General features: G+C 41.4%; 9 protein-coding genes across 13 annotated transcripts; 3 read left to right on the forward strand and 6 right to left on the reverse strand.

Annotated features, from left to right (window-relative positions):
• Positions 1-22722: 22722 nt before the first annotated feature.
• Positions 22723-28127, forward strand: lhfpl5a (LHFPL tetraspan subfamily member 5a). The gene is made up of 3 exons (XM_085775901.1): positions 22723-23274; positions 25845-26081; positions 27831-28127. Exons 1-3 carry the CDS (start codon positions 22872-22874, stop codon positions 27839-27841), a joined length of 651 nt encoding a protein of 216 aa, XP_085632027.1. The 5' UTR covers positions 22723-22871; the 3' UTR covers positions 27842-28127.
• Positions 28128-28394: 267 nt separating this feature from the next.
• On the reverse strand, positions 28395-54212 carry srpk1b (SRSF protein kinase 1b). Of its 2 annotated transcripts, none has more exons than XM_085775903.1 (16): positions 54110-54212; positions 51532-51586; positions 38912-39039; positions 38540-38648; positions 38206-38293; positions 38001-38088; positions 36379-36485; positions 35987-36152; positions 35316-35341; positions 34961-35199; positions 33847-34292; positions 32771-32865; positions 32503-32610; positions 31805-31874; positions 31432-31524; positions 28395-30004 (listed from the first exon to the last, which is right to left on the reverse strand). In XM_085775903.1, exons 1-16 carry the CDS (start codon positions 54120-54122, stop codon positions 29820-29822), a joined length of 2016 nt encoding a protein of 671 aa, XP_085632029.1. In that variant the 5' UTR covers positions 54123-54212; the 3' UTR covers positions 28395-29819. The 2 variants fall into 2 exon arrangements, with proteins under 2 accessions (XP_085632029.1, XP_085632028.1); XM_085775902.1 differs by having other exon boundaries at positions 33847-34287; positions 34956-35199.
• An 825-nt stretch (positions 54213-55037) lies between these two features.
• On the reverse strand, positions 55038-77388 carry mapk14b (mitogen-activated protein kinase 14b). 2 transcript variants are annotated; one of them, XM_085775908.1, is made up of 12 exons: positions 76848-77388; positions 69848-69977; positions 66384-66442; positions 65219-65330; positions 64159-64188; positions 63949-63996; positions 63729-63843; positions 62991-63062; positions 61289-61368; positions 59086-59164; positions 57802-57975; positions 55038-57209 (listed from the first exon to the last, which is right to left on the reverse strand). In XM_085775908.1, the coding sequence occupies exons 1-12, from the start codon at positions 76964-76966 to the stop codon at positions 57142-57144; spliced, it is 1086 nt and encodes a 361-aa protein (XP_085632034.1). In that variant the 5' UTR covers positions 76967-77388; the 3' UTR covers positions 55038-57141. The 2 variants fall into 2 exon arrangements, with proteins under 2 accessions (XP_085632034.1, XP_085632032.1); XM_085775906.1 differs by lacking the exon at positions 61289-61368 and adding an exon at positions 59800-59879 and having other exon boundaries at positions 76848-77365.
• Positions 77389-80061: 2673 nt separating this feature from the next.
• On the reverse strand, positions 80062-84197 carry tmem167b (transmembrane protein 167B). Its single transcript, XM_085775914.1, has 3 exons — positions 84018-84197; positions 82919-83050; positions 80062-81216 (listed from the first exon to the last, which is right to left on the reverse strand). Exons 1-3 carry the CDS (start codon positions 84025-84027, stop codon positions 81134-81136), a joined length of 225 nt encoding a protein of 74 aa, XP_085632040.1. The 5' UTR covers positions 84028-84197; the 3' UTR covers positions 80062-81133.
• A 1025-nt stretch (positions 84198-85222) lies between these two features.
• Positions 85223-88684, forward strand: LOC146986987 (protein FAM107B). Its single transcript, XM_085775912.1, has 5 exons — positions 85223-85409; positions 85978-86011; positions 86169-86325; positions 88223-88367; positions 88456-88684. The coding sequence occupies exons 1-5, from the start codon at positions 85386-85388 to the stop codon at positions 88555-88557; spliced, it is 462 nt and encodes a 153-aa protein (XP_085632038.1). The 5' UTR covers positions 85223-85385; the 3' UTR covers positions 88558-88684.
• A 1331-nt stretch (positions 88685-90015) lies between these two features.
• b3galt6 (UDP-Gal:betaGal beta 1,3-galactosyltransferase polypeptide 6) lies at positions 90016-93435 on the reverse strand. Of its 2 annotated transcripts, none has more exons than XM_085775909.1 (2): positions 93300-93435; positions 90016-92315 (listed from the first exon to the last, which is right to left on the reverse strand). In XM_085775909.1, exon 2 carries the CDS (start codon positions 92305-92307, stop codon positions 91288-91290), a length of 1020 nt encoding a protein of 339 aa, XP_085632035.1. In that variant the 5' UTR covers positions 92308-92315; positions 93300-93435; the 3' UTR covers positions 90016-91287. The 2 variants fall into 2 exon arrangements, with proteins under 2 accessions (XP_085632035.1, XP_085632036.1); XM_085775910.1 differs by having other exon boundaries at positions 93031-93418.
• Positions 93436-95260: 1825 nt separating this feature from the next.
• Positions 95261-111214, forward strand: LOC146986989 (dnaJ homolog subfamily C member 16-like). 2 transcript variants are annotated; one of them, XM_085775905.1, is made up of 16 exons: positions 95261-95759; positions 95982-96048; positions 96449-96594; positions 97145-97320; positions 100140-100324; positions 100957-101061; positions 102084-102242; positions 103059-103189; positions 103273-103450; positions 105037-105219; positions 105311-105387; positions 105661-105741; positions 105958-106047; positions 107477-107647; positions 109360-109886; positions 110701-111214. In XM_085775905.1, exons 1-15 carry the CDS (start codon positions 95557-95559, stop codon positions 109868-109870), a joined length of 2463 nt encoding a protein of 820 aa, XP_085632031.1. In that variant the 5' UTR covers positions 95261-95556; the 3' UTR covers positions 109871-109886; positions 110701-111214. The 2 variants fall into 2 exon arrangements, with proteins under 2 accessions (XP_085632031.1, XP_085632030.1); XM_085775904.1 differs by having other exon boundaries at positions 109360-111214.
• A 125-nt stretch (positions 111215-111339) lies between these two features.
• Positions 111340-115292, reverse strand: cdab (cytidine deaminase b). The gene is made up of 4 exons (XM_085775913.1): positions 115120-115292; positions 113315-113426; positions 113019-113076; positions 111340-112368 (listed from the first exon to the last, which is right to left on the reverse strand). The coding sequence occupies exons 1-4, from the start codon at positions 115253-115255 to the stop codon at positions 112249-112251; spliced, it is 426 nt and encodes a 141-aa protein (XP_085632039.1). The 5' UTR covers positions 115256-115292; the 3' UTR covers positions 111340-112248.
• Positions 115293-115829: 537 nt separating this feature from the next.
• LOC146986991 (serine protease 1-like) lies at positions 115830-121535 on the reverse strand. The gene is made up of 5 exons (XM_085775911.1): positions 121464-121535; positions 120786-120936; positions 120459-120600; positions 117547-117804; positions 115830-116109 (listed from the first exon to the last, which is right to left on the reverse strand). Exons 1-5 carry the CDS (start codon positions 121522-121524, stop codon positions 115960-115962), a joined length of 762 nt encoding a protein of 253 aa, XP_085632037.1. The 5' UTR covers positions 121525-121535; the 3' UTR covers positions 115830-115959.
• Between the last annotated feature and the right edge of the window lie 361 nt (positions 121536-121896).

Consider the following 121896-nt stretch of genomic DNA (forward strand, 5'->3'; position numbering starts at 1 on the left):
TGTGATGTGACTCATCACTTCACAATCCTCCGCCCAAACCCTCAGATCTACAAACAGCCTGCTCCTCCTCCGAGTCCCCAGCACCAGGCTTTCCACCATGGGAGACCGAGCCTATAGCCTCCCAGTTTACATGTTTGTTTCCTGCCTCCCAATCCGGCTGAGGGCGACCCAGAGCCTGGACTATTTTAAAACAGGCCTGAAAACCTCTCTCTTTTTTCCCAACAATATCTTTATTTATTTCCAGACATAATAACACATACATATAATATAACCACTGGGACTCCAAACGTCTGCCCCAAACCGTGCAGAACCCATGTCTTCAATTCACAACCAAGACATAACAAAAGAACAACAACACAAATAATAAATATAGACTAAATCACTAACGAAAGAAAGAAACTTAAATACACAATAAAATAATAATACAAATACTACATAAGTAAATAAAACATAAATAATAAAAATAAAACTGGGGGAGAATAAACACAAAACTGCACATAAATTAGATAGTGGTCAATCAACACCAGACAGTAAACATTTTTCCCAAATGAGCTGCAGAGGGCATCGGGTCATCCCCAGGGGTTTCCACCAAACCAGACAAGTCTTTATTCGCAAGAAAATTTCTAAAGGGGCCCCAGATGTTATCAAAAACAGGTTGCTTACCCCTGATTGCATATGTGATCCTTTCTAAGGGTCTGAAAACCTTTCTATTCCGAAATACTAATACTGTATATGTGACTCTAATTTTGTTTTTATTGTGTTTTTATACTTTGCTTTTTCTTTTTGATGAAAAGTGCATTAGAAATAAAATGTATTATTATTATTATCTGTCCAAACCAAATGTCAAGAGCTGCTGGTTGGTGGCACTGCAGACTGACGGTGAGGAGACGAGTCTGTAGACGTAGTCAGTGTGTTACTGACTGATACTGATGAGACAGTTCAGTGTTTTCATCCATTTACACCTGTGTGTCCATCAGCAGATGAAGCAGCCGAGAAAAGGGGGAAAACATATCACCCATATACGTATACATGAATGTGGATGTTTTATTATGATGTTTAACAAGAACAAAAAGTTAAAAGTGTGAGATTTCAGGACAAAAACTCACAACACTAAACAGAATTTGGTTTGAATCCAGCTGTGATTTTAATGGTTCATGAAATTAAGATCACTAACAACTTTTTTTTTTGTCCTTCTGCCTCACTATAGAGGTGGTCTGTCATTAAATCTGTATAATTGCCTCATTTACTTTGCCCCCCCCCTCCCCGTACCCTTCTCCTCTCTCTCTGAGGGCATCCAACACCTTGTTGCTATGGAAACAGCCTCAAAAGAAGGCAGACAGAAAGGGACAGGAAGAGATGCTGAAACGGCAGAAAAGCCTCTTTGTGCTCTCTGAGGCTCTCGGAGCTAATGGGCCTATACAGAGGGTAAGAGAGGGTTAATCAGTCTCTGTGTCAAACACACACACACACACACACACACACTTTTCCACCTATAGATAACTTTTAGCCTACTAATATGGTTTTAATTTGGTTTTAATTTAACACTTTGTTCCCATTTTTTTGGTATGTCCACTTTGAGAACAGCAACCAACAGATCACATTAGGCCTACGTATTCACAGATACAGGGATATAATAAGCACACACACACACACAGCATGAAAGCATGTAAAACTGTAAATAATATCACACTATAGGACACATACACACTGTTTCCCACTCACACACACACACATGAAATCTCACTCCATTCTGTATCTGAAAATTGGATTGCTGCTCCCGACTAACTTGATTATGAACAGCCTTCCTCTCACACTGGGGCTGTATCACTTAATAAAGCTAAGTGCATTGACATGTTTGTGCCCACACTTGTGCACACAAGGACACATGTACACTACACACACATGAACACACACACACACATAAACACAAACCACTGCGGTGCTATATATCAACCTCTTTAGTCTCGCTGAAAGATCAACAGCATAAAGAAATATTAACTCAAACTGAGAGGAAAACAAACACCAGAGGTCAAAAATCAAGCTCTAATACCTCTCTATTCATAAAGCCACGTCCTTTGTTGTTCAGGTATTTATTTATTTGGTTTCTCTGAAAGAAACCAAAAGGTCAAACAGTATGTGAAAGGGCGTCTTTGAGTCAGTGCATTAATGTGTTGTCACAGCGCAGAAGTATGTGGGTTCAGTGCTGACAACAAACACATGGAGCGAGCTTGGAGACACACACACACACACAAACAAAACAATGAGAGAGTGTGTTACGTTACAGACAACACAAGTTCACTTTGTTTCCAGAAATGCACAAGAGAAATTACAACATGTCACTGTAACTAAGCAACATAAACATGAGATTTTATGGGTTTAGTTTGACATTGATGAAGGCAGGTGTGGGTTATTGTATTGTTTTATGATTAATGATGAAGATCATGATGTTGAACTGGAAAACAAACACATTTTTCACAAATCAACAGTTGAGGAGAAATAAAGAGGATGATACTGCACTGTACTTTATTTAACATTGAACAGCTATGGTTGATACACTTATCATATCAACTTATCATATGAACATGAATTGTGCATATAAATCCTAACAGTAACCATTTAATCATATAATTACAGGACTTTGGTTTGTGATTGATTACTTTTATTATCTGTATTTGCAACGTAAAGATATAAATGTTTCTGATTCACGTAAAACCCATAAAATGTCTAGAGGTTTAAATTGTGCCATTTTCTCTGGATATGCTCTGACATAAATTAACAGAGATTTGGGATAATATGGGATTTGTTTGAGTGATATGAGGTGAAGTGAGAGACTGTAAAGTCATTGCATGTGTGATGTGTCTTTTTGAAGTGAGACTGTAACTCTGTAGCTCCATCTAGTGTCTCGGCTGTAGAACATGTTCTTCCCCACAGCTACAGGAGTCCAACAACCACATCCCTGGTTAATCGTATGTTGTTTTTCTCAATTAATCTTTTCCAACTGAGCAACAAAACAGAATTCAGATTTTAATAGAATATATTTTATAGTTTAGAGTTAAACCTCTGGATTGGGCAAATGCAGCTATGTTGATATAACGATAATGTATTTTTTTTTAATGAAGAGGGAGTTTCTTAGCAAATGGTAGAAGATAGTGGGACCCAACCTGATGTGGATAACTCAGACCACTGAAGCCAAAGATAATTTAGTTTATATAATTGTGATAACTGCTGATAATTGTAATAATTGGTTTTGATTTGATTTGCAGCATGATGTTTTGTCTAATTGCCAATTTTCCACACACACAAAAAATGATCTGTTGACTTTGTATATTATATGAAATGCTCCAGGTATAACATATACCTGTTTGAAATGTTTTATGCTGGGCACAAAGTGACCTTAAAAAAGCATACCTTCATAGATTTTCAGCTTCTCAAAAGTGAACTTGACCTAATGGTTTTGATTTTATCTTGTAAAGTTGCTGCAGGTGGCTCTGGTAGACTGCCGTACCAGGCACTGTCTAACCAGACATTGGAGATAGCTGTTCAAGGGCTGCCAAATGACCTCACACTGAGGAAACCAGCATTTTATGGGCGCAAACAGCTGGAGGTCATCTTGAAGGCAGCAGATGACATAGTATTCCAGATAAGTAAGTTTTCTAAGTTTGCCTCTGGCTATTACAAACAGTAGTCCATTAATTATATCTGACTTAACCCTTCTTAAATGTGTTCCCTGTGTCACCAGAACCACCTCAAGTGGATGCAGCCCAACTTGTACCACAAGGTATGATCAGTGACAGCTTCTTAAAATTGTGGTGAATTATGATAGTGTACATTAATGAACATTTTAAATGTGATTTGGACACTTGCTAAAAACAGTGTGGAAAGTCAGCCCTAAAAATTGGATATGAGAAGGAGCAATATGTGTATAAGTATGTATGTATGCAACATGTTTAACTGAAGATTGTTGTGGTTCTTTGACCTCAGTAGGGAAAGAGACTGAACTACCACCACTACTATCTATGGACACCATGGAATGTACACCAAAAGGTAAAAGAGATGCTAATGCCTAGTTTCTGTAGCCTGTACAAGCAATACCTTGAACCCCCCTTTTTTGTCAACCATCTAGACACATCACAACCCAGCGCCGTTGAGATGGACACAAATGGTATGCAGAACCAGAAAATGTCTTAAATCGCAAATATACACAATTCTATTAAAACATTGACAAGTTATATGACTTTTGTTTGATTATGTATATTTTTTCATTGTGTCTTTGTTAATTTAGTTGAGGATGCCGGTGGTTGTCCTCAGACAGTGGACGAAATATTTGCATCCATGTTTGACGACGGTAAGTGCCTAACAAAACTAGAAAAAGGAATATTAATCAGTTATTATAACGCTTAAATTTAGGATATCCCTTTCTTTTGTGGCCTTTTTATGTGTTACAGTTTTTCTCAGTTGCTAAAACCCGAAACCCCATTCTCTGAACCAAATTCTCCCTGTGGCCTTAACTCATTTTTTGAATCAAACTTTCTTTTGGCCAAACTTTAAACACTGTTCAAGTACTTTTTTTTTGCAAAACCTTAAACACATTCTCAGTCACTGCACGCTGTGAGACACTTGTGTTGCAAAATTATAAACACTAGTGGCAGCAAAATGTAAACACATCTCCAACACAGCTGTCATGTTTTACACACAATATAGTAGCTCAAAATCGAACACACATATTTCTAATGATTCATGCATTAGCAGCACAGCCCCCCCCCCCCCCCCCCGGGTCAGTTTACCCTCTCTTCTCACCTTGTATAGAAATGACTGTGTTAGTTCTCAGTAGTGTTGGGTATAATTACTTTGGAAAGTAGTTAATTAGGTTACAACGTTACCATCAATTAAAAGTAATCAGTTACGTTACAGCGTTACCTATGAATAAAAGTAACGCGTTAGAGTACTCAGGCGTTACTAAAAATTAAAAGCCTTTTGCAGCGCCTTGCACATGCTGCAACTTAACTGACAGACACACAGCCTCTTTTAAATGCACCGAGTCCTGACGAATAACGTCAGTCATCCAACCAAATTAGCTCTACAGGATAACATTAACAGAAAAGACAGTCAGAAATATGCCACATAGCGATTTATTTATTTTTTGATCACAGAACTGATCAAAATTCAGGAGTTGCCGTGAATCCCTCTCAGCAGCTTCACTGCTCGATCTGTCTGTCGGTTTGAACAGAGGACTCACGTGTACTGTAGAGAGGAGGAAGGCCGGCGAGACGCGAACTTCCGGCTTTCCTGCAAACTTCCTGCCTTGTTTTTAATAAAAGTTAAAAATGCGGTTAAATGTACTGCTATCACACTGCTGCTACGGCAGCTATGGAGTAGAGATCCGGGGCTGGACCGGGGGAGAACTGAGCTGCCACTCGCGGAGGGGAGCTGCTGAAACCAGCAAGCACTGAGAGCCGGGCTGCACTGTTGCTGCTGGAGAAGCGGGTCCGTACGTGGAGCTGATCTATGTGAATGGGCCCTTAACACACAGACGCATCACAGCACTGCGCCTCGGCTGACGCATCCGCAGGTTGCACATTAGTCTACTGTCTGACAAAAACCAGGCTGCAGTCGGGATTTTCCTTTCCTTATCCGGCGAAAAGTAACGAATTACTTTTTTTGAAAAATAATTATGTTACTGATACTCAATGCGTTACGTTACACGTTACACGAAGAAAGTAATTAAAGTACTAACTCGTTACTTTGTAACACGGTACCCACAACACTGGTTCTCAGGCTAACAACATCACACAGGTCGCCTTTGTCAAGTACTTCGGTGTGCACGTAGACAGCGACCTCAGCTGGCACCCTCATGTGGCAGGTGTGTGTGCCAGAATCCCTCAGCGCCTCCACTTCTTGACTTCGCTTGTTCGGTGTCAGCAGTAACATCATGAACATCTTCTACTGTGCAACCATTGAGTCTATCCTTAGATGCAGTATCACATCCTGGTTTGGTAATCTTACAGTCAAATCCAAAATCTCAAATATATAGTAATCTGGTGAAGACAGCCAGCAAAATCAAGGGTTCCCCTGCCCCACTCACTCCTCAAGTTCTTTTTTAGCAGGCCACCATCAGGCAGGCAAAAACTATTTGATTTTTATAGAAAAGCCAGGAGTTAGGGAATCTAGTTTGAAGGTTTTGAGAAAATGGGTGGAGGTACCAAGGAATGTGTTTTAGCAACTGAGAAAGTTTACAATGTAATGCATTACAGTGTGTGCAATGTGATGATTACACTACTCTTGTCTTCATGTCTGTCTATGTCTGTGTACATGGTACATAATGAATAGTATGTAAAGCAAATACATCTGCACATTATCTACATCTGTATAATTAGGTGCAGCAGCAAAGCCCCCACATTCCTCTGCTGAGGTAGCTGAAGCTGAAGCTTCAACCGTTATCGAAGGTATGCATTTCATCTACATATCTGTATTTCAGTTTATGGTAGTGATGAGATTATGGATAGAGAACTACTATAAAACAAATACTTGAAGTAACAATAAATCCAAGTATGTATCATGTTATAGTCATGAAATAGTAGAATTAACTGATACTTATGTGGTTTACATTCAAAGGTACAAGCGATGTCTGCAGTGTGTGTGGAGCAGATTTTTTTGACCCGGAGAAGAACCGCAAGAAGAAGTGGCGATCATGGTCACAGTGCTGTGTGTGCAATGGATGGTCACACAATGCGTGTGGGTTCAAGAGAAAAATGTGTGCTAAATGTCACCAGTAAATGATTTTCATTGCTCACATCAAAATTGTTTCCTGTTTTTCTGTCATTTATGACAATATTTACTTAAGCAGTAAAGTGCTTAGGCTTAAAAAGTACTTAAGTATTTTTTTTAAGAATGTTATTTTAGCATTTGTGCACATCTTCAAATAATGGGAGAGTCCATGAGTAGAATATAAGAAGGTTGATTCACAGACAGTGTGTTTAGAGCTAAACTAACAGCTTTTTGACTGGTTGTAGTGAATACATTGGGATCCATGCTGGCTCCCTTTACTGCATCCATCATTTATTAATCCATGCATCCTATAGTATATGCATCTCCCTCCATGCACAACATGCTATTGTGTGGCAAAGGCCTCAGACCACAACAAGAAGGTTTAAGACACTGGCCAGCTGCCTCTAATCTCCCGTGAGCCAACCGGAAACCACACACCTGGAAAAAAAAAAAGAAAACAGCACCACACCCTTGGAGAGGTCATGGGGCCATCACACCACTGACTTTTTAAAGATATGTATGTGAAACTCAAACTTTATGCAGACATGTATTCACACTACAAAATACTAAACAGTCTTGATAATCACAGAACCATTCTGGGGAAGGGAATACAGTAGCTCAGCACATCTCGTTGCTGCTGCTGCCCATGAGGTTTTTGCAATCCCACCTCCTCCCCAGCATCCACCTGTGGGCTCTGTCTCAATGATCCCCTGCAGGGGTCTGCTTCATTCCCTGTAATGTCTGGCAATCCAAATCATTCAGGGAACGAACAGAGCCTGACGCCAAACCTGCTGTAGCACCATGCTGAAGGATCTATGCTGTGCTTCAGCTTGCCATACTACACTCAATCTTGCTGCAACCCTCCTCAAGAAAAGGCTACCTACCTATAGGCCTACTGTGTTTCCATGCTTATGCTCAATAAATTATTTGTTCAAATTTCAGAATTGTCTGACTGAACTTCCTTAAGTTTTTTAGATGTGTGCATTACTGCATTACTTATTGTGTCGTTATGACTTACATTGTACAAACACTGAGTACAACAACTTGAAAATATACAGAAGGGTGACCAGGTGCCCGCGGTTTCCTGAGGACTGTCCCTTTATTTGATACTTTTTTTTTTTGATACTTTCGTTTACCCTTTCCTCACCAGATGACGTAGATCACTTGGATTACTTTTTCTCTATTTACTGCAATATTATTCCAGTGACAAGGTAATGTAATGGATTATTATGTTTAAAATATTTCGTAATCACATTACAGTTACTGTTATGATAAATGATCATAAAACTGATCAAGGGTCAAGCCTACCTGACCAATCCTCATTATTTGGTGTCTCTGATAACGGCTGAGGGCCCCTTGTAACTGCAGCCTAATTATGTGAGTTGTTAAAGCATTATGCAATTGTTTGATTATGTTTCTGTTTGTTTTGTTTTTTTCAAATAAAAAAACTTTGATTTTGGAGCGATAAACTGAATATGGAAATGCAGAATTAGAAGGATTACGAGTGGCTATCCAGGATCAGATGACCGGAAGTATATTCCTCACTGTCAAAGTTTTTATTCTAATTTTGACATTTCTCAACCAACACAGATACACCAATGTGTCTTTGATAACGCAACAAATATAGGTTAATGGTAGGGCCATCGTTTTTTTATTTTTATTATTACGTTATTAAAAGTACGATTTTGGTCGAACCGGAAACCGGAAGTAAGACCGAGCCAAAAACAGACTGACTCTGCCAAAACTCAATTTGACTCAAAATATCTTAAATAAACTAAAATCTGTACTTTCTGTTAGCATACACATCTAGATACAGTGTAACTATAAGTTCGGCTTTAGTAGATATTTGATTTATTCAGCAGATATATCTTTTTACGACCCTAATTTCACAACCCTACTTTGCAAACAGGAAAACTACAAAAATGGCGCTGATTTGTATTACGCTCATGGTGCGGCCAGGTGCGGCGCTAGGGAATTGTAGTTTTAAAATATGTTGGTGTTTTTCCTGTAATTGTAAATCGTAAGTACTGGATTGAAAGTGCACTGAGGAGTTTGAGGGAATGGGTAACACATTTGTGGAATCAAATTTTCAATATGTAATTGTTAAATGGGTGAAATTTTATTTTACAAATATTTGACAGCGCCCCCTATTGTTGACTATGCTCACATAATAGCTGAGGTCAAGAGCTCTCCATAACAGTTGGTTCCATGTCCTTAGCCCCTTTTGTTGCTGAATTATGAACCTTCAAACATGCACCAAGGTCAAGGTTCAAAGGTCAGTGTTTCAAAGCAGGAGCCATGCAGAATGTTCATACTGACATATGTCTCTCTCCTGGTCGTGACCTTTCCAACGATGTATTTGGTTTAACTCTACGACAAAGTTTTAATTTTCCCATTTCATGGACACAAGCCATCCCAGGCTTACTTTCAGAGAGCACTTTGAAGGCCCAGTATATAAAATGAAGAGTTTCTTTTTTCTCTCTCTCTTCTTTGGTGGGAATTGTGACTACAATGGGTAACTTAAGAGACAACACTTCTTCTGACAATCTAGGCCATTATAGGGCCTTGGGGGAGGCATGAGGTGCTTGGGTTGGGGTCAGGGCTGAAAAGACCAGAGACCTTCTCATCCCTATATGTTGTCAGATAGCCTATCTGTGGGACGGCCAAACCTTTTCCATGTTTTGGTCCGGGAGGTCCGAGTTCACAGTGACCAGTCCTTCATGGCTTGATGAAGCAGAAGCCTGGGAGGAGGTTACTATAGCCTATTCTTAACCCTCAGATCCTGCTGGCACATTTTATGTAGGCTACTGGCTGTCATTTTGGCTGTAATCATGCTATAATGTTGGTAGGTTGCAGAGAGGTGGCTTTTGCAAGGTAGGCTACAGTACGTCATGCTCCTAAAAGATCCCCTGTCAGCACCTTATAATTCTCTGTTTATTGCGTTGGGACCTCATCTCCTGATAGGAACAAAAAATGTCCCCATAGAGATCCATTGAAAATCGCAAAAACCACACGTTTTCACCTGGGGGTGAAATATTTTTTTAGATTTTTATGGTTTAATTCACATCAGGGGAAGTCAAAATAGGCTATAGGTTTCTGGACGATTTTTGAAATATCACTAAATATTACCGCGGGGATGTGGCTCCGAGGTCCGGGGCAGGCTGGCCCCGCCATGTGAGTCTGCTGCTGGGATACAGCTACTCGCACTGCTACAGCCCCTGGAGCTGCAGCTGGGGTGGGATCGGGCTGATGAAGCTGGAAGTGATTTTGTCTCTGATTTTCATCAGATTGAACAATTTATCAAAATTTGCCCAGCTGATCCATTTTTGTCTCATAGTCCAAAAGTTTGCACTACAATAATCTAATAGGCTACTAAGTGGACGAGCGTGCCCGCGATGCGCGTTCATTCGTGTGTGGGGGCGTCCATGTGTGTCATAGTGCAGTGGGACTTGACTGGAGTTGAAATATTATCATCATCTGCAAGCAGCAGCTGTAAAACGAAAATCAGTCCCAGAAGCTCCCGGCCCGGAGAACCAGAGAGCGGGCCCTGCCAGAGCGCTCCCCGAGAATGGTGCATCGCCGCCCGGGTAAAATGCAGGAGGGAGACGGCTGCGAGATTTGACGCTTTTTTCAAAACTCCGACCTAAAATATCAGATTATACCACTTTCCCTTGGTCGATTGAGGTCCAGTAAAAAGTTTGATGGTATTTTAACTCTAAGATGGGTAGGCTTTTGTGCACAGATCACAATGCGCAACGGGGATGAAATCAAAAGCAGCTGTGCGTAAAGGACGCATTGCCGAGCTCTGAGGCCGGCCCTTGTCGGCGAGCGTCTCTTTTTCTCTTTTCTTTTGAATTTTCTGAGATGAGAGATGCCGAATATCTACTATTTGCTATCTGACGCTGAGGTTGTTTATGGTTGGCTGAGGTTGATGATAGTTTTTTTTTTTATTCAGTTTTTCGTTAGTTTGCATCACAGTTACAGCTGTGGGTTGAGTTTCCATTACGCATGACAATCATTGAAATGTGCCTGACACTCTGAGGCTGGACTAACAACCACCTTACGCCAGTAGATGGCGTAAGGTAGCAACAGGTGGTTGCTGCTGGCCCCCGTTGTCGTGGCAATTCATTTAATTTAACGTTATATAGCGCTTTTCAATAACCCAAAGACGCTTACAAAGACACAAAATATATGTCAATATGTCGACACTATGTATAGTCTTTACGTGCTAACATAATATTGTTGTTTATATTGTTTACACAGTTGTTTTGTAATGTTTATATGGTGTTAATTGTGTCAGATTGTGCTAAACGTTAAACATTACACGGTCGCTGCCGCTGCTGTCTTGGCAACAAGTGTCAGCTGAGAGGAAGTCCAGTCGCAACAGTTGTAGCCTAGTAGTTTCCGTTTGAGCTACAACTGAGTGTATTATCTGTTTGTCTTTTCAGACTGCTGTACATAATAAATACAGAGTGTGTTACAACTGCACAAAGGAAACATGGATTGCACTATGGACAAAGAAATAACAAATATTTAATATTTTTATCTTCAAGACATAGACATAACCCAGTTTGTCTCAAAGGGCTGGGCTCAGCATCCTCTACTTTCACAATGAGTACGAGGAGAGAAGCCTCCATGTAACCTGATGTGTCCCCACGCAGTCTATAGTCAGACTATGGCAGCATAACTACATAATGGTCAGGGCTAGGCCTACCTGGCCAGAAGGTAAATAGAATAATCAGACAGAAGTGTGTGAAAATTCAATTGTTTTTATTGGTCACTTATTGCAATATTGTCATCTTTTTTACTTGTTTATCTGTTCAAAATATAGACTTAAATTATCTTATCACAGTTAATTGCCTGTGGAAAAGCACCTTCAAAAATCAAAATCCCTTTTCACATTAGTCAACAATGAATAAAAAGCACTCACCATATAATCTTACAATCATACAAATGTACATGTACAAAAGTGAACTTGAGACTATATTCAAGTGAATAAAATGACATCTGATAAAGGTATGGACTGCCTTCATGCATTGTCAGAGTCAGATTAGATAAGATTCATAAATAAAATGAGGGGAAAAAACCTGTTAGTGAAACGTGTGTGGGGAAACTATAGGGACTGCATTAAAGGACAATTCCAGGCGAATTCAACTCAGGGCTGTATTTTCATATCATTTTAGGTCTAAAAGAAGGAATCTGAAGATTTTCAGTTTAATTGCTCCTGTTTAGCGGTAGTTGTATCTGTCCCCGCATCGCCACGGCAGCAATGAATGGGAGTGGATGTAAGTTCCGCTGTTTAGGCTGTTTACATCCCTCAAAGCCGCAATTTTTTTCCACAGACAGCGTCAGATGGAGACTCAAACATGCACCGAGAAGTTTATTTACTCCAAGCAAGCCGACATGTTTGTAAAACTAGATCTAATTCAAAGTCTCCCGGAGTCTCGCGCGAGACCCAAGTTGCAGTGCTGGTGTGTTCAGGTGCAGTAGGAGCTACCGCTTGTGTCATAAACACAGGAATATCAACTCTTAACTTGCTTGAAATGTACATTTTTTTCCACAGACAGCGTCAGGTGGCTACTCAAACATGCGCCGAGAAGTTTTTTTTACTTGAAGCAAGTAAAGAGTTGATATTCCTGTGTTTATGACACAAGCGGTAGCTCCTACTGCGCCTGAACACACCGAGCACGGCAACTTGGGTCTCGCGCGAGACTCCGGGAGACTTTGAATTAGATCTAGTTTTACAAACATGTCGGCTTGCTTAAGTAAATAAACTTCTGGCTGCATGTTTGAGTCTCCATCTGATGCTGTCTGTGGCTTTGAGGTATGTAAACAGCCTAAACAGCGGAACTTACATCCACTCCCATTCATTGCTGCCGTGGCGATGCGGGGACAGATACAACTAGCGCAAAACAGGAGCAATTAAACTGAAAATCTTCAGATTCCTTCTTTTAGACCTAAAATGATAGGAAAATACACCCCCGAGTTGAATTCGCCTGGAATTGTCCTTTAAAGGGGAACTACGCATGTCCGGTTGCTTTTCCTCTTTTTTGCTAACCGTCCCCCTGGACATGTGCATTTGTTTTTGACGAAGTCTGCAAAAAAGCAATCAATAGTGCGGAGGATAACGTTATATAACATATACGTTGTTAGGATGTGTACATTTGTGTAGTAGTATCTGTCATGTATAAAAGATTACGGGTTACGGGGACACCGGGTCGGTGGCCAAGTACTGCACTGATGTTGCAAGGATGGTTTTAAGCCAACAGACACCAGGTGGAAGACGGAGAGCCTCCATTCTCCCTGTGACAAACAAGTTACAAGTCATGTTGTAACCATCACAATTACTCTGAAGCTGTTTACTTAAGCTAAAAATGTCGCATAGCTAAGTTGCTCTTTAAAAGTTATCGCAATGATGTTTCTGATTAGTGAACTAGGTCATCGGATCAGGTCCTACCAATACCATTAATGAGTGTTGTCTTTCTAAACACCAAATGATTATTGTTGCTCTTGCTCCTCATCCTCCAAAACATCACCTTCCTCTTCATCCTCGACATCATCATCCTCTTCCTCTGTGTCCGAGTCTGTATTGTTCACAAAATTAACATCACAGTCGTCTGTGGTCAGTGCTGTAAGGAGACTTGAAAACTGTGAGAGATACCTTGAAAATTCTCTCCTCTTACTCCGCAAAGCTGCAGTTGCGCCTCTGTCCTGTCTGTTTGAGGAATGCCCTTCTGGCTGGGAGTGTCTGTCCATTTCAGTTATCTGCTTTTCATAGAACCTTTTGGCTGATTTGCAGTCTTCCACCAAGTACGCTTTCTCTTCATTTGCCCTTCTTGTTGTATTCCACAACACAAACAGCTGCTGTTTAACTGGCAGGTTGTCAATTTCTCTGGTAGTCAGGGTTGACCAAATGGGACTGTCGATTTGAATGACATCATTGTAGTCCAAGGCATGTGGCTGGTTGACTGCTCTGGTGGCAATGTTGAACTCTTTCACTTTTTGTTTGATCTTCTGGCAAACTGAAGAGATCTTCTTTGAAAGTCTGATTGCAATTTTCTGACCATCTGCAAAACAAATGGTTGATTCAATTTCATGAATGGAAGATGGAAACATTAACCACATGTAACATTTTATATACCTACTGTACCTGCATATTTTCTCACAAGGCCACAGAGAAACTTCCGCTCTAAGGCAAGTCGATAGATGGCCTGCAGTGAGTTCTGTCTCTTCTTGTCTTCTATTGCACTTTGGATGTGCAAGCATGATTCACTTGTCAGAATCCATCTTTCTCTAAGGCCATGTAGCTTCTCAATTGATTTTATTTTCTTCTCTAATCTGAAAGTTGTACGTAAAAAAATAAATACATGTCTTGGTTATGCAATATAAATCTTATTGATTAATGGATTGAGGCTTGTTTGATAAACAAAACATAAATATTTATATAATTCTTGAACTACAGCTTCTTATTGACCTGATAAAGACTTGCATATTTGCAGTTAATATCAACACCATCACTGTTCACCCTCACATCCATGGATCCAAGTGAAGCGATACTTACTTATCAAGACGTGTTGTGACATCACAAGTCCTGCTGGCAGTCACACTCCTCAAGACTTGTCTGGGAAAAACAGGGTGTTGTTAACAACAACATAAATAATACTGTAATTGCAGTCTGCATAATGCATTCATGATTGTTAAAGCAATTCTTACTTTTCTGGAACTTTTGCACATTTCTTTGTCTAAGTTAAAATGCTATTAATAATCTGATGATACATTAAAATGTAAGAGAAACCCAACAGAGTTAAAAACTCATAATTTTCCCATTCTCATATAATTCTGAGAAAAGTCTGACCAATAATATTATTCGGTCCGATTAATAAGATTTAACGAGCGACCAAACCTACTTATGTAATCACTTTGTGCACCCCTCTCCTCCTCTCCCCCCTGACCAGGAAGAACGCTTAAAAAAACCCTTACTTTATAAAGCATCCAGAGCTGTTAGCTAGAGCTGTCTATGACTCGGACCCGGTATTTTGGCCCTGAACCAGCGCATCAGGTCGCGCTGGTCCGGCCGCCAGAGATAACTGTTATCTGCTTCCCCTGCGTCTCCAGTAGCAGTAGCCTAACAACAGTTTATTATAAAACTCATCAGTCATCATCACTGAGTCCGTTTATACGGTTTAAAACTCCGGTCTTGTGTTTGACTGTGTTGTTCCCATTTCACTTGCGTTCCTGTTCTGTTTACCGTTGCCATGCCAACGCATGCAGTGGGGAGGGAGGGGGGACGTGGAGGTGCGGCAGGAGGGAGAGGTGGGTGGGACTTGTGAGGGAGGTGGAGCTGTTGATTTTCAAATGTTTGTGCTGTGTGAAATGTCAGATCGGTAAGAATTGCTTTAACTCTGGCGTTGGCGTGTCTTGTTTTGTTGCAGAGGGCAAACTGTGCTGCTGGTTAAACTAATGGTTCAACACATAATATAGTAATTCAATTCAAACAAAAAGTGCAGCAACAGGGGTCTCATTTATAACCGTTGCGTATGCACAAAACGGGCCTGAGAGTGGCGTACGTGACTTTCCACGCCAAGGTTGTGATCTATAAAAAACAAACTTGACGGAAGAATGTGCGCAGCTCTAAGCAAACTCTAAGCCATGCGTACGCAGGGTTTGAAGGAAAAGGGGAATTGGCGACACAGACGGTGTGGTGGTGAACTGAAGTCAGACTGAAGAAATGTAGGGTGAGAATAATGTTTGTTTTTATAATTGCCATTCACATGTTTAATTTCAACCCGTATCATAAGTTGGATCCATGTTATCAGAATTATTTAATTCAACTACATTATTTTGGAGCACAAAGTGGCACTGGCACCGCTGGAGGAGAAAGGAGGGAGAGGGAGACCATGATGAATGGTTAATAACTTGTTTCAGATTTACTAGAACTGTTGTCATTGTTGTAACTATGTGCCGAACCGGGTCCAGCATTTGAGAGGGCAGCGACCGTAACCACGCCGCCACCGTGCACTCTGAGCCTACGGTTAAAACAGGGCGTGTACAGGGAGGGACGTGAAGCGGATTCAGCTGCGCACACTTGTAGGAACTCTGTGATTTATAAAGGGAAGTTTGCTTACAAATGTGCGTACGCAGGGTTTTATAAATCAGAATATTTTTTGGCGCACGCAAAACTTGGCTTTTGGGTGTACGTACACTTTTAGTAATGATCCTAGTTTTATAAATGAGACCCCAGGTCATTTTGATTAGATTTTGTCATTTGTTATACAAGAAGACATAGATTCAATGTACTTGTCATTGTGGAGATTATCTGTGGAATTTGAATTACACAGAGAGGTTATTTGTAATTTCCTCTCAGACCTAGTTAGAATATCTAAAACATATTTTGCTGTAAAAACTCACAGTTCCTGGTGCTCTATGAGTTTTTGGACATAGTCTTCTTCCCAGGTCCAGTCTACAGACCGCTTGGCCTCTGTCTGGTATTGGTTTGTCCATACTTGTATGTCTTGCTGTGTGAGGCCTTGAGACAAAAACATGACATACTTCAATACCTTCAAACTGGTATAGTATAGTATAGTATAGTATAGTATAGTGATCATTATTACATTTATATTTAGTAAATACATTTCTCTGTTAAAACCTTTCCAACATTTTGTGTCTTACCTGTATTCTTCATGATTTCCGTCATCTCTGCGTTTGCTTCCTCCTCAACTGACTTGACCTTTGCAGCTTTGAGAACCAGGGCTTTTGCTTGAAATGGAGTCAAGAAATCCAAAGTAAGACATTATAATATTGTCCTATTTGTCTTCATAGTCTATCAATTATCGTACAAAGCGGACAAAGTTTAACTAAAAAATAGAATTGATTAAACAGATTAAGATGACAATTGCTTAAAAGGTTGTTTGTACATGAGACATGACATGAGAGAAAGACACTAACACATTACACCTTTACCTTGGCTCTTCCTTATCCTTGAACTGTAGTGCAGCAAAGCATCAGTCAGCAGATCGACTCTGTGCGAAGGTGTCATCTCTTTGGTCACCTTACCAAAACGGCGAAGGTATGACCACAGTCGTTCCAGTTGTTCCCCATCAGCTAAACCGGCACCTTCAACATTCCTACAGCTGTAGGAAATCTACAAAACAGAATTGAAACAAAAAAAGAAGTTGATCATTTAAATAAGTTATACACTACTGGTCATAACTTTTTAACAGTTAGGCTACTAACAGGATGCCAACCTGACAAGCAACATCATGTCCATAAGCATGGAATGCAGGAACAGCAAATGTAGTCTTTGTTGTCACAAGATCTGGATAAAACTTCTGCAAGATAAACAATACATATACATTTCTTATATATACATAGATTTATAAGTTGTAATTTGGTTTCTCTATAATTGGAAGACAAGCAATAAAAGATGCATAAAAAATTACCTGCAAGTGAGGTTTCAATTTGCATGCAATATCGTACATGAAGACAATTTTTTTGTTTGTCCCAAATTGCTCTTGCAGTTCCTTTAGCAGGTAAGCAGCATTTGAAAGGCTAAAAGAAAAAAACAAATACAAAACCGTAAACATAAATAGTCCAACATAATGAAACATTCTTATGTGAAAGCTTTGGATTTACCTTTCACCTCTCTTCAGGCTCAGAAAGCGACGTGGATGTTCATGCTTACAGGATAAGCCAAAAACACCAGTTTCGTCCAGTTTGGAGTTCTTCACCTTTGACCGGAGGGCATTGCCTGCTTGAAAGCTGACACAACCCTGTAAAAGTTGGTGCATATGTTTGTATCCACATTGCTGGGCATGCATACTTTTTTCAAATTACACTGTCAAATCCCTACTTGATCACATGTCCTAAAAAGGTAAGAAATTACTTTTTAAGGTAAATGTGTGAACATAAAATATGAATAAATCCATGCTACATTAAAGGGATAGTTTGGGTCTTTTGATATGAATCTAAATGGCATCCCCATCACCAGTTACCTGCTGTGACAGTGACTTTCCCCGACTGCGTCCCGTGAGCGGAGTTCGGCCTGGTTTCGGTGCTGACGAATGTAGCTAGTTGGCTGGGGTCACGAAAATAAAGCGTTTCACCTCTCAAAACAATATGCGTTCAAAAGAGTAATACATTTGCATCACAAATGCGTTGTCCACGAAAAAGTCAGACCTCACAATCGCTTGGCGCTACTTGGAGAGTAGCACTGTTCTTTTTTTCTTTTTTTTCAGCAGCACCATCCGGTGCAGGTGATGCACGCTGTCTGTCTGTGTATGTTTGTCGGTCTGATCTTCCACCATGAACTGCGCTGCAACGATCACCCACCTCTTTTATATAGGCCTACCTAACAGTCTATGACTCTAACACCATCTGACAAGGTTCAGCATCACATCAGGTTCATAAAGCTCTCCCTTTGGCTCTGTGCTAAAACAAGGGATGGCTTCATCACTTGTGTCATAGTCAGATATGTTTACGTGAACTATCTGAGCAGTAAACTCAGTGAAACAGCTGATGGAAACGTCACAGCCGTCTACAGGCGGCAGCGCGCAGTGATACGAAGGGAGAGAAAATAGCGCCAAGCGATTGTGAGGTCTGACTTTTTCGTGGACAACGGTTTTGTGATGCAAATGTATCACTCTTTTGAACACATATTGTTTTGAGAAGCAAAACGCTTTATTTTCGTGACCCCAGCCAACTAGCCGGACTACATTCGTCAGCACCAAAGCCAGGCCGGAACTCTGCTCACGGGACCCAGTCCGGGGAAAGTCACTGTCACAGCAGGTAACTGGTGATGGGGATGCCATATAGATTCATATCAAAAGACCGAACTATCCCTTTAACATTACATTTTTATACTGCAACCCAGTAATGAAGGTGGAAGGTATTAAACAACAATGTATAAACTTTACCTGCTCAGAAGAATGCCGCTTTTCTTCAGTAAAAGCATCAACAACATCCTGGGGGCAGAAGAACCGGTTGGAGTGCTTGGGGGCCTCAAGGCTACTTCCAGATGATTTTTTCCTTGGAAGTCCAAACAGTCCATCGGCCGCAACAACCAGACATCCATCACTCTATAATAAGTGACAGTCAGAGTAAAAATGTGTCATTAGGCATCTGTGACAGCTTTCAAATTAAACATTATAACAGATTATATTTTTCATTCTTGATTGGGAAACCAGAGCAGCAAATTCAGTTAGAGTGCAGTAATAGTAAACCAGACCATGATATGCCTGAATGTCGATCTTTCAGATACTATTATTTGACTAGTTGTTTGTTATTGTGTTGATAAAGAAAATAAGATATGTATAATGTATCACTTCACAAACAATTACTGCTTCAAGTATAACATCCCTAATTTAGCACATGTATACATTATACCTCTGGACAGAGAGGACACTGTGTTCCATCTGTTATGTCTGGTCCAAGACAGCACAGTGTTGACATCTGGTATCGGAAGTGTCTGTATTCCTCATAGGACTCATTTATGAGGATTCCATACAGGTCATGAGACTATATGGAAAGTGATCATAATCACAATGGGTCAACACTAAAAAGGTGTTTTTCAAATTGCAAACTTGCATATGATGGTGATTGTTAGAAAGGATTAATATTAACAGAAGCTACTAATAAACAAACCTTGGAGGCATCTGACGAACACTGAATTGCTGCACATACAGCTTTCAGTGATGCACCACACTCAAGCTGAAGGCGACAAACCAGGTCCATCAGTGTCATTGAGATGGCAGTTTGTGGATGCTTCACTGTTGCTGGCCAAAGGCCATAGCGCACAAGTGATGCAACCTCCATTTCGCAGTGGCAGAACTGAATCCACACATCATGAAGCCTTCCTACAATCCACGACAGAATAGCTGTTAAATGCTGTACTTTTTAAACAACTTTCCATTTTGTGCAGGGTGGATATGACTGTTTCTGATATACTGTATTACTTACCTTGCTGATCAAACACATTTATTTGACGTGCATAGGATGTTTCACACTGGTGGCCATCCTTCCTTGTCCAGTGCCACCGAAAGCCTACTGGTAATTCCTGGTGAAATTCACCATCCTTAAATATAAAGATGACATTATAAACTTTTTAGTGCACAGTACACAAAAACAAGAATAGGTGCGTGCTAGATAGAGGTTATAAACAGGGAGAAGACATTTAAGTTAATTTGGCATCAATATCATACTGTAAGCCCCATACAATTCTATTCTGTACCACTCTATTTTTTTTAGAACACTGGAAATATGCTGTTAGAGAAATACTGGAGAGAAAAGTATTAAGTAACACAAACCTCCCACTTTTCAAGCCCATGCAATGCAACAGAGCCCTGATGTACAGTCTTGACACAGCCTTCACAGTAGTAACTGTCACTGCCACAGTCGTTGCATCGCCAGATGTCACAGGTGAGGGAAACTCCACAAACTGCGCAGGGTGCGTTTTCTGAGGGACAGAAAAGCTCCAACCTCACACCAAGGAGTATCTCCCTTGTTCTGGCCCAAGCTTCCACCAAATCCTGCTTCTTGTTGGTGCTGGTACTCCCTTCAAGTTCATCAGCTGCAAGTGGCAAGGTGCAAGCTGCTGATGGTGGAGCTGCAAAGCAGCACCTTTCTGCCAGTTGGTTTGAGGGCAAGGGGGTCCTCTCCTTCAAATATCTCCTGGACACTCTTGCTCTTCCTCTCAATGGTATGTTTTTGACTGTAATGTAGGGTCTCACTTTTTTTTTTTCGCCATGTTCATCTATTCAAATATATAAAAAAAAGAAAAGAAAAGAAAGAAGGATGAACAGGATTACTGTTATATGATCACATTACACAAGTCGGCTTGGTGCACTGCACGCGGAACCGCAGCGTCCGGGGTGTGTGACTGTCTCTCTCTCTCTCTCTCTGCGTGCGCGCGCGCGCGCGTGTGTTTGTTTGTGTGTGTGTGTGTGTGTGTGTGTGTGTGTGTGTGTGTGTGTGTGTGTGTGTGTGTGTGTGTGTGTGTGCGTGAGAGAGAGAGAGAGAGAGAGAGAGAGAGAATGCCAATACGGAGCAGCGCTATAAAATTATGCGCTATGGGGGCTGTGGCTATGGTGCTGTCATATGCGCGCTTCTTTCTTTCTGTGTGTGTCTTACAGTCTATGGTGTGTGTTTGTGTGTGTGTGTGAGAGAGAGAGAGAATGCCAATCTTCTTTTTACAGTCTATGATGCCAATACAGAGCAGCGATCGCACCGTGTTTCGCTTTTACCGCTTTTTTTCGCTTGCGCGCTTTTCTCTGTGTGTCAGAAAATGTCAATACGGAAACATAAGTCTATCTATCTATCTATGCTACACATACATTGAATTGGATTGTCTGTGCAATTCCGTCAATTAGGCTATTTTTAGTAAACTTTCAGTCTGACCTGTTTGTTTCCATTACTCACAGGCAGGTGCTCGTACACGTACCGGTATATTCAAGGGAATGCTAACCAGAATGTGGTCAGTGGTTAAAAAGTATGCCGACTGGCTCAAGGACCGGACAGTTTCATTTCAGAGGTCTGTCAGAAATAACATGCATTACTGATATCACGTTTGCAATTGTCACTCCACCCCCCCTCGTTATCATTATTATTAAATCACGTTATTAAATCAGGAACACCAAATACTAACCTGCTGTCTACGCGCCTTCGTCTCCCACAAGCTTCTTCTTCGTCTTTTTTCCCGTTTTATGGCAGGCAGCACCTACAGGTGCAATACCGCCACCTCCTGTCCTGGAGTGAGAGGCTTATCCCCGACATTAAACCAAAGATACCAAACCGTCTTTGATCAAACCAAACAAAATGAATAGAGGAAGAAAAAACGGCATTCCTTTATACAAGTAAAATACATTCATGGCCCCTTCTCTCTGACACCTAAACAACCCCCCCCCCCCCCCATCTTTCCGGTACGCGTCCGGTACCGGTAACAGGTTGCCTAGCAACCACAGTAAACTATGGCTATCGTCCAACAAAGATACGGAATAAATAATATTTTATTGTATTTTCTATCAGCTGTGGATTCATGAGGACTGTCAAACACACGCCACTTTCATTGATTATTTATCATATAGCCTAGCTAGGCTATTATTTAACAGGTGTTGGACAACATTAAAAAAAGCCTTTATTATAGGCTATTTAAACTATTTATTAAAATTATATATATATATATATATCTTTTTTTAATTGTTTTTCATGGACAAGATCCTAGCTCTAATGATCAACCTTCTGTGCCTACTGGGCATTAATAACATTGGGTCAACCAGATTAATAGGTGATAACAGCCTCCTGCACCTACTAGTAGGTAGAGTAGGGCCCTACTGGCCCATATTTGTGGGATGATGGTACCCGGATTACGTCTATTCAATGGTATGACAACAGTCAAATCGGGTGGTGGGTTTGATTCCCATGTTGACAGAGATGGCAAAATCGGCAGTAGCCCCGCGGCCCATTCAAAATTTCCCGAGAGGAAATTTTCTAGTTTAGTTTATATAATTGTGATAACCATGAATTGGTTTTGATTTGATTTGCAGCATGATGTTTTGTCTAATTGCCAATTTTCCACACACAAAAAATGAAGAAAGAAAGAAAAATCTGAGGTGATGAAAGGGAAAGTGATGGACTGACCCAAGGCTTTAGAAAGTGAGAGTGAGGAAGGATAGACCTGTCTGCCATCTGGACGGCCTCGCGCTGTGTGTCACTCTATTCTGCGGATCATTTGACCATGAATCATTTATAAAGTGGAGCCCGCATCCTCCAGGGGAGAAACCACCATCCGCTAATCACAGTGGAGAGAAACCACAGAGCTGCTGCTGCTGCTGCCGCTGCTGCTGCTCCGTGGTTCAGAGCAGAGACGCTTCACTTCACTTCACTCCACTCGCGTGTGGGGGCGGGGACAGGTGTGTGCACCTTCCTCACAGGTGTGTTTTCATCAGTGGAAGAAGCGACAGAAACTTTGGAGAAACTTCTTCAGTCATCGATCCAACACTTAATGGAGAGGATTTAAAAAAAAAAAAAAAAAGTGTCGTTTTAACCTTTAACGACTGAGGAATAAAGATCCAGACAGTGAGTTTTGATTTGAAGCTATTTCAGGAGGAAACACCATGCTGCCCGCTCAGGAGGCCGCGAGGATCTACCACACCAACTACGTGCGTAACGCGCGTGCCGTGGGCGTGATGTGGACGGTGTTCACCATCACCTTCGCCGTCATCATGGTGGTGGTGTTCATCCAGCCCTACTGGATCGGAGACAGCGTCAACACGCCGCAGGCCGGATACTTCGGCCTCTTCCACTACTGCATCGGGAACGCGCTCACCTCGGAGCTCGTCTGCAAAGGGAGCGCGCTGGACTTCGGCTCCATCCCGTCCGGCGCCTTCAAGACGGCCATGTTCTTCGTGGGGATCTCCATGCTGCTGGTGGTGGCGAGCATCGTCTGCTTCAGCCTCTTCTTCTTCTGCAACGCGGGCAGCGTGTACACGATCTGCGCGTGGCTGCAGCTGGCCTCCAGTGAGCGACCGGGGTGTGACCTCAGTAGTTTTGAGGGGTTGGGGGGGGTGGGGGGGGTGGGGTATTAAAGTAGAGATAGTTCAACATTTTGGCCCATTGCCATAATCCCTATCGTTTTAGGAGTAGGTTCGTTACTTTTATTTGTCAGTGCAAGCTACTTTTAGAACGGCGGAGCAGAGCCGCGAGCCGCTCAGAGCTACGCTACGGAGGCTCATGGGATTTCTTGGTTTCCCTCATCAAACTCATCAAATACACAATCCAACGACTCCAAAACGCTCTGGTGGACAAGTTGTGACCTGCACATTCACCACGCTATGAAATAATAACAGAACGTTACCAGACAGAGTTGTTTTAGAGGTAAATTCAGAGACTGCTTGCTGAAAAACTGCCCCCGACAGCAACGCGCATCAGCCGTTTTGCATGAATTTACCTCTAAAACAACTCCATCTAGTAACGTGATGTTATTTATTGTTAATGTTATTATCTCATAGCGTGGTGAATGTGCAGGTCACAACTTGTCCACCAGAGCGTTTTGGAGTTGTTGGATTGTTGTGAGGGAAACCAAGAAATCCCATGAGCTTCTGTAGCGTAGCTCTGAGTGGCTCGCGGCTCTGCTCCGCCGTTCTAAAAACAGCTTGCGCCGACAATTAAAGGTAACGAACCAACTCCTAAAACTATTATGGCAATGGGTCAATTTGCCAAAATGTTGAACTATCCCTTTAAAGTTTATATCATTCACATGGAAACATGCTTTTGTCTCATATTATGGTCACACTTGGATATTAAATAGCCTACAGGGAAAGCATGTGGCCTATTATAGCCCATAAAATATGTTTTATATACGAAGAAGAATGTATAGTATATACAATATACTGAGGCTCTTCTAGCACATTAGTTGCCATTTAGACACATTTTACACCAAACTAACTTTCTAACTTCAAAATCATTCATCTCTTCTTCTCTTTATCACTCATTGTGCAGCAGTAAAACTATAGTTGGAGAAGTATTCAGGTCTTACACTCAACTAAAAGGAGAATTTCCACAGTGTTGAAGTCCTGCATTCAAATATTTAGAAGTGAAAGTGCAGCATCTGGTTTCTTTAAACTCATTTCACTTTAAAAGCCTGTCTGTTTAAAAGTGAAGCTGAACTATAAAGTACAATATTTCCCTATGGCTCCACATGTGGGTTCATGTCTATGAAAAGATGAGAACATCTGGGACACAAGAAAACACACGTAAGCAGTAATAATAAGATTATGTGGAAGCACAGTGGAGGCTGTGTCTTCACTCTGAGGGCAGAGCAGGATTATATCTGAGGCCACGACTGAATGACGCTGGTAGTTTCTGTTCGACACAGAGCATCATTACATGTCGTCTCTCTCTCTCCCTCTTCAACACAGACACAGATGAGAGGCAGGGGAGTGTTTCTGAAACACAAAGCAGCTTGTGAACAGATGTAGCTGTAGCTGAGAGTGAGAGAACGAGCCCGTAATGAAACAAATAATGAGATTAACCTGGAGGTGTGCTGTTACACTTTCTCCTCTGCCGCTTCGTAGGCAACACACCTGCCATCCAGAGTGTGTGTGTGTGTGTGTTAGTGTGTGTGTTCTGTCTTTGTGAGGATAAAATAAGGAGGATCTTAAGCTCTGTTTCTAAACATTAGGGTCATAAAAGATTGTGAATGTTTATCTGCAGAGTTTAATGACTGACTGAGGGTCAGATAACGACTTCAGTGTTTTTAGGATGATGTGTAATTAGGAATCTGTGTTGGCTTTTAAGAGTAGATATTGAATTCAAAAAGGTTGTTGGGAGTGGCTTTCGGGTTAGAAACCCTTCCTCAGACCCGAAACGTCACTCCCCTTTTGGGTGATAATAAATTATTGCTCTGGAGCTTTTGTTGGTGTGCGGACTTTTCCTTTTTCTTATCATTTACTTGTTTTGTCTGGCACCCAGCGTTTAGCGTGCTTTTTCTATTTTTTCAATACATATGATAAATGTCCAATAGCAGAGTCGTAGTTGTTTCCTTGTCCTTGTTTAACTCTGAACTATGTTATAAAGCTGACCAGAAGTTGCAGTTTGAAATTCCTGATGTTAAGAGACTTGAGAGAGTTGAGCTGAGAGCTGAGAAGGTGAAAGTGTGTGAGGGAGGGGCTCAGAAAGTGAAAGTGAGACGTGTGTGTGTGTGTTTGTGTGTGTGCACGCTAATGTTTCACCTCGTCACCTGATAGTTCACATGTGGGGGTGGGACGACACAAGTCTGTCTTCAGAGTCAATAATGGATGAACACTTTCATCGTTCTGGAGCCGAGATGCTTTAGAGTTGCTAGGCAACTCATCTGCACGTGTGCGTATGTGTGTGTTTAGTGCGTATCTGAATGAGATGAGTGTGTACAATTAATTTCTCTGGTGGCTTCTCTGTCTCGTTATTACAGCTCCTGAAATGGAGACGGTGATGTTCTGTTCACAGCCGACACGTCATTACATTTAAACAGTTCATGTTGATGTTAAAATACAGAACATTTGTGTATTTGACTCAAACATCTCCTCCCTCCCTCTCTCTCTCTCTCTCAGGTACGTGCATGGTGATTGGCTGTATGATCTACCCCGACGGCTGGGACTCGGAGGAGGTGAAGCGCATGTGTGGCCAACGAACGGACAAATACACCCTGGGAAACTGCACGGTGCGCTGGGCCTACATCCTGGCCATCATCAGCATCATGGACTCGCTCATCCTCTCCTTCCTGGCCTTCAGTCTGGGCAGCCGGCAGGACAAGCTGCTGCCAGAGGACTTCCAGGTGGAGGGGAAAGGTAATGGGGTGTGAAGGGAGGATTTGGGGGGCAGAGGAAGGTGGGGAACGTGGGGGGGTTCATTGATGAAATATGGAGATTCAGATGAGAGGTTGAGACAGTGAACAACCACATCGACAGCATGGGGAAAGCACTTTACTAGTTTGAATCCTCTGGTTGGATGGGATAGGATAAGGACACCTATCCTTAACGTATCCCAGGAGTGCCCCAGGGATTGGCACTGGGACCACTTCTCTTTATAATATACACCACTTCCTAGGGTCCAAATAATCATCTACTTTTATGTTACTTCTATGCCGATGACACAAAAACATATACCTGTTGTTCTTGACCATAACCTCTTGATCTTTGCAGGGATGTCAGATTGTTTCTCAGACTTATCCACCACAATTAACACCACCTTTAATCAATCAAACCTCCCAAAGACCGAACCCTTAGTCTTTTCAGCCAATCACCTTCTTCATCACAATAATATTAATAGCCTATCATTGGTTCTTCGTCTGTTTGCCAGCTTTTCTTCTCTATGTTGCATCTGTCTCTTTGTCATGCTGCTTTAAAAAACAGACTGTAGTTACCTCTCACCCTTATTGCTGCAGTGGTATTGTGGTACATCTTCATCATCATGCACTTTGCAGACCCTTTGTAGATGGTCCAAACTGCAGCAACTTGTCTGGTCTTTAGCCTAAAAGGGCACATATCTGAATCAAACCGAAGTCACCAATGCTTTCCTTTAGAGTGACTTCTTGATCTGCAGACTTCATACAACCCTATGCTTCTTCTCACCTATTGTACTTGTGTCTTTTCACAAAAGGCAATCATAGTGTGGACTGAAGAAGCTACCGAATGCGATGAGAGTAGGGGTGTCTCATACTTTAACATCCCTAACCAACTCTTACTATGCACATTTCAGAGCACATGAGATTTTAGTGATTTCCCTCAATTATAACTTGCTCTGGATAAAAGCTTTGCCAAATGAATAAATGGAAATGTAAAAGATTGGACTCGGGGAGATATAGTATCAGGTGGGAAGATTAAATTGGTGCAGGGGGTCAACGGCTTTGTCTGGAGAGAAAATGGAAAGAGGTGAAGCAGAGGCTGGAAGTCTTTGAAGCTTCAAGGACCTCAGTCAAAGTGTAAAATGACTGAGGTCTGGAAGAAATAACATCAAAACTCAAATAATCAGAAACCTCTTTCTCATCTTTACTTTCAGTCTTGGTCAAGGTCTTAGTGGGTAAATACAACTGTATGAAATCATACTCACAGCTTTCACCATTCTTTATGTTTTTTTAGTTGTATTTTCCATCATAAGAATCAGAATTTTAAAGCACGGCTGATATTTGTGATTCAGAGTGAAATACTTTGACATCTTTTCAAGGTCCCTTTATGACAAATAAAATAGACTCTGGTGATCCTTGAACCTTTCCTGCAACACAAGTGCTTTAAAGTTTTTTCTTATTCTTTGAAATATGTTGGCACAGTTTAGACTGACATCTATTTTTCCTAGCTGATTATTTCAAATGACTTGATCCTTTTACTTTGTTATGAAGATGGCATTTGATTTATTTAACCATCTCAGCACTTGGATGGATAATGTGGACATACTTGGACCCTAGAGGACATTATTATTTATTCACTATGCTACTATATAACTAGTCGTACAGTATGTGTTGAAAACCAAGCTGAGCCACATGTTTTGTCAGAGGATTTCACCTTATCCTTTTTAGTAATTATGCTTTTCTCTGACCATAGATAATGCATAACCCCAGAGGACAACAGGGACCAGAGATGGACAGGAAATAAAGAGGAGCCCATCTCGATTTGAATGTAACAGCTCATCAACAAACATTTAAAAACACGGACATGGAGTCACTGCTCACTTCTGCCTTTAGATTATCTACTGGTTGTTTCTGGGTAAAAACACTTCAATAAATATGTTTTCTGCTTGCAACTTTGGAAAATTACTTGATGAGCTACAATATTTGAAATGCTAAAATAAAAATCTTTACTCCTTGTCCAGAGGATCGTTAATGGACATTACAGATAATTGTCAGATAATCCTTCCAAAACATGCTCCAGATTACTGTTAAACACTTTAATTGTGATACTGGAGGGTTATTACTGTCCTCTCTACCAAGCAATAATATGATTCTGTAACCATCACTCTGATATCCTGAACGTGCTGAAAAAGAAAATGTTAAATATCCATCACTGTGCTACACATCTTGCTTCTATCACAGCATCTTAGAGCTAAGTGTCAACACGATACAAGAGCCTTAATGTCCACTAAGAAGCACGAGGCAAAGGCAGTGCCGATAGATTTTGAAAAATGTTTATTCTTATTACCTACAGAAAAAAAATGACAACCAAATGAAGAAGGGAGACATGGACAGAGGAGATTTTGTAGAAAAATAAGCAAAATGTTTTTTTTTTTTTGAAGGGATCCAAAGCATTATTACAGCATTTATTATTTAATACAATCTATTATTTTCAATCACACTCCTCCATGTGCAGCGGAAATACTCGAAACACAACTTCCATACGGCTGAAAATCACCAGAACATTCTTCATGACGTTTCTAAAAAGTGTAAAAAACAAACAAAAGCTCAGACCATAACAGCCCCTGCCTTCAGTCTTCACTGCTGACAGTCTCAACGCTAACGCTGCAGAGAGGGAGAGAGCTCTTTGGTGCCCTGTGCTGCACACACAGGATGTGAATCCAGCTGAAGTCTGACTGAGAACATGGGCAGTGTCATATGAAGCAGTTCTTAACAGGAAGGAAGCGATCCATGTAACAAAAACAGCATTTGGCAAGTTGTCTTCTGTCAACTCGTGCATGATGTAAAATAATCTAAAATTTTGTTCACATTAAATTCTACCAGGTGCTGCTTTTTTCTTTTTTTCCCCAAAACAATATGAAACAACGTTGAAATTCAAAATAGCATAACAAAAAAATCTGAGAGTGATGTCGGTCGGGTCGAGTCTCTCCCCGGATGCTGAGATGTAAATCCTGAAGTGCTGTCTGTATACAAATGTACAAAGTTTAAGGATAAAGCGAAGTTTACAGTGCTAAGAGGTTCACTAGTCACTCTTCATGCCTGTATTAGCATTATGCAGTTATTAAATCGGAGCACTTTGCACACAGTTGACAGCCAAAGGCATAAAAAGTTGGCACAGCTAACATGATCACTGGCAAACAGATGGGTTTGGCTAATCAATGATCGCAATGAGAACTGCATGTGGTTTAAATGGCGATCTTTTGCTTCTGCTTTCTACATTTGTAGACAAGTGAAATTTCCTTTTTTTAAATCCAACAGAGTCCAGTATCTATCTAGCTAAAGGTACAGAGAATAATGTGCTGCAGAGGAAGAGCAGGAGTGGGAAGAAAAGGACAAAGCAAAGTTGGTGAGTCCTCTGCAGCAGGTTAAAAAAAGAGCCAGAAATAAGGGGGGGAGGACCTCGAGTTCCTTCTATAACCAGTGTAATCCATAACAAAGACTCAGCAGCAGTCTCTCTCTATTGTGTAGATGTTTGCAAGTGTGTGTGTGTTTGTGTGTGTGTGTGGGGGCAGCCTCGGAGCCACGACGACGGGAGGATGCAGGCACGATGCAGTCACAGGCTCTTGCAGACATGAATGTGTTTGTTTATTGTACTTTTTTTTTTCCAATCCCGGGATCTTTAAACCTAATGCATCCCTTTCACAATATGGAGGGAGGGGGTAGTGTGCACACGGCGTGGCCTCTAGCAGGCGAGCCATGCGTGGGAGAGGCACTGCGCTGCTGTGGCCCTCCTCTCAGGCACCAGGTCCAGCATGGGCAGGAGGAAGGTGCTGAAGGTGTGGGCCTCCTCTTTGGACCACTCGTACTTTTCCACCAGGACGTCGAACAGACCCCACGGCTTCAGCTTGGTGATGTGGCGCAGGTCACCTGGGAGAAAAATAGGGCGCAGTCATTACAGTGCTGCATGCTATAGTTAGTAAGTATTACATAGATACACTACTCACAACAAGTTAAAGGGATAGTTCACCCAAAATTCAAATTTCACTCATTATCTACTCACCCTCATGTCGACTAAGCTGGGAGAATTTTTAGAGTCCTCCGTGCCTTCTCGGAGTTACGGGGGGGTCCGCGCAGCAGTATTTGTCAATAAAATGGTTTGAATGGTGCTCACTTTTCTTTGTCCAAAAAGACACACCAAGAAATATCCAAATACCTCCATAGTGCTCGTCTGCAATGTCCCTCTTGTATTGAAAATAATAATAAATCTTGAATTAAAAAATTAAATAAGTATATATTTTAAGCTTGTTTGTAGCGGAAGCTCCCAGTGTCTCAGTTCACTGCTCTTCCTGTGTCAGTGCAAAGACCGACGGAACAATTTCTCATGTTGGGGCTTCAATACAAGAGGGACATTACAGACGAGCACTATGGAGGTATTTGGATGTTTTTTGGTGTGTCTTTTTGGACGAAGAAAAGTGAGCCCCATTCACAACCATTATATGGACAAATACTGCTGCGCTGACCCCCCCATAACTCCGAGAAGGCACGGAGGACTCTGTAACTTCTCCCAGCCCTTAGTCGACATGAGGGTGAGTAGATAATGAGTGAAATTTGAATTTTGGATGAACTATCCCTTTAAGGATGTTTGGCTTTTGGATTAAATTTCAGAATGCACCTAAAATGCACTATAACCGTTACAGGTGAACTTAATTTAACCTTCTTTAAACTTTTGAATGTCCAATTGTTCAGTGTTTCATCCTTATTGAATAACATGCTGTTCTCTAACAAGGTGATTAACCACAAAAATCACAAGCACCGTCTGATTTAGTGGTTCAATTGTCATTGAACCACTAAATGTTCTAGTTCAATGACAGTTTGCATACAGTCCTCTTTTCTCTCCCTCTCCACCATGTTCAAATTTTGACACTTTGAGACCAAGACAACACTTTGATCAAATTGATCGATTCAAGTTATTGAGACATTGAGATTTTTGTTGTGCTATAGCCACCACTGTTGTTAGAAATTACCATTGCATCCTTCTACTGAAAAGGCCTCATGATAGAATATCACTGTAGCATGAACTTCTTATAGGGATATTCTTGTCAAATATCCCTAACTTTTTGTGAGTAGTGTATAAATCCACTGCATCACGTCTTTAAACTGGAAATAGCTGCGCTCCGCTCCGTCCTCAAACCGAGCAGATGGCCGCTCCCCCGAGCCGTCGGCTGCTCCGGCTCAAAAAAAGGAAACATTTGCACCAAATACCTGTGCAAGTTTTAAGGATGTGCTTAATATAGCTGCAGCCGGCAGCTGGTGGCAGCGTCAGTGTGTGTGTGTGTGTGTGGGGGGGTGTTTACCTTTCTTGGTGAAAAACTCCTTGGAGTATTTGCCAGCCAAGACGAGCTTTCGTGGAACTTTACCTAGCAGCTCAATGATCAGGGCTATGTGGTCTACAGGGACACAGAGAAAAACACACAAAGACACAGATGATGAAACCCCGAGGTAAACACAACAACCAGACTGGACTAACTAGATATTAATGGGCTGAGAAATTGCAATCGCTCCCCACTGACACAAATAATTGCTCTTCTCTTTATAGATTTTCCTTAAATGAATCAGGCATTTCACACTCACTTCAGCACTGGAATAATTAACTTCTAATTAAACTCTGATGTACGTTTTTTTTTTGGGGGGGGGACAGAAGTCTCAGGGGGGGAAACGGACACTAACCTTCATCTCGGGAGTAATCTTCTCCAGAGTGCGGCTCAAACAGATAATCTCCAGTAGCGAGTTCAAAGGCCTAAAGGAAAAGAAGACGAAAAAAATACACACACACAATAAGTCAATACAAGCAGATGGATGGGTTTAATTAAATACAAAGACCAGTGAGTCCTCCCTTGTTTATTTTTTTCTTTGTTTAAAGTGTGTTTTTCTCTTCAAACAGCATTTGGGTTCTACATTTACATTCTCTACTATTTGCTTCTTATAAATTGAAGATTTCCTCAAGGCCAAACTTGACATGTTTTGTGAGAATGTAATTTAAATGTAAATGTTTTTGACCTCTAATAGCACCGACAATGTCTTGATGATAGGTTTCACAGATTCTTTGCAGAGGTCGAGGGTGAACATGCATGTTGCAAACGCTGCACTGACATAATACACATCCAACCACTGCATAGCTCAGTAACAGAGGCTCAGTAATAATGAGCCAATAATAAGAGACTGGAAGCTGATGTGAACAAACCAAGATACACAAAAACAAACTATTATTGTGATAATGCTGCACAAGGTTCCTTAGAAATAGATTTTAAATAACTTTGCAGTTTGCTCTTCCAATATGTATTTGAGGTATTGATTCTTCTACAAGTGTCTTGAATGCGCGCGTGCGTGTGTGTGTGGGTGTGGGTGTGGGTGTGTATCTGTTTTACCATGCAGGCTGTGCTCCAGATGTCAGCCGGGGTGCTGTAGCCGGATCCTATCAGCACCTCCAGAGAACGATACTGTCTTGTCTGGATGTCGTCTGTGAAATGTTTGTGCTGCGAAAAAGGAGAAATTAAATATTAAAACAAAAATGCTGTGCACATCAGCTCAAAATAAAAACAAAACAAAACTGATTTTGTAACTTGACAGGTCACAAATGTTTCCATAAGTTTTCAATAAGAAAAATAAGAAGTGCTGATGCATATGCTCACTCACCACCCAGCAGGCATTGCCGAGGTCAGCGATCTTCACCTGCACCTTGTCAGCGTTCACGGGCTCCAGAGGGTTTACTAACATACTGCCTGATGCTCCTGTTGAAGAGGAGGAAAAGGAAGGGGAATAAATGAATTTTAAAAACATAAATATTGACACATGGCAAGAGATTACAGGGATAGTTCAACATTTTGGCAAATTGGCCCATTGCCATAATCCCTATAGTCTTAGGAGTAGGTTCGTTACCTTTATTTGTTGGTGCAAGCTATTTTTAGAACGGCGGAGCAGAGCTGCGAGCTGCTCAGAGCTACGCTACAGAGGCTAATGGGATTTCTTGGTTTCCCTCATCAAACTCATCAAATACACATTCCAACAACTCCAAAACGCTCTGGTGGACAAGTTCACCACAGAGTTGTTTTAGAGGTGTATTCATGCAAAACGGCTGATGCGCGTTCTCGAAAACAACTCTCGTCTCATAATGTTCCGTTATTATCTCATATCGTGGTGAATGTGCAGGTCACAACTTGTCCACAAGAGTGTTTTGGAGTTGTTGGATTGTGTATTTGATGAGTTTGATGAGGAAAACCAAGAAATCCCATGAGCCTCCATGAGCAGCTCGACGTTCTAAAAACAGCTTGCACCGACAATTAAAAGGTAACGAACCTACTGCTATGACTATAGCGATTATGGCAATGGGCCAATTTGCCAAAATGTTGAACTATCCCTTTAAGAACATGGCTGATGACTGGAAATAAAAATCCCAGAGCCCTATGAAATAAAACACAGCTGTTACTGCTGTGCTGGGATTCAACAGAGATGCTTCCATATGTATTAGTCAACGGACCGCAGCCTTAGTTTTCTGTGCCGCCTACACTCACTGAGACACTCTGAAACTTTTCCCTCCTGGCTGTATCGCACGTTGCATTAATGAGCCCATTATAGCAAATGCTAACTATTGTGTTCTCACATGCTGTTGCTCATCTCGTGCTGTTGCATGTGAAATCAGATCCTTTTATAAATTTGAGAATACATATGTTTTGTCGAAATTGAGACAGGTTTTTTTCTTTTTTTAAACCAACCATTCTGGCCATCGTCTTCCTCCTCCCCTCTTTTGTTCTCCCCTTGAGTGTCCATCTCCTCCTCCTTCTTCTCCTCCCTCTCGCCCTCCTTCAGCTCCACGGTGACAGAGTCCGGGCTGACGGAGGCAGGGAGCTGCTGCGGGTCGGTCTCCTCCGGGTCCTCGGCCAAACCGTTACAGGTCTGATGCTCTTCTTTGTTGTTGCTTAATGTTGCGTCGCAGGTGTCTGTGTGGTTTTCTGGTTGGTTTGCGTTCTCTTGGTCCTCCTGCTCCTCCTTCGACTGCTTGGTCCCGTGTGCCTGGCTCTCCGGACTAGCCTTGCTCTCCGGTGTGGCGGCGTGGCCGTTGTAGTTCACCTCCATTCCGCTCTCCTCCTCGGCCGCGTCCTGTTTCCGTTCGTTTGCTTCTGGCATCTGTAGCGGCTGCTCGTCTGGAGTCGTGTCTGTGGTAAAAAAAAAGAAAAGAAAAAAGAGACCAGATTATTAGACTTTGATTAATTCAGACCATAAAACTCAACACTTCAACTTAAAACATTTTTTGACAATCTGGACCTTATTTCTAGCATAAAATGCGATCATCTCTGACCGCTGCCCGGCTCATTCTGATAATAATCATTCCACTTCGGCATTTGGGTCCATTTTTACTGCAACTAGCCGGAGCTTTAGTGAGTCCAGGTTGAGGATAGGAAGCCTGTGGAAGCTGAACTTCATCCAGCTGTTAATTTTATTCGTAAACACGCAGAAACGAACCATAGCATTAGCGGTAGCAACAAGCCATCATCCAGGTCAGAGGTTAGTAGGTCAACCTACAGACCCCGGATGTTGATAGTAGCTAACCCCGGACTCAGAGGGGAATAGCACTAGCGTATCATAACAAAATATTGGTGAAATGAACGAGTTTCGCGGCGGATAATGTCTCATTACGCTGCCCTGTAGACTCGCATTATACGGATACGCGGCTCTCGGCTGGATCTAATTTCGTCGGAATGACTTGTAATGACATCAAAGTTATCTGGGTGAGTAAATGATCATATTTTTTGCTAGAAATAAGGTCCAGATTGTTAACAACGGAAATTCCCCTTTAATTTATTTATCCACTGTTCTTATTCACCTGAGATGGTGTGGTTGGCGATGTCTTGCAGCGTGGTAGAGATGGGCAGGGTGGTTGACGAAGTCGTGTCCTCGGTGGTTTCTGTCGTCGTCGTCGTTGTTGTTGTCTCTTCATCGTCCTCGTCTTCGCCTCCCTCAGGTGTCGCTCCTCCCTCCATCTCCTGGATCCTCTTCTCCAGCAGCTCCGCCTGCTTCTTCTGCTTCTTCTTCATCTTCTTCTTTTTGTTCTTTGACATTTTGGCCATCTGGAAAGACGACAAGAGAGAAAGAGAGAGAGAGATGAGAGTTTGTACTTTGACGTGACTCATATCAGCCACATCAACGTCATTGTATAAAAATCCAGAAATAAAACACAACTTACTGGTTTGGGTGGTGGGGCTGTGCTCACTGCAGGAAACGGGTAAAAAAACAATAAAGAAAACAAATTTAGAGAATTACCCTGGTGAATGACGCATGCTTCAGACCATATTCCTCTCTGTTAATGAGTATCTCTTTCAGCCAGATGAGTTGATTCTCACGAGGCCGTACTAATAGACCGTCTCTGCTGCAGCACTCTGCTCAGCGGGAGTCACAGTGCTCTGAGCAAACTGGTAATTTTCATAACCGATCCAGTGGTGACTCATACATGACACACACAACTTAACACTAATATTTCACTAGAAGCTTCCACATGCTTTAAAGTGAAAACCCCTCACATTTCTCAACATTTGCATCACACAGAAAAAACCTTACGGCCAGACTGTGCCTCTCGAGATCAACTCCCAATATATTAGAACAAAATAATCAAATCTCCTGTTTATATAATGTCACATTTAATTAAATCAGTACTTCTTATTAAGGATGACATATATGCATTTGCACTGAACGACCAAATAAGCAGCACATCAATCAACCACAGTGCACCGACTGAGCCTGCTGCTGAGGAATCTAAACAGCGAAGCTCTCGGTCGTCATCGTCAGCAAGATGCCGATCAAACCGCAAAAGTTGCTTAGCGGTGGCGAGCGGAGGAGGAGAAAGGAAAAGGTTGTGACCTGCGGAGCCCGAGGGAGGCGCCGTGCCGCTCTTCTGCCACTGTGTCGCTTCGGCAGCCATTTTCTTGACGTAGGGCTCGTTGACGGTCAGCAGGATGTTCTCAGGCTTGATGTCGGTGTGGATGATCTTACACTTGGTGTGGAGGTAGTCTAAACCCTGTAGAACCTGCAGCACACACACACACACACACACACCTGAATGAGACAAATACTCCTGTGGTGTCTCATGCTTTGTTCAAAAACAGAACAAAAACATATGATTTTGTCTCCTGTGACATTTTCTGGTTAGTTTTTTCAGAGCTGCTGTCCAGAATCTAACAGACCACATCATGAGAAGATATTATTCCCCCCAAAAAACAGGACAGCTTGTTCAGTGTTGCAGCGTACCGTACCTGTCGTATGATGCTTTTAACACAAGGAAGGGGCAGGCCTTGATAATTGGATTTGATGATCCACTTCAGCAGGTGATATCCCAGCACTTCAAACACCATACACACATCTGAAGAGATGCACGGTCAAGGATAAAACGCTCTTCAATCCACTCACAGTGGACACAATACAGCAAAACTGACCACACACACACACACAAAAACTACACAACAAAAAAGCTAAATAATAGTCATTTACATTTTCTGTGGTGCAGCTAATTTGGAAAATAACCAGATTCATCTACAGGCAAACATAACTGCCCATACCTCTTCCTACTCTGACCTCTCTGACCTCTGAAGGATTTCCGTGTCTGTCAACATGCTTTAAACGTACAGTACACAACAGTTGGCCTCGGTTAGCAGAGGGCGTCTGGGCATGTTGCCTGAACACGCAGCTGTAGAGCGGACGGCAGGGGGGAGAGAGAGGGACGGAGCGACTGTCACTACATCAGAGGCGGTGACACTTAAAAAGATTGGGGCCAAAGCAAAACAGCTAAACAGCTAAAACCCAATGTCAGACAAACATCTGTGAATCTGCCGGAAAATGTAAAACCGCCACTCAACATCGTCTCCCTGCGGCTAATCTTGCATTAAAACTCTGTAATTCTGTTGGAAACTCTTGGCTGAGACGTGTTCATCTTTAAACAAACGTGGCCTCGCAAAGAAGAGCTAAATTAATGTAGGGCCTGAGGTGATGCAGTATTATCCTCGGATGTTCAACGCTAAAGTAGCTATTTGGACTGGAAGGAGTCCAAACCATCAAACTGAGAGAGCAACAGAGAGGGAAGAGAAAATGGAGCGACGCCAAGCAAATTAAACTGCAGCCACTGCACTGTTCCCTTCACTCAGAGTGACAGCTCAGGAAACAGCAGGCAGGCTGAGAACTGGTCAGTGTGCACCATTTGGCATGTAATTCATTTTATAAATGTATAAGTGTGTGTATATATATTTGTGCAGGAATGTACACATACAGCGGGGAAAATATGTATTTGATCCCCAGCTGATTATTGCCCTTATTTCACTTGATCGAATGTAAATTAATGTATCACCTATATCATTTCTGGATTTTCTGTTGATATTCTGTCTCTCTCTGTTAAAGGGATAGTTTAACATTTTGGCAAATTGGCCCACTGCCATAATCCCTATAGTTTTAGGAGTAGGTTTGTTACCTTTAATTGTCGGTGCAAAATATTTTTGGAACGGAGGAGCAGAGCCGTGAGCTGCTCAGAGCTACGCTACGGAGGCTAATGGGATTTCTTGGTTTCCCTCATCAAACTCATCAAATACACAATCCACAACAACTCCAAAACGCTCTGGTGGACAAGTTGTGACCTGCACATTCACCACGCTATGAGATACTAGCAGAACGTTACGAGACAGAGTTGTTTTAGAGGTAAATTCATGCCAAACTGCTGATGCACGTTCCTGTCAGGAGCAGTTTTTCAGCAAGCAGTCTCTGCATTTACCTCGAAAACAACTCTGTCTCGTAACGTTCCGTTATTATGTGTCTTAGTAGTTAAAATATCGATGTAAAGTTTTCTGTCTGTTATCTTTTTCTTAATAATAATACGTTTTCAAGAGGATACGTGTGCCGTTCATGCCAGAAATCTTGAAGTCGTCTAGAAGCTGTACCACTTTCTCTCTGCTGGGGTCACCGGGATCTGTGTTTCTCACCTGGAAAACACACACACACATACACACACACAAAGTTAAAGGAGTCATGGGCTCGGATATAAGCAGCATATGAGTTGAGGTAAAAAATATTTATGTCCTGATGACTGTGTGCCTTACAGATTTCAGCAGCTTGATCTCGTCCAGAGCCGTCTCCGTGTAATGCTCGGCACTTTTTACAACCTTCATGGCTACGAAGCGCTTGTCTCTGAAAAAGACACACACATAATTTCAGTCATTTTAAAAGCAGTAACATCAACCCTATCAGCACATACAACCATAAAACTTCTACTTATGTCCAATCCCATTATCTGGCCTTTATGTGTCTTCTTGGCTGCCGTTATAGATGCAGACACTATTTTAGAGCATTACGATGTTATGAAATCACACTTCACTTCACGAACTCTACGTGACCGTCTCAGTTTCACATAGTCGTGATGAAGAGCCAACTTACTGGATGTCCCAGGCCAGCCACACTGTGGAAAAGTGGCCCCAGCCAAGCTTACGGATCACATGGTATCTCCCGTTGAACAGGTCTCCAATCTTCACATGATGATATCCACCTGTCCAAAGACAAACACATGTGTGCATTGAGTGTTTGTTTGAGTTGATGATGAACCTCTGCTATTGTAACAGACATTTATACACACAGAAGCCCTGCAAAAACATTCATTATGCTACTAAAACGTAATTTGTAGGGTCAGGTTCAGGGTTCATCTCATTTCATCCGTGTATTTTCACTAAAATATGTGCAAACACTGATGTAATTAAACTATGTATTAGATATATATACACAAGTATCTAACAAGTGTGAGTGAAATCCTACCCTTGCAGTAGTCATTGGGGTCCTCCTGCTCGTCGTCATCAGAGCCCAGGATCTCCTCGTCCTGCTCTGGGAGGGGAGAGTCCGCCTGACCCGGCTGAGAGCCGCCTCCACGACCATGAGGCTCTGGTCTGAGGAGAAACAGAAAGAGAGAGAGAGAGAGACAAAGATGGTGAGCAGAAAGTGGATGAAACGAAGCACAGGAACGTAAAAGACAGACGGGGGGGAGGAGGGGAGAAACGTTGTGACACTGAAAATGCTGGAAAATGTGGTTTCCATAATGACTCGATTCCACAGGCAAGACGTTTTATCAAAGAGCTTACAGTCTGCTTTAATCCAGAGAAACTCATAAGAGCGGCGAGTAGATAAGGATTAATTCTTATTTCACCAAAAGTACAAGTAAGCAAAGATCAGGAGCCGGTTTAAAATTTCTGTGATGACAGAAGCGTTGTGCGAGCACTAATGGACAGAGAGAGAGGAAGGCTGTGAGAAATAATTGACCATTCTTTAAAAGAGTGAGGGGAGATGCTTCTACTGTTATATGTCTTCTTAGTCTCTTTTATTTATTTCTCATCCTATTTCATTTATCTTTTTGTAATGTGAAGGAAGGTAACACAAGTAAGAATTTCATTGCATGGTTTTTAACATCTGTGTATATGACAAATAACCATCTTGAATCTTGTATAGGTATGTGTGACTATGCTCTTACTAGAGATCAGGAAAGTTGCACCAGGATATTGACACACAAAATAATCAGAACAACTGTGTCTAGAAAGAAAACATATAATTGATTTCATTACAGTTTTGTGTTCTCATGTGTCAGGGTGTCTCAAGCAGCTATAAGGAGCAAAACACGTGAATCTCAAAGAGGACGACTTGGTGGATATTTCATTGGAAAAACAATCTGAGTAAATATGAGTCAGTCAATATTAAAACCATTAAGAGATTACATCGTCCCCAAGAGGCCTCACAGAATTGCTCAGTCACGCTTAAAAGCAATCAGCATTTGTAATAATAAACCCATTACGATTACTTATTAGTTTAGATGTGCATTAAAAAAAAAAACAGGGGCAAAGGAATCGAAAATTAGGAAATATATTTATAAAACGAGACATTTTCTCTTTGTTTGACCCCCTTTTTTCTTATTGTGGACAGTACGCAGTGCAGGTTTGGAGGCTGATAACATCTCGCACAGAGACACGGTCGCCTGTGAAGGACGAAGAAACACAGCGGGACAAAAGTGGATCAGAGCAGCCAAGTGGCCTGATTAGAGGAGCCGCCGCTGCTGCTGCTGCAGACCGGGATGTTTCCAACTCATAAATCACTTCACAACTGCTCTGCTCTCCAAACTTAAACACCACATTTATAAACCTATAATAAAGAAATGCTGCACATATCTCCCCCTTTAAAATGTCTCCTTCAACTCTTCTACTTCTGCTTTGAAGTATTCTCATAAATCTGATTTATGTGCCATCTTGGCACTTCAGAGACACACGTCTCCATTACAGGACATTTCTAGAGTGGATATTAAATTGAGTTAAATCTGCACAAGTGTGTAGGATGATGATATCTGTAACAGAATTTAAAGTGAAATGTTAAGCATGTGAATCTGTGTGGTCAAATTATCTGCATAAGAAGCAACAATTGCCGGCCGGGTAGGAAGAGAAGCAATATGAGTGAGTCATTTTATGTTGAGACCCACCTACTGCTGCTGGAGCAACACCACAGACTTAAACAGTGTACTGAACAGCGGTGAGTGGTGATAAAAACCAGGAACCTTTTATCATTAAACATTAACTGTATTGTTGAATAGCTGATGCTCATTTCACAGAGCTTTAAATGAGCAGGTTGTGTAGTGTGTGAATCTGAACATGGTGGAGTGAATTATTTAAAAACAATCCTCCGGTTGCTTGTAGAGGACGAGCAGCGTGTTGGAGAGTAACAGGAGAAAACCACACACACACACACACACACACACACACACACACACACACACACACACACACACACACACACACACACACACACACACACACACACACACACACACACACACACACACACACACACACACACACACACACACACACACACACACACACACACACACACACACACACACACACACACACACACACACACACACACACACACACACACACACACACACACACACACACACACACACACACACACACAGGATTTAAAGCTGGATCTCAAACTAGTAAAACAAGTGGCCCCCTGAAGCGAAGGTGCAGCGAGCTCAGTGCTGTCCGTGGTGCTGAAAGGACAGACCGTCTCTCACCTTATGCACTATAATAAACAACACTGACACCTTTCAATCTATCAATCACAGCTGAAGAGACTCAGCAGCCAATCAGTCCATTATATCGTTCCTGCACACACTGCACTCACTCACTGAATGAGAAAAATGCACCACCTGCTTAAAAAAACCTAACAATGAGTTCTATGTTTCTATATTTTTAGGAAAACAGAAATGCAAAACATACAATATCTTGTTTTGTTTTTTTACGAATACTGATATAATAGTTCACATTTATTTAGTTTGCAAAGTTGTATGAACACAAAAATCTGCAGAAAAACGACAAAATAATAAAAAATCAGCAAAGTGATACACTCTGTTCAAACAGGGAGCTTTAATACCTTATTATTAAGTCAGGTAACAGCTCCCAGCATTAAATCCTGTCCTCTGCAGATGTTTCCCCTCACCAGCAACATTATTTTTCCTTCAACCACTTCATGCCTCAACAATAAACAAACAGTGGTCTTGCATACAAATCCATTCCCATTCACAGCAGTCGTGTCTCAGTGCTGCACATTTAGACATTTGCTTTTTCCAGTGTTAGCGACTGAGCCAAACAGAAAACACTGGCAATGATGTTCAGAGGGATTTGGAGCTAATTAAAGCTATCAGAGACTTTCCCCACATAACCTCCACAGATAAATATCTATTAAGCGCTATCGTGGCTTCTGTAATTATAATGTGATGTTTTGATGGCTCTGGTTGATGATGGTGCTTTGTTTTGATCTGCTGCTTGCAAACAGTGCTGGAGTCATTAGGATTAGCATGTGGAGCTAATCGGTTCATTGGCTTAGGACTAAGCAGAAGGACCACACTCTGGCTGCATCTTAGCAAGAAAAAAAAACAAAAAAGAAACGTGTACAAAGCTGTGTCATATTTAGCCGCCTGATGAACTGTTTGTTCGTGCTCCTGCGGGGGGTAAAGCCCATTACGACGTTGAGCTCAACTCAGAAGTCCTTTGACTCTGTGACAACAACAGGCTGAGAGTTTTTCTTTTTAACATTTCCATCAAACTGGAGGATTTTCTTTTTGCTCAGAGTCTGAGTGCTGCAGAAACCCATAGAAACATTATGAATGAATAAAAGAAAATCCAAACATTATCCTAAAATATCGGCCTGCTGATGTATCCGTCTGGCTCGTGTGTAGGATGCATCCTCCTAGGAGAAACAGCTGAGACAGAAACACTTTGATTCTCATTCATTCTGTTTTATTGCTTCTTCAATATGTGTCGCTGATGTGGACAGTCTCTTATTTTTCACTCTGCTTCATCATGTGTTTCAACCTAAAAAATGCTCTTTGAGTCTCTTTGTGTTTTGAAGCAGCAGAATTAAAGTGCACGGACACCAGAGCAGCTTTTTTAGGATCAAAAACATTATTTCATGTTGGCATCAATTGTATTTAAAGCCTCCAGTCTTTCTCTCTCGACCTCTCAGTAATTGTGGCTCGGGATATTTCAGCGCTTGCTCGCAACGACTCTCGTCAGCCCACACACGGTGTGGAAACGGCGAAACAACACAACGCTTGTTGTTTATTTTCTCGCCAAGCACACAAACTGTAAAAATTAATCAGAACACACCACCAAGGTTGAACTCTTTTTTTCCCCACAGCTTCAAAAAGAAAACTCTCCGCTCCCCTCCCAAGGTTTAGAGAAACAGAGAGGAAAAAGTCGGCTTTCAGTACAGTTGTGATTTTGTTTTCATAAAACGATGACGAAATGAAGTGAATCATAGCAAATAAAGAATGACTGAATCCCTTTGTGCTGCTGCCAAATACAAGACACAAAAGTTTTAGAAAGCTGAACACAGAAGCTGCAGAAATGTCTTTACATAACATAACTGAAGATGAAACCACCGACACAGACCATCTACGTCTTCTTCTGATTGAATGTTTGATTGTTATGTTGCACTTCACATTGTCATGGTGTGGCTGGTGAGAGAAAAGTGGAAGTGACATAAATAATTAGCAAGAAATCTGTGTTTGTGTTGTGTGCTGCTGCTGCTGTAACATGATGCCCTGCAAAGGATCAATGTAAAGGATCAATAGTATCTTTATCTTATCTTTATAAAACGAAAAATCTAAGAAATACAAAATATATTGATAACCAAAACCAAAACAGAAAGACTAAAACAACTTAACTGAAAAGTAACTACATTTCCTGCTTCCTAATGATTTATTAAGAATAAAATATCCAGTTTCGACTAGTAAATGTGTGTCGTGCACCTTTGACTCTAGATCTAAATATAGTTGCCAAAATTAACAGTGTGTTGAATAAGTCAAGAGCAGGAAATGAGATGAAGAGACATAATCAAGGGGGTTAAATGGACAAGTGTCTAGATGAAAGAAGAAAAAAAAAGAAATAAGGAAATTATCTCACATCTAACAAAAGCTTTTCTATGTTTAACGCTGACAGACAGCCGAAGCAAAGGATCATGCAACGTGCAAGTTGTTTCTTTTTTCTCTCTCCCTTCCTTAGTTGCTGCAGACAGTTCAGTGCCCTCTGTTTGACACACAACACCACCACAACAACAACCCGGACACTACAGGGACTTTCTGCAACACTCAGGACGTCTGAGCCTCCTGTCTTCGAGAAAACCTCCGACTGTCCACACCTGTCCACTCCTGTCCACGCACAAACACACACATCCTGCTCTGCTCTTACCTGCAAGATGCTCGGATGCCCATGGGACGTGATGCAGGGAGGAGGAAAGAGGACGAGGAAGAGGAGAGGAGGAGAGGAGAGCGAGTAGGTGTTGAAAAGATCCTCTCACTCCATCCGTCAGGAGAAATTATTAAAAAGAAAAGATGGGATGGAGAGTGAAAAGTAAGCGTGGAGGAGGAGGAGAGAGCGATCAGTGTTGATAACTGAAAAGCAGAGAGATCAGAGAGGAAGGAGGGTGGGAAACAGAACGAGAGGGTGGGAGAGAGAGAGAGGAGGAGAAGAGAAGGATGAAGTGAAGGGAGGATGAGCACAGAGAGGAAGAAGAAGAAGAAAGATGTTGGGTCTCTGCTGCGTGCTGAGTCCTGGAGCGCAGGGCAGCACTGCACACTCGCCGTCTATCTATCGCTCACTTTTCCCTCTCACAAAATCACTCCCTCCCTCTCCCTCTCTATCCCTCTCTCTCTCTCTCTCTCACTGACCGAGAACTCTCCTTGGCTGTCGTCAGCCTCTGGCCCCGCCCCCTTTCACTGACATCTGGGACGTGATTGGATGATGCAGTCCAGCACTGCATTGCAGGTGAGAAACGACATCAGTCCACCCCCTCCTCCCTCTCCTCTCTTCTCCTCCTCCTCCTTCTCTTCTTCGTCTGACCAAAACAACACCAGTCCGTTTTCCCCTCTTCATCTGTCCATCATCATCACAATCCCAGTCTTCTTGTTTGCCTGCCATGCCAAGGATGATTCACTCATCTTTTTATTTATTTATTTTTTTTGCACAGAAACATCATCATCATCCGCTCCTGAGACGTCCCACTCCCACGTCATAAATCCTTGAATGTAGGTGAGAAACCGGCAGGGCAACTCGCAACTAGAAATACTTCCTTGATGTTACTGTGTTTGACAATGTCCCTCTCTGCTTTAAAATAAATAAATAAATAAATACAACTATTAAAATGAGGTCAAACTAAAATTTTAAACAACTACTCAAGCAAAGCTCCAGTTATAATCTAACAAGCGTGAGCCAGATGTGTTTTGTTTTTCAATCTCTGACCAATTAAACTGCACATTCGAGAAGCTTCAGGGGCCGAACAACTCCCCCCCCCACCACCACCACCACCAACACAACCACCAGAGGCATGTACCCAAATGTTCGACTGTACTCTCTGCTGTCACTCATGGCTTCATATATACAGATTTATTACAAGGAAATACATCATTTGGGCCTTGAAATACACATTATAAGTGTTTCTAATGTGAATGCATGAGGCTTTGACCTGAACTCACCCTTTTATTTAATTTCCCCATCAGTGGTTTAGTCATGATCTAAATCCTTCTCACTGATCATGTTGCTTCTACTCTGATGATTACATAGAGCTTAATTTTTCAGTGGCAAATGATATTGTGATTGAGATGAGATTCACAATCATAGTGGGAATTGTTTGGGTTTTTTTTACAGTTAATTTTTACAAATTAATTAAAAACATTTATGAAAATGATGATAGTGATGTGATTTTTGCCAGGACTTATATACCACACAGGCATATTTTTTCTCTTTTCTTTTCCATAAGGATGTTCTAATCTCATGTTCTGCCTCCATCACATTTGGCCTACACTTCAGTTCAGCTTATTTTATTTGTGGCTGTATCAGTCTCTCACACTCTCATGACGATGTGCCAGCGCAGCATTAGGAGGCGGGACACACCAGCGCTTCACTCAACTGCAGATAGCACAACATTAACCAACAGGTGTTCTAAATCCTGATCGACCGATCGTGTATGTGTAATAAAAATCAGGGCAATTTTTTTCTGGAGAATATGATTTGTAGGCTGCAGCTTCTCTGCAACATCCAAATGCTTCATTTATCAAATTCAGCTCTTGCCATATCACATTTTCAATGATGTTTTGAATTGTGCAGCTCTACAAACCTTTGTTGTCATTATAATTCTGTTTAATGAGGATTATTTGTGCACATGTGCAGGCTTTTTTTAAACGCTACACGTCACATTGTCCACAGTAAAGGTATCCAACGTTGGTGTTAAAAGATACACAACACAGCTTCAATTTTCCTCAGCTCAGCAGATGATCAACACCTGTGCAACTAAAAATGACCTGAGGTGCAGGTGCAAGAACTTGAGCACCCAAAATACATTTAATTCAGTGACTAACAACTCCACAGCTGCCTTATTTACATGCTGTGTGTGTATTTAGCAGCAGGTATTTAATGACTAGGCTCCGTCTGGGTGATGCTGAGACATATTAGTGGCCTGTTTGCTGCCGAACACGATACAACACGTCGATGTGCTACGTATTAGACAACAGACTTTTAGCACAACATACAGTTTAAAATAGTAAAACATTAATAACAACTGCATTAAATCTGAATGTACCAAATTAAAGCAGCAACAATTAATCGAACAATAATCGATAATTTAATTAATCGTCAACTATGTGTAGTTTTTTAAGAAAAAAAGTCAAAATTCTCTGATTTCAGCTTCTTAAATGTGAATATTTCTGGTTCCTTTAAACTGAGTATCTCTTTGGTTTGTGGACAAAACAAGACATTTGAAAGCATCATCTTGTAGTTTGGGAAACACATTTTTTAACATTTTATTGACCAAACAACTAATTGATTAATCGTTTAAATATCGATAGACTGATCGATAATGAAAATAATCGTTAGTTGCAGCCCTCCATCAAATTCCAGCCTCCTGCTGGGATTTTCTTAGATGAATCAATATGTCTGCTGCTGTGTAAAAGCTCAAAGATGTTGTTTCCCCTCCGTCTGTCGGTGAATGGTAGCTGTTGTTTCTGTTAATCTTTTCTTTTTTTCCTCCTCCCTACAGGATCACAAGCTAATTCAGCCATCAACTGTTTAGCGTCTTCGTCTGAAGACTGAGACACAATCAATAGAAGAAGATCTGATTTTCGTTTTATTTTCACGTTGTCAAAGAGCTCCAATGCCAAAATCTGATTCAACAAAACCGCTTAAAGCATTTACACCTCGTAAACACCTTTTTCATTAGCTGATCCTTAAAGTGTCTTGCACACAAATGGCCTAATAAACGGCCCCGGGCTAAACTAAGTGAGGTCCTAGTGGGGCGGGGGGGTGATCGTGCCAGTGAGGGCTGAAAGGAAAACACACAGAGCCGCCATCGCTTGACGTCTCGATCGCTCCCGTGCACACACATCCGACGTGACAGGTTTCTCTTGGCTGTGTTGTTTCCACCCATCCAGGCCCATCACATCTCCGGAGCAAAACAAACAAGAGCACAGAGGAAGAAAGAGTTCTTGAGGATGGAGTGGGGCCAAAAAGTTTCTCCCCCTCCTCTCCTCTCCTCTCCCCTCCCCTCCCCTCCTCTCCTCTCCTCTCCTCTCCTCTCCTCTCTTCTCCCTCCAGATAAAATCAATGCAAAGTGCCTGGGCAGCAGAATGAAGCAGCAGCAGCACTAGGTAACCACACTGAGGGCGCAATGCACACACACTGTGTATAAATGAGTGTGCTGCTGCAGCGTGTGTTAAGTCTAAGTATCACATACAGGGCTAAATAAGAGGAGAAGCATGTTTCCATGACAGGACCGCAGTTTGATATATAATCTATAGGCCTCCGAGCTAAAGACCGCATGACTTATACAGAGGCAAACTCACAGACGGAGGACACTACAGCTTTGTACACGATGGCACCAGTTAAGCCACTGCAGGTTTTCTCCTTCATCACATCTGTCTTACAAAAAGAAAGAAAGAAAAGAAAGAAAAAGCTGAAACCACAAACATTTTCACGGCCTGCAGCGATGCGTCTTACCCATCACAATCAACACACACATGATGTTTTTATATAATTCTGCCGCTGATGGGATGGAGAGGGAGGGAGGGGAGGGTGGGAAAGGCGTAGTGGTGGTTTAACCCGCAGGGTAAGGACAAAGAGCAAGAGAGAGAGACAGAGAGGGACACAGAGCTGGAGTGCGCTGCAGATGATAAAAGATTTGATGGGTTATGTAATGAACTGCAGCTATGGCTGTGAGAGAAGAGGCACAGATGAAGGCTAAATACAAAAACACAATATAGAGCAGCGGTTGCTGGTGAACATCGGCTGTTAGTGTTCAGTCTCCTGAGTGCACAAACACACACTGTGGGGAAAAACTATATCTGCTGCACAGAAAGTTAAAGGAATAAGTGGTCGAGTGTCAGAAGTGATGCAGGAAGAACAGTGTGAAAACCTGAGGACAGAGACAAAATAAAAAAATAAAAATAGGGAGTGGGCGATGAGGCTGGCAGCAAGAACCCACCAGGGATCTCATCACCATCAACCCTGTTCCTGCTTTGCTTTGCTGCACACCGGCAAAGCAAAGCAAAGCACATAAGCAGGTAGTCAGGTATGTGGCAGTCAGTCAGCATCTGCTTCTTAATGAAAAATGGATCAGCCCATCAATAAGTCAGCGAGCGAGCAATAGCGCGTAAACTGGCACCAACACACACCAAAACACTACTACCACTGACTCCCATCGTCACACATTCAACAAGCAGCACAGACGTGAGCACATGACTTTTTTTTTTTTTTTACGCCTCGTCTTGTTGTTTGTCTCCCTCAATTCAAATACAAACAGAGCAGAAGAATTTGCCGTGCTGCTGCTGCTACTCACTTGCACGTGAGGCCGCTGGCCAGCTTCACCACAGCTGTATTGATGGAGAAGATCCAGTCCAGGAGCCACATGACCCAAGGGGGACGCCGCTAAGCGATAACAACACAACCGCTGGCGCACTTGGCACTTGGCAAGGTTAACTTGGCAAAAGGCGGCGAGGTGAGGTGGGCGAGCGGCGCTTTAAAAGCCACACACTTAAGAAGAAGACTGCTGTGACCTGGAACCAGGTCTGCTCTCCTTCTCCTCGGCTCTTTAACTGAGCAGTGGCTGCTGCTGCTGCGTCCTCTCGGCATATCAGCCACAACACAGCGACTGACACATGAGAGTGGGAGGGAAAGGAGCGCGATGGGTGCAAGGGCAAGAGAGAGAGAGAGAGAGAGAGAGGGAAGAGAGAGAGCGAGAGTTGAGGAGTTGAGAGTTGAGCTCGGATGCTCGTGATGATAGTTAGAGGCAGAAGTGATGCAGTTACAGCTGAAAGACGTTGCAGTGCATCAGTGACCACGAGTAAAAAATCTGCAGTGTTACAAAACAATGGCTGTGGCAGAGTAAGACAGTTCGATGAGGCAATACTGTAAAGGAAAACTCAGATTTAGGGTTTAAAGGACAATTTCGCGAAAATTCACATCTGGACTGTATTTTCCTAACATTTTAGGTCTAAAAGAAGGAATCTGAAGATTTTCAGTTTAATTGCTCCTGTTTTGCGATGAATGGGAGCGGATAGAAGTTCCACTGTTTAGGCTGTTTACGTCCCTCAAAGCCGCAATTTTTTTCCACAGACAGCGTCAGACGGCTACTCAAACATGCACCGAGAAGTTTGTTTACTTCAAGCAAGCCGACATGTTTGTAAAACTAGATCTAATTCAAAGTCTCGCGCGAGACCCAAGTTGACGCTCGGTGTGTTCACGTGCAGTTGGAAGCTCCCGTTTGTGTGATAAACACAGGAATATCAACTCTTGACTTGCTTGAAGTAAACAAACTTCTTGGTGCATGTTTGAGTAGCCGTCTGACGCTGTCTGAGGAAAAAAATTACGGCTTTGAGGGATGTAAACAGCCTAAGCAGCGGAACTTGCATCCGCTCCCATTCATTGCTGCCGTGGCGATGCGGGGACAGACGAAGTACCGCAAAACAGGAGCAATTAAACTGAAAATCTTCAGATTCCTTCTTTTAGACCTAAAATGTTAGGAAAATACAGCCCCGAGTTGAATTTACCCGGAATTGTCCTTTACGTGTGATGATGTTTCATGAGATGATTTTTTAAGGTGGACAAAAAAGGTCTCAAGTTGCAGCTCACTGCAAAGCAACATCCCCGACAGCACGATGCGACCTGTATTTACTACATGTGTATCTGCCTAAACTTCAATCACAACAAGAAGGAGAAACTGGCCTCTGGCACTACTGTGTTACATACTAGACGTTACTTTAAAAGCTGACAGGAAAATACTGTCTGTGTGACTCATCAACATTCAGGTATCTCTCCACCACACCTCACTGATGTTTTCCATTCGCTCCTCAATCAAAGTACGAGACAATGAGGGAAAGTTGATTACATCACAAGTCAAGTAAAAATGAAAGTGAAGTTGTTGATAGGTGAGAGGGAAAGCTGTAAACCTGATGACAGTGGTATGTTGTTGCTGTTGACTGTGGGAAGGAAAGAAGGAGAATAGATCGAGAAAATCTAACTAAACAAATCACATCATAAACTGCACGTTAAATATTTTCAGGTCGGACATAGAGATCGCTTCAGGACACACTGGGGTATTTCTGGTATTTCACACTGAGTGCACACCACGTTGTCAAAAGACAAACACACACATCAGGACAATGAGGAGTTACTTGTTACAGGGGAAACTTTTTCATTTGGCCGGATCTTTATTCAACAACAAAAATAACAAATCAAAAGCGACAAAGAACCTTTTGACATGTTTCCTTTTGTCCAGTAACACAAAAAACTTCAGGTATATGGGCTTTGCAGAGCTACTGCAGTGTTTGTTACAAATATTTTGAAAAATATTGTTGTATTTTGCAGCGACCAACACTGTTTACAGATTTTATTTTCTAGCATTCCTCTCATCCTTCCATGTGCATTTTAAGGTTTTTTTTTAAACAACTGGGACAGATGTTCCTCTGTTCAGAGTCAGACTGCACAAAAAGTATTAACTATGGTGTAAGATGTAGAAATTGTTAAATACAGAAGTAACTCCAACTGTTCTGACTCTGAATGCACAAGATTTAACTGTATTTGTTTGTGCATTCTTTATGCTGAGAGTTTTTCGAAAGTAAAAAATTGCAATATATTGCCTTGCTCATAAGTATATAACACATAGCATAAGCCCCTTTGGGATATACAGTACAATCATATCACCAGATTCTTGCCAATACACAGCTGTTCTTCTGCCTCTTAAAATTAAGTTTCACGTTTCATCAAATATTATGTGGTTTGTAACAATATTATTTCTTACAGTCCTCATGACAATTAACTGGTCACATCATCTAGTTACCTAGTCATAAGTCACTCTGTAGCTGCAGACCCATTAACACACGAGAGACATTCACACACCAGGAAAGGGTGCAGGAATTATCGTGACTAGACTTTTCTGTGAAAGCCACCGCCATCCGTCCAATATGTCCGAGAGTGCATGTTAAATCCAGTGCAACAGGTTTTCCAGGCCTCAGTTAACATGTATGATGCTGAACTGTTGGGAGGACCTGGCCTGCTATATTGGAAAAATGCCTTTAGATACGTTTTGTTGTGAATTAGTGCAAGTTATTAAATGTCAGTACTTTCTATGTATTTGCATTGTGATTTTCACCATCCGTTATTATGTCAAAACAACATCATGACACACTTCATCATTATAGGTTGGCCTGGTCATTATTAGTATTTACAGTAATGTTTAGTGTGTAAAACATGTGAACCAGTGAACCTGCTGCTTTGTATTTCTGGACCACAGAGACAGAGACAGACGGAAACAGACAGTTAACAGCAGGATGCTTTTAAACTCACTTTTTGCCGGGTTTCCTGGGCTTTGTCCTCTTCTTCCTTGCCTGCATTGCGAGAACTGTAAAAAAACAACAACAAAAAAACAGAGAAAACATCAACACGAGAGCTAAACATTTAAACCCAGCGGGTGTGGTAATAATAAAAAACACAGTGTTCAATCAAATCTGATTTGCCCCTGGTTCATAATTATCAGAGACAGATAACCTGGGCTCAAGGGCGTAATTTACGAGTGGGTTAGGGGCGTTATAGCCTCCCCAAAAATGAAATCCAGCAAATACAACTGGTCATAACTGGTCAAGTCCATATTCTGTTCAGAAACATAATGAAAAAAGCCACAAAGCCAACAAACAGTTTTAAATAGTTGGTTCATCATATAAAAAGGAGAAAACACACTGTTCAGAGGAGGTAACAGTCATTTCATTGAGTTAGCAAGTGAATTGTTGTTTTAAGTTGGCTGGTTGAGAGTTTGTTAGTGGCTGGAGGTAAAGCTAAGGGAGGAGGCCACAGAAATGCACTGGTAGGATTTAGCTGATCTGAGAACTGATCAGGTTTTCTCTCTGGATCAAAATTTGGTCTTTACATTGTACTAATGACAAGGTGTGGTGCTATGTTCATAGCTTCCTAAATCACAAATTGTGTCATTAGTTCATCCGCCTGGTAAGAAATAGCTACACTACACAGTGGCAAGTTGTGTTATGATTCATTAATATTAAAGGGATAGATCAACATTTTGACAAATTCGCCTATTGCCATTAGGGGTAGTTTCATTACCTTTAATTATCGGTGCATGATGTTTTGAGATCCGCGGGGCAGAGACGTGAGCTGCTCAGCAATTACAATGGAGGTGAATGGTACAGGTCCTCTGTCCCTCATCAAACTCATCAAATACACAATCCAACAACTCCAAAACGCTCTGGTGGACAAGTTGTGACCTGCACATTCATCACGCTATGAAATAATAACTTAAGATTACAAGACGAGAGTTGTTTTTGAGGCAAATGCGGCCGAAACTACAGTACATTCCAGATCAGCACCTGGGCGATGGAGTGATTTCAAAAGCACAAACTGTTCAGAGTATTTGCTTCATGTGTCTTAAAGGTAGGGTTGGAGATCCTGGAAAAACGGTTCTATCAGGCCATATTTTTAAGACAAATGTCCCAGCCCCTTAGACTTCTCTTGAAGCCACGCCTTCACCTTTCCGCTGATTTGGGTGAAGACACCCAACGCGCATTCATTGCCACAGCTACAGTATATTGCCACCCAGCAGACTGGAGTGTGGACGTACGTGAAGACTCTGATTGTGCACGCGAGAGGAGGGAGAGAGACAGCAGCTTGATTGACACATCACGATCCAGTTGACTACAACGTGACATTGCACCTGATTGGATGGTGTTTTTCGAAGCTCGTTCGTTCCCCAGGCAAGTGATTTTTTTTTTTCATTTTTGTGAAAAAGTCTTCATTTACTCAGTTGCAATCGGGTGTTAAGAGGATTTCTAGCAGATTAGTAAAAAATGCTCCAGAATAAGATCTCCAACCCAACCTTCAATGTTACATACATAATTATACATGATTATTTCATAGCATGGTCGAATGTGCATGTGCGAATGGTCACAACTTCTCCACGAGAATGTTTTGGAGTTGTTGGATTGTGTATTTGATGAGTTTGATGAGGGACAGGGGACCTGTACCATTCACCTCTATTGAGTTCACTGAGCAGCTCACGACTCTGCCCTGCGGATCTCAAAACAACATGCACCAATAATTAAAGGTAAAGAACCTACTGCTATGACTACAAAGATTATGGTAATAGGCGAATTTGCCAAAAATGTTGAACTATCCCTTTAATGATTTTTGCACTTTCCCTTGCGTTAGGACACATTAAACTGACTTATTTTGCTGTCTTATATGGACACAGAGATCTTCACCCCCTCAATGTTTAACCCAAAGTTGCCTGGGCTGCAGGTGCACAAACAAACACAGCTACAGGTTTCAATGGCAGCTCAAAGGGGCTAACGTTAGCAGCAGATAACTTAATTAACTTAACCTCATTAACATTGAAGTGAACCGGGCCTCGGCGGTAACGTTGCCCCGTTTAATAATAATAAGAAGAGGCGTGATGCATCGCGTTCATCGCGGGATTACGTCGATGATCACGTCACATTTGCTATCTCTATAAATTAGCTGCTAACAGTAACTTGATGCTTTTTATTGCGAGTATGACACATTTTAGTGATATATCACACAGAGGCTTGGTTGATGTGTTAGTTCGTTAAGAGACTGTGTTTTTTTACTTCATTTACTCAAACCTGAATCTTAATTTTGGCGCATATTTCCCCCCCTCGATCGGATGCTAGTCTAACGGCTAACGTACAGCTAGCTAGCTTACTGTTACCAGCCGCATTCACTCAGCGCATGGTCCACTTTTACTTTTCATCAACTGTTCCCTGGTTTGTTTCAACATTATCTGTTACAGTCTCCATGACAATTAACTGGTCGCTTAAACCACCCGGGGAAAAGCTGTGTGTTGCTGATGCTAATAGAGGGGAGAAAAGCGTTTTTTAATTAAAGTTAGCGACGTTACCTTTTCTTTCCATGCTGGTTACCAGTCAGTCAAGGGATGAGCTGCGTTCGAGGACCGTCGGAAATTTTTGTTATCTAAAATGCGCGAAGTCGAACAACCCGACAGAGCGGTATCGACTTGAGGTGTATTGGGGCGGAGTGTACGGGAAATAAGAGCAGCTGACGGAATATGTGAAGTGTGAAGTGAAGGATCTTTTATGGGGAAACACTTTCCACATGAATTTGGTCAAATCTCTCATGTGTATGGTTTGCTGTACTGAAGGCACCTGAAGCATTCACGTACCAAGAAAGGATCTAGGAATTTTCATGGGCGTTCAAATCCTCGAAACCCGCTGCCATCTGTGCTATATAGTATGTCTGTGTGCATTTAGCATACAGTGTGCATTTAGCATACAGTGTGCATTTGAAGTGGTAGATAAATAGAACATTTTATTAAGAAATTGCCAAATAAATAAATGAATGAATCACAAAACAGCTGTCATTCATTTTTGAAGTATTATTTTAGGATAGCTTTGCTTATTTTTGTTTCCATCTTCTTTTTGTTTTCATTGCAAGTTTAACTACTAGAATAACATACATTCTTTAGTTATTTATTAACCCTTGCAGTGACTGACAACTAGTAATGTAATTGTACTGAGAATTTTAACCTCTGTGAGTAGCTACCCTGACTTTTCTGCCTCATGTTTTTGTTTAATCTGTAGCTTAAAGAGTGCAAACACTAGTAGATACAAATACATTTAAATTATTATTATTATGAACGATACTATTCTATATATTTCTGTTGCACCTACCCTGCCCCTTCCAAACAGTCTATGGTTTTGGTCATCCTTTGTTGGGAGTGATGTTTTCCTCCACTTGTGCTCTGCTGCCACCCAGTGTTGAGATGCATCATGCAGCTAAAACTAAACACAACGACAGACCAGACACTGTTACAGGTTTGAAAAATAGTAGTCTTTATTTTCTAATGGTGGTATTTACAGGTGGCGTGGCCTGCTGTCTTGGTACATGTGATAAAGAACATCGTAAAAAGATATGAACACATCTCAGGCAAAGAAAGCATAACCAATAACCAAATTAACTGGCAACACTGGGGTATGAACAAGATAAATATCCTAACTATATCCTATCGATGCAGTTGTTTTTTAAAATGACTGAGTGTGAGGCTTCAGCATTGCCCTTCAGCATCCAGTGAGTAAACGTACACTCTTTTCCACAAACGTGCCCTACAAAATTATTCAAATGAATGACAAAATATGGTTTCTAGCATTGCTCATAAAAACAATCAATATTACAGAATACCATCAAATCTTGATTTAACACACAAGAATAAAATAATACATTAGAAAAAAGGACTACATTAAAACAAAAGTTATACGAAAAGCAGTTGCAAATGAAATTGTGAAGACACTGATATTGTTTGGTTGAATTTGACCAGGGCAACTGTGGATATAGCTTGTATGTCACATCTGAGTGCTGTTTGATTTCATTTTCAATAATAATTTAACAGTGGTTGTACTGTTGTAACTTGTAATACTTAATTTCCTGTGATTTTTTAATATGAAAAATTTGAAAGGTACAGTACCTCAGGGAATACAACAAGAAGATAAATACATTTTCAGCAACTCACAACTTCTGAGAAACAACTGCAAGATGTGCAAGAAGTCTGTCAGCCGGATTATAACTGATAGGGTCGTCCATTAACGAGTAAATGACATTGTTGGCTCTGATACACACAAGCTGTAACTGCAGTCACCATGGCTCTCAATGCATGAGATTATTGATGTTATTGATATATTTGGTTTGTGGTACAGTAAGCTCTCCATAAATAATAAAAAGAACCTTAAATTCTGACAAATAATATTCTCTTTTACATCGATATACAAACAACATAACAAAAAGATCATAAATACAGGGCAAACTGCTGCCCCCCCAAACATTCAATAAACATTAATAGTACTGTGTTTTATAAATGCAATATGATTAAATTACATTGTCAGTTGATGTTGTGATGGAAAACATCAAAATTCGATAAACTACTACTAAGCCTGATCCGGCTTCATCATGCTGCAGTGGTCCTGTCGGTGACTATTTACTAAAACATTCTTCAGAAACGACAACGACACAGAAGTGCTAAATGGAGGAAAAGGAGTGGAAATTAAATAAAATGTTTAACCTGTGACACACGAGCCATACTCTCCAAACTCTTATTTTTCTTAAAATATGGGGCAATATAAGCTTTTAAATTCAACAATAAGAAATATTAAGCCATGAATTTTCCTTTGTAGCCTATTCTATACAAGTGTAATAAATTACATACTGTATCTTTTCCATATCTTTGCCATTTCAGGCTAAACTCTAGTAATAAAATTCATACTGTCAAAAGGGGTCAGCTGAGGCGTGACTATTACACACACATATGGTAACTGTTTTTTTTTTCCTTCTAATTTATTTCTGTACAAATACTGCTCGCTGTCATATTTACATGTTTCTATGCACTGATAGATAATAACATTTAATCTAACATGTGGAGAAAAGATGAACTTTTAGACACATCATTTCCCTACAGTATTAATAACTGCTAAGAAGTACAGCCTCATAATAATAATAATAATAAAAAACATATCAGCAGTTCAATTTTTCCAATTTGCTTTAAGATACTGACATGTAACTTCTAGTTTTGTGACTCAAAGAGGGGGCCATAATATAAACTTATTATACAAATGTCTGGGGCAAAAACTCACAGAAAATATATGAAGAATTAAAGTCGGCCTCAGCATGTTGGGATGCAAGGTAAAAATAAAATAAAAATAAAAAACAGCAAAGTGGGCGGGAGGCAGATCAGAGTTTTTGTAGGATGTAGAGTTTCTCTCTGATTTTGCATCGTCGCCCCAGAGATGAATGACGGCAGGCACTTGAATGTCATGGTTGTGCATGTGTGTGAGGACAGTGGTGGTGGATAGTCACATGAGACTGATAGTCCTTAAAGAGTGTCTATTGGAAAACAAAAGACGGAGGAAAAAAGGCGCCTCCTAATCAGGACTCCATGTCGTCTCCGTCAAACGATGGCGGCACAAAGCTGATTACCTCCTCGTAGGTTAATTCTGAGGAAAAAATAAATAAAGCAGGGTTTGTACAGATACCATAGACTGTAAAAAGAATGGACGTAGCGTCCGTGACGTCACCCATTGGTTTTGGGGAGTCGTTTTTGTGACTCAAATATGGCGGCCTGAACAGCGCCATGTTGGATTGGCCGGCCGAGTTCCCGCCCACTGGCCTCGAAGCAGCTGTCCACGGAGCTGCTCGGACCTGTCACTCAACGTTTCCGCGCCCTAATTGGCCAGAATTTTAACCTAATAACAGTAAAACGGTAGAGTTAAAAAAAAATTCACCCCCCTCAGAGTGTGTGCGGGGGTAGAAACTATCGATTGAGACGAAAAAACGTTCTGACACCAGGCTTTTAACATGTTTACTGAGGATGTAAAGTCGGCGATTTTAACATGGGGCTCTATGGGGAATGCTCCCTTCTGACACCAGCCCCCAGAGGAATCCGAGGGGATTGCAGTTTTTTGAACGCGGAAGTGAGCTTCACTTCTCAGACCGACAACTGCCCCCTTGACAGATACTAGTTTCTGATATACTGTATATTGAGTATTGTATTCTTCAATTTACTCAATTTCAACCTCAAAAACTTACTCTTCCACTCCTCAATTTCCAGCTCGCGGCTTTCGAAGCTCTGGTCGTAAGGCTCCGCTTCAGGCTCGTCGTCTGGATCGTGGTACTGGGCAAAGTACGCATGAGCGAGAGCCTCGGTCGCTGTGATCCGCTTGTCTGTGTCCAACACCAGCATTTTCTCCAGCAGGTCCACAGCTTCAACACAGCAACAAAGAGAGGGACAATGGTGAGAAAATACTAAATACAAGACAGAACACAAAAGTAAGAGCAAATACACTCGTCTCTTTATATAATATGGTATCCTAAAGGATTCAATTTTTTTATTAATATGTATGCTGGAAAACAATCAAAGAATCCACATATAAAACAAAACAGTGGGCTCGCAGCTGGAATTTTTGGGGGAACTATTTTACCCCTGAACTAAAGTCAGTTCCTGGTTCCCGTGGTCGAAACGCACATACGGTAGTTCCTTGAAAGGTTCCTGGTTCCTGGGAAAAGTTCCTCCGATGGAAACGCGGCTTATGTGTTTGGTTTGGTTAAAACAAAACCTGGTCTGTTTGCCCCGTTCGGCTCAGTTGGGATGGTGTCGTGAAAACTGTCGATCAAACAGCCAGACCCATTTTGTCTAAAAACATGATCTCAGTCCACTTTGAACAAACTTTTTTATTACTATTGTTTTAACAAGATTTGAAAAGCTTGTGATTGGTGATTGTGAAATGACTATATAACTGACCTGTATAAATTATATGTTCATTTATAATAGGTATGCCAACACTATGCAATTCATAGGTGCACAGATTTTTAGAAGTGTTGTTTTCTAACATTAAGGACCGATATACTTCCTATAATATTATTTATGTATAAGACACTTCTCTCTCATCCCGTCTCTACCTGTTTCTCAGTGTTTGTAGTGTTATGAGGCAGCAAATTCACAACCTGTTATGAATAGTGACGCTACCAAACACATAAATAAACTCTAAAAGCTTTGAATTATTGCAAAACTTGTTGCCAGTCATCTGGATTTGATGATGATGCCGCACGATGAGCAGCAAAACTGTCATACCATTAAGTTACCTGTCAGTTTGAAAACATTTTTTTTCCTCTATTGTGGACCAAATAAATAAATCAAGCTGCAGATGTGAGAACACCTTAAAGTTAAAGTATTAAAACACGTAACTTCTGAAATAAAACCATGATTTATCATATTTAACCCTCACAATCTTCTTCCTGTATCGTTATGACACCACTAGAGGGCCTCAGTGAGCCGGGGGCAGTGTGAGTAGGTGAGAGGGGAACTTGACTTACCAAGAGGGTTCGCACCAATGAACACATCAGCAAAGTTCCTCTTGGGCATGTGGGGAAGTGAGTTAATGTAGTTCCTCGCCTGCGACAAACAAATAAATAAACAATAAACAACACTGTGAATAAGCTCTTTAAAAAAAAAAAAGGCAGCAGGTAGTTCAAGGCCTTTGAAACGCTACATCTGACAACCTGATGACTGATCACACACACTTCTTCATTTACTAAAATTTAGCAGAAGCACAAAAAAAAACACACTGAACATCTTTGCATGCTTCCAAGCATTTTTAAAACACCCAAATCAAGTGCATTAACAAATATCGTGTGTGTGTCCTCATTTCCAAAATCAAGATGTGTCACCGATGCAACAGACAGCTCATCATCATCATCATCAGAATACACTGGCTGCACTGGCAAAGCACTTTTGGGAAGCCTCGCTGTGACAAGCACGGTCGGTGAGTCAGAGAGGAAACACAGAAGAAGTGGAGTGAGAGCAGACTCAGAGGCTGATTTGCAGGAAGAGGACCTGATGATGGGAAACGTTTCAATACATCATATCTAACGCTGTCTTTGTAAATATACTGTAGGATGATGGACGGTTGCCATGACTCCAGTTGGGATGTTGGCAGGTGGGGAGAGGGGGGAGGAGGAGGAGGAGGAGGAGGAGGGGGAGCCGGGGGCACGTGGGGGGAAGGCAGAAGGGAAGGGCACGTGTCTCACCTCATGGCTGGGCATCCTGCTTATGAGGGAGGCTGGGGGTGTCCCCGTCAGGCGCATTATCTGCTGCAGCTGGTTTATATCTACAGCTTCTGAGTCAAGGGGCATCATAACACGGTGGTCAGCATGTCAAAAAGCATTGGGTAGTTAGGGTGGATTGTGTATAAGAGGGATAAGGGGGGAGGGGGGGTAAAAGAAGGAGGAGAGAGGGAAGGGGCACACATGGGGTGAGGATGGAAGAGGGAGGAAGACAGTTTCTGAGCTTCGTTATACAGCAACCCTTGACTAATTTAAAGGGATACAGCAACATTTTTTTTTTCGTGTCTTGCCTCACTCCCCAGTCCATGACCAGCAGATAGACACCATCCTTTCGACTGTGCTTGCCGTAACAAGGGAGATACAGGCAGAGCAGGCGTATCGCTAATTAGCTTAGCTGAAACGCTGGAAGTGCAAAGGTAGTGTTAGCCTGCCTCCTACCCGAGCCGAAATCAGCAGTCAGAAGCTGATTTCATTTTAGCTCTAAACTCTGTAAATATATCACTTTATCGACATTTCAAACATTTTTAGGCGAGAAAGTAGCTGTTTAGATCAGCAGTGTGTCGTTAATTTGTCTAAATACCAGCTGTTTACAATTTTGTTCGGACGAATTCGGCGCTACTCAAGCTAGCCGTTGTGACCAACGCACTTCCGGTTACTTTCACAAAATAAAACACCCGCTTCCCTTTACATACAGAAAACCATGACAATAGATTTGTTTGAAATTTACTTTGAAATAGGAAGCTAACCTTCCCTCGATGTAGCTAGCTTGAACCAAAATAAACCATCTTTGCTTGAACCCTCCGTTTTGACCGATCTTGTCCCGTTACCGGCATTTGACCGCTCAAGATGCCGTACCGGAGAGCTTTGTCAGCTCTGAGACGAAGATCGGCCCGCCGGTTTCCGTTTAGAGTTGCTGAAGAGTGTCTCTGATGACTTTAGGTGGAGGCAGGCTAACACTACCAATACACTTCCAGTGTTTGAGCTAAGCTAATTAACGGTGCGCCAGCTCTGCCTGTATCTCCCTTGTTACTGCACGCACAGTCGAAAGGATGGTGTTTATCTGCTTGTCATGGACTCGGGAGTGAGGCAAGACACGACAAAAAAAATGTTGGCGTATCCCTTTAACTGTATTATTATAATGAGAGATTCATGGACAGTTGTAAACCACAGTGCTGCACCACAGTCCTCTTACATAAAGTATTAGTAAGACTGCAAGGAAGTCACAGTACATGCCAGAGACAAGTGGGAATCAAAGCCTTGTGCTAAAGTGCAAAAATGAAGCCGTTTTAGAGAACACACACTTTCAGAGTGCAGCTTAGAGGTGGCAGCATCAGTACATCTCGTTATCTCGACAGCGCAACACGGAGGCGACACAAACACAAGGCAAAAGGAGGGGCAGAGCGGTAAAAAAAATAAAAATAAAACCGGGGTGGGATGGTTTCTTGACACTCACTGACTCCGAAGAGATTTTCATCAAGAGTTCAGGCCCTGGGGTCCCGACGAGCATCATTATAAGCTTCAACTGATCAATGTCTACCACACTCACATGAAGGAAAACACAGGAGGGATGGAGGGAGGTGGATAAAAGGAGAGAGATGGGTGAGAGGTCACAACAGTCACAGCTGTCATCTGTGGCCGGGTGAAACCTTTTTAATTCAGTCATTAAAAAAAAAAAAAAGTTAACCAAGGTAACTGACAAATCAAATGCATAATTGATTATCATTCAGAATTTTGAAGAAATCTTGAATTTCCATGTTCATCAGCAGAATATCATATATTATTCAGGGTTATATTGTGTTGTTAGAAAAAACCAAGCAGCATGGGGCAGGCAATATTAAAAATAAATGTCAAAAGGCAACAAACGGTGCAACTAACTATTACTTTCATGACTGATTATTATTGATTTCAGCATTAGGATTATCTAATAACTATAAAAAGGCAGCAGGTTTTTATGCAACATTAGAGAAACTGAAACCTGGGAAATAAATATTAAATATTTTTTCTTGCCAAACACCTGAATCTATTTCCAGATCAAAGTTATTGCCAATTGATTTTCTGCCAATAGGCTCATTAATTTGCCTTTGGCCATACTAAAGTCTGCTTCTAAAGTGTCAGTAGGTGTGTTGTTGTTCATCCTGTCTGTCTGTGAATGAACTCCTGCACACTGCACCTGTAATTGAATGGTGTGGGAGTTTTTTTTTTTTTTCTAAGACACTAGAGCTCATTTTGAATTCTTCTTCTTTTTCTTGTCTCAGATTTCCTCCCACACACCTGTGGCCTCAGTCGGTTTGCACGGAGCCAAAGCTCACCTTTCATTGAGACAGGTGAAAACCAACCGGATCAGAGAGGCTGTCATGCATCTAAGCTCTGCAGGTGGGTAGCTCCACCACCACCTCTTTTTTGGAAATTTAAATGTGGTGAGAGGAGGGCACATATTTAAATAGATGCACTCTGACACACACACACACACACACACAGAGCATGCAGGGATCACAAACAAATTATGTAACAGCCACCTCATGCTTTTTAACTTGACCATGGCCCATGGCCCATAGCGGAGTGTTCACTAACTTCTGTCATTTTGATTGTGTGTGTGTGTGGTTGTGTGACTTTGTGTGTGTGTGTATGTGTGCCCTAATTACACAGTGTCTTCCTGTGATTTTCTGTTGAACATATGAATGCTCTGCTGCTGTGCATGGGAAGCTATGTGGGAGGGAAACAGGAAGGTGCACGGCATCGTGGAGAAACAGTGGAGACAACAGCGGGCAGCGGTGAATCATAACCCACACAGGGCTCCAGCTTCTATCACACACACACCAACGCACATTCACATGCACACACACACTTCCTTGACTATTTTGGCATGCAGCTCGCAAAATTCAATACTCAGCACAGCTTTTGAATCAGCTTGAAGTCAGAAAAATTGTGTTTGAAACCCTGCGGTGTTCAAAACAAAGCCACACTCTGTGTCAGGGCCGACAGCAGGGCAGCACACAGTGATTCTTTTTATGCAGCTTCTGTGAATCTAGTCCAATGTGGATATATAAAAAAAAAAGAGAGAGCAGACTGCATCCATCTATTATCACAATACCTACAAGTTGAGTCCAGAAAGCCATTTTATTTTTGCATGGCAGTGACACAAGGTGGAAGGATACGGTCTGTACCAGGGAAGAGCGTCCGTCCAGTGAGTAGTTCAGCCATGATGCAGCCCACCGACCAGATATCCACTGGTAGAAGAAAAAAAGACATGTAGCATGATCAATCAATCTCTTTTAGCACAGGATTTATCAATTTAACTACATAATCTGGTTGATAAAGCTGCACAGGGGACACATGGATTTCAGTTTCAACACAAGACTTTTTGATACTTCAGTGATTCAGCATGCATTTCTTTGCAGAATCTGTTTAACATTTGCTGGTGAAACCACTAATGGATAAAGCAGAACTTTGTTTTTATTCTTAAATCCTGGCAAGAGAAATGAAAGGAAAAAAAGCTACATCTGCTGAGTGTTGTGTGATATTCTTAAAAATGATGGGATGAAGTCCTGTGCCAAAGCAAAATGCAACATCCATCCAGTGGGGAAAATGTCTTGGTTTGGACACTCTGGCCAGTTCTGCATCTGACGTCATGATGAATGAGGCAGAAAATTGAAAAGCTGCCCTAGTTCCTCTCAAATCACACTCATCATTTCTTACTGACGCCAGAAAAGAAAAAGCCAAACATATCTGTTAAATTCATGATTTTTATGCTCTACTGCAAACAACAAAATAACCTTCAAGTGTTATTTCTTTCCTCCATTATAGCCCAAGTGCCTTTGTCAAATCAAACCCTAAACACTCAAATGATAGGAAGTTATTTCTGCACAGTTTCATTCTGAATGTCTTGTGTGTACCTGTCATGTTGTAGTGCATCCAGTTGAGCATGATCTCTGGGGCTCGGTACCATCGGGTGGCCACGTATCCCGTCATCTCATCGTCCGTGTGCCGCGCCAAACCGAAGTCCAGGATCTGCAGAAAATGTTTGTGTAAATGTTTGTGCACCCTGATGAACACCTGCCACTCAATGATCAGCTAAATTATGGATGGTGAACATTAAAAAAAAACTGCTCTGACCTTGAGCTCACAGTCTTCATTCACAGCCAGATTACTGGGCTTCAGGTCCTGAGGAGAAGGAAGGAGGGAAAGACAGAATTCAGATATTGACTTATTGGTTGCACATCACTTTCTCCTAATCATCTTACAGGGGATCCACTTTCAAGATGTTTAAGCGCTGTAACACATTATTCTCTGGAAAGATGAAAAATAACTGTAGTCATCACTTACTCTGTGGATGATGTCTGCAGAATGGATGTACTGTTGGAGAGAAGAAGAAAACAATTATGACTTGCAATTTAGTAGTTCAACTAGTAGTTCAAATAGTTCAACATTTTGGCAAATTGGCCCATTGCCATAATCCCTAATAGTCATAGCAGTAGGTTTGTTACCTTTATTTGTCGGTGCAAGCTATTTTCAGAACGGCGGAGCAGAGCCGCGAGCTGCTCAGAGCTACACTACGGAGGCTAATGGGATTTCTTGGTTTCCCTCATCAAACTCATCAAATACACAATCCAACAACTCCAAAACACTCTCATGTTATGACCTGCACATTCACCACGCTATGAGATAATAACAGAACGTTACCAGACAGAGTTGTTTTAGAGGTAAATTCATGCAAAACTGCTGATGCGCGTTCCCGTCGGGAACAGTTTTTCCATCAAGCAGTCTCTGCATTTACCTCTAAAACAACTCCGTCTCGTAACGTTCTGTTATTATCTCATAGCGTGGTGAATGTGCAGGTCACAACTTGTCCACGAGAGCGTTTTGGAGTTGTTGGATTGTGTATTTGATGAGTTTGATGAGGGAAACCAAGAAATCCCATGAGCCTCCGTAGCGTAGCTCTGAGCAGTTCGCGGGCTCTGCTCCGCCGTTCTAAAAATAGCTTGCACCGACAATTAAAGGTCCCCTTAAAATGTGACTACATGTGTGCATGTCGTGCAGGAAGACAGACACAGGACTTAACACAACTTTAAAATCAGCCACACTAACTTCAGTCTCAAATATTTGAACAGTGGTCCTTCTTACTTCAGGGTTTTTATATCTAGGTCATAGTATAACAGAAAACCTTCAACAAAAGGTCGATTCTGATTCAATGGGCCATTAGTTAGAAAAACAGAAAAGGTTTCCAACTTGAATTTCCAACTAAAGCGAGGTAAGTGTCTTAAGTTCAGAGAGTTTCAGAGTCGGTCCAGGAACAACAGCCTGAGGACGTGAGGAAGCAGCAGAGGGGCGAGAGCAGAGCGGAGCTGAACAAACAGAGTCACGCTGCCGAGGCGACCTCACTCACCTTCAAACCTCTGAGGATCTGGTAGATGAGGAACTGGACGTGGTCGTCGGTCAGCTTCTGACACTTGACGATGTTGTTGAGGTCTGCTCCCATTAGGTGAGTCACCAAGTACCTGCAAATCAAACAGCCAATCAGACAGTTACAGCCTCCTCCATCTTTCTTCACTGTCCCTCTTCCCTCTTACTGACTGTTGGTGCTTGCAGTGTTGTGATCTGTAAAGTAAATGTGCCTGTTTTAAAAGAAAAGTAAGTGGCTCATGCATAATTAACTCTTGTTGTAAGAGAGGAAAAAGGAATTGTTTCACTCTTTTCTTTATGAGATTGGACGGCTGGCTGCAGCATGAGTGTTTATGTGAAGTGTGTGTGTGTGTGTGTGTCTGCGTGTGTGTGCACATGGTATATCTGCACCATCTGACCCCATTCCACAACCAGAGATTGTGTCTTGAGTCTGTGCATGTCTCTGCCTCTGTTGCATTTCACTGTTCAGATCCACCTCAGCATGTTTCACCTGAAGGAGAACTGTCAGTTTTTATTGTGTAGCATCAGTGTGTATCTGGTGTGTGTGTGTGTGTGTGTGTGTGTGTGTTTCTGTGTGTGTGTGTGTGTGTGTGTGTGTGTGTGTGTGTGTGTGTGTGTGTGTGTGTGTGTGTGTGTGTGTGTGTGTGTGTGTGTGTGTGTGTGTGTGTGTGTGTGTGTCCGTCTCACATTTCCACAAATGTGCAACATGATGTTGATGACGCCACACCACGTAGGGAAACCAAGGACACTGATTGAGTATTCTGTACACACAGATACACACACACATAAAACACAGACACACATACACACTACCCCCAGAGACTGCCAGATGGCTGTTACCATGGCGACTAGCTGTAATGTGCACAGTGCACATGTTCCCCCTCCATTCACCTTGGTACAACGTGCCACATGCCGGACTCGCATGAAGTTTATGAGCTGTAGGATTATAGTGTGTGTGTGTGTGTGTGTGCGTCTGTGTGTGTGTAACTCTAGTTTATCCTGCAGTCGTCTGCTGATGTGAAGGGTTTCATTGTGTTCGGACGAGGGAAGCTAAAGCTACAGGAGCTCAGATGGGGAGTGAGGCAGAGACATAAAAACATCAAGGAGCCAGAGACAAAGAGTGAATGGAGAGAGAGAAGGAGACTTACACATCATTGAACTCCTCTAAAGTCGTCGCTGGTGTGAAAACATCTAATAGGCCGATCACCTGGAGGGAAAAACAAAACAGAAAGAGAGAGTAGGAAGTCAGAAAACATTCACAAAAACGACTTTAAGTCACAGTTGCCACCTTGTCATCTCTGAACAAGCAGCTCGATACCTTGAAGCCTCTTAAAAGTAAAAACACGAACCATTTCCTCTCTGATACCACAATCACCACCACAGTTGTTGTTTGTTGATAAAGACGACAAAGTGACTGAGTGACGGCCCGCGGGTGTGCGACATTTCCACAGAATCAAAGCACTCGATGTTCTTTTGTTCTGCCGTATCTCCAGTTTCATTTGTTTTATTCAAACAAAAAAAAAAAACCAACAGGGAATTCCTGCTTCTGTAACACGACTCAAGTTTCAAGGGCTTCTCACTTCAGCATCAAATTACAGAGACAACAACAGGTTTTCCTCTTCATCAAAATGGATGAATCACATAAATTTGGCAAATAACAACCACAACAGATATAACGAAGCCTGTGCATCAACGTGACACTACAGACAGCAGCGAGTGTGAGCACAGGGAAATGTGAATTTGAGAGGGATGTGCTGCCACATGCTTGTTCCCATAATGGCTGTTTGCTTCTGGTTCATTTATATTGTGAATATGTTGCTCTGGCTCTTTACAGAGGCTTAACAGATTCATGATCATTCAGCTGCTGCTTATTCCACTTGCAAAACATGTGGCTTTGTGCCTGCACGACAGGAAAACCATACACAACCTGTGAAACCAAGCAAATCGCGAATAATGTGTGAAAATAAAATAAAATAAATAGGATAAGCTGCTGCTGGTGCTGCATACAAAGAATAATTGGATGATTAATGTACATTAAAGGGTTCGTTTTATGCAAAGTCTCAGTTTGAACCAAATGAAGGAAAGAGGAAGGACAAAGAGGAAACAGATTAGAGGGGTAATCATGTGGCATTTGTGTGTGTTTATCTTCAGGAACTGCGTATGCATGCGCATATAGACGCAGACACACTGGCAGAGAGTAGCCCCGAGCCCCCCCATCCCAACCCCCACCCCCCTGGAGAGAGAGAGAGGGAGAGAGAGGCTGAGGAGGATAGGTATTGTAAAAACACAGGAGCAAGCCCGCCCACACAGGGCACAAACTCAAAGCCGATTGGTCGACCGCCGCCACAACAAACAGCTGATTGGTCGGCTCGGGCTTTCCAAAAAATCCAGACCCAGGGAGTCTCCTGGCAACAGTGAGAGCAAAACACAGAATCCCTCTCAATATATAAAAAAAAAAGCATAGGTGGGGATTAAAACAATTTGAAGCTTAAAGAACAAAAAAAAAGCAGCTTTACGCAATTTGTCCTGTTATGATGAAACACAAGCTGACAACAACAGGCTCATTAATAATCACTAACAGGACGACTGCACAGCTACAACACCATATATACTGTATATATATATAGGCCTATGCAGTTATCATTATTTATTATCTGTGACACGAGCTGCTGCTGCACTGTGCACAATAACTCAGGCGCTGATTCTACAAAATACTGAAATCCTACCTGTCAGGTAGCAGAACACCGCACAGCACTAAACCCCACAGTCCCAGACAAGAGGGTTCAATCTGTTCTAGTAGTGCAATAAATATTCATAATAAATGTTTATATAAGGATAAACTGGTTGTACAAGACGTTTTGGCTTGAGTGATGGAACCAGTATGTTGTTCCCACTATGGTTTGGCAGCATCATGTGATGTTCTTTACATAAACTGCTTCCTTTTAGCATTTTGTCTAAACACATGAATGCAAACAGAAACTGTGCATTTGATTTGCTTTTTCTTTTTCTTTTGTGGGTCACATTTAAATAACTCAGAGCAGTCGCTTTAAATCACATATTTCATATTTTCTAAAAGTTAACGTCTGCGTTGCTCAGCCTGTCAGTCCAATTTTCGTTAATAACTTCTACATCTCAGTCATTTATTAAAAGCTGATGAGACGCCAGTACACGATGTCGGCGTCTCGGGGTCTCACTCTCTGCATGAATTCCACAGTGTGTGTGTAATGAGCTCTTCGGGGCAATTAGGCGGTAAAATAATGTTCGTTTTAAATCAAATTAACTTCCTAGAGACGGGTTTTTCATTTCACTGCTGTTCTCTGGGTCTGTAACTGCTGCTGCTACTACTGCTGCTGGTGGTGTGTTTCTTTTTTCTCCCTCCTTTGAGACGCTCCATAATTCTTCAAGCTGCAGTTTCTTTCTTCGCTCTGTGAGTGCATCCTCTAAAACCGCTTCACTTCACTTCCCTGTGCCTTGCAGGCTGACGATACCAGAGAAAGCAGCAGTCACTCATCGCTAAGCTCCCGTAACGAGCCATTTCTGCCCATTACGTTAGCTAATATAGAGTTACTGAGGACATTTTATAATACAAATACACACACACACACACACACACACAGACACACACACCCCTCTCCTTAAAAAAGAAAGTTATAGCCTCACTTGCACTTCAGATTGAGGAAGCATGAAACTCTTATTACATAACACATAATGATCCTCTCTGTTTGGTTGTGATGGTCGCTGGATGCAGCAAGAACTGAGACTGTGTCTGGGTTTAATGTGTGTGCGTGTGTGTGTGTGTGTGTGTGGGCAGAGCTCGTCACACAGGACATCACACCGACCACAACCCCGCCCCCCCTCCCCGTGCTGCTGACTGGAGGCCCCTGTGATCATGTGCGTGTTTACGACGCTGCACATGAAACATGGAACAACTTTAAGCTTCTTAACAGTTGTGTTGTGTTTTTTTTTTTTTTTTTTTTAAAGAATCCACCTGTAGGGTTCAGCTCAGCTCCTGTTGTTGTGGTGTGGGCAGGAGGGACAGTGAGGTGTTGGGTTGCACACACACAAACACACAAACACACACACAGAGACACAGAAACCACAGCCGACTGTTCTAGGCCTTGGATGTTTACAGGCTGGATGTCTCTTTAGTGATGCATGTATACAATGCATTACAGTGTCTTCTAAAGGGGTTCTGTTCACCTTCTTTTACAAAAGGAGTCTTTGTGAGCCGGAAAACTGGACTTTTTCTAGTAACTCAATGTTCAATTTTTCACATTCATTCAGAAAAATCTGCAGAAAATTTGACATCAACAACAGGCGCGTCGGCTGATTTCTGTCTCTACTTTTAGTTCCATGTCGACTTTTATGTCACATGCATGTTCACACACACACACATACATAAAGGCACATTCCTGAGAGCAGAGGTAAATAAGCTCCGGTCGCCATAAGCTGCAGGTCAGAAAGACATAATGATATAGTAGGAAAAAGTATAAGCAGTGAATGCTTTTGCAGTCTTTTAACTGGAGGACAATGCACACACTGTACAACCGCAGTGAGACTTTAAGGCTGGAGGGTTGGGGGGGGGTTGTTGGGCTGACTGCAGGTGACTTACATTCTCGTGCTTCATGTGTTTGAGCAGCCGCAGCTCTCTGTACGTTCTCTTTGCGTGGATGATGGACTGGAAGGGTCTGGACAGCTTCTTCACAGCCACCTTCAGGTCTGTCTTCACATCATACGATGAGCTGGAAACAAAAAAAAAACAAGTGGTGTAAAGCAATTGAGGAGAAAAAAGCAAACTCATTACATCAGGCTAATAACAATTGTCATATAACAACGTGAAACATTTCCCTCGATCTCACTGATAATGAAATACTTCACTAGACTGCGTAGGAAGAAAATAACCCAGTAAACAAAGCACAAGTAATTGCATAACACTGAGCTCTTGGCTTCACTTCTTATTTGAGTGTGCAGTTTAAAGCTGTTTGGGGAACATGGATGAATGTGTTGTTAAAAACCAACAGCATTATGTTCAAGTCCTGAAAATCTACTATCATTATTATGATTATTATTATTATTATCACAGCTCAATTTGAGAATTCATTATTGCGTCTATAAGTCTGTTAATAGAAGCAATCCATCAAAGTCATTCTGTCCCGTCTCGTTGTTCCAGTTATAAAAAGGCACTCAGGTATTACGACATATTTGAAAGAGGAACAAACAAACCTTTAACAAAAAACATCAGGCAATTATCTGCGTGACCCAAATTGCCCCCCGGTGACTGAACAAACCCGACTGAATCAAGACCAGCAGGTGCAAGAACCTGTGGTTCTGCTGGAGCCGGTTGTGTTTGTTTTGGTCTTTGTTCATTTATTCATGTTCGTTTCATTACGACGGAGCAGAACATCCCGCTAAGAGCAGAGTGCAAAGGGAAAAAGAGTACGTCTACAGAACATGGACAAAGAAAACACGGAGTGACATGTGCTCCGGTTGTTTTGTGGCACAAGTGGCCTCCCTCAAGTGTTACTGAAAAACTGCAGAGTGAGGTCGATGGACTTGAAGGTGGACGGGATTTTTACCGGGACGTCAAGACACAGAGACAGACACAAAGACGCTGTGAGGGCAAACAAGAGAGAGAGACAAAGAGAGAGGCAGATGGGCCGGCCTTGCCTCCCCAAGAAGCATGACATTGCTGCATTTCCTGTACTGTGAGGGAACACAACCCACTTACAATAAACCACATTCCTTCCAGGTCAATCACTTGAGCTGAATCGCAGAATGCGTGATTGCAAAATCAGTCTGACAAAAAGAAAAACCTATGCTCCTGGTTTTGTGGTCCCAACTGTAAAAAACTTTAATCTGTGGGGTTTACTTTGTTTTTCATGGAACTGCTTTTGCAATCTTTGAAACACACAACACACATCCTTAAATCCAGAGGAGGAGCTGCAGGGAGTGGTGTTATAAAAAAAAAACACCACACTACCTGTCTGAACTACTGACCCAGACTGAGCTGAAGTCAAAGCTACATGTTATTGTGTGTGTGTGTGTGTGTGTGGGGGGGGGGGGGGGTGAGAATGATTTCCTCTGTGCATAATGTTTCACAAGCTGATTGAGATCTGAACTGATGACCTTTTCAACGCAGATGACTGCAGAGCGTCGAGGTTTCTGTGTGTGTGTGTGTGTGTGATCATAATTATAAGTCAGTGACCAGGTTATGATCCTGAATGCCACACGGCCATAGAAAGAACATTAAGATAAGCCGTGTGTGTGTTTTTTTTCCAGTAAGTCAGAGAGATAATCTCCCACACCCAGTGTACTCTGTGTTCTTGGCTTGCAGAACAACTTTTTCATACGTGTCACTTGGGAAGGAGAAGTCAGCTGCTCGGTAAACAAAGAAGAAGAGTGTACCAAAAAGGTAAATGAAAAAACAAAAGACACATGCATTGCACGCACACGCACCGTCTTTTGAAAAAAGGAAAAAAAAAACTGCTGCTAATCTGCAGGACAAACAAGACGGCTCTAAGCATACACCGCACAATTAGTGTGTAATAAATGGACGTGCAATAACAAATGGCCATAAACAGGGGAGCTGTAAAAAGCAGCAACGTTTTGAGGTCAGCATTATGGGAAAGCACTGAGCAGAGCATCAATTCACTTTAATTCAGACATATGGTTCACATGAAATTCAAGGGAGGGAAGGAGGGAGGGAAGGAGGGAGGGAGGGGGCGAAAAGGCGATTGCATGAATTTATCATTAATCACCCACAATAGAGGAAATAAACTGTTACAGCAGAGTGAGAACTGTGATGTTCGTCTTGTGCGGATTAAAAGTGGCGCACGACACGGATGGTGTTTTTCCTCTACAAATCACATCACACACTGTACATGTACATGAAACTACCAGAGTCTGATATACAGGTATATTCATGCTGCTGCACACACACACTAGTACTACAACACTTGTCACATCGACCTCTAACTTATATAACACATCATCCGTCAGGTGATGAGAAACCAAAACAGTGACAGTGAATTGAATTGTATCCAACTAATCATCATTATTTTTTTCATTTTTCTTAACAAAACTGCTGCTGTCTCTTCCTTTTTAAATGATCCTTTTTATTTTGCAAACAACGAGACAGGGAGAACAGCTTCTCGCTCCCATGTTAAACAAAGGTTTTTCATGAAAGTGACAATAAATTGAATTGAATTACTATTCCTGCTATTAAACTCAACTCAACGCTTGAGAAATGACTAAATCAGTTTAAGTCCAAGTCTAAGATCTTATTATCAGCATAAAATCTACAAACAGACACATTGAGGAGCAGCTCTACGACACAATGGGGAGAAAATATAACCAAAACATCTGCCTGCATGTTAAAATGATTAACGATCGAGATGAGGCAGCGATCGCTTCCACATTCCCTGTCGTCATCTCGCTTCCCTGTAGCTGAACACACACATATCATCATCATCACGATTCTCTGTCAGATCTAAATCTTCGACAGTAAAGGTTTTTTTTGTTGCTCTGCACTCAGTGGCCCGAGGCGCAGTAATATCTCGTCGTCATGCACGTCGTCGATGTCGGGAGGTGGAACAGGTTTTACTGATCTCTTTTCCGGTGTGTATATTTAGTGTAATTATGACCTTAGTGCAGGGGAGAGATAACCTGGTTAAAGTGTTTACATAGCAGAAGCAATCATCTCAGCTGTAATCAAATTATCACGTGGAATATAAACACACTAATTCTCCCATGTGCTCATCAAACAGAGCTTCTGATTAAAGTAAACTCCTCGACCATCCCCTCCTTCATCTCCCAGATGACTGGTTCCCACAACTATGTGGTGTTTTTTTTGCCAGTGACTGCTCTGAGGTCAGAAGAAGTCTTAAAACGCAGCGTCCACTTGATCTTTGACATGAAGTTGATTGACAACAAGTAACATGTGCCTCAGCTTTGGTCTGCAGTGGTTAGCCTCCACTTTAATACTCCACATGCATCTCTTTTAATGTCATGGTGCAACTGTTTATCATCAAGACATATATGAGAATATAAACAGGGATCGAAGAACCTGTTCTAAAAAGTCTGAACCATCAGATCTGCCTTCCTATGAGCTAATTGACCATTTTTCAAAATTGCATGGTTTTTTTTCTGACAGCTGTGTATTGCAAAACAAACAATGACGCCAAACTCACGCATCTACGCAGCTGGAAACTTGCAACTAGGAGGGGTCACGGTAGAAAGAGAGAAATGGTCCAAAAGAATGGCCTCATTTCTCTAAAGAAACTTGATGACAGTGCTTGTTGTAATGCAAGCACGGTAATTTCAAGGAAGGGTGGAAACACCAGCGTTATGCTGAAACATCTGTCTGTGTGCAACATGGGCTTAAATTCCAGGAATGTATCCCGTGTATTTGATGCTTTGCACCGTGTGTTATAATAACATTAGTGCCACACACAGACAGGCTTCTTTAAATGAAACAGACCGCTGTGCAAATATTCTCTGATTTCATCCATTTTAGATCACGACCGACCGACTGTTACACCACTTTCCAAATTCAAGTGGTGGAATGGAAAAGTGGTCACAGACTTCTAGACCCCGCTGCATCAGCCAGGAGTTATTTTCAAAACATGACCACACACATACGGTACTATATCTGAGCAATACGCTAAAATCAGCCAATAGGTCTTTTATGGCGTCTAAAACTAGGATCCCATGAGAACAATTGTGTGTTTTTGAACGCCACACTGGCTGGGTATTTTAAAAGCAGCTAAAAAGTTCTCCCTTTTTAAGTAGCACAGTGCCCGTGATGTCTGCATGCCAAGATATTTTCAGGCTCAGAGGCCTGATGCATAACTTCATACCGAAATGAATGGTTTTACTCTTCTGACATCAGATGCACTCAGTCATGCAGCCAGGATGAGTGTTGGAGCTCCAGCCGTGTGAAATTGCTGGTTTCGATCTTAAGTCTCCTTTGTGTGTTTGTTTGTAGACCTGACAAGTCAGTGCACATTTGTATCGGGTTGAAAACCGAGGTGCGTCAACCAGACTCGGCCACAATATTGCAGCTTCTCACCAGATTAGCCTCATTAAATCCCCTCTTAATCAGCAAAATATGTAAAGCTGCAGATGCTTCGTCAGCTGAGGAAACGCTGTGCTGCTGCTGGGTGCTGGGGGTCGTTGGAGCAAACTGAGAGCTGGTGCTAAATACACCTGCAAAATAAACACTTACTGGACATGTGATTTAAAAAAAAAAAGTAGACTCACGTGAGAAATGTAAGTTAAACACGGCACCTGTTTCTACCTCAGTGCACTGGGCTGCAGCTGCAGTGCACTGAGAAGTTTCTGTCTTCTAAATTTGCAGAAATTTCCTGTTGAAGCAGATCTGCAGCAGTTTTTTTAAATGATCTGTGTCGTTGTAAATGTCTGGAGAGTGAAGAAACAGCCGAAAGCTACTGTATAAATGTCAGACAGCAGGAAGCAGGAAAACATTATGTCCTTATAGGCAAAAGCAAGGCAGCAATACAGAAGAATTGGCTTGATATAATAATTCCCATTGTTATAAAGAAGGTGGTTGGCTTATTACAGGAAGACAGGACCATTATCTTTAGTGTTACAAGGATTACTTTGGTGGTTTGTCTCTGCTGCAGATGATATCTGTGCTATTTAGACAGAAAAGTATTATTATGGAGCCGCACTGTGATTATTTTCACTCTAAAAAAAACATTAAATGTTTATTTAAAAGCTTTATAATGCTTGGCAACAGATACCTAGGTGACATTTTCTATTCAAATTGCTTGGTTTCATCATTTTGAGGTTCATAATAATAAACATACATATGTCCTGTGAGCCTGCATCAGTTTCACATCATGTTTTTTGCTCAACTAAAAGACAAGAGGCCGTCAGCACACAGCAGAGTCTATACTATCTATACAAATCATAGGCTCTCTCTATCTCTTCTATACACTTCTCCTACTCCTCCAAAAAAATAAAAAGAGGAGGCAGCGGTGTATTTGACAGACTGATAGGGAAAATGTTTTAAACACAATGTTGTGTGTCCAGATGACACAGTGGAGTAGCTGCTGCTGCTGCTGCTGTTGCGTGGTTATATCTATACTGAAGAGAAACCTTGTGAAGGGTTTTAATGACCCCCTGCTGCTGTTTGCACCACTTTACCTACAGAGTTTTACTGTGAGCCAACCGTGGCACTCGACCCGGCTTCATGCTCCTCCTCCTCTGTGTTTCTGAGAGGTAAACTCCTCCTGACTCTGGTTTGGGACGTCGTCGTCAAATACAAAAAGGAAAGCACAAAGGAATTTCCTCAAGTGCAGAAAACAATGATGCTGATGCACTCTGCTTGGTCCTCATGTGTAGCTATTATATGATTGTTATTATGACTATATGACACAGGAACTCAACATACCGGGTACTGGTATTTCCTTTCTGCTGATTTGCCTATAATAACCAAAATGAGGTCATAGTTCAGCACCTCTACTCACTACTAATAACTGGAAAACACACACATGTACATAGAAGCAGGGGTCCAAATTAACAGTGGAGTTATAATTATGATACGATGCCATCCAATGACTACGTGATGACTAAAAGGCGTCACAGCTGAGGCCACTACCTAACCTCGGGACTGTGAGTCATGGGTGAACCACAAGGGGAGAAAGGGTGACATCATTCTAGAGTCATCATCGTCGTTGGATGAGCTCCTATAGAAAAAAAAAAGCAGCTCTCGCCATGCACGAGGGGGGCCTACTTTCTGAAAACCACGTGACCTTCTGGTACTCTGCAGGCTGCTGCACCCAACTGAAAATGCATAATGCATGCAATGTGCGGATGTGTAAAAAAAAAAAAAAAAAAAAAAAAAAAAGTGCGAGGTTGTACACGCAGGGACTGTAATTGTTGTGTCCCAGAGGTGGGGGGGAGGAAAGGGCGATTGTTTCACTTGGTGTTGTTAACCCTGCCTGCCTGTGATCATCGTGACCACAGATTGTATCTCACGGAGGAGATGAGGCTCCACTCTGGCTGATAATGCAAGCATGGACATGCAACTCATCGAAAGAAAGACACACAGATAAGACAATAAGAAATAACAGCAGCAACTCAGACTCTGCACACACAGGTATAACACCGGCGGGGACTGATAATAATACAACTTTTGCTCCTGGAGCCGCCTCCTTCACCGTTGCCGTGTTTGCTGGAAACTGGAGCGGGACACAGACAGGCTACAGACACACAGGTGCTCACAGGACAGGCGGAACCACAACAACAACAACAAAAATGTGCACAAAAACAAAAATAATCCCCGCCCGCCTGCCTGCCCTACGAAGAAATGCGAGCCCTCCCGAAGCGTGCACGGACCACGGTGCGCCCTCAATTCCTAGCAGCCGTAAGTATGAACATGTAAACAAAGACAACAACAAAAAAGCACCAGTGTTTCCCCCCCCCTCCCTCTCTTCGCCCTCTTCGCCCCGGCTGATAAGCAGCAGCTCTGCCGGGCCTCGGAGGCTGGCTGCTGGGGACCCGCTTCTGTTGTGCAACCGTGCTCTCGATACTACTCCCCGTCTCTCTCTCTGTCTATCTCTCTCTGTCTCTGCACAACTGCTTACCACACGGATCCGTAAGCGCCGGAGCCGACGGGGGACAAGTTCTGGTACCGCTCCGGGACTTCCCACACGGTCTTGTTGAGCTCCTGTCGGTAGAAAGTGGGTCTCTCCTTCTGCGACATTCCTGCGGATTTAGCAGCAGCAGCAGCAGCCCCGCAGTGACAAAACAAGGCAGCAGCGGAAACTTCTGCCCTCTCTCCTCTCCTCTTCTCCTCCTCCTCCTCCTCCCCGTCACTGTAGTGTGTATGTGTGTGTGGCACGACGTGCTGTGGTTACTACAGCTCCACACTGCAACTCTAAACCGACTCGGTCCCGGATTGCTCGAAACTTCTGCCGGACAGTCGTGCAAACTCGGCGCCGTCGTGCAGCGGAGGATAAAAGCGGTCCGCAGCTCTGCGTGCACGTCGGGGCGTTTGGAGACAACTTCCTCTGTTGAACGCGCTCGGGTCAGGGAGCTCGGCTCAGTCTGGACCAGCTTTCGCTGGATTTTTCACCCTACACTGTTCTCGATGCGCTGGGGCGGACGGACGGACGCGCGGGACAGAGAACGCGCACGCTACGCTACGGCGGCGCGCTCCCGGGCGGGCGGGCAGCAATACTCGTAATCTCGCGAGAGTTGGGCAGCTGACTGTGTGGTGCTGTGTTGGGAACAGAAACAAGGGGATGTCCCGTCTCCTAACGTGGACTCCAGTGGGAATCACCGGTGGTTACAGGCTGAACATGTGTTACCTGTTAAAAATGAACCTCAGGTATCATGACGTAATAGCAGTTAAATGTGAACTGCACCGTACAAATATATTATCTCACTTTAACTAAAAAAAAAAGGAACAAACTAACAACAACAACAACAACAAAAAACTAACAAATATGTTTCTTCTTTATGTATTGGTTTTGATAAAGCTGTTTAAAAATGGAAATATTACTCTCAAACAAATTAATAAACACTTGTATCTTTGTATCCATAAAGCCTTTACTGGACATTTACCACCATATATATCATCCAAGCTGGACTGGACCACAGGAATTTACCAAACGCGCTCAGCTGACTATCTCACACTTCAAGTCCCACGGGTTCACTCTGAACTAGGCCTTTTGTTTTTGTGCACCAACCAAATGGAAACATCTTCAAAACATACTCATGATTGACACTCTCATTACTCCTGGACATTTTAAGACATTGCTCTCAAACGACCTCACTTCAGTTTGCACCTGCTTTACTTTATAGAGCACTGAGTATTGTCTCCTAATGTTTTACTTTGTCTTAATCTTTGTTTGATGTGTATTTCTCTGCTGTTGTACATCGACATCATTGCAAATATGGGAAACCTCAATGATTTTCGAGGCTTATAATGGTTTGAATGAAGGATAATATTATGGATGTTTTTTATTCATGGAGCCAAGTTTTCAAACTCTCCTCCATTACCTGAGAATTAAAAATAATGAATAATAATAAGAAATGGGCTGATACAGTAAATGCTTTACAAGCGTTCCCCTAACCTTCAACCCCTTACCTTTTATGTGGATAAATTATTTCATGTTGAATATTGATTTTTTGTAATTTACAAAATCTTATAAGAGCTATGTCATTTAAAATGTAGTGTAATAACAAATTAACACAATTATGAACACTAACTCCTTTAATATCATTCATGTGTTTATGATCATCATATACTGTATGTTGTTCTCTGAATGTTGTGTAATGTATTATGGTGCCTACATATATGTTTATTCAGGTGAATGTAATAATGATGTTTTGTAATTGACAAAATGGTTCAATAAGACTTTGTTGCTAAAAAAAAGAAAAGAAAAAGAAAGATATCTGATTTGAAACATGTCTGAACAATGTAGTGTAACAACAAATACACAAAATTATGACCACTTCCTGTAATATTACTCATGTTTTACTGGTAAACCACAAGGAGGCCATTAGGAGAAAGACACGACTCTTTAATGTCAAAGCCATCTGTAAAACAATTAACCTGTAATTATAACTAACTGAACAAGAGTGGCAGCATCCACCCATTTATTAAGCCACACACAGTTATATGTGGATACTGTCACCTTTTGTTAACATGGAAACTACCTGTGACTCATCAAGGTGTGGCGGTTTACTGTTAGTTCATCACAACGGAAGATCCAACAGTTAATTAGTCAATTAGTAAAACTATGCTTCGTCATAAGAGAAAAAAAAAAAGAAGTCAAAAATGATTTTAATGAATGAGATTTTTGACAGGAAAAGCAGTTTCAGGGTCCTGCGACTGTGCCTGCAGGCTCATTGTTGTGGTTCATTGTGACAGGTGAATAGAGCTGTGCCTTTTGTTAATAACACCTGTTCCTTGTCTAGTATAACAGGTCAAAATGACAGTCACGAAAAAGGTCTATCATACACAATGACCTCAGTCAGGCAATGGATACAAGACCATTTCCACAGCACTGACTCTGGCTCAGTGTGAGAGTAGAAATGTGGTATTGTTGCAAACCTGCTGAAAGTGGGTTGTCTTGCAAAATTGAGGTTTTTGAGGAGGAGCACAAGTGGCAAAAGGCTTATGAGAAATGTAAAAGGTGGTACAGGGTTCACCGGGTAAGATCAGAGACATGCATAAAAATACTGTTGCCTTACAGCTTGTGGGAAAACAACTGCTGTGTTTGACAAACACAGGTGATGAGAGAATGGAAAAAATAAAAGGTTTTATTGCCTGACAGGAGCAAAAATATTGTTGACATTTATGCTACTTGATGTGTTTGTTGGAAGCTTGACACTGCGTATCAGCTAAAACACACTATGACTCATTGAGGAGGGGGGGCAGCACCACACTGAGGGGATTTCTCTGGGATTTTTGTGCAGCAGGGTCTGCAGGGTTTATGAGAGAATTTGCAGCAGAGAAATCTTGGAGGAAATCCTGTGGTGAGATGCTTTATTTTGAATCTAGGTAACAACGCCAGACATGAAGCCAAAACTACACATAGACAAATCTTCAAAGCTGATGATAAAAGTCTACCAACACATGATTTGTACTTGATCTGGACGACATTTTTTTCTTTTTTGTGTGTCTGTTTTCTCTGGATTTAAACTTAAAACCACTCCCATTCGATGTTGTAACGCAAATAAAGGTTGAAAAACAGCAACAGGACTAAGGTGGATATACTATATAATCTATAGGCACTGTATGTCACTTGAAACCCAACATTTGTTTTATAAAGACAACAAACACAGAAATTGTCTGATCAGGGATTTACTCAAAATTGCATTGCATTCCTTCCCCAAAACAATTCATTCATTTAGTTATAAAAAATATAAGGTGGCAGAATTCAACTCAGAGTAACAGTATGCAAATTAGATGGCGCGAGAAGCACCATCCTCATTTGGCATTGCATTTAAATCTTGAGGCAAGACTGATATAAACTATCCAATTATCACAACATATCGGTAGTTGTCTCTTATAAAGTTATTACTCTTGTCTCTGTGACAGAACTTTTATGTCCAAGAAGTTGTAACCATTCATGACATTCGGTCAAATCTAGTATTAGACGTCAAAGTAAATACAACATACATCAGTATAAAATGTGTATTTCAAACCTAAGGAAAATGTAGGAGAAGCCAAACCGCACTGTTAAGAAAAGTTAAGAGATCTGGAAAAAAAAGTAAAAGTATAGTGTGTACAAGAACGTCTTTATATATTAGCTTTGTTTACGGTCCCCTCCACCCTTGGAGGAAGAAGTGATACAGAAAAAAAAAACAGCATAGCTGGGAGCAAGCAGAATTGATCATTTTTCATTTTGATCAGACATAACTTCTGGGAAATCTCTATTGGTCATATTTATTTGAAAATATATACAGCTAGGCTAACTTCAGGTTGTGTACAGGTACAGGGTAATAATGCACACGCCGCCATTCGATCCTGCATCCTTCATTATAAATAATTATGGGGTGTGGATGGAGACAATAAACAGCATTACCCATCTACAGAATGAAACCATGTCACCAAACAGGCTCTCTCCTCTGTAATAACTGTGGAGTAGACACAGGATGCCCTCCTTGTCTTGTAGTGCACATACACACACATTATCAAGGGGAGCAGTCATGTGCCCAGCTGCCTGAGGGGGGCACCACTGGGTGTTTTTTTTTTTTTTTTTTTCCCCACATCGGTCCACAGGGTACTGGGGTTTCATCGGTCGAGTAATCCTGGAAGTGTCCCGCTCCGCAACAAGGATCAGCACATGACCACTGAGATGAGTTCATCCCCACCCCTCAACCCCCCCGTCCAGTCCTTTCCAGTCCAGTCCGTCTATCATTTCAAGAACACGACGTAGAACGCCATGGTCAGACAGGAAACCGCAACGGCAATGTGGAGCCGTGTCCCAATTATTGCAGCTGAGAAAAGAGACAAAGGATCAAGAGGGTGATTGAAGAAAACCCACAAGGAAATTTAAAACACATGGAAGAAGGATGTGAGTAACTGTTTGTGTTGGTGAACAATTCTTTCCAATGATAATAATATTATGACAGTGATTTAACTTTTTATCCATAAGTATGCAGCTTATTGCCCTTTTCACTCTAAGTTTTAAGACTGGTGATACTAATTACTCAGCCAAGGCAACATAGGAAGGAGTGTACGTTAATGGTCAAAGAGAATCAAATGTTCCTGAGTAGCAGCGTCAGTCACCTGATATAAATCAAATTGAGAAGGTTTTTAAAGAGGAACTATGCAGGATTTGTATCTTAACTATGCTACATTTTTACCTTAAAGGGACAACGAGGAGTTTTTGGAAAAGCGAAGCGTTTTCACACTACATTTATGAGCCTCCGCGCGCACCGTAAAATTCTTTGACCGGCGCAAGACGGACTCATGTTTTCATTCATCAATAATTAAAGTCAGAGGTTCAAAGAGGTTCAGTTAACGTCGTAGTTCCGACCATAAATGGCCATTCAGCTGCGTTATTCTCATTAAGGAAGCGCTGGTCGGCTCGACCAGCATTTCCGCCACCACTAATAATAACAAAATAACGATAGAGACAGAACGATATATTTATCGAAAATGGGCCCATTAACAAGTGTGGGTAGCGGAGATTCATCCACATTAACGTGAGACTTTTTTATAACCGAATAGAAACTCCTCGTTGTCCCTTTAATTAAACAGGTTTGGGGTAAATCTGGTTTAATAAATGGCTAGACTTGTTAGGAGGGAGAATGGAGGCTCTCTGCCTTCCACGTGCATGTCACTTATTGCTTCTCTTGGCTGAAAAACAACTTTGCAAGACTGCTGCAGCGACACAAACGCACCCCGCAAAACCGTAATCTCTTGTCTATGACAGATTAAACTACACAAATATACACATTGTATATGATATATAACGTTATCTACCGCTCTATTAATTGATTTATTGCCGGCTTCGTTGTAAACAAATGCACATGGCCGAGATGAGAGTTAGCCAACCAGACTTGCATAGTTCCTCTTTAAGTTGCTGAACAGAGACTATAGATTTAAATCCCTAAAACAGGCCTGAATTAAATAAAGCTGCAGCAGAGGACATCACCAACACCAAGAAGGATCACTGGTCACTGACTGTACAGTAATGCCAACACAATACTAAGTAATAGCATACCGTACCTTTATTTAGGTCTCTGCTAACTTCTGGTTTGCTATGACTTGCTATGCCCATACTAAAATGGCAGGAGAGTGGCCAACAAATATAAAGGTTTTCCTCTTACTATAGACAGTCACTGTGCCAACATGGCTTCAAGCTGCTAATATTGTCTACGAGTTACATAACTTATTAAAATTTTGGAGGTATACAGTACAGGCTTTGTAAGGTGCTATTAAGTTTATTATTATTCATTTAATATACGGGAACCAGTGCATAAAATTTGATGAAAAATACAAATTCAGTGTTTGTGTTTTTGCAGGGGGTTGCTTATTGTCATCAACAAAATAAGCCGGTATGCAGTTCTCGCAGGGTGACCAAAACCTTTGCATACAACTGCACATTTTGCATAATGCATAATATGATGACATCAAACTCAGTTCTCAAACATGTGTGCAGCCAGGGACATTTTGTATAGCTGTGTGCTCTACCTTTGTAGAAAACGCCCCACACTCCTTTCTTCTCTGACAGCAGCCAGCTGTTGAGCCGAGGAACCTTTTTGAGGTACGCACAAGTGCAGATGAACAGCAGCCCGAACACCAGGATGCCGTCGAAAGAGTACACTGTGGAAGAGGGGAGAATAACAATAATCATATCAATCCACCTACCAAACCAGCTGGTTGTTTGTTTATTATACAGCTTAACCACACAGTAAACAACAATGACAACCTCCATTAGCCGAATGAAATGAGACAGAAACAGCAATCACAACAATACATTTCCCTTGATTATGAAAACAGTAAGCATAAAGCACTAGTCCACATATTCACTGGTTATGAGAAATGCAATGTGGCAATAACATTCACACTTTTTTTTCTTTCTGTTATACTGAAATCAATACAAAAACAAACAACACAACATCACAACAACCTGTTCACCATTAAAATGCATCTGCCCTCCTCTGAAGAGTATTAATGACATTTTTAGCTAATGCTGCTTCTGCTGTGTAAAGTGAATCCAACTACAGCATATCCTCTGTCTTAATGTTTATTTTCCCCTTTCACCTACGTATTGTTGACACTTACACACATGCAGCAGCGTTAATAACCCCCTTGTCCATGTAACCACACCTGCAGTGGACAAGCTAAACACAGATTCGACATTTTGAGAGCTAATATGAGTTAAAAGCTCCATGTTTTTAACAATTCAACAATCAAATCTGACTGACTGACTGTAGCTATCTGAACGCATTAATCAAGATATACAGTATTATTCGATGCTAGTTAGCAAGTTAGCAAGCTGTAGCCAGAAAAAACATACGATGTTTTCCAGCACCGTGAGGTTTGAAGAAAAGACAGTGGAGCCTGCGGATGGTAAACCAGTGCATGGTAGTTATAATTGCAACGGAGAAAAGATGCAGCAGAGTTAAAATAAGTGATATGGGATCAGTTTTCGGTGCTAACAGTGTGACAGAGCTGCCCAGGGCCACGTCTACAGCTTAGCTTAGCTTAGCTTAGCATTAGCCTCTAGCCTCCTTAACTTACACCGCCTGCTCTGCTGCTAGTTTTTCCCACAACACAGGTCACCTACCATTTGTCATGTTCGCAGTTTTGCTCTTTGACGACGCTATGTGACTGGTGGTTCTTCCTTTAAAAATTAACAATCCATCCTTAACAAAAAAAAAAAGTGGAGATGTATTAAATCACCAGTAATTCACTTCGCAGTCAATCGGTTGACATTTCCGGTTTCACTGGTTCACGTTTCTTCTTCTTCCAAGCTTTTAAGTTGTTGTTGTCCAGTGTGTGTTACTGCCACCTCTTGAAATATATGAGTTTTTACAGTTTCTTCTGCCTTAGCTCCATATTTGGGTCAGTGACAAATAAGGTTGGCAAGATAAGAAAGTGAGAAATATCTTTGAAAAAATGTTTTAAAAGCATGCATCAGATTTGTTAAACAGCGTTCAGCAGCAGAGTAGAGTAGAGAATACTTTATTCATCCCTAGCAGGGAAATTCACGTTAGTCCAGTAGCTCACACAACAATGACAAAAAAAAAAAAGATGAACACAAAAATACATTTTAACAAGTGTTATATAGCCTAAAACGATTGCAGCAGGAACAAATGATCTCTTAAATCTTTCTGTTCTGCAGGTCAGGGAGATGAGCCTTTTGCTTCGGCTGCTCCTCTGACCTGAGAGGGTTTTGTGTAGAGGGTGTTGGGGGTCACCCAGGATGGTCTTCAACTTACACCCCATCCTCCACTTAACCACAGCCTCTACCAGCTCCGCTCCCTCCCCCATCACAGAGCTACATTTTTTGATGAGCCTGTCTAGTCTGTTCCTGTCCCTGACCTTGATGTTGTTACCCCAGCAGACAATAGCAAAGAATGTAACACTTGCAATGACAGACTGATAAAACATACGCAGCATTAGCCTACATTACATACATCAAAAGACCTGAGTCTTCTTAAAAAGAAGAGCCTGCTTTGTGTCTTTTTGTACACATAATTTGTGTGTAGGCTACGGACCAGTCCAGCCTGTCATCAAGGTGTACTCCAAGGTACTTGTATGACTGAACCCTCTCAATGTCCACCCCATAGTCACAGGCGAGAGAGAGAGCTAACAAGTAGCTTCTTAGATTAGATTAGATATTTTTTTTTAAATCACACAGTTTAATGTCATACTAGCAGCTGCTGTCAAGAAAGACCATTTAATTACATTATCCTAATCCGTCCGTATGTTGTTGTTGCCTCTGTGACAACAGAAGTTTCTCCCCTGGCTGGGAACGAGCGCGGAACAAAGGGTTGTTAGACTGTTAATAAGATTTGATCACAGGACAGAGAGGCACACCTGTTCAGATCAGATCAGCCTCACTATAACTACAGCTGACCGTGCACCTGACAGCAGCAGTGAGCTCCTCTTCTCCTCTTGCACTTGTGTCTGCACATCTCTCTTCTCGACAATGCGTCTCTACCATTGCACACAGGTAAGATTGGTTTTATCACCTATATTTAAGATTGAATGAAAGGATGTTTAGTTGAATTTCAAATAAATATTCATATCAAACAGGATTGAATTGTTGAATTGTTTGCTCTGGGCTCAGATTTTTAAAGATAGACGATCAGTACTGGGCCTTAAATGAAAATACCGTGTACTAGATTCAGTAGAAGTTGCCTGAAGTGATCATTTTTGATTCAGTTATTAAATAGAAATCTGAGTTTAAATAATGTTAAACAGCTTTTCCTACTCATACGTCACAATTATTTCCTATCATTTATATGTGCCCATTAATTAAAGCTTCACTGACTGTTTTAAGAAACACATTTAACTGTAGCAGTTTCTCTGGGCCAAGAGACAAAAGACCATTTAAGTCCTCATAAAAGATTTATCAGTAAATGTATTATTATTTTATGTAATTCACAAGCCACTTGAGCTGTAAAACACTTATGGTTTTACACATTCCCAGTTAAACTAAATTTGTCATTCAGTTTGTGTAGACAGACTGGTCGGTGTGATCTGTCTGTCAAAGACTTACCTGTCGTCTATTCACTCAGGTGTCACAAAAAATGGGTCTTCGAAACATAAGAGGTAAGATAAAACAAAATACTTGTTCATAATGAATCTGAAGAATAAATAGACGTTGTCAGAACTTGAAGTCACCATCGATCACAGATTATTCTACTACCAACAGAAGTTTGTCTCATTCGTGACATGTGTGCTGCTGGCCTTTGTTTATGTGTGTCAGAGAGACAGCACTGCTGGATGGTGCAGCCTCGCCAGGTGACCGAGCCTGGACAGCAGGAGGGCGGTGACCTCATCAGGCCCAGAAAGCTGCCAAATCCCGTCCTGGCTTCTCCCCAACACAGAACACTTCACCAAGAGCTGCTCTTCTGTCACAGACGGTGAGAAAACCCTGAGTTCTAGTCTGTACCAGCTGACTGCGTATCACTGGGTCACTTGGCAGCAGCCACACGCTCATCCATGTAAATGTCAATGTAAATGTAAATGCAATATCAGTTGAAGTGCATTAACATGTAATAGAGGTTTAATACCTTCACTCTACGTGGAAGTTTTGTTTGCATTGTTAGGATGATGTCGTTATGCACATCTCTGACTCTGTTTTAACAATCCGAGATTCCCACATCTTCTGTTTTTCCATGTGACATCTTTTCACATTGATGTGTAGGCTAGTTAAGCCAGATTGAAACTGCCACACAGAAAGTTCTCAGGATCAAGTCAACATTTTATTTACCTCCTGCTCCAGTCTGAGAATCCTCTTAGATTTCCAGAGTCCTGCAGCCGGGGGATAAGCGACATACTTAGGTGGTGTTTAACACTGATCGAGTCACAGGGGGCAACACCTCAGGAGATCACCGCTAATCTCTCAACAAGGGGAAAGTATTCTCATTCCGGTGTCTGAGAAAGACAAAATAAAGTATGCAACTTTAATAAAATCCAGAATTTTTAAAGTACTAAACACATTTCGACTGAAATACACCCAACTACTGAATATCTTGTACTTTTACAAGATATATACACTTTACCTACACAGATTGAGAGTGAGGGAATATTTTATTCTATCAATTTTTTGCACATGTTTTTAACTTTGTCTTAATGAGCACTTGTTCCTTGCCAAGGCAATCCATCTACCTGACAGATGTGATTTATCAAGAGGCTGATTACACAGCATGATTTACTGCACTGGGCTGGTCAGTGTTTTGTTTTTTTTGAGATGGTCTAATGCGTAATTGACATAGATGAATAGCCTATCCACCTGAGCCAGTGCCTGTTGGATGGAACAGATGCATAATTCACTATCATCAGGTGTTTCCAGTGTTGTCTGCAGACCAAAGGTAACCACGCCACCAGCACGTGACCTCAACATCCCGCCTGCAAGCTCATCTGGGATCAGCCACCTGGACGGCTGAAGCAACAGCTGATTTGCACCGTCACCGTCGATTTCTGTCCTTAGCTCAAACCAATAACTGTCTTTCATTTCAAAATGAAACATCACATTTTAAAGCGGCCTTTTAGGCTGAGGCACCTGTGCAGTAATTAAGCTGTGTAATCAACATCTGTCAGGTGGAAAGATGCCTTTAAAGGGATAGTTCACCCAAAATTCAAATTTCACTCATTATCTACTCATGTCAACTAAGAGCTGTGAGAAGTCCTCCGTGCCTTCTCTGAGTTACGGGGGGGCGCAGCAGTATTTGTCCATATAATGGTTGTGAATGGTGCTCACTTTTCTTCGTCCAAAAAGACACACCAAAAAACATCCAAATACCTCCATACTGCTCGTCTGTAATGTCTCTCTTGTATTGAAGCCTCGACATGAGAAACTGTTCCGAAAAAAATTAAATAAGTATATATTTTAAGCTTGTTTGTAGCGGAAGCTCCCAGTGTCTCAGTTCACTGCTCTTCCTGTGTCAGTGCAAAGACCGGCAGAACAATTTCTCATGTCGGGGCTTCAATACAAGAGGGACATTACAGACGAGCAGTATGGAGGTATTTGGATGTTTTTTGGTGTGTCTTTTTGGACGCAGAAAAGTGAGCACCATTCACAACCATTATATGGACAAATACTGCTGCGCGGACTCCCCCGCCCCCGTAACTCAGAGAAGGCACGGAGGACTCTGAAAATTCTCACAGCTCTTAGTCGACATGAGGGTGAGTAGATAATGAGTGAAATTTGAATTTTGGGTGAACTATCCCTTCATGTAGAAGTCTGAGCTTCTTTATTTTCATTTCTGTCAGGTACTCGCTGCTCTTCCTCTATTAGTATTTTTGTTGTGTCCTCAGAGGCCTCCTGCCGAGAATAAAGCCCGAGCTGCAGCGGGTGCTGGAACACAAACAGAGGGAGAGGAACAGGCAGGCAGAGCTGGCCCTCCACCCTGCCTCCGACCTGGAGGCGAAGCTTCGCATAAGAAAACAGTGGCTACAGTTTGTACGTACATTGGATAAAGAGTAAAACACACAACAAAGGAGGGTGTCTAAACTGGATATAAACTCACAGATGTTTCCTCTCTTTGCAGTGTGAGGTGGAGGAAAAGAGAAGGAGCGAGAGGCAGAAGAACACACCAGAGTTCATCCAAGTGAGAAAAACCTTGAAGCACGTCCACGCTTCTTCATCGTGACATCCAGAGCTGCAGGAATACAGGCTCCTGTGGTGCTGTTAGTCACTGGAGGATCGTCTTCGGTTGGCAACTGCAGCTTTCACACCCACTGATAACCTGGTATTACCATATCTGTGTTAAAAAAATGTTTTATATACAGTTCATGACATTTTGTATTTTGATAACTGCTGATTTGAGGTTTTTTTTTTCAACACCACAAAGCAGTAACAGGGATCAAGTGAATTCCTATTGGAGTGGACTAGAAGATATTAGGTGTAAAAGATTTCTTTAAAATTTGATGTTTGCATTATGAGGGGTGCAGAAAATTGCACTTTCCCAAATGTTTTTCTTACCATAGTACATTAGGTTGTTATATTCTGTAGTGTAGAATGAGAAAATAAACACCAAGGATCCATTTAAAAAAATTTAATAAAACATCCAAGGAGGCTGACAATGTACGTAAAAACAAAACACTGAGACTTAAGTTGGTTTGAATCAGGAAACAGTCACATAACGACATGACAGCAGTCACAGGCTTGAACCTGGATGTTGCTCTTTTTGCAGGACTCCTCCACGGCGCACACTTCAGTTTCACAAGTTTTGGGACTCAGCTAGTGACATCACAGATGGCCAGAGCCTAACGTTTAAAAAAAAATATCATTGAATGATTTATGGACTTATGTTTCTTGTTTAAAAAGTGACCAAGTGCCGGCTGGTATAGTCTATATCAGGTTTCTCAGTCTGACTGTGTGGTGTGTTGTAAACAAAACATTCACAAATGACTTGAGATCTCTGTAAAGATAAATGTACTGACCAAACTTTGACATGTGAGTGTTGAAGGGATAGTTCAACATTTTGGCAATTTGGCCCATTGCTATTTTTAGAACGGCGGAGCAGAGCCGTGAGCTGCTCAGAGCTACGCTACGGAGGCTAATGGGATTTCTTGGTTTCCCTCATCAAACTCATCAAATACAAAATCCAAAAACTCAAAAACGCTCTGGTGGACAAGTTGTGACCTGCACATTCACCACGCTATGAGATAATAATGGAATGTTACGAAATGGAGCCGTTTTCAAGGTAAATACAGAGTCTGCTTGTTGAAAAACTGTCCCTGAATGGCAGAGCGAGGATGTGTCGCTTGGTGCCTGGCGGTTCGTGAACCGCGCATCAGCGGTTTTGCATGAATTTGCCTCTAAAACAGCTCTGTCTGGTAACGTTCTGTTATTATGTCATAACGTGGTGAATGTGCAGGTCAGAACTTGTCCACGAGAGTGTTTTGGAGTTGTTGGATTGTGTATTTGATGAGTTTGATGAGGGAAACCAAGAAATTCGTTTAGCCTCCGTAGCGTAGCTCTGAATAGCTCACGGCTCTGCTCCGCCGTTCTAAAAATAGCTCACACCGACAATTAAAGGTAACGAACCTACTGCTATGACTATAGTGATTATGGCAATGGGCCAATTTTCCAAAATGTTGAACTATCCCTTTAAGCCTTGGAAATGTAAATATCATCACAGACTAGGCTCCGGTGAAATGAATAAGAAGGCCTGCTGAATAAATCACATTCAACCACTGTCTCCTACACATTCTGTGCAACTCCAAAAACCGTTCCCCCCTGTGTGTCGTCGACCGTAAACAAAGAGTTTTACATTTAAAAGTGAACTTTTTTTCTCCATGAGTTTCGTGAATTCCACGTGAGTTTGTCCCAAAAACTGTGTTTATAAATACAAATTTTTACTCACTAGCAGCAACCACATCCACCGTACCTTTGTAACATCTTAACCCCCCAGGAGTGTGTTGTGTTTGCTGTAGAATAAATTAATAATAAATAAAATACAAAAAAAAATGCTTTCACAAAAAAACAAAAACAATGTAGACATCATGGCAGGGTAAGAAGCTCCTGTCTGCGTTTCCCCGGTGCTATCTACTACACTTAAAACTTCTCATAGTGTTTGAACATATTTAGCAAGACGTACAGTAGAAGAAGCACAGACAGAGAGAAGCAGGCCGCACATGTGGTAAACTGGCGGTGAGGAGGGCACTGACATAATCATGGGTCCAAACAACAAGGCCAAAGGAGTTTGTGGGTCAAAAAAAGGACACGAAGGTGGAAGTTGGCTCCTGATTTGAGAGTTGGGGGGGGGGGTATTTCTCAGCCAATTCTCCGTTGGTGATGGTACGGCATTTTAAAGTTGTAAAACTTGACTTCAAAATAAAAGCTGCATCACTATTTAAAACCCCATCATATTTGTGAAAACAAAAAATAGCAACTTGACTAATTCTGTAAACCACATTTAACCAGGGAAAGATGGAAATAAACATGTCAAACCTCGACAAGATTAACATGGAGGCTCTAAAGTGTGCTAAAGATTCATAAAACTAAAAAAACCCACTTGATATTTTACTACTACCAGACGTGGTTTAAAGTCACATGGAAACTATTAAACCCTGTTTCAAATATGTGGAAATTCCAAGTAGATCCTTTGCTCCTGGCAGGAAAAATGAAATGAAAATAAATCAGAGAAATTGCCCTTTTTTGTTTTCATAAACAGAGTGGGAGGTTTTAAAAACCTCAAATGAGGTTTCTAACAACATTAAGGCTTCTACAATAATTTCTAATACCGGCCACATGACCTTAAATAATGACAATCATAACGGAGAATTGGTTAAAAAATAAAACATCATCCCTTAAGTTTCCAGACTCAAATGATACAAATTAAAAGCCAATTTCAACCATGTAAAACCGACAAAGATTAAGGAATGCCATCCTTCCTTTGGCAGCACTGCGAGGGCGGCACACTCCAGTCGTACACATACGACAGTCGCAGCTTGACCTCCTCTTTGCAGAGCTTGCCGTCGCGCTGCAGAGTCTGGTGCTTTTCCAACATGTCCTCCAAGCTCTGCTTATGTGTGACCAAATATTTGTTGTTGCAACCACGCGATTTGTACTCTGTGTCAAAGCGCGGGTCGTGCATCCGCCGGACATCCACGGGTGCCAGCCAGGCACCGAGCGACACGTCCTCGCTCTGCCATGTCTTAAAGAAACCTGTGTTCAGATGCACGTAGTGTACCAGGTCGGAGGAGAGGATGTAGCCTCCACCCAGTGCGTAGGGCAGGTAGTAGTCACACAGCTCCCACGAGCTTTCCCGCCACTTGCCGGCGGTTTTCACTCGGCCTCTCCCTGAGAAGAAGCCCCAGTACAACCGGCTGGGCTCCTTCGCCTTCAGCTCCTCTTTCAGGAGGTCCAAACGAGCAAATGTGTCGTCATCTGCTTTGAGAACGAACTTGAATTCCACATTCTGGTCCAGCCAGGAGTACATGTGGAGCAGTTTGAGAGTTAAATTCTCATATGAATCTCGCAACTCGGGCAGTAAGAGCAAGTCTTTGTGGCGCCCTTGTTCAGTGTTGAGGTTCTGAAGGTCCTCACCGGAAAGACCCTGAGTTCCCACCACAAACATGGCCAGGACATCAGAGTCCCGCTTGGCCAGCCAGGTGCTGCGGATGATACTCCTCCGCTCTGTGTACTTAGGTCCCGTTGTGATGAGGACCACCAGAAATGCTGACAAGTCTTTAGATATGGAGGGGGGGTTGTGCTGCTCTGGACGCGACTGCAAAGCGTTGGCTCGGGGCGCTAAGCCTGGAGGGTCCGGGTGGCCCTGCTTCAGGGTTTCTGAGGTACATCTGGCCAAGAAGACAAGAACTACGGCAAAGCTGCAAACAGTGCCGATGACCAGGGCTGTCTTGTGGCGGCACACGAGACGCAGCAGATTCATGGTGCAGTCTGTGTCAAAAAAGAAAACAAAACACACACAACAGAGTTAATTAATTCAAGTGTATCATCCTCCAAATTTGATTCAACACCAGAGTCAGAGTCATTTATTTGCCATTTGCAGAAAATCTGCATTGGAAAGCACTTGCGAGAGGACAGGACTATAAAAACAGACATAGGTGATAAAACAGTAAGTTACATAAAACATAAAATAAACTAAGTTAAGCTAGAAGGACACTGCCCCCAGATGTAGGCACCAAAACATTTCTGCAAGAATTAACAAAGAGTTAAACTTATATTAACGATAAATAGAACAAGTGCCTGCAGCTGGCAGTCACACAGCTCTAAATTATTAGCTTCATCTTGTTTTACAGCTGTGTTTGCAGTCATTACAGATGTAAACAAACGTTTCAGAGCATCACAGAAGATTAAATCAGATTAGCACTGCATGGCATGACATTTTGACAGCAGCACCGTCGATTCGTGAGTGTCCAGATTTGGCACTGAATTTATCATCTGTGCATGTGAATCGTGTGGTTTTGCGAGAAAGTTAGCCAAGTAAGCAAGTCACCTCCCATCAGCTGCAAGCTACACACACACAGACACTCACACACCCGTTGGTTTGTATTGTAGCACCATCTGCCTGCTAAAGCTTAGCCGCTGACCTGTGTGCACTGCAACAACATGCACTGACGGTGAGTAATTAAAAGGGGGATTTGTTAGTTACCTTAGCTGTGGTGAAAACTACCTGTTCCGGAGATGATAGGCCACACACAGAGACAGAAACACACAGACAGAGACAGACAGACAGACAGACAGACAGACAGACAGACAGACAGCAGCAGCCGCAGCTTCGTGGAGCTAACGTTAGCTACCAGGGTCAGACCCTCTGCGCACTTTGAGAGCTGAATGCTGCACTGGATGTAAACACACACAGGCTGCTCATATTGGTCCAAAGTGAAGGGTGGGAACAAAGAAAGAAGAAAAGAAAAAAACCTCTTAAGTTTAGCGACGTCGGCCACGCAGTTCACATAAAGCAGCAGTGAGCAGCAGGGTGAGACGGGGAGCAGCCAGGTATCGCTGTGTTCATCTCTAGTCTAGTGGAGCTTTCTGTCTGAGTCTGTGACGGAGAGGAAGGAACCGGAAGTGAAGCCCCCGACCGACTGACTGAGGGAGGAGGGGGAGATAAAACCAGAGAACAAACACACAATTAATAAAAATAAAACGTGCATATTTTGTTCACAGTTTATTTAGCTTATATAAGAAGAATAAGAAGAAAAGTGTGCACAACCCATATAAAATGTCGTTGATAAACTGCTGGATATATGTGACATGACAGCATAATTGCATGTAACAGTCGTGAAGACTTGTTTTTACCTTCTATTTTTATTCATCAGTATTTTTATTTATTTATTTTAAAATCATTGCATGCATGTTTAGACATGAACAACAACACCAAAGGGAGCTGTTTGGTGACAGCTGCTGTTTGGCGCATGCGCGTTAGTCGTAAAGTGTCCAGCGTTTGGAGCATCCAAGGTTTACGGAGCTCAAGAGCGGATGTAATGTTTTTATTCTTCAAAATAATTCAAGATTCAAGAGCTTTATTGTCATTGTACAGTCACCTTTTTTAAACCAACTGCTTTCATGTGCACTCAGAGGGAATAAAATAGATTAAAAGAAAACAACAGACTACACAAACTAAACAAAATTGCACATGAGGTAGAGATGTTGATTACTGTGTGTTTAGAGCTACAGTCTATGGTTTAGAGTCCTGACTGCCCTGCTGATAGCTCATGCTCATGCAAAAAAAAAAAGAAAAAAGACAGACGATACTAACTACTTACAATAAACAACTAATTACACAAAAGTAACACCACCCCATCATCTACCTTTGCCGTCTATATAGGCCTATTTTGTCTGAGTCTGAATATATAACTTTATTTCACAGACTCCAAGTCCATCAAGACACAAACAAGGAAACATAGACAAACAATATAGACAGTACACAGTCTGTCCACACACAAACTAAAAACAGTACAGTTGTTTAGACCAACATTTCCAAAACATGGAAGCGTATTTCGTATCACTCTGAGTTGGATCAATCAGAGACATTATAATTCCATTTTTTGAACGATACAGTCTGCAGGTAAATTTATAAATAAAGTTTCTTAGCAAAGCATTGAATGTGGGGACATTACTGGACACAAACAAATGGCTTGCACTTTCCCACCGTGGGTACTTCAGCAAAATACGAAGGGCGTCATTATACGCAACCTTGATCTTGTTCATCTTACCTTTACTATAACTGCACCAGAGGTGTGCTGTATATAACACAGGTCATGAACAATAGGAATATGTTTTCAACCACTTTAGCTACTGCATGTGAAGACAGTGGAACTTAATTTGTGTTTTCTGTCATGTCAAAAATAAATAAGAAATGAATTCATAATGAAAAGCAATCCAACACCAGCTCAGAGCCCAAGGCATAAGGCCTGCTCAGGGCCCCGTGACAACTGAGGGCCCCAATCCCTAGAGAAACTCTGCCTAATTACAAAAACCCTTAATTGTTATTGGTGCACTTCAAAAATCTTGTTGCACATTGCTGTCCGAGTTTGTTTGACACCAAAAATAAAAAAGCAGATGATGTGCTGTGCTGAAAATGCATCGTCTACTAGTTTATTTTGTTAGTTCTATAGGCCAAATTACCCACTGAGTGATATATCCATTTCAATATTAGGTGTACATTTTTTTCCTTCTCTGTCTTTTTGTATTTGTTCTTGTTGTTTATCTATCTATCTATCTATCTATCTATCTATCTATCTATCTATCTATCTATCTATCTATCTATCTATCTATCTATCTATCTATCTATCTATCTATCTATCTATCTATCTATCTATCTATCTATCTATCTATCGAGGGTTTTATTTTGAAATTCCAAACCGGAAGTTTGGTGTTCCATTGCGGGAATGACAGTGACGGTTTCCGAGTCTGTTTGGTCCAGCAGCAGCGTTAGCTTGGGGGAAAAATGGCCTCATCGTAGTGAAATTTCTAGCATGTCGTCTATAGTCAAAACGTAACGTTCAGGAAGTTTAGCAGAGCCGATAATGTAAAAGAAAAACCGCTTAGCATGTTAAATTTCGTCCGTTGCAGAGTCGTTAGCTTTGAAGCGTTAACGTTAGCTCCCCGGGCAGAGCTCGGTTGCTAGTTCACTCACTGACGTTTGGACGTTTGACGAGGACAGCGGCGAGAGATGACGGCCAGGAGGAGGAGAAGCAGCAGCAGCAGCCCACATCCAGGGACATGCCCGGTGTTTCTCGCCATCTTTCTGCTAGTTTTGTGTGTGCAGTCGGTGAAATCGGCGTCTGACTATGACCCGTATAAAATCCTGGGTGTTAGCAGGAGCGCGAGCCAAGCAGAAATCAAACGGGCGTACAAGAACCTAGCCAGAGAGTGGTGAGTGATCGATCGATCGATTGATTGATTTGATTGACAGCACCATCATCACATCTTTAACTGGAGCAGCTCAGCCCTGTGTGTGTTTTGTACATCCATCTGACACCGAAACTGGTGCTTGTTGTCATTCAGCTCATAATAATCTGCTCCAAAATGAACATGACAACAATTAATGTTATTCTAACTTGCAGTTAAATATGATGTCATCATGTTTTTTTGTAGGCATCCAGACAAGAATAAGGACCCTAAAGCTGAGGACATGTTCATCAAGGTCTCTAAGTCTTATGAGGTGGGTGCAAATGCATCATTGCATTATAAACTGTTTTCTTGTCTGTATAAACTGTTTTCTTGTCTGTAAACACGTCTGTCCGTCCTGTGTTGCTCACCCTGAGGTTCCTCCGATTTTTCCCTGTTAAAAGGGTTTTCCATAGAGTTTTTCCTCAGTCGATCTGAGGGTCTAAGGACAGAGGATGTTTTATGATGTCATGTGAAGCCCTTTGAGACAAACTGTTTGTAAAAACAGGGTTATACAAATAAAATTGCCTTGCCTTGCCTTGCATCACTCACATTATCCCATTAAACTTCCAGCTCCACCAGCTGTCACCTCCAAGCACTCACCCATTCATTCATTCACTAATTTAACTCACTCACTTTCACTTTCTGTATCCTCTCTTTTCTGTGTCTCCCAGATTTTGTCCAATGAAGAGCGTAGGTCCAACTTTGACCGTTACGGACAGATGGATGAAAACCAGCCGTTCGGCCAGTCCCAGCATCACGGTTTCCGTAGCTTCCACAGCAGCTTCTACTTTGACGAGTCCTTTTTCCATTTCCCCAGGTACAGCATATTCAACTTAGAGTCGTTTATCACTCGGGTGGTTGTCACTGATGCTTGCTTTTTTTAAATTGATAATCATGGATATTATAATGATGATAATGAAAACCTGTAATGTAGGAACCATGAAGTAGTGATTGGTCAGGTTTGTAGGGTAACGTTAAACCATAAAGCCGAGTGATTCCTGTCGCAAAGACCCTTTAAATCAATAATTCAGTCAAGCAATGGCAAATATAATAATATGCTGGATTTACTTATTGTCTGCATTTTGAACCACTGTAAAATGGAGCAATTTAAAGACATCCCAATGAACTATAATAACCTTAGAGGGATATTTTTAAGTATTTCTTGAATCTACAAGCTTAAAAAGTCCAAATTGGTTGAGTTTGATTAGCTGTTTTATAGAAGGATGGAAGGATTTGTACTTGGATTCAGAATAAGTGAACACAGTAGACAACTTTTCTCTCAGGTCATGATGTGCTGACAACACCCTGAAGGCTAGAAGTCTAAAAAAAGAACTCCCTGTCTCGCTTCTGTCTGTCTCTCCCTCCAGGTCCAGGGACTTTGCAGACAGCAAGTACCTGCTTCACCACGCACAGTTTAACAGCGATGTTCTTCCAGACAGCCACAAGAGGCCGTACCTGATCAAAGTGACCTCTGAGTGGTGCTTTGCGTGCATCCACATCGAGCCCGTGTGGAAGGAGACGGTGCAGGAGCTGGAGCCGCTGGGTAAGTTCTGCTGCCTCTCACTGCAAAAAATCTTTCCAAGAATATTTGTCTTATTTCTTGTCAAAATGTCCCATTTCTAGTCAAAACAATCCCTTTCCACTTAAAATAAGACTCCTCACCTAAAAATTAACTTGTTTTTAAGATAATTTTCACTTGTTTCAAACACATTTTCACTTGCAATAAGTAGAAAAATCTGCCAGTGAGAGCAAGTTTTTTGTGCTTGTAGTAAGGAAGAAAAACTTGCTCCACTATCAGATTATTTTAAGAGAAAATATGCTTGAAAGAAGGAAAAAGTGTCTAAAAACAAGCTGCTTTTTAATGAGATGAGTCTTATTTTAAGTATAATGAGATTTGTTTTGACTAGAAATGACATTTTGGCTAAAAATAAGACAAATATTCTTGGTAAGATATTTGATTTTTTGCAGTGCGCCAGTCTCCATCACCACCTCCACCCTCAAATGCACCCTCGGGACTGAGGTTGGTTTTCCTAAAAGGCGTAATAATGATAACACGAGGCTGATGCTGCTCGCTCAGCTGCGGGGCCATTAGGACAAATGTGATTTGGGTGTTAAGATGCTTTAGAAAGAGCTGCTGGCCATCTCCTTAATTATTCATTAGGGTTTATTTGCTCCTCTTGGCTTCCTGGCACAGAGAGAGAGATTCAGCCAGATGTAACAGTTGGCTGACACCAGAGATGCATTTAAAGTACTGTGGAGTTAGTGTTAGTGCTCCCCTCTCTAGCGGTGTGAGGAAAATATAGCAATATTGCAAATATTTTATGATGTGGTTCTGTATTGATTCTACGACGCGCTCTATCAATGTTTTGTCAGTAGCTTGTGGGAGTGACAGTGGTTTTCTGTTGTATTTGAGCATCCGACTGATGGGAATTTCTTTTGTTCAGATTGCACGAAAAACAAATGTCGAAGTCTATTTGAAGCGATATCAGACTGAATTTGAACCTGTTTTCCATATTTCATTTTTTGATGTGTATCTGATTCTTCCTGTACACACAGTTGAGTACATATTAAAGGGATACTTCACCCAAAATCAATAATTCACCAATTTTCTACTCACCGTCATGCCAAAGAAGGGTTTGGAGAACTTCCGGAGTTATCAAAACGCTTTAGGAGTTCCAGGGGGGTCCGGCTGGCAACGGATTTTCATATAATGGTGGCGGATTGTGCTCACTTTTGAATGGTCCAAAACACACACTATGAAACATCCAGATACCTCCATACTGCTCGTCTGTACTGACCCAAGAGTCAGGAGCCGCCACATTAAAAAGTTGTTCGGAAAAAATGAATGTGATCTCTGTTTTTATCCTTGTGGTAGCAGTAGCTCCCAGTGGCTGCACGAGATTTGCTGCGCGATGTTCTTCTGTGTTTTTACATCATACATCCAATGGTTTACAACGACGAACGAACATCTCGCAGCAAATCTCATGCATGCGCACAAACATCAACACAGCCACTGGGAGCTACTGCTACAACAAGGGTAAAAACAGAGATCACATACATTTTTTCCGAGAACTTCAGGACACCTGGGTCAGTACAGACGAGCAGTATGGAGGTATCTGGATGTTTCATAGTGCGTGTTTTGGACGATTCAAAAGTGAACTCGCCATTATATGAAAATCTGTTGCCAGCTGAACCCCCCCTGGCACTCCAAAAGCGTTTTGATAACCTCGAAAGTTCTCCAAACCCTTCCTTGCCATAAGGGTGAGTAGAAAGTTGGTGAATTATCGATTTTGGGTGAAGTATCCCTTTAAGGCAGGTGTCAAAAACGACTACAGTTCCTACTGTTCTGAGTATGAATGCATAAGAAAAACTGTGTTTGTTTGTGCATGTAACTTCGTGTGTTCTTTTCTAAAAATAGCCAAACCCCCTTCGGGATGTGTATCGTATCTCCAGATTCTTTCCAATACAAAGCCCAGTGCCCAGTGCCCCTCAGGACAAGCCAGGGTTTGTTTTCACTATGGATAAACATGGAAGTTACAAGATTTTAACTGAATGGAGCACAAAATCTGTTCAGTACATAAAACCATATACCATTTAATTTGATTTCTTCATATACCACACTTCCTCCATTCAGGGGCAGAACCCCTAAACGAGCTTGATACCACATATATTTGACATTAATTTTTCATTACAGATGCTATAAAAGCCCTGTTGAGCTGATGGTGCAGAGCAGGGTAATACTTCTCCTTCGGTCATTCTGAGCAACCTCTGTGTTTCTAACACTTAGTGTATATAATATTAATTTGACTATTTGTAAAATATATATAGTGTAATCAGTGCTCTTCATCAAAATAGCAAGTGTCAATCCAATCCACTCTATTTGTATAGCACATTTTAAAAACAACAAGGTTACCCAAGTGCTGCACAACAGATACAAAAACAGTAAACTAAAGAAAGTTAAAAATGTAAAATACAGTAAATTAATAGCATATAAAAGCAATAAGAAAAACATAAAATCAGATAAAACACTGAGAAATATAAAAAATACAATAAAAGACAAACAGAGACCACACAACTCTCGTGCTGTATTACTAGCCAAGGAGTAAAAATTAGTTTTTAAGCGAGATTTAAAAGTATCCAGGGTGGGGGGTTTAAATCAAAGTACAGTGATGGAATCTGTGTCTGTGTTTTTCTTTCAGGTCATTATAAACTCATATGTGCAGGCGTTTTTGTCCAAAATCACTGGCACGTTGTAAAATACATTTCATTCAGGTGTATTTGTGTTGCAAGAGAACTCGTGTTTAGCTGCGTTGTATCTGGTACAATAATACCGGTCTGTTTCTGTTTGTTCCTTCACACCAGGTGTGGGCATCGGTGTGGTGGATCTGGGTTATGAGCGTCGTCTGGCCAACCAGCTGGGAGCTCACCGCGCTCCCTCCATCATCGCGCTGCTCAACGGCAGGGTGACCTTCTTCCATCAGGCGGTGGTGCGGGAACACCTGCGACAGTTCATCGACGACCTGCTGCCCCACAAACTGGTGGAGAAGGTAACTGCAGCTCACACACATGCACCACTACAGTACTGTGACTTTTTATCAACCCAATCAAGCCCAATCAAGCTATAGAGAATATTTTTTACATGAATGAGTGGTAGGAAATTAGTTTTAACGCTGATTGTCATAGATAGATAGATAGATAGATAGATAGATAGATAGATAGATAGATAGATAGATAGATAGATAGATAGATAGATAGATAGATAGATAGATAGATAGATAGATAGATAGATAGATAGATAGATAGATAGATAGATAGAATATTTTATTAATCCCCAAGGGGAAATTTAAAATGTCAGAAGCAGCAGCAAAGGGAAAATACATGACAATGGAGAGAAAAACAACACACATCACGAACACTCAAATAAAATACATAAAAACACATAGTGTATTAAAACATAATAATAAATATGTGGATAAAAGGTGCGTGTAAAAAGGTTAAAAGTGCTGTGTTCAGGATGCTTATAGTGAATGAATCAGATTCATTCATTCATTGAGAATACAACCCTACTACGGTAGTTATTATACATTTATACATAGTTAGAGCTCATGATACAAACTACTGGCTTTCAGGAGACTGTTATGTAATTTAGCAAGAATTTCCATTTCCACTGTTTCTCCAGATCAATGATAACAACTACCTGAGTTTTCTGGATAACTGGCAAGTGGAGAATAAGCCCAGCGTCCTCTTGTTTGACCAAGTCCCTGTGATTCCCCTGCTCTACAAAGTAAGTATTGTGTTTACACACACTAATTAGATTAAATATTATTGTGTGAAACTGTCCAGTCTGCTTCTTCAAGCTGCTTAATGTTCAAAGATTTAGCGCTGAGGAGCTGTTTGCTCTAATACACAAGAGAGCAGATAAATTCAACCCTGACAGCAGCTACAGAGGCATCTGTCTGAGCAGCTGCTTCTGCTCCGCATCATTCTTCTTTTCGCTAATTATTTGATAACTCCTCCACTGTTATACCCCCTTTAAAGAGAAACTATGTAGGTCTGGTCGCTTTTCCGCTGTTTTGCCGACACTCTTCCTGGCCATGTGCATTTGTTTACAAAGCAGGTCTGCTTCTGCTGCTAGCTAACGTTTGTGCGTTTTATGTTATAAAAAAAAAGAAATAAGTGACTCACCACCAAGCCACAGCTGCGTTACCAATTTGCACTGCGGACATAGTAGGCCTACTGTTTTTTACTAAACTGCACAACAACATTAAAGGCAACTGCATATTTATAATTTTAACCACAGTAAGCCATACATTACTGTGCTGTATCTACAGTATTTGAGTTATATCTGTGCAGTAATTAAACTTGACAGGGTGCCTCTTGAAAAGCATTTGAAACGACTGTACCATGTTTGAATTGAAACATTAAATAAAATTCACTAAATGCTGAAGCTGTCCGTTTGGTTACATTTTTCTCATTGAAAAACTGGCATTTAGTTGATGTTCTGCATAAGTGAAATAATAAAAAATCTGTTATAATAGTCAACCGCTTTTAGTGCTCACATTGACATAGTTAAGCTACAAATCCTGCATAGTTCCTCTTTAACATCATCATCAAATGCACCGACGATGTAAGACAGAGCACCAGAGGCCAGAGAGCGCCCGGCATGACATCACAGCTTCGACCAATACGATATCTCAGTTATCTGATTTAAAAACAGATCTCAGTTTGTCTTCACATCCTGTTCTGTCCTTTGCTCCACTGTGTTCATTATAAGTGCTGTTATCTTCTCCACTCTCCTTTTTCCAGTTAACAGCGTTTGCCTACAGAGACTACATCCGTTTCGGCTTCGTGGATCAGGGCGACACGAGCTGCACTCGGCTGCTGCGGCAGTTCAACATCAACACGTACGCCCCCACCATGCTGCTGTTCAAGGAGGACACAGAGAAGCCTGTTGACATCATCCAGGTACCGTCTGCACCCGACACCACTGCTCCATCAGTTTTTGCACATTGCACAACCAACCATGTTCTAAACATTTTCTTCACCAGAAAATGAAATTCAGTCATTAGTGACTCACCCTCATGCTGATGAATACTCCAGTAGTTTTTTATTCCTCAAAGTGCATCTGGAGACCCGGGAGGCCGGTTCGTAGTCCAACGAAAAACTTTATGAGAGTAATAGGGCCCAACACAAAAACGTCCATAAAACTACACAAAAACCATTTAATATTCCTCCACACTGCTCGTCCACTGCAATCCAAGTGTCCTGAAGGGATATAGTCCAGAGTTTACTCGAAACAACGTCATTTAGGACATTTTTACAGCCTAAACAGTCCTGTATTGAACACGAGAGCGCGTGCATCGTGCCTGACACAAACAGGTCCATAAAACTACACAAAAACCTTGAAATGTTCCTCCGCACTGCTCGTCCACGGCAATCCAAATGTCCTGAATGATGTTGTTTCGAGTAAACTCTGGACTATATCCCTTCAGGACACCTGGATTGCAGTGGATGAGCAGTGTAGAGGAATGTTAAATGGTTTTTGTGTAGTATTATGGATGTTTATGTGTCGGGCCCTACAGTATTACTCTCATATAAAGTTTTTGTTGGACTATGAATCGGCCTCCCAGGTCTCCAGATGCACTTTGAGGAATAAAAACTACTCTGCAGTATTCATCAGCATGAGGATGAGTCACTAATGACTGAATTTCATTTTTTGGTGAACTATTCCTTTAACGCCATTCACATCCTTTTAACCATTTCTTTCGCTCTCTGTCTCAGGCCAGAGGGATGAAGAGACAGATCATGGATGAGTTTGTGTCCAACAACAAGTTCCTGCAGGTGCCACGGCTCGTCAACCAGCAGCTTTTTGACGAGCTGTGTCCCGTCAAGCAGTTCCACCGACGGAGGAAGTAAGATCATTCACCTACAGTAAAAAATATTACATTCAGAAGGCAAGAGCTGTCTGTACTGACGTGAGTGGATGGTTTTACAGGTACTGTGTGCTGCTGATCACTGGCGAGGACCCGGCCTTCGTTCCAGGCAACAAGGCTTTCCTGGACTTTGCCACGGCCAACAAAAAGGAGGTGCTGCGCTTTGCGTACGTGTATCAGCGTCTCCAGCAGCCGCTCTGCCAGGCCCTGCTGCACAACCAGGCTGCACTCTCACCTCAGGTCGGTGTCAGAAACACACAGAGAACAGCCTCTGTTTCATATCTGCACAGTAAAACAAACCTCATCCTTTATTTTTATTTTTTTTTATTTTTTTTGCGGAAAAAACACAACGGACAATACAGTGAACATGCATTGATGACTTACATTGACATAAAATGTGAAATTAGGGGTGTGTGTGTGTAAGTCAGTTATAATATATTCTATAAATGGTGATCATAAGAATGATGAAAAAGAGACTTGGTGGATAATAATAGTGACTTTGGTTATAATAACAGTATTGGGGGGAAGAAAAATAAAATAAAGATTGAAAAAATAAATGAATAATAATAACAAACCTCATCCTTTAAACATAATGAAAGACTTTGTGAGACGAGATGTTCCCATTTTTGTGTCGATAACTAAATTTAGACATATGACTTTATATGCATAGCTACACTGAACACCAACTTTGCAGTTTGTTTATACCCACAGTTTGACTTTTTGTTTTCCCGAAGGTTATTTAAAACATTAAAGTAGATGCAAAGACAAAAATGGGCATATTACATCTTTGACCTTTATTCCTTTTTAACACATTTCTGCTGTGATTTCCTCAGCAATGTTACTAATATTAGTTTAATAATCCACACTATTACTAAGACCATTGCAGTAATGGTAACAAGGATAATACCAGTAGTACACTTCACCCCCTTTTTAAAAAAAAATAAAACATAATTTGATATAATAGATATATCAAGGAGGATAAATTAGGTCAAAGTAAAATTAATTATATTGTTGTAATTTAAATGAACTCCACTTACTTCTTGTTCACAAATGGGTAAAACATAGAAGCTGGGTGGACACTGGCAAAATATAAACATTTTAAATTACAACTAATTAGTATTATGAGGCTGCATTGTGATCTTGTCTTAATATAGTATGCAATGAGTGTTGCTCTTAAAGGGATAGTTCAACATTTTGGCAAATTGGCCCATTGCCATAATCGCTATAGTCATAGGAGTAGGTTCGTTACCTTTAATTGTCGGTGCAAGCTATTTATAGAACGGTGGAACAGAGCCGCGAGCTGCTCAGAGCTACGCTACAGAGGCTATTGGGATTTCTTGGTTTCCCTCATCAAACTCATCAAATACACAATCCAACAACAACAACGCTCTGGTGGACAAGTTGTAACCTGCACATTCACCACGCTGTGAGATAATAATGGAATGTTATGAAACGGAGACGTTTTCGAGGTAAATACTGAGACTGCTTGCTGAAAAACTGTCCCTGAAGGCAACGCGCATCAGCGGTTTTGCATGAATTTACCTCTAAACTCCGTCTGGTAACGTTTCGCTATCATCTCATAGCGTGGTGAATTTGCAGGTCACAACTTGTCTACGAAAGCGTTTTGGAGTTGTTGGATTGTGTATTTGATGAGTTTGATGAGGGAAACCAAGAAATCCCATGAGCCTCCGTAGCGTAGCTCTGAGCAGCTAGCAGCTCCTCTCCACCGTTCTATAAATAGCTTGCACCGACAAATAAAGGTAACGAACCTACTGCTACTGCCAATTTGCCAAAATGTTGAACTATCCCTTTAACTCTGCTGACAGGTGGTGATCCTGGAGAGGCGGAGCCAGGCGGGGAAGGTCCTGTATCGCTCTGTGAGCGGCGGCTGGAACGGCAGCGAAGAAGACAAGTACCGCCTCCACGAACAACTGGAGCTGCTCCAGAAGGACCCGACGTATCTGAGCTCAGACGCCACGCTGCCGGAGCTGAACAACGAGATGGCCCCTGTAAGTCCCAGCACACACATGCAACACACACACATGCACAGATTAATCTTGTTGTGACCATTTTTTTCTCTTCTGCTTCTGATCTGGTCAGATTTTTATCATTCAGTGGATGAATGCCGCCTATGATTACATCCTTCAAGTATATGATGACCTTCTCTATTCAAACTGGTAAGACAACACTCGCTCTGCAGCGTTCAGAGCAAAACAAAAATGGAAACAAAGACTGTGTGTTGCACTTTTCACTGATATTTTATTACTGATATCAGAAGCTGAATCATACTCCTGCATCCAGATGCTGTCACACCTTCCTTCACTGCGTCCCTTCACGCATCTCCTCAGAAACATAACGAGTCATTAGGGCTAAATTGGCCAAATGGAGGCAGAAATATCTGTCGTGTGTTTTCTCCTACTTATTTCAATAATAATTTGTTTCTTCTCGAGGCGGGAGATGATGCCCATCCTGTCGCTGATCTTCTCGGCTCTCTTCATCCTCTTCGGCACCGTCATCATCCAGGCCTTCAGGTGGGAGCCGCGGATTAGTCTAAAAGATGTGTTTTATTTATACCTAATGATACTGAATAGGAAAAAAAGAAAAAAGAAATCTGTTTAATAACGTGTTTGTCATTTGTTTTATTCCTGGTTTTGGCTCCAGTTGCTGGTTGGTGTTGCCCGAGCACCATCCTGAGGTGTTAGTCTCCATACTGATGATTTCTTTTCTCCGATCTTTTTTTTTTCCAGTGAGCCAGGGGAGAACAAACCCCGGAAACCAAAGCCAAGAGAGCAGCCACAAACGGAGAGCGATGCATCAAACAGAGCAAACACGTCGAGGTGATGTAGTGACATTGAGCAAACACAAGGTGGACACAGAATACAGACAAAGCAGATCCATGACAACATCCTCTACTCACAGACTCTGGAAGAGGCTTGTTTTAAAGTTTTCTTGCTGCTTAGCAACTGTGTATCCAAATGGCAGGACAGTGGAGACTTTGTGGTTTAGTATTCAGTAATTTAAGCACTTTCTTAAAGGGACAACGAGGAGTTTCTAATCGGTTATAAAAAAGTGGATGAATCTCCGCTACACACACTTGTTAATGGGCCCATTTTCGATAAATAAATCGTTCTGTCTCTATCGTTATTTTGTTATTATTAGTGGTGGCGGAGATGCTGGTCGAGCCGACCAGCGTTTCTTTACTTTCAGTTTCGCAACGAGTCATGAGAATAACGTAGCTGAATCGCCGTTTATGGTCGGAACTAAGGTGGTATCTGAACCTCTTTGAACCTCTGACTTTAATTCTTGATGAATGAAAACATGAGTCCGTCTTGCGCCGGTCAAAAGAATTTTACGGTGCGCGCGGAGGCTCATAAAGGTAGTGTGAAAACGCTTCGCTTTTCCAAAACTCCTCGTTGTCCCTTTAAAATCTTTTTGTCAATTCTGATGGGGTGTTGATGAATTTATATATTTTTACCCAGACAAAAATGACAGAGTAAAAAGAAAAGAGATGAAGAAATGTGTGAACAATTTAACAGAGACAGTTGAGTAGTAAGTTTGTCCCTGTTAATCTACAACTGGTTGATGCCTCATCCAACTTTCGGTCTGAGCCAAGCAATAAACTCACTGTCAGTGTGCAACGTGGCCAATTTCCAGAATCTGTCACTTTGTCAGACTAGGGCAGTAAAACGTGCGCTAGTTGGAACATTATTTTCCACCCAACTGCTATTACATGTTCAGAAAAATTGTTGATATTGACATTAAACTCACGCTGCCTAGTATTTTAAAATCTGCCCTGCATCTTTTCCTCTCACAGCAAAACCCTAACCTGTTTAAAACAAAACAAATTTATTTTGAATAGCAGTAGCGCTTAAAGGGATAGTTCAACATTTTGGCAAATTGGCCCATTGCCATAATCCCTATAGTTTTCCCTATATCCTTATAATCCCTATAGTTTTATCCCTTCAATTTTAGACTGCTTGCTGAAAAACTGCTCCCGACGGGAACGTGCATCAGCGGTTTTGCATGAATTTACCTCTAAAACAACTCTGTCTCGTTCCAATGGGCCAATTTGTCAAAATGTTGAACTATCCCTTTAACTGTAGCACAGCATCTAAATGACCATGTGTAAGATGTGAATGTAAATGTAATATTCGCTCCTCTCGCAACAACCGTAACAGAACAAAATCCACAGCAATGTAATTCCCACTTTTCCTCGCCTGCCTGTGAACTCAACATCTGTCTGTCTTTGTCATTGTCTCCTCGCAGCCGTCCTCCTAAGAAGGACTTTGTGGAGGTGACGGAGCTGACGGACATCACGTACACCAGTAACCTGGTCAAGCTGATGCCCGGTCACATCAACGTTGTTCTGGTGCTCACCAATGCCTCCAAGAATGCCTTGCTCAGGAAATTTGCAAAGGAGGTTTTCTCTTTCTCTGGGTAAGTTTCACTTTGAGTTGCATTATTTTATTGTTTAATTATTCGTGCATGTCAGATGGTCTCGTGTCCTGCCACTCCCTGCAATTTTGTATGTACAGTAAACATGATCATAAAGCTGTAATCATGACAGTCAGATCTATTTACTGTAAATGCACCCGAGTTAGCTAAAAAAGCTAGTTTTCATCGCCAAAGGAATGGTTCAACGTTTTGGTAAATTGGCCCATTGCCATAATACAATTAAAGGTTTGTTACCTTTAAAGCTGTAAACTGTAGCACTATTACAGTTTGGAGCTTTTTTACCAAACCTACTGCTATGACTTTATAGTCATAGCAGTAGGTTTGTTACCTTTAATTGTCGGTGCAAGCTATTTTTAGAACAGTGGAGCAGAGCCAGGAGCTGCTCAGAGCTACACTACAGAGGCTAATGGGATTTCTTGGTTTCCCTCATCAAACTCATGAAATACACAATCCAACAACTCCAAAACGCTCTGGTGGACAAGTTGTGACCTGCACATTCACCACGCTATGAGATAATACGAGACAGAGTTGTTTTCTAGGAAACTAATCGAGCGTAGCTGCATTAGTTCTGGCAGGCCACGACATCAAGCTCTAACAGCATAGCTGTCATCACCGGTGCAGATCAGCTGATGGCTCAGCTGACTCTGCGTGTCCGCTCCCTATTGGGAAATTGCATTCAGAGCGGGGTATTTAAACTGCTCTCGCCCAAGCCTCCTTCCTGCTTCCTCTGCTGGCACTTTCACAACCCACCTCCAGCCTAGCTCCTCCTGTCATTGTATTCATGTTGGTTGCTCTGCTCTGTCCGGGTTTTCTTTGCTGCTGCGCTCCCTGCTTATGCCGTTCATGATGGCTCATGAAGGGCAGGAAGGTGCTCTTCCTGCCTCAGGGAAGAGCAGGGGGTCCCAGAACAGTATCATACCACCAAATAAAACTTGTGCAAGTAAATAAAGATTATTTTGACAAAAGTGGTCCTGACTGAATAGGGATTATGGCAATGGGCCAATTTATAAATCTGTTAAAAAAAAGGTCTAAGAATTTTTTTCTAAACAAGTATAGGGAAGAGGAAGTGTGTTAACGGAGGATGATGAGGGATAAATCGATAAATAGAATAGTGTTGATCGTTATATTGTAACTAACTTAGTATAGGGCATATATGGTATATATTTAATTTTGGGGATATATATGTATATATATATTTATATTTATAAGGATATGTATGTAGTATATTTTTATATTTGGAATTATATATTTATACAGATATTTATGATGTGTATTTAGGGTATATATTTATATAGGTGTATTATATTATTTAGGATTGAGATAATTATTATGTGTGTGTATATATATATATATATATATATATATATATATATATATATATATATATATATATATATGGTATATATTTATATAGGTATTATGTATTATGTAGTAGTTACAAACTGAAGAATAGTTAAAAAGGGGTGGGAAATTAAAAAGTTTTTTACTTCTTCCTACTCCTTTTTCGAACAATATGCTGTGTTTTGTTATGTCTTGGCTCTATTTTTATTTTTTATTTTATTTTATTTTTTTCTTTATTTTGTAAATAGTTACATATATTTTTTTATACATGTTCCAAAATAAAAATACATTCATTCATTCAATTTGCCAAAATGTTGAACTATCCCTTTAACAACGACTCTGTGCCTCTACAGGACTCAGACCCTCCACTTCTCTTTCCTCAACGTCGATAAGCACCGCCACTGGATGCCGTCGCTCCTTCGCTCGGCCTCCGACTCCGCGGAGAACCGGGTCCACTCCGACGAGGACGAGGAGTCCTCGGACTACGCGGGACACGTCCTGGCTCTCAACGGCCACAAGAAGTACTTCTGCCTCTTCAGACCCGTCTTCACGGGGGACGACCCCAACGACTCCGCGTCCGAGGCCTCCTCGTCGTTCTCCTCCTCCTCCTCCTCCGACAGCAGGAGAAAGTCCCGCTCCAGGTCCCGGTCCAGCTCCCACTCGCGGTCCCGCTCCCACTCCCGGGAGGACGGGAGCGGCTCCAAGAGGGGCTCGGGCCGGGCCACCAGCATCGAGGTCCACCACAAGCTGGACCGGCTGGGACTGTGGATGGAGCGGCTGATGGAGGGAACGCTGCCCAGATTACAGGTCCCCGCGTGGCCGTCTCTCGATGAGACGGCTCACACCCCGCCCACAGGCAGCTGAGGTCAAAGTAAGATTGGTACGAATTGTAGCGAATTACACTTCACTGGTCTTTTACCTCCTGATTAAAGGGATAGTTCACCCAAAATTCAAATTTCACTCATTATCTACTCACCCTCATGTCGACTAAGTGCTGTGAGAATTTCTCTGAGTTATGGGGGGGTCCGCGCAGCAGTATTTGTCCATATAATGGTTGTGAATGGATACCAGCTTTCTTCGTCCAAAAAGACACACTAAAATACATCCAAATACCTCCATACTGCTTGTCTGTAATGTCCCTCTTGTATTGAATCCCCGACATGAGAAATTGTTCCACCGGTCAGTGCAAATCACGCAAGATTTGCACGGACACAGGAAGAGCAGTGAACCGAGACACTGGGAGCTTCCGCTACAAACAAGCTTAAAATATAGACTTATTTAATTTTTTTTCTGAACAATTTCTCATGTTGGGGCTTCAATACAAGAGGGACATTACAGACGAGCAGTATGGAGGTATTTGGATGTCTTTTGGTGTGTCTTTTTGGACGAAGAAAGTTGGTATCCATTCACAACCATTATATGGACAAATACTGCTGTGTGGACCCCCCCCCCGTAACTCAGAGAAGGCACGGAGGACTCTGAAAATTCTCACAGCTCTTAGTTGACATGAGGGTGAGTAGATAATTAGTGAAATTTGAATTTTGGGTGAACTATCCCTTTAAATTCTTTGGGAAAAACGAAACCTGCAGAGCCTTGCAGTTTTCAAGTTATGATTTCAGTTCTTCGCTGAGTTAAGTTGCTGCACTGAACAGATGCAACCTGGTTTACACAATGTCCTCTTTCATCTATTACAGTTTGGAGCTTTTTGAAACCAGCAGCTTAGAGTAGTGCGCAAGACGAGCAAAGCCTTTAAAAAAACAATAACAAAAAAAACGCACTCTCTCTCATGTGCATATTAAAGACAATAGATCAACGCATGTCGACGCAAAGGCGAACTGAGCTGTAGGGCACCACGTCACGTCTTCTGTACAGAGATGGCAGGAGAACATCTTTCACAGAATAGATGAGAAATGTCTGAAATGAGTCTGAATGTGTGTGACCATGTTGTTAGCTCTTCTCCTTTACTTTTGTGTCTGTACATCTATGAGCTGAAGTTACGCAGCAGGGATAAGTGCAATTTTTTCTTTTTTTCTTTCGTTTTTTGCTTAGATCTATCTTAAGCCTCTAAAATGTCCTTCAAGCCTGATCGTAACCTTTTTTGAACCCTCTGTCATGGGTTTGACCTCTGACACACTGCGTTCGTCTGCTGTTAAGTGATCAGATGTGCACACAGCAGCAGCTTTGTCCGAATAAAGTCTGGAAAACTGAGTCTGCTGCACTGAGTCTATAGATGAATAATTAGTTTTTGTGAACTTCTTTGCTGTTAGAGATCTGACTTGACCTTTATGATGATTCCAGGTAAAAAATTCAGAAAAAAAACAGAAACTCACATATTTAGTTAACAGAAATAATCATTTTTATTCACTAAACACCACTTAAATTTACACATAGAGTTCATCCTGATGTTTTTTTTCTGCTCAGACCAGGTCGCCATGTGTCGCTGCTGTTTAGGTTAGAGATTTAACATTGAAGATGCGTCATACAGTACTGAGAATGATGAAATCTGCCTTTTTTTTGTCCTTATAGATTATTAGGAGGCGGTTTCACTTGTTTTTTTAAGTGTTTTTTTTTTGCCAGTTGTGTGAATCAGGGAGAAACTCTAAATCCTACCATGTTATATTATTCCTTTCCCCATTTTTAAGTCTGTGTGCTCAAAACACTGTAAATGTTCATGCATGAAGTAGACCTACGATCACTAATAAATGTTAAAGTGAATTTGCACTGGCAATTTAAAACGTTTCACCCATCCCCCCTCCTCTGTGTCCTCTTTTTGCTCTGTAATTGAATAATTTGCTGCTCATAAATTAATATTTACACAAAAATATTTCTTCTTTTGTGTGTGTGTTTGAACTTGATTTTTGTCCCTATCCAGTTGTAATAGTTTATTTAAAGGCGTGGATGAGTTTGATATTTATGTGATTTCCCTCGTGCTTCTCAAAACTAATAAATATTTTTTATCTATAACAACACAGCATTCAATATCTTGATGTATGAAAATGGACCCATTATATCTGGCTGAAGTGTCTGGCTGCAGTCTACAGTCAATTTAAATATGACGCACGTGTGTTTACAGTGGGCACCCATACCCTTAACCCATAATAGAGGAGTAAACATTCACAATATTGCTAAGCACATACACATTCCCAGCATGCTCATCAACACAAAACATGTCACATCGGTTCCAAGAAGTAACATGCATGTGTTTTTGTTGTTGTTTTTTTTTGTACTGAAGTTCTCCAGGGCTACGCTCTCTTCTGGGACAGGGCATCTGGGCCGAAGGAGCGCGGCAGCAGCTGGTCCACGGTCATTATCTCGAACGTGCCGTCTGGTTTCGTCAGGTATGCGGGCCACTGTGTCCCAAACTGTACAGGAAAGAACAGGAAGTTGTGGTTTTATTTGTTTATTTGTGTGACTATTCTTCCAGGGATCCATTTAAAAGACATAACAAGACAAGCAACTTTATACAGCGAAATAATCAAGCAATTACGTTTGAATACAAAAGATATACAATATCAATAAAGATAAAGATGTGAAATCAATACAATAAATGAAAAAAACTTTAAGAAAATTTGACCAGAAGCAGGTAAAAACACAATTTCTCTGTGTATTGCAGCTTTTGTCAATCTTGATTTATTTTTAATAACAATTACACAATAAGGAAGTCTGTTCAAATATGATATGGCATTAAATAAGACTGTATTCTTCAGTGCATTGGTTCTAGGCTGAGGTAAAATGAAATGACAGCTTGTGGTCTGTCAATGGAGTAGTAACTGTCAATACTGACTTTTTGATTTATTTAAGGTATAGATAGCATCTTAAAATACAAAACAAGGCCACATTTTTGGTCTTTTGTCCACCTCTATAGTAGCAGCAGCCAGTAGGAGGAGATATTGCCAGATGTTCTTTAAAAAAAAAGGAAACAACACTGTCCTAAGAGCTTGAGAATGCACAACATCACTGACTGGAAACTAAATGCTCCTTCAAAATGCATTAGATCAAGAAGAGCTGTTACCTCTCTCATGAACTGCCTGCAGCCGCCGCATGGGGAGATGAACTCTTCCTTCATGTCGCTGCAAAGAGAAATGTGTAAAAAATGTAGCTGAGAAACCAAACAACTGCGTGATCATGAGACGTATCAATGTTCTTGTAACGTCTCTTTTGCCCATGTTGTGCCCATGTGCTTTTGACAGACTCTTTTGTTTATTGGCTCACCAGCTGAGTCATGTGTGGGAATGAGGAAATGATGGAGGAGGAGCATGTTCAAATTAAAATAAAATAAAAAACAGTCCGTAAAGATGCAAAAAATACCTGGCAATAGCAATGGCCTTGAAGGACTTGTATCCCTCTGACACGGCCTTCACCATGGCCGTCCTCTCAGCACACAGGCCCAGGTTGTAGCAGGCGTTCTCCACATTGCAACCTGCAGGAAACACAAATGTTGCCACCAACTTGAGGTTACTTGCCAAAAAGACAAGGGGCAGTTTGCCATTAAAAAAGCGCCGCCTGTTTTTACTTCCCCTGCACTAGTCAAATAGTTACTCAGTGAGTCTTTGCTCCCACAGCCACGTGAGTTACTTTAGCTTTGCACAGTCCAGCAGCACGGGCCGGGGCAGGTCAGTGGTGTTGACAACAATTCAACATCCCATATATAATTAAACATATACAACATCACTATAGAGAAACATGAGTTCAGTTTATCAGCTGAGGTTATCATAAAAGACTGGATGATGAGAATTTAATGATGAGACGAGTCATTTGACCTTAATGTTAGATAATCATTAACTACTTTTATGAGTTTGATTTGGAAACAAGATAAAACGAAACGAAACCAAAATAAGATTCTGCCCCAACTCCCAAGTGTGACTGAGCACTGTTAGGGTTAAATCTTTCTGTTGTTTTTAGTTAGTTTAGTGTTTATTTCTGCGGCTTTTAAATTCTGAAGTTTTCTGAATCAGGCAGAAATGACTCATCCTACCATATTATCCCTTTTCTCTTAAGTCTGCACCTTCAAATATTAATGCATGGAAGAATTAGACCTAAAATTATGAATTTTATTTACACTTTTGTCCATCTATAAGAAGTGAAGTTGAACTTAAAAGAAGTTGAAATTAATCTCCTTTTTTAATGTTTATTTAATTGTGTGGGTGCAGTTTGACCTGCTGTGGTCATTCGTTCATTCATTATCGTCATACCTCTTAAAACTAATAAAGATTAATCTCTTTCATTAATGTCGCACAGGTCAATAGATTTGGCAAACGAAACTTAAAGTCTGCCGACTCTGCAGACTCTTTTAATTGACAGTTAAGTACACATCACATCTGTTTCAACAGGAATTTGCCTTGAGGCATTTCAACTTGGTTGCACCAGGCCTCATTTAAAAAACGAGTTTTGGCAAAACATTTGAAAGACAACTCCCGTTCCTCTGTTGTCAACATTTAGTCCATACCAACACATCTTTCTACTTTTTACTTGTCATATCATCAGGAGTGTAGGTAATACAGCTGCTACTAACCCACAAAGCCACATCGATGAGGGAAAGATTGATTGAGGCGAAGTGCAACACTAGTTGATGCAGGATTTAAAAATGCAAAAATATTTGATATGTACAGCATATATATTAAACTTTTGAAGTAATTAGAGTGTATTCACTTTTTTAATGTTTGGTGTATTATCATGTATAATCTTTATTTGATTTTAAACCAAAGAAAATACAAATTATAATGTACTGTAGCTAATGCAGATGTAAATGCAGTCCTTCCTTTTAACGAGAGGGGAAGAAATACCAAAATCAACACTCAAGACTCACACACAAGCTGCACAGTACTGACTATTATTATTGTTATTTGTATTATTTGTATTATCTTAGTTGTTGCACTGTCTATATTGTCTAAATTAGAGTTGTGTTTTTGGCTGTAACCTTGTGTTTTTGTTCAAATAACAAAAGTTATAGCATTGGGTCACAGTACTGCAGCAGTGCAGATTTTAACAGACTTTTAACATACACATTTGAATGAAACGTGTTAAAAAGAAAAAGCACATGTTCATTTTTAACCCGTCTTGTGTATCAAATACTCACTGTGATCCAGTAAGGCCAAGTTTGACAGGTACATTACCTTTAAAGTACTTGTTGTCGGTGGTCAGGAGAGCAGCCCCCACTCTGAATTTACTGTACGGACAGTAGGCCTCGGTCTTGGCTTCATGAGCCTGTTTGATCAGCTCTTTGACTTGGTCGTTGGTCAAGTTGGCCATTGTCACTCTGTGAGTTTGTGCTGCTGCCGTTTGTTTTGGGGCAGAGTCTGTTGTTGCTCAGCTTTAAATGTGAACGGGACGGACTACGGAGGGAAGGGAGAGAGAGAGAGAGAGAGAGAGAGAGAGAGAGTGCAGCCACAGCCAATCGCTGTCTGGGATGTCAACACACTTGTCACGAGGCCACGAGGTCGGCTGTGTTGTTACAATTAGACATGCTGATTTTTGTGAGCAGTCAGATAGTAAAATTGAGGTGTGCCTGTCCCCATCATTCGAGCTCTGCACCAAAGTGTTCATTCCTTCCTGAATCTAAAACAGTTTCACTTTCTATTTAACTGCTATGCAGGTTTTAAACAGCTGTTTCCTGATGAATGACATCACTGCAGAAAACACTAACAACACAATAAAGAATCTATAAAGTACAAAGTGCATCATCCATACAGTATGTGTAAAAATGTGTTTATTCTTTTATATTACCCAGAGTCCTCCCTCTCAGGTGATGTTCCCTGAATTAGAAGAACTCTTTTTAAATCTATGTATGTCACAGACATTTAGTTTTTATTTTTTCAGTAAAAATATTCATATTGACATCAAAGCACTGTATAACATACAGCAATAAAAGTCCATTGTGTCCATTGCAGCATCCAATCAAACCCTCCTCACAGCAGAGTCCTTAAAACGAGCTTGTTACTGAATGAAGAGCCTCATTAGCTGTTCTGGATGATCCAGTTGATCCATCCCTGGTAGTTTCTGACCTTGGTGTAGACGCCGGGGAAGTAAGCATAGGCACAGCCGATGCCCCACGACACAATACCCTCAAATTTACCATCACAGACCAGAGGTCCTCCCGAGTCGCCCTGGGGATGGAGAAGTAAAAGATAATGTGTGTAACTTTTGTTAGAGTTCTGCAGCACAAAGGCTTAACAGATGAAAACATTTTCATATCACACTGGATCACGAGGAGAGAAACTCAGGTCTCATTAACAGTAATAATATGAAAATGTAAACAAATTATTGTTCCTCATTCTCATCACTGTATCTCCCATTGTAGAAACCAATTCAACTTGTTTCTTAAAGTTTCTTGTCTTGTTTCCCCTTAGAAAAGAAACTCCATGGTTATATCAAGTCATATACTGTAGGGCGTACACTTCAATACTTGAAGAATAAGCAAAGTCAGTTTAGACTGAGTTGTGCCCCAGTAGAGCTTAATGGCTAGCCGCAGGTGTGTGTTTGTCAGAATTTAAATGAGTCAAAATTGGTTAGAAGCATGTGACTATAGATCAACATTTATAATAATAAATATAAGCTTTATTTCAGACACAGGTCCATATCACAAATCATACAATATAAATAGTACAAAAATAAAAGAAAGTACAAAAATACAAGAAAAGTGTGCATTTTATAAAATATACAGGCTATTGCACCAATGCCACCTTAGCCTAGAAGTGAATCGGTAGCAGCTTTTCAATGGGCTTTCTAGGGCCTTAATTATCATTATTAATATGCATTATGATCTATTGTATTTTATAATATAAGATTTCTATACTGTTACACCATGTTTGGCAGCTTTATGATATGATAGATATCCACGTGTTGCATTTACAGTTGTGTGACCTAGAAAAATCAATTCAGTTTGAATAGTATAAAATAATAGTTTAGTAATGATGATAATAATAATAATACGTAATAATAAAAATGATAATAATGATAATCTTTACATATAACCCAAGAATCTCAAAGTAAGACACTGACTTATTTTCAACTTTACGTCATTGTCATTTTAAGTTTCATTTTAAGTATAAGGATGACTATGAGGATCTCTCTCTCTCTCTCTCTCTCTCTCTCTCTCTCTCTCTCTCTCTCTCTCTCTCTCTCTCTCTCTCTCTCTCTCTCTCTCTCTCTCACACACACACACACACACACACACACACACACACACACACACACACATCCTTGTAATGCTATCTTTGTGAGGACACTCATTGACATAATGTATTCCCCAGCCCCTTACCCTAACCTTAACCATCCAAAACAAATGCCTAAACTTAACCTCTTAACCTAACTTAAACCTCATTATAACCTAAAGTCTTAACCCTCAAACAGCCCTTGGAAAAAGTGAGGATCGGCCAAAATGTCCTCACTTCCCAAAAATGTTCTCACTCTGTTGGTTAAAAACTCTTTCCGGTCCTCACAATGTAGTATGTACAAGAATACACACACACACACACACACACACACACACACACATACAGGCACACAGACACCCACACACACACACACACACAGACACCCACCTGACAGGAGTCTTTCCCACCATAGTGTGAGCCGGCACAGACCATGTTGTCTGTGATCCTGAAGTAGTAGTAGTACCAGCAGTTGGAGAAGATGTCCACAGTCACAGACCTGAGTTCGGGGGACAGTGTGTAGCTGTTGAGCCACGTCACGCCCCAGCCGCTGACTGTGCACCGGGCAAGGTCAGTCAACGGGGGTGAGTCCGGATCTGGCAACGGGGCCGGCTGGACCCTGGCGTTGATGAGAGCAGGCCGGTCCAACTGAGCCGCAGAAAAACAAAACAAGAGCAGTCATTCAGACAGTTTCAGGCAGTCGACAGAATCTGCAGATACTGAAGGTGGCAAAAAAAAAAAAAGTTTCTAAAGAGGCTGGATGATGTGAATGTGTTTCAAACAAGATCATCTGTGTTTAAGTTGTTGGGATGCACTTCTAAAATCTCCTACATCCACAATATAAAAAGTTTTCCTACTGAGGTCAAACTGAGACGTTCATCGTGTCACAGAAAATGAACAATGTGAATATCTTTGAAAACAAAGAATAAAAAACATCTCGTCTTGTTGCCAGTAAAGTAACTTGAACCTTCTAGTGGATTTCTATTAATTTTTGTACTTATAATGCAGCATTACCTCCAATTAAGTTACCTGAGATCTGTAGCTACTAGTTTATACTTTTCTGATTATGCCACCAATATGATTTAATGTTAAGAGGTAGAGTCATATGTTGATTGCTTGGTTGTTTATTAAGTATGTGAATCAAAGAAAATACATGAATAAGGGCAACGAGATGGATAAAGAATAAAAGATTTGGTAAAATAGTGAAGTGAAAGTATTGTGGAAAGTACAAGAGAAGCTGTGTGGACACAAGAGGACTGGAATAAGGAAGCGCAATCTAAGTTGGCAGGTGATATCAGCCGCATTTGGCAACGCCTGGATTTACCGGAATCATGTCCTAACCAATTCTGCGAAACTGGCAAAAGTTGTGTCACGTAGGCGGTTGCATGTGTCAGTAAGGGGGCCGATCCCACTGTGCTTAACTGCTCTAAGTTTATCTGTTTATTGAGATGATATGGTAGCCTATAACAAAAAAGTAATTAATTGTTAAGAATTAATTGTTTCCAAAAGTTATTAATTGTGCATTATATAATCTAGTTAAATTTGATGAGGTGTAACTGCGCAAAAAGTTTGCAGATGTGAGGTCGTGTGAGCACAAGAGAAATGTGACAGAGCCATGTGGTGAAGTAACAGGAAGGTCAGAAAACAATGAGTGTGATGGTAAAAATAGTAGAGTTGTTCCAGATTCTTCAGATTGAAAATTAACTCATTTGAATCAGTTTCAGTCTCGTCTATAGAGATGAATAGAATAGAATCGAACAAATTGGATTCAACACTTTGCAATAAGGGTCCCTTAATTAACGTTATTTGGTACATTATTAAGCAACACTGTTTACAGATATATTAACAATCATTATTATGTATTACTTAGGGTTAGGAAACACATTCATTAATGTAGCCTATTAGTAAGCAGTTAATTAATGTTTACTACTCAAAGTTAGTTAATAAATCAAAAGTTGAATAATGTAATTAGTTATCATTATGTATGCATTACTCAGCATTAATTAACACATTAGTTCATATATTAATGCTTAATAATGTACTAACTAACATTAATTAAGGGACCCTTATTGTAAAGTGTTACCTAGAATAGAAAAACGAAAGCACATATCTTCAGTTGCGTGAGAGGAACTGTGTCTCTTAAAACAAAAATCATGACCAAACAAATTTTAATTTGTTTGACAAATAATGAGTCAGTCATTGTGTGTGTGTGTGTGTGATTGTTCAGGTCATATGGGTGCACTTGGCAACAGCAACTGTTAACAACGCTTCAGGAGGCGTCTGTTCTTAATCAAAGTGTTTTTATTGGGAGTAATCATAAATAAATAAATGATAAAGTTCTGTGGACACAGAGTCATAAAGGCTATCGTTTTTTACCACTTTATCGTGAGGACTGAGTGTGTGTGTGTGTGTGTATGTGTGGGTGCGGTGCCCAAAATTTCCATACAAGATAAGAGTGAGTTGCATTATTAGAAATGTAATGTAGGGTCATGGAGATACATATAATGACTAAAAGTCAGGATGATACATTGAGCTCTACTGCTTTGATTATGACCATTGTTTTTATAATAACTGTCTTTTTTCAACTTTATGAAAATAAGCAAAAACATGACTGACTGATAACTTCATCATTGGCCTACAGTCTGTTTTCTATATTGTATAAATTGAATGTAGAATAAAACAGACCAAACATCATGTAGAAAAGTCTGTGATGAATAATAAAGTGGCATCACTGTCACATCTTGAAGCAGAAGCAGAATAATTTGCTTAGTTTTGACAATTTCTTAAAATTTTCTTCTGTCAAACTGGTTTTTAAGTGTTTGCAGAACTTGGCTCCAGATGTGCTATGCAGTCGTTTTAGAAGACAAAATAGTGATAGGAAGGATCACCAGGGGTACGGCAAGTGGCAACTGTAAAATCTCACGCCGTAAGAAGACCTCCTTTGGGCAATCAGCCTTTTCTATAAAGGGTTCCCAGATGTGGAATTCACTACCGACCGAAATAAAACTAACCCGAGACATTAGAATTTTTAATACAAAGGTTAAAATCTGGCTGAAACAAAATCAGAACTGTATGCATTTTTAATGTGTCATGACTTGGTATGATTTTAGAAGTATTGTACATATTATAATGTTGTTATGTAACTTTGATGTCTTTCTTCTTACCTTCTTTTTTCTACTAAAAGCCTAACTAGGGACAGGAGTTGGAAACTAGCATTAGCTATAATCTCACTATGTTAACCTGCATTGTCCCTATCAAATAAACTGAATTAATAATTAATTAATATCTCCACCACCTCTCACCTTGAGCAGCATGATGTCATTGTCAAACGTCCAGGGTTGGTACTGGAAGTGCCTGATCACCATGGACACGTTGAAAATCTGCTCATGACCCTCCACCTCCATGATACTGTGTTCACTCAGGACCACTTTCATCATGTGACTCCTACAAACACACAGCACACAGAGGGGTCAGAGGTCAAGGTTCATTGGGTGCAAGTTCACCAACCGCTGATCTGATCATCCATTACTTCTTCTTTATCAATTGTTCTAATATTTGAGATTCAAATGTGGGCCCCAGAGTGCAAGTGCCACCACATGTATATAAAAAAAGAAATGGCAGTAACTCACGGCCTCCAGCAGTGGGCAGCAGACGCCACCCACTGAGGGTGGATGAGGGTGCCTCCGCAGAAGTGGTGGGTCATGAACCGGAGGGAGGCTTGATAGGCGATGGAGTAGGGCTCCACCTCGACACCCCCGATGATTCTTGTCCCGTAAACACCTTAAAAGATGTAGATAGACACAGAAAATAACCTTAAAACATAACTTTAGCTTTTAATTGCAGTATACAGTAGTGTATATATATAACTGTATTCACAGATGCCATTGCTGCCCCACAAAGGCAAAGTGCAGTATCTGTAAACTGAGAAAAACAGCTTTTTGTGTTTTTCAAGTCTATACTTGAATAGATAAAGGTGGACTGAATTAAATGTAATTTTGTAGTTTGTCTTTCTGATCAATTTTGACCGTTTTATGGCATATTTTGTGACCACTTTTGGCCGTTTTATGGCAGATACTGCACTTTGCCTTGGTATTAGCTGCAGATACTGCACTTTGCCTTGGTTTCACAGTGCTTTTTTGGATGGGCAGCAAAATAAAAAGCCCAATAACTCTGAAAATTTTAGCAGTACCAATATCAAATTCTACCAGATTGAAGAGAACATGCCACACTTTTGATCGGTCAAATTTTTTTTTTTTTTTTTTTAAATGCAGATACTGCAGTTTGCCTTTGTAGGGATTGATTCTCACCTGTTAGGTTAACAACAAGCAGAAGGAGCAGCGAGACATGACAGGTTGGAGCCCACTTCATCTTTGTGGCTACTAGGGGGAAAAAAGTGAAGAAAATGTGGATTAGAGAGAAATTTGAAATTTAAAATCTAAAATAAGAAATAAGCAATGAGAAATTTCAAATTAGATTTTAGACATTAGATATTAGAGAGGACGGAGCTCTGTTTGTCTTGCATTCACATTCATTTACTCCATTGGACATTTTCTGTGCTGAAACTGTATTGCTTTACTAAAGACCTTCTGCATCAGCCATTATAAACCAAAGCAGTAGCTACATACAGAATGAGGATAGTTCAATGCAAATCATTGCTGTCGTTTACACCACAACAAATATCCATGTTAGCTTCCTGCAGCCACATTTGTATACGTTTGAAGACTATGGAAAGTCAGACAT

Source organism: Trachurus japonicus, chromosome 5, assembly GCF_045865225.1.
Source record: "Trachurus japonicus isolate A0001 chromosome 5, Traja_1.0".
NCBI lineage: Eukaryota > Metazoa > Chordata > Actinopteri > Carangiformes > Carangidae > Trachurus > Trachurus japonicus.

Coding starts and splice junctions, on each gene's coding strand:
- lhfpl5a (XM_085775901.1), top strand. CDS start 22,872: ATGCTGCCCGCTCAGGAGGCCGCGAGGATCTACCACACCAACTACGTG. Junction 23,275..25,844: donor GTGGCTGCAGCTGGCCTCCA/GTGAGCGACCGG, acceptor TCTCTCTCTCAG/GTACGTGCATGGTGATTGGC.
- srpk1b (XM_085775903.1), bottom strand. Junction 38,089..38,205: donor AGATCAAGCTGCTGAAATCT/GTAAGGCACACA, acceptor TGTGTTTTCCAG/GTGAGAAACACAGATCCCGG. Junction 34,293..34,960: donor GACATCGCCAACCACACCAT/CTCAGGTGAATA, acceptor CTTTTTTTTTAC/CACAGACACGACTCCAGACG.
- mapk14b (XM_085775908.1), bottom strand. CDS start 76,966: ATGTCGCAGAAGGAGAGACCCACTTTCTACCGACAGGAGCTCAACAAG. Junction 66,443..69,847: donor AACACATGAAGCACGAGAAT/GTAAGTCACCTG, acceptor TTTTCCCTCCAG/GTGATCGGCCTATTAGATGT. Junction 57,210..57,801: donor GGAAATTGAGGAGTGGAAGA/GTAAGTTTTTGA, acceptor TTTTTTCCTCAG/AATTAACCTACGAGGAGGTA.
- tmem167b (XM_085775914.1), bottom strand. Junction 81,217..82,918: donor GTGGGGCGTTTTCTACAAAG/GTAGAGCACACA, acceptor CTCTTTTCTCAG/CTGCAATAATTGGGACACGG.
- LOC146986987 (XM_085775912.1), top strand. CDS start 85,386: ATGCGTCTCTACCATTGCACACAG. Junction 85,410..85,977: donor GTCTCTACCATTGCACACAG/GTAAGATTGGTT, acceptor CTATTCACTCAG/GTGTCACAAAAAATGGGTCT. Junction 86,326..88,222: donor CTGCTCTTCTGTCACAGACG/GTGAGAAAACCC, acceptor TTGTGTCCTCAG/AGGCCTCCTGCCGAGAATAA.
- b3galt6 (XM_085775909.1), bottom strand. CDS start 92,307: ATGAATCTGCTGCGTCTCGTGTGCCGCCACAAGACAGCCCTGGTCATC.
- LOC146986989 (XM_085775904.1), top strand. CDS start 95,557: ATGACGGCCAGGAGGAGGAGAAGCAGCAGCAGCAGCCCACATCCAGGG. Junction 100,325..100,956: donor CCCACAAACTGGTGGAGAAG/GTAACTGCAGCT, acceptor CTGTTTCTCCAG/ATCAATGATAACAACTACCT. Junction 105,742..105,957: donor GTCATCATCCAGGCCTTCAG/GTGGGAGCCGCG, acceptor TTTTTTTTCCAG/TGAGCCAGGGGAGAACAAAC.
- cdab (XM_085775913.1), bottom strand. CDS start 115,255: ATGGCCAACTTGACCAACGACCAAGTCAAAGAGCTGATCAAACAGGCT. Junction 113,077..113,314: donor AAGGCCATTGCTATTGCCAG/GTATTTTTTGCA, acceptor TTCTCTTTGCAG/CGACATGAAGGAAGAGTTCA. Junction 112,369..113,018: donor GCAGGCAGTTCATGAGAGAG/GTAACAGCTCTT, acceptor TTTCCTGTACAG/TTTGGGACACAGTGGCCCGC.
- LOC146986991 (XM_085775911.1), bottom strand. CDS start 121,524: ATGAAGTGGGCTCCAACCTGTCATGTCTCGCTGCTCCTTCTGCTTGTT. Junction 120,937..121,463: donor GCTTGTTGTTAACCTAACAG/GTGAGAATCAAT, acceptor ACATCTTTTAAG/GTGTTTACGGGACAAGAATC. Junction 120,601..120,785: donor GCTGCCCACTGCTGGAGGCC/GTGAGTTACTGC, acceptor GTGTGTTTGTAG/GAGTCACATGATGAAAGTGG.